Raw genomic sequence first — 144,179 nt, 5'->3', positions numbered from 1 at the left:
AGAAGGACAAAAACAGAGAGATAAAATGAAAAAGAAGGTACACTCAAAATAAAATAAGGGTAAAGGCCAGCTTGAGCTTACCCAAAGTTTTATAACCAAAGAGAAGTGTCAAAGGCAGCAGCAGACAGCAGTGTATAAAAGAAAGTTGCTTGCTTTGGGAGCCAAAATTAAAAAGAAAAGAACCCATCTTTTCTTACATATAAATATATAAACACTTGTATGTATATATAGAGAGAGATAGAGGGAAGAGAGAGAGAGAGAGAGAGGGGGAGGGAGAGAGATGGTGGGCTCAGGTTCAGCAGATAGGAGCAAAGAAGCTGTTGGGATGATGGCCCTTCATGAGGCACTTAGAAGCGTCTGTCTCAACTCAGACTGGACTTACTCTGTTTTCTGGACCATCCGTCCTCGCCTGTATCTTCTTCTTCTTCTTCCTTTTCTTGTCTATCAAAAACTTTCTTTGTATTTATGTGCTTTCAGCTGCTTATTTCACTTGCTAAAGATATCATCTTTTATTCTTCAAGTTCTTTTTCCAGCTGTTTTATTAAATTGGGTTTCTTTGTTTTGGCGCAGGAGAGTGAGGGGTGGTAATGGTTGTAAAGTTGGAGACGATAGTGGCAGCTTGTAAGTATGGCTGGGGTTTTTCTTTTCTTTTTGGATTTTTTTTTTGTGTTTGTTTGGTTCCTGAGAAAACAGAGGGAAAAAATGAACTAATAGTTTAAAGTTCTACAAACTTCTGAATATTAAGAATACTTTCGCTTTTATTTTTTTTTTCATTTCTTCATTTTCCTTTCAAACTTCTTTGCATTTTATCAGTATAAAAGTTAGGCATTACATGTTTCCTTGTAGAAACAGGGGAGAAAACAGGGGAAATTTGATTAATGTGAAATGGGGTGAAATTTGAAGTCAGTAATTGATTTTATGAAATGGGTTTTTGTTAATTTATGATTTTGAGGTACTTTCACTTCTAAATTCAACAAATTCATGTCTGGTTTTGTGGTAAAATTTGATTTTTACCCCCTTGTTTTTGTTTTTTTCCTGGTGAAGGATGTTGATGTGGGAAGATGGATTCTGCCGTGGTAGAGTTACAGATTATTTGGAAGAGATTGATGGAGAAGATCCAGTGAAAAAAGCTTTCAGCAAATTATCCATTCAATTATATAATTACGGAGAAGGGTGGGTACTGGGTAGGTGCTATTAAATTTTAAACAGATTTAGACTTGAAAATAAATAAATAAAAAGAAAAACAAACTGGAAAAAAAAAATTCCCCTTCTCTTGGTGTGTGCTTTTTGATTGGTTGAAAATATGATTTTATGAACAGGTTAATGGGAAAAGTTGCATCAGATAAGTGCCATAAATGGGTATTCAAAGAACCAACAGAATGTGAACCCAATGTATCCAATTATTGGCAGAGTTCTTTTGACGCAGTATGTTATATACCCCACCTTTATATCTTCCCCCATTGATTTTTTGGGGTTTAAATCGTTTTTTTTCTTGAAGTATCTGTCAATGGGAAAGTTGGTGTATGGCAATTATACTATATGGTTAAATGCTCTGTATATTTATGATTTGATGGTAAGTTGGTAACCTTCCCCCTTTTGTTGTTATTTATTTTGCAGCTTCCTCCTGAATGGACTGATCAATTTGACTCAGGGATTCAGGTCAGCACAGTAACACCTTTTTCTTCACTGTTGTTAGTCTTTTGCTGATTTGTTTTTGTCTATCTGACTCGAACTCGGTCCAAGATTTCCATGGAAAAATGAAGTCCTAGCGACATATGTTCTTGTCTAATTTGTATAGTGATTGAGACTTTGGTGGTTTTTCTTAATTTTCTATTCAACAGACAATAGCTGTGATTCAAGCTGGCCATGGACTTCTCCAGTTGGGTTCCTGCAAGATTGTGAGTCATCAAATTTTAGTAAATAAACTTGTTTATTTTTCGGGTGATTTTCGAGATCGAAATCAGGTCTTCCGTTAGTGATTATGGCTGAAATGCATAATGCGTTGATCTCATGTATATGTATATGCTGTATATATGTATCCTCAGATACCTGAAGATCTCCATTTTGTGCTCAGAATGAGGCATACCTTTGAATCTCTTGGCTATCAATCCAGTTTTTATCTCTCTCAGATGTTTTTGTCGAACAGAAACGGTTCTTCGTCGACCACGGTTCCTTCAAAGCAGTCTGCCATTCCAACCTGGCCTCCTCCTTCCCCTGCGGTCTTTGGTTGGAGCCAGAGACCGCTTCCACCGGCAACTCCGATGGTTGCTTCACCTAATTATCAGAACCCAGCTAGACTCGGATTCCCACAGGCCAAAGACGAGACCAACATGTTTCTCATCCCTCATTCATCCGAAACCAGAATGGAAGATATGATGAGCGAACACGAAAACGACATCAAATGGCCTAACGGCTTGACTTTCTTCAACGCTCTCACTGGACGGAATGAAGACGCCAAGCTTTTAGTTAACCCGGAGAGCTTGGGAAACAAACAGGACCCGAACCACCATCCCCTCATGGTCGAAGGAAAAGATTCTAATCGAAACTCGGACACCGATGCTAACCCTACTGAGTTCTTGAGCTTGGATAGTCATCCAGAGAATATAAGAAAGATGGAAAACAAGTTCAAGAGGAGCTTTACATTGCCAGCAAGAATGGCGACATCTTCATCTTCGGCGTTGTTAGATCAGCAGCAGCAGCAACAGGCGGACGCGGGGATGTATGCGGATGCAATGGATACCTTCTTGAAATGAAGTTTGGGTTAGGGATGTAGTAGAGGGGAGGGGAGAGTAGGGGGTGACATTTTGTATTTACGCAAAAAAAAAAGGATTTGTGTTCGTTTAGTTGCTGAATTGCTGTGTTTTGCTTTTATGTTCTTTTTGAATTCGTCTCTTTGATCCATTAAAAATCAAACTCTCTAATCTTTTGTAGTTTATTATCCCCAAGCTTTTATTCTTATTTTTAAATACTGCACCCCAATGCGGAAAATATAAGTTTAATCTTGAAGATTAACATTATTTAGAGATAATCACGAAAAATTTAAAAAATTAAAATATTAATGGATTGATGAAACTAAATCAATATAAGAATATAAGAAGATGAAACTAAATCAAGATTGTGGATTGGTTAATAATTTTAATGTGTTTTTGAAAAAGTAATATTTATATAATTTATCAAGTAATTAATGTTATGTTATATGAAATACATGTAACATATAAACTTAAATTTATTAATATTATGATATATGAAATATAAATAAGTTTAAATTATAATAAAAATTACAGTTGACTCAAATGTGAAGTATTCTTGTTTTCATGTGTTATTATCATTACAATTATGCCAAATTATTATTATTATTATTAGATTATAGTATAAACATAATAAAATAATTTACAATAATCCATGATTAATGTTTGTGATATATAAAATGTAAATTTTAAATACTTTTAAATAATAAACAAAAAATATTTTTAAAATTTAATTTAAATATATAAATTATATTTATCTTTTACAATTAATATAAATGAGATGGCAAATTTATAATTTATACCTTAAACTCTAAATCTTTAACTTTTTGAAATTCAACGGTAAAGAAAATATATATTTTTGAATAATCTAATACGTTCGTGAATATCAAATTAATTTTTTATTCTTATTTTAAACAAACAGAAAATGAAAGCACAAAACTCTAACCCTAATGATTAACTCTAATTTTAAGTTGGCAATAAATATTAAAACCCTAAATCAAATCCATTTCTCAATGCTAAATATTAATTTAATATGTGTATGTTATGTAATGAATGCCTACAAAATTGATAAATGAGTTTATTTTCTGGAATAACCATTATAAATGTAAGTTTACAAGCTTTTATAAAATTTTAGAAAGAGCCATTAATCAAATAATTTAGTTACATTCAAGTTTAAAGTTCACTCTAGGGAGATAGATAGATATTTTTCATGGATCCAAGGCAAAGTCAATTTCAAACAATGTTATCCTAGTCAATGGTTACTTCAATTCCAAGCTTGAGATTCTTCCCAACAAAACATTGAAGATCTTCATGATTTTGTCTAAACAATGGAAGTTCTGATTGTTGACTTGCACCCTGCATGAAACTTGAATCCATATCCATTCACCTTCTTTATCAGAATAATAAACTATAATAGAGGAAGAAAAGAAAGGAAATTAATATAAATTTTTTACATGTATCACTATGCAAATAAGTGTTTTATTTCTTACAAAAGGAGAATGAAACATAAAACACATTTGTTTTACAAGCAACAAAAAGAAACAAACATGTTTTTTCATGTAGTTGAAATCCAAGTCCAACCGGCTCAATCTGCCCTGCATAGTTGGACTGGAACTAAAAGATTAAGGCCTATCTACATCCTTCAATTCTCTTTCTGCTAATTAGGCTTATAAGAGTCTACTTATGCTGGAACAGATTGGTGGCATATATATATATATATACACATATATATTTGTGTATAATGAATGCTTTCATCAAGAAACAGGTCACTTTTGGTGTTCCCCAATCTTGTTTTTAACAACAAAAACAAAACATCAGTTGCTGCAGGCCTGTTCCTAGGATCTTGTAATGAATTTTAACAAAATTTTAACGATTACCAAAATCTTGGAGAAACCGGAAAGATCAATATCTTGAAAGTATTTCTTTTTGTTTCAAGTTTGCAGGAAATAGTGTCAAAATTACAAACAAGATGGTGTTCATAGCAGAAAACCAACACAAGTCGACAAGACAAAGTTTGGATATATATATATATATATATATATATAAAGAGGATAATATGCATTCATAAAAAATTATACAGCATTTCTCAAATTGCCATGCATCACATCTTGTTTCCTGGAAGGTTCCATGGCATGACACACTCTGCAGGCAAACAAAAATAGCCTGAAAAACTTCAGGCAAGGCCCCGATCTTCCCCTACTGCTACTACTTTTTTGATGATGCTCACCTTGTTTCTTGGCTCTCAAGGCTTCTTTCCCTTCAACCCCACTATTTTTCCTCCTCGATACCTCACGTTTCAGAACAGGCACTTGTGTAATGTACTGCCATCTCTGAGAATCCCCATACAGCTGAGCTGTTACCATTTTGCTTGCTTTATTACATGCATGGATTTTGCTATGATGGTACAACAACCTCCTCTCCGAATTGTCACTCGAGCTTGTCCTTGCACTGCTGCAACTGCTTCTGCTGTTGGTGCTGTTACTTCTCGAAGACATCAATGAATCCTTGCTGTTGATGCTGCTTGTTCTGCTTGTCCCACGAGAACAACTGCCTGCAATCGTTGTTCCAGGTTGTAAAGGAAAGGCATGTGGCAAGAGTCGACCATTGAAGAAAAGATGATCAGCTGGTGAGGTTCTACATGGATCTTGAGAAGGTGAATCCGGGGTAAAACACCCGAATTCGAACTCCGAATCGAGATCTTGGTTCGGGGTGCTAGGGAAGGAGAATATCTCACCAGAACTAGACCTTTTCCTACGATCTGTTTCCATGGAAGAACTTCAATTATACTAATTTCTCTTTTAGTGTTGAAACTTTGAGGGTGTACTTATATTTAAACTAAGTTGATGGTATTGATCGTACTATGATAGCTAGGAACAAGCTGAGAGAATCATGTGTTATGTCAAGATGGGGGCTGCTATGGGGCCCCTTGTTGGGTGATTCTTATGAGTTTCTTTTTTGTTGGTGTAAATCATGAAGTCATTCTTGCCAACTCAAGCTTAACCCTATCACATGGGGAGAGCTTAGTGTTGTAATAATATTGTTCAATGTTGGATTTTCCTAAATGTGGGTCTTAAATGATTCAAACTAAGCCCTTTTTTCTGTCATCTTTGACCAAAGCTTAAGATCTCGTAAAATGATCTCAACGACCTTGATCTAATGAATCGTATAAACTTGTCTCCCAAAATAATATATCAAGGATTGAAACCCAAATCTCATCCTATCCTTATCAGTTGAGCTGAGACTGTATTTGTGTTAAAGCAATGTATTTTAATATATATATGTATATGTCTTGTAACCAAATTCATTGCTTCGATATACCTTACAAGCAAATGCAAGAAACTGATGGCAATATTTAGGTGGATATTGGGTCAAACATATTAAAATTTATAGCCATTTTGCTTATATGATATCAAAGTATGAGCAAATTGGGTGGCATTCTCTTTAGCCTTTATTCATCAACTTGCTTTTGTTTTTTAAGAGTTGACACAGCCTCCCAAAAATACTCTTCCATATAAAGCAAAAAATAGAGCTTTTTAGACTATAGAGAGGAGGAACATTGAGTTATTGGCTACTCAATTCCCCCCACACAAATTGCTAAAAAATTGTTTTAAGTTAATCTAATAAGTACTAATTTGATTGTTTAGGCTCTCTCAAGACCATGGTTATGATGGGATCAACAAAGCAAAACTTTCTTTGTGTTTGTGAAAGCAAAGGCTAAGTAGGGACTACTTAGATTTTTTTCAAAAGAAACCCAGTATTTTTTAATTTTTTTAATTTCATCAAACACTTTGGATCACTCCTAGAAATGAGGATAAAACAAAGAGCTCCTTAAAGAATTTCCTTTGTCTCCCATTTGGGTTTCTTTAGGGGAACTTTTGGGGTCCATTTGAGGTCATCATGCCTTTAGGACCACCAACATTCAGCCTAAGCTTGGTCTCTACTTTATTGCCCCCACAACCAAGCAACCCCATTTCCTGAATTCTTTTGTGTTCCCTTTGTTGATACTCTTAGATCTTTAAAGACTATGTAGATGGTTGTTGGTCCATAGATTTAGAGGAGTGGGTTTAGCTGACTCTTGAGCTAAACTTTTTGACTAGGCAGAAGCATGCCATGGGCTTATTTTGGTCCGAGTTTAATGTTTTGAACTCATATTAAGGCTTTGCCAAATAGTCTATTGGATTCTTTTTCCATTTAGGTAGAAAAACAAGCCCATTTCAATTACATAAAAGAAGATTGCATGAACATATATATACATACGTCTCGTAGAACATTCATGGAACGCAGCGTGTCAACAGTTGATCTACTTCAACCAACACCTGTCTCCATCTTTTAATTACACAACTATCTCCTTTGCTTCCTCATCAGCATCTTTCCTGTCTTTATCCCAGGTTTTGTTCTACTTTCCTCCCTTCCCTTTAGCACTATATATATATACGTACAAGCTCTTTTCCTTTTAGAAAGCTATGGCTTCAGGCAGAGAAATCCTCCATAAGATGAAGGTATGCAGCTCTATTTTCTTTGCTATGCCATTGTATATCTTAGTATCACTAACATCTCTGTTCTTTATCTTTACTATTTACTCAGCTGCATAGACCGATTTACTGCAGGAAAAAGTACAAGAAAAAGTTGGCTTAGGTTCCACAGCTGAATCTGGGAAAGGGAAAAGTACGGCGTCAAAGAACATAAAACATGGTTATCATCTAGTGGAAGGGAAATCCCTTCATCCCATGGAAGACTATGTTGTTGCAGAGTTTAAGCATGTTGGTGATAGCGAGCTTGGTTTGTTTGCTATATTTGATGGTCATCTAAGCCAAGTAATTCCTGATTATTTGAAGTCACATTTGTTTGATAATATCTTAAACGAGGTAATTAATATCAAATCTTTTGAAAGCATCAATGTGTAAATTGGTGTATCATAGTCTTAAATTTTGTTCCTTGTGTTACAAGCAGCCTGACTTTTGGATCGAACCGGAGAATGCAATAAGGAAAGGATATCGAATAACAGATCAGGACATATTGGAGAAAGCAGTTGATTTAGGCCAAGGGGGTTCAACTGCAGTCACAGCAATATTAATCAACGGCCAGAAGCTAGTAATAGCGAATGTGGGTGATTCTCGGGCTGTTATCTGCAAGAATGGTGAGGCTAAACAGCTCTCAGTTGATCATGAGCCCACTACAGAAAAGGAAAGCATTGAAAATCGAGGTGGTTTTGTGTCGAACTTTCCAGGTAATGAGTTCCAACGATCATTTAATAAAAAACCGCATTAACAGTTCGATCACAATATAACAAGCTGCAAGTTTTGCTAATCATTGCAGGGGATGTTGCACGCGTTGATGGGCAGTTGGCGGTGGCGAGGGCATTCGGTGACAAGAGCTTAAAGGAACATCTTAGTTCCGAGCCGGATGTCACCGTCGAAATAATCGACGATGACACAGAATTACTAATATTGGCAAGTGATGGTTTATGGAAGGTTGACAATTGCCTTGTCTAAATGTTACTTATCTTTTGTTGAAACTGCATATTGCAGAACTGTTTGCATTATTTCCTTCAAACTGATTGCAGGTCATGACGAACCAAGAAGCGGTCGATGCTATCAGGAACGTTAAGGATGCTTGGTCCGCAGCAAAGCTCCTAACCGATGAAGCTGTTATGAGGAACAGTACGGATGACATTTCCTGCATTGTTGTAACATTTTAGAGTGGCATTGGCTTTTCAAATAATGTGCAAGCACACTTTGTTATGCATATTTTGTCATATCAGAAGCTTTCTCATACATAACCAAAAATGTACTGAAGCTATTTAAATGAACTAAATGAAGATTCAGATGTATCCTACAGATTGTTGTGTTCACCATTGATACAATAGAGAACTCCATAGATAGAAGGGTTATCAGTACAGAAAGCATAGAGTCCAGTACAAGCCATTGTTATTAAATCCTCCATTATAGTATTGTAAGTAACTACTACATAGTGCAAGTCTTGAGCCATTGGATGACAGAAGAGAGGGAGCGTTGGTGCTTAAGCTCCCTATCTGATATGGGAACGTTTAAAAGAGGAATTTCCAGGGATTGTTATTGGAACTCTGGCTCTTTGATCATCAACCTGCCTGCAATGACCCTCTTTTAACTGTGGACTTGTTCCCTTGCGACTTGAACCTTCTGCGGATGATTCAGCTGAGCTCTTCCTACGCCGTTCGTTGTGTCCGGCCAAACGACTACGGCAGCTCCTTTTTGCTTCATCAAACTCTGATAGCTCATGGAACCTGTGAAACCATACCATCAAAGCTGATACCATGCTGAACAACTGTTCAAACTGGTTGACTTGTAGGTCAAGTAATTAGAACTAAGGCAATATAATCAAATGATAGAACAAAAACCTGCTGCATTGCTGACAGAATCGTTGCCTGATCCCAGCAACAACCACAATCGGCGCCTTAGCATGAATCTCACACACCTTATGGCGCCGGTGGTATCTCTTGGCCACCGATAAATCGACCCCACATTTTTCCACTTGACAAGAAGGTGGCAACACCCCACCAACACCACCACTAGACCCTCTCCTTCCAGATGCTTTCTTCTTCTTTTCATCATCTTGAACACCATGATAAACAGCACCCTCTTCTTCTTCTTCTCCTCCTCCTTCTTCCTCCATGTCATTGTCAACATCTTCAGCCATGAAATCCTTATTCATATTTGCTTTCAAAACCACTCGTTCTTCTGAAACCTATAGCTTCCGTTGCCGCAGCAGAAGAAAGAGATATATATAATGGAGTGCTGATGAAATACTGTGAGCAAAATATTGAGGAAAGAAGGAAAAGAAAGGGGGGGGGGGGGTTGAGGACCACAAGCAACATTTTCTCCTTTGTATGCTTGTGTCAGTGTAGTTGTTTTCTGGTGAATGATTGGAAGTTCAAAAAGAAGCAGCTGGGAATTTGGATTCTTTAGATATGCAATTAATAGTAGAATTTTTTTTTCAGGCATAAATTTTTTGCTATTAATGAATCTCTCACAAAAACTCAATTATTGCTTCTCCCAAGGTAGTTTTCAATTATAGACCAAACTGGTTTCAGTCATTCAGTGTTGGTACATTATTGTGTCAATTTTTAAATGAAAACTGATGAAAGTTACACTCTAATTGTTTAAGGCTTTAATCTATATAGTTAAAGAGAACAACATGTAGAGCATGTAAGAAAATTTAAACCCATGTTGATGACAGACACTTTGAGAGAGACATATCAAAAGGGGTCATTGAAATGAATCCTGTAATGGACTGTAAAGCAAAAACCAATTGTGGGTGTTGGAATTGGACAAGGTGTGTGTATCAGAGTAGTACCCTAAGCTTTATCCCATATCCCTTAACTTTATATATACTTCTGTCATCTTTTACCAGATGTTTAAAAAAGAAGCAATGTTCCTTTTTTATTTTCAATATGTTTATCATTGAATTTCATTACATTGGATGAATGTAAAAAAAAAACTCACCTTTAAATGTATGTTTTTTATCTGAGGGAGGAATGGATGCCTAAAAATGAAAAAAAAAAAAAATTGAATAGGTGACATTGACATAACACAAGTTTTCACATGGCAATTGTACTGTATATAGTACAGGATAAAATTGTTCAACCAAAAACTTGCAGAATTGGTGCATATTATTATCAACTCCACACTTTAGTTTTCTTTGGTAATTTTTAAGTTTGCTTAATAAGAAATATGGAAAAATATTTTCTCTTCTCGATTTTTATGTACTAGAAAAATAATTTTTCCTTTTTTTTTTCTTCTCATTTTTCTTTTTTACCAAGCATACATTTTATGTTTACATATGCATGTGCCCACTTACTATATTATATGTAATTTTTTTTAAAAAATATTCATGTTCAATATTTATACAATCTAATAAACAAGAAGTTGAAATTATGTAATCACAAGACAAATCGACTTAACATTTGAAACGATTTTTAAATCATTGGTTCCGGTCATGGTCCAAGCTACATCGTCTACCTTTCACCTCCCCCACACACTCCTTCATTGCTTTTATTCCATGAAACTCAAATGCTATCCCTATCATTTCAACATCATTTTTTCCCCAAAATTTTCAACACTGTATATATATGTACACACACATCATTAAATGCCCCATCATTCTCAGTTTTGAGTTAGGTTTTGGTCCATTTCCATCTTCTTAGATTCTTTCCCTTTTCCCCCCCTTATTGTTTTGTTTCTTTAATTAGACTCACAAACACAATTTCAGAATAGAAAAAAGAAATACTGAAATTTACGTTATTCTCATCAAATTTCAGTTTCCATTTCCCATTTCCTTCCACCTAATTTCACATTTTCCTCGACCTTCTTTGTTTCTCTGTACATTACGTAAAAAAAAAAATAGATATAATCATAATTTATAACGATTATATAAAAAAAAATTAAGTGAAGCTACAAATGGAGGAATATAGTTAGATATGCATAAGGATTTAAGGAAAGTTTGGAACTTATGATGTGAGAAGCAATATGTAAAGAAAGGATATACAGCTGTTTGATGAGACACCTACATATATTCTCTATAGGTCTTTCTCAACCATATGCTTTGCAATTACTTTGAAATTTCAAGATTTTTGTTTTTCATAATTTGCTTAATTTTTGTAATTCTTTCTCCACAACTTTTTTTTTTCTTTTGAAAAATATAAACAAAAGTAAGATAACAAATCCCCAGCATTTTGTATGGTTGAAACTTAAAAATAAAAAATTGAGATTGAAATAACAAATATTTGACTGTTAATAATTAGGTTTTTGTTTAATTGGAATATTAAAACCCTATATAATCTAGATTTTACTTTGGTTTAAATCTTGTCTGGATATTCTAATTATTAGTCTGACCGTACTTTATAATGATTAATTATGATTATACTTAAAATTCTACCATAAAGAAATTTACAACTTAATAATAAACCCTAAATTTTAAATTTCACGTTAATTAGAAAAATACCCTGCCAAGGAGTCCATTACATAAAAGGCATAAAAATCAATTCATTGGCTGTTTCCTCAACATATGCTTTTTCCAGATTTGTGATTATTTTTTTTTAATAATGTATTTTCAAAGTCTCTATTTGATATTTTTTTTATCACGTGAATATTAACGCACTGAATTAAATTATTTTTAAAATAGATTCCCAAGTTTGCTTCGTCAACCCATGCATGCAAATCCACAAACATTGCAGGATTTTTCTTTATTTTGTCAGAAGGATGGGTTATACTACCATTTCTATATAATGATAATAAAAGTAAATAGATAAATGTCCTTCATGTTGTTTTGTTTTGTCCTGAAAAGGATGGTTAAGTTTCCGACCACAAGTTTTAATTTGTGAATAAATGTAGTGATTGATTCGTCGTCCACCCAAATATATTTCCAGTTTCAGTATGCATGATCTGATTTGAGATCCAATCTATCTTGCGGCTTAGATTTAGGGTTTGCCTTCGGTGACCACGTTGACACCATTTTTCCCTCTAACGCACACCAGCAATGCAAAGGAATTGCTTCCTTTGTGCAGTGATATAGAGACAAAACGCGTTGAAGGTGTTATTATTTATTATAATAAATAATTAATTTGAAAAAAATATTTATGAAATTGCATTATTATAAAGAAACGAATCAATTACAATTTAAAAAAAAAAAGGTTTATAAAATAATTAATTAAAATATTTATAAAAATATTATGATATATATTATTTTATTAAATAAAATTATAATTTCACCTATTTTAATAATTTTAAAAATAAAATAATTCACTTACAACTTTTATTATATATCATTTCTAGTTTAATGTCCTTAATAATTATTTTTATTCTATCTTAGTGTGCACCCACCCCAACATTTATACAAAAGATTACGTATAAGAAATAGTGAAACCGTCCTTTCCAATAGTATAAATATTGTCTTTATGTAACTTTTGTTGTTGCCGAAACTATGTGGTATGATTCAACAATTACCCTATCGAATTATTTGGTCCTACTTGTTATTAATGGGATTAAGGATACTTCCAGCAAGAAATATATCGAAGGGTTAGTGTTGGGTTAGTCGAAAATCAAAGTTTATCAGAAGTTTGGTCTAAAATTCCTAAAAAAATTTAACTTTTTATGATTACATTAACAATAATTCAACAAAAGGAGGATTATTCAAAGTGGGTTCAATGGACAAATCTCACCACCACCACCACTATTGTTATAATAAATGTCGATAATAGCTGTGGAACGATCACAAAGCAAATAAAAAAAAAAATACACAGATTTTATGTGGAGACATTTAGAAAAAAATCATTGATAGAAGAGGAGAAATTCCTTAATGTTAAAAAACGAATGATACAAAAGGAGATTCAACTACATCTATTTAAGAGTTAAATTCTATAGTTAGAAGAAAAAGAATTCTATACAGATTTAACTCATTATGTTGTAACTCACTCATTGATGATAAAAAGAAAACCTTAAACCATTGTATCGTTTCATATTTATCCAGCTCCAAGAACTTATGGACAACAAGGGGCTAGTGATATATTCTAATAATGAAATTAAAATCTATAATTGAAGAGCTAATTATCATACTTTGTAAAAACTGAAAAAGTTAGTCTATTTACATGAAGACATGCACTTCAACCTTTGGTTTTTATTAATTTGTTGTTATAAATAATTGAATTCACAATTTTATTAATTTTGTGCAAAATTACTAATTCTAGCTTTCAAAATAAATCCAATAATTAATTCTCGCATTTTATTTTGCAAATTCTAATGAATTGATGAAAATTTGAATGGTTATCAAATCAAATTTAATTATTATTAATTTAAGTTAACCAGAAATCAAAATTGGCCTAACCCAAATACCAAAATACCAAAGAAAAATAAAAACCTTTTTTTTTTTTTTACTTAATTTTGCATTGCATGATCGTTCGAAAACATTCAAAGCGAATTAAAAAGTGAGAGATGATCTACGAAAACATCCCACATATAATTTCAAGCTTGCATCTTCTTCGACTCCTCAATACTCCTATATTCTTGTGTATCAACAAGCTGATCCACTTTCCTTATTTCATCCACTGCTACATCTTCTTCAATCTCATCATCATCCTCGTCGTCCTCATCGGTTTGGTTCACTACACGTTCTTTAATACCTTGTGCACCATCTCTAGCTGCTCTCCAAGCTCCATCCAGGGTCTTTTTAGCCGTATCCCCCACATTCTCCGCCATCCCCACTGCCTTCTTTATCCCATCTTTCGCCGTATCCGCCGCGAAGCTCGTCGCGTTACCTGGAGGCCGCCCTTCTCCGGTGACAAACGAAGGGTGTTTTGTCTCGTACATACTGTCTCTCGGTGCATCATCTGCCGATGACCCTTCCGCTTCAGCTACCGCATTACTTCCCTAAGAAAAAAAAAACATTTCCTTAAATTCATCAAAAAAATGAAAAATTATTGTTTAAAAGAAAAAAACATAATTCATACTTCAGCACGTTCATAAGCAGAGGATAAGCAAGCCCTGGTGAGTCTTCTAGCAAATTGGATAGGAGGAGGACCCTGAGACAAGAACTTTGGGATGTTGAACAAAGCTCGCTTGGCCAAAAACGTTGCTTCCATTGTTAATATTTTTCACACACTTCACCCTCCTCTTTGGGTTCCTAATTATACTCAAGTGTCAAAAAAGAAGAATGGGAAATTTGTCGTGTTAAAAGAGTGACACGTGGGAAGAGTAGGACACGTTTTGGTCGTTTTGAAGAGAAGCTGGGGATGACTCATTTTTTGGGGGGACTGGTCTTTTTTAAGGTTTTAGTAGCAGCGGTGATGCTGATCCATTAGGGTGGTGACTTGTATTTATTTAAGGGGACAGTGTAGATCATCAACTATAGGTCCATGATTGAGGCTTTAGGGTTTGATAGTTTCGTTATGGATTTATTGAGGCCCATGCCGTAACATAATCTTTGCCTTCTTTTAGGTTTAATTATAACTTTAATTCCTCTACTTCCAACTTTTAGAATTTATCAGAATTCCTTCAATTGTTCAACACTTGGTCTTCACTAATTTATTGGTATAATTTGTTCAATTGCTTTACATATAATACATCTAACAATTTAACTTTAACACAGTTCCCTAATTTGTCTAACTATTTTATTTTGTACAATAGCATATAGATAAACTAATATTTAATTTTCATAAAATAAAATAAAATAAACTCCTAATTTGGGTTTTTTTTTAAAAAGTGTCAAATTTACTGAACTCTGTAGGTCATCACATTTTGAAGTTATAAGAAACAACATTCATTTCTTCATAAGATTCATAATCAACTTTCTATATACACTTTTAATTTAGAAGAAAATAAATTTGAATCCCACTTAACATACATTGGATTTAATGGTAAAAGAGTTTAACGTCTATTAAGCAATGCTTTAAAATTGATGTCCAATGTAACTTCACTTCAAATTTAGTTAAATTATATAATTTTGTTTAATAAAGTAGATCGAGTAGTAAGAAGTTTAATGTTTTTTTAAGAAAAAAATTGAGTTGTAATGGCCTAAATTTAAAGTTATTCGGAACAGTGGTTTCGTAACCACAAATCCGATTTAAAGAGAAATTTATTTCAATATTTTTGCATGAAAATTGATATGATAGGAAAATCGTATGAAAATATTGATAGAAAAATTTTACCTATTTAGTGGTTAGTTAGAAAAAGAAATTATTGAAGAAATTGGGTAAAAACAAGGTATCGGGACCTCTATCTCTTAAAAACAAGTCGAAAATAATTTTATAAATATTTATGAAATGTTAGTAATGTGGTATTAAAATTTCGTTAGGAAATTTTAATGTTTGGGTAGTCAATTAAATGAAAAGGACTAAATTGTAATAGGTGTAAAAGTTGCTAGAATGATTAAATAGCTTAAGAGTCTAATGAGAAAGGATTTAAAAGGAAATTAGACCCAAACATTATTTGGGCTGGACGGCAAGAGTATCAAATCAGCAGAAAAATTAATAAATTAAGGGTAAAATTGAAATATTGCAAAATTAACTAAATAAAGCTAGGACTAAATAGGAAATATCTAGATTTCTCTTCATTTCTCTTCAATTCCAGCAGCTAAAAACGCCATTGGAGGGTTCTATAAGCTGGTATTTCATAATTTTTGCACCAAGTGAGTTAATCCTTGCCTTTTTCTTGTAATTTTTGTGTTTCTAAGACTTTTACAACTAGGTCCTACTATTAAATTCATTAGTTTTTGATTTCATGGATGAAATTGAAAGTCACCATGGTTTAGTGCTGTAAGTTTATGATGAAATAGAATGAAATTAAAGTTTTAATTTGTTTATGAGATGATTTTATTAGGTAATTTCAATAGAAATTGATTTTTAGGACCTAATTGTGAAAATGCTTGGAATTAAAGTCTATTGCTGAAATTATGATTCCTAAAGGTTGTAAACTAGTTTAAGGTGATATAATAAAATATTAATTAAGAAAAATCAGCTCAATTGAGAGGCTAATTGAGTAGGGACGAAATTATCATTTATTAAAAGCTTAGGGGAAAAATGGTAATAAACAGCTTGCACAAAAACAGTTTGGACAGCAGCAGTAGACTAACTTTGAAAAAATCACCATAAATTGTAGAAATCAAATTAGAAGATGAACAAAATATTGAATTAAAGCTTATTGAGTCTAGTTTCTCATAGAAGAAATAGTGTAAGCATTTGTAAATTTTGAGATATAATAAATTTTGTGAGACAAGGTCAGAATGAATTCGGGTTCCCCTATTCTGACTTTGAAAAATCATAAAAAATTGAAGAAAAACAATTAGGGGCTTAAATTTATATTTCTAGAATCCTTAATGAGTCTATTTTTAAGAGAAAAAACGAGAACATCATTTGAATTCTGTATGAAGAGATAAGTAATTTTTAGTGAAGAAGGGTCAGAACTGTCGATAGCAAAACAGGGGTGAATTTAAAGAATAAACTGTACTGATTGGCTAAACCAAAAATTTTGAAAATTTTATGGTAAGAAGATATGTGAGTCTAGTTTCAGGGAAAATTATCAGATCCTAATTTAAAGTTCTGTAGCTCAAGATAAAAATAATTTAGTGACTATAACTCAAGTAGACAGCTTTGAATGAACTATAAATAATAGTTGAATTATAGAGAATGTTGCATACTGAACATGAAATGTATTAAATTGATAATTAAATTTATTTATTTAGATCCGAAGATTCAAATCTGAAGCTAGATCGAGGAAAGGAAAAAGTTCGGGATTAGTAGATTTTTTTGTTTACAAACAAGTATCAAGGCAAGTTCGTGTAACTTGAATTATATTCTTAAATACTTAAAATGCATGTTTTTGATATGAATATGATTTGAATGTTCATTATATGGAAATTTATGAAACATTGATATATTTGATAAAATGGGAAGAAATTCCATTTGAATGAAAGGAAAGTTCGATGGATCTCTGAAAAGGAATTGACGGTAAAAAGGATCTAGCCCGGACGGGTGATCCTATCTGATATAGCCCTCCGAAGAATATGTGTAAAATGGATTTAGCCGGACGGGTAATCCGAATTAGGTCTGAATTTAGCCTTGGACTGATAATTCAGATCCAAGGTCATTAGAGTAATTGTCGTTGTAGGATTTAGCCTTGGTGGTAATCCGGCAATACTCTATGAGTTTATATTGCGAGGATTTAGCTTGACCGGTAATCCCGCTGCAAGGTTGAGGTTCGCATGAGTGTGCTCTCTGAAATGGAAATGTGCGCACATGAATATGAATTGACGGACCCGGAATTGTAAACTAAAAGTGTACCTCTGAAAATCCATCAAAAATTCCAAGAAATTCAACGGGATAAATATGAAAAAATAACAAAGAAATGGAAATTATGATATTGATGAGCTCATCAATCATAGTATATATTATTGGTACATGGAAATTATTGTACTAACTTGAATGTTGAGTTTGTGCATATTAGGGTAATAATGCATTGAATGGATATATGAATGTTTATTGTATTGTATTGAAAATATTAGGTAAGTATAATTCTTGTTACATGAGCTTACTAAGCACAAAGTGCTTACCCCGTTTCTTTTTTCCCTGTTTTGTAGTGTTAAGAGCTCAGAGGCCGGATTTGGTCGGAGACACATCACACTATCAACCTCAGGACTTCGGTATATAAAGAAACTTTATTTTGGAAATCAATGGCATGTATAAGCTAATAAAGTAAATGATTCTGTGAAATGAATGTAGAGTTAGCCATTGGTATGGTTAACAAACCTGGTTTTGAGTATGTGATGATGTTATTTTATAAATATGCATGAAATTATCTTGAAAATATGTTGAATTGGATTGGTTGATGTGGATTGTTTTTGGTTTAAAATTTCAAGGAAGGTTAGATATCTGTAAAGGGATTATATTGAGTTTTCCTAAAAAAAAATTAAAAAATTTAATTCGTAAACTCTGCTAATACCTCGTACCCTATTCCGGCAATGAATACGGGTAGGGGGTATGTAACGCCCCTAACCCGAATCTGTCACCGGAATAGAGTTACGGAGCATTACCGGAGTTACCGATTCATTTATCAGATATTTCATTAATCCGATATCTTTTCTTTTCCACGTTCAAGTCTCGTATTCAAGTCATCCGGATCTTTATAAAGAAATTTGATCGTCGTTTTCATTTATTTCATGTTATAATACATTCAACTAATGCTCTAAACAAAATTATCATTTTACCCCTAAACTTTTAATTAATGACGATTTCATGCTCTTGCCGTCCAGCCCAAATAGACCTTGGGTCTATTTGCCTTTTAAACCCTCTTTCTTTTATCATTTAAGCTATTTAATCATTTCCCACAATTTTGCATTTGATACAATTTAGTCCTTTTTGTTCAATTAGCTATCAAGATTTTAAAATTTCTTGTGAAACTTTAATACTAACTTATTAACACTCCATAAATATTTATAAAAATATTTATGGCTCGATTTAAAATTCTCGAGGTCTCGATACCTCGTTTTCAATTCTAATTATTTTAATATATATATATATATATATATATATTTTGTACATTTCACTATTTCAAATTTTTTCCTAACTTCACATTTAACTTATACTCACTAAATTAATAATATTTCCTACTCATTTGTCGGATTTAGTGATCTCGAATCACTGTTCCGACACCACTGAAAATTAGGCTGTTACAATAGGGTATTCAATTCACTTTCCAGTTTCCAATCAATACACATTTCAATTAATCACGTATTCATATCAATTTCATCACATTCCCAATCAATAAAATTTTCAAATATAACATATATCCAAAATTCTATTTCCACATCAATCACATATATCCATACAAATTTAATTCAATATTGATACTTACCTTAAATTTTACTTACTATACACATAAATTTAAATATAACATTTATTCATACCTTTATGAGTTCCGACTCATCAGAATCTACTTTTGCTTATATATTTGAGTATCGCTTTCAACATTATCATAATTAGCTCGATTGGGAAAGTATCTCTATCTTTAAGTAAAATAAATCTCATCAGAGCTGGAAGATATTAAATTATCTTATCACAAGTTATATAATGGCATGTATTTCTAGACTTCACATATGCTACGTTCGGTCCAAGAACCGACTAAACCTTAGCTCTGATACCAATAAATGTAACGCCCCTAACCCGAATCCGTCACTGGAATAGAGTTACGGAGCATTACCGGAGTTACCGATTCATTTATCAGATATTTCATTAATCCGATATCTTTTCTTTTCCACGTTCAAGTCTCGTATTCAAGTCATCCGGATCTTTATAAAGAAATTTGATCGTCGTTTTCATTTATTTCATGTTATAATACATTCAACTAATGCTCTAAACAAAATTATCATTTTACCCTAAACTTTTAATTAATGACGATTTCATGCTCTTGTTGTCCAGCCCAAATAGACCTTGGGTCTATTTGCCTTTTAAACCCTCTTTCTTTTATCATTTAAGCTATTTAATCATTTTTCACAATTTTACATTTGATACAATTTAGTCCTTTTGTTCAATTAGCTATCAAGATTTTAAAATTTCTTGTGAAACTTTAATACTAACTTATTAACACTCCATAAATATTTATAAAAATATTTATGGCTCGATTTAAAATTCGAGGTCTCGATACCTCGTTTTCAATTCTAATTATTTTAATATATATATATATATATTTTTTTTTTGTACATTTCACTATTTCAAATTTTTCCTAACTTCACATTTAACTTATACTCACTAAATTAATAATATTTCCTACTCATTTGTCGGATTTAGTGATCTCGAATCGATGTTCGACACCACCTGAAAATTAGGTCGTTCTGTGGTATTACAAAGTTTAAATTTGTAGATAAAGAAAATAGCATTGAGAAAGATTTATCCTTCATTTCAAGGTTCCACTTGATTGGATTTTGAAATTAATCAAACCTAATATGATTATTGGAATTAGAGTTGTTCATGAGCTGGGTCACTTGATCTGGCTCGAAGGCCCGCTTTAAAAATAAGAGGGTTTGGGTAAAAATATAGGTTCAAAAAATGGGTTTAAGCAAAAATAAGGCCCATTTAGAAAATGAATCGAGCCTCAAATAAGGTCTTTTTTGCCCCGCCCCGCCCCGAATTTGCAATAAAAAAACTATTGTTTTGCTGTTGTTTTGTTGTTGTTTTCCCAGTTTTTGTCTTTGTTTTGCTACCATTTCACTATTATGTTATACTATTATTTTGTTGTTAATGTTTGGATATTGTATAACACTTGTTTTATTGTTAATTTTATTACTATTTTAGAGTTATTTGGTTGTTAAGTTGCACTTATCTTAGTATTATTTAAGTATAAAAACTTTTTTAAATTTATTTTCAATTTATTGAGAAGCATTTATTTTAATATTTTTCGTGTATTTGGTGTATTATATTATTTTAAATTTTTTATATAAAAAAATTAAAAAATTAAAAATTAATATGGGCAGGCCGAACTGAGTTTAGGTTTTAGCATTTTATCTAGACTAAATTTGGACAAAAATTCAAGTTTACTTTTCAGGTCGGGTCACGCTCAAACCTATCAATCGGGCCTAAAATTTTGTTCAGCCCATGAACTACCTTAATCGGGATATGAAAGGATGTAATAAGATTAAAAAGGAGTTATGTGTAGGAAAAAGGAAAAGGCAAAGAGAAAGGAAAAACGTGAAAGAAACAAAGTGTTTCCCCTTTTTTCTTTTCTTTCACGAGCATAATCTTAGTTTCCTCGTTGAAATTTGACTATGGAACATTTAAATTTACATAATTCACAAAAAAAAAAAAAACGCCGGCCTCTCTCGTTTACCATAAAATATATATATTTCGCTTATTCTCTTTACACCAATCCAAAGAACTGGGATGTATCTGTATGGATAAGCATTGAAACTACATTCAATCAATTCAACTTAATTTCTATACCTCTTTTGTACTAATATTTTAAATTGATTAATTATGTATAAATATTATTGCTAATACAAGAATACGTGAGTTTGAGTACGTTGAAGTGCATTATCCTCTTATTTAATAGTTAGGAAGGGCTATAGATAGTTCTAAGAATTTTATTACAAAAAACATGTATGATAAGAACTTATAATGATAATCATTAACTGCAGGTACTAGGGGTGAAGGTAGAAATTTTTTTAGAGGGTCGAAATCAAATTGTGATTTTTACAATAGTAAAAATACAATTTCACCATCTTAATAACCTATATATTTATAATTTTAAAAGATTAAATTAATTTTTTATCATTTTTAAGAGAGGCCAAAGTATAAATTTACTTTTACTAATTTAAAATTTTAAAGGCCTAAATAAAAAAATTTCTATTTTAAGGGGGACTAGGGTCCCTACCACCCTTAGCTACACTCTTGGAAGGTACTAAAGTCACAACTTATACATAATACAAAAACTTATAACATAACTTTTTAAAAAAAAATCCAAAATAAAAAAAGTTAATTCACATTTGCTATGAACTTTTTAATTACTTAAAATAAAATAAATTTCCATATTAAAAACATGACTGTTGGCATTTGAAATTTATATGGAAGTTGACCTAATTTGTAGACTAAAAGCAAGATAAATGGAAATATTTTCCAAAAACTAGACTTTGCCAAGAAAGAAATGACCAAAAATAGGACCAAATTGACCTACCACCATCTATACCATATAGACATTCAATTTCCTATTGTTTAATGTCATAGGGATCATTGGAACATTTACATTTTTTTGTGAATAAGACATCTCCATTGTCTCTTAAACAATCATTAACACTAAAAAAACAAAACAAAACAAACAAAAAAAAAAAACAGGAGGGGTCCAAAGCTAATGTCAATTTTCAATTAAAAATGGAAAAAGATTTCCCACTATAAAACCCCGCCAAAGCAAGTGTTGAAATGAGTACAATTACAGCTATTAATTGATTGGTTTAGGACACAACAAAAGTGATCATACAATAGTCTAAAAAACACTTTGATGCTATTAAAAGTCTTAAATCTTAACTCGATTAGTATAGGAAAATTTAGATTTGAGTAAGTTAAATCATATTATCTTTCTATTTAAAGGTTGAAGAAGAGTTATAAATAATTTTAGGTATTATATAAAAAAATAGATATAATAATAACATATAATAAAATTAATATTAAAAAAAAACAGCTATAGGGAAACCATGTAGTCTTACAAACCATGTCATTAAATAAATTGAAATAAGTGTTGAATCAAAATGTTGGAATGTAATAAATGTTGAGTTACAGTTAACCTTGGCAACCACTCTTTTGACTTAATGCCACTGAACATGTCTCTATAGCTTGCCTATTTTGAACCCCAAAAATAAAAGGTTTGCATAGCTGTTTTTAAGGGTGTCTTGAAATATCAACATCATCTTAAAAGACGTGTTTGAAAATGTTTCACCCTATTTGTCCTTAATTATAAATTTTTCTATTATTAAACCTGAATTTCAGACAGGAGAATCAAAACTAGACAGCAATTTTTTTTTCTAACACTGGTAATTAGATATTCTATAATTTGCTTATTTCAGACAGAAGAAAATGGCTTAAAGAGCCTAAGCATACAAACTCTCAAACGTTAGTACACCATGGGCAATGCTTTGTTCTAAGTGATTCGGTCAGTAATCCTTCGGAACTTATCGAAACTTTGACGGTGTCTGCTTTACAGGTATACCCTCCCAGCTAAGATTTTTCAAATCGATGGATGTTCATTGACGAACAACCTCGTTTCCGATACTATTCAGCCATGAAACAACTTCATCGATTAAGGGTCTTCGCCTTGGATCCTGGTCTAAACATCTGCAGGCGATTTCGAGCATGTCTAACAGCTGCTTTTCTAGCTCCTTGTCCCAGAGTGATGAATCTATAATCTCGGACTCTCGTTTCTCGAATTTCATTTGGAAAACCCACGACACCAAATCCCGGCAATTTTTTCCTTTGCATACTTCCACGGGTCTTCTACCAGTAAGAAGCTCGAGAAGAACAACCCCAAAACTGTAAACATCACCTCTGCAGGTTGCGGTTAGTGTCTGGCTGTACTCTGGAGGAATATAACCCAATGTTCCGACCAAGTCTGTTGTGACATGGGTATCGTACGGGCGAAGTAGCCTCGAGAGACCAAAATCTGCTAAATGTGCTTCGAATTTTTCATCCAAAAGTATGTTGCTAGATTTTACGTCTCTATGAACTATGTGTGGTTCGCAAACCTTGTGCAAATATGCCAACCCACGAGCTGCTCCTTGAGCTATCTTGAGTCTCACGTCCCATTTGAGAACCGACGACCCATCAACACTCTCATGCAACCAATAATCCAAGCTTCCATTCTCCATATAAGAGTAAATCAATAATCTGTCATTACCGTGCTTACAATAACCTTGAAGAGAAACAAGGTTCTTGTGCTGAGCTCTCGAAAGAGCTTCAACTTCAGCACGGAATTCACGTTCCATCTGACCGCAATCACCGGAAAGTCTCTTGACCGCGGCGTTTGTACCATCTGGAAGGTAGGCTTTGTAAACCAGTCCGAAGCCACCACAACCAATTATGTTTGCTTGGTTAAAATTGTTGGTAGATTTTAACAAGTCCGTAACCGTGAGTTCCTTGCAGTTTGAACTTTGGAAGAGAACCAATTTCGATGAACCGAGAGCTTCAGATAACCGGTGTGACCTGCTGAGTTCCTCATCCAAATTGTCAACTGTACTGCCCACATCCCTCCTTGACATGCGAAGAAGAACAATGGCAAGAAGCAAAACTATCCCGACTCCTATACTGATCGTTATTCCAAGAATGCTGCTTCGACCGAATTTGTTGTTTGAGCCGGACGGAATAGCTGGTTTGAGCATACCATCCATAACATGACAAGGAGATACGATTTTCCCACAAAGTCCAGGGTTCCCCTCAAAGCTTGAGCTGGAAAAGCTATAAAATTGTCCGCCAGTTGGAATCACACCCTGCAAGTGATTATATGCCACGCTAAATTTTGACAAAAATGTAAGCTCGGCAAATGACAGCGGAATTGACCCATGCAAGTCATTGTACGACAAATCCAAAATTTCCAAGTTCTTCATGTCGGAAATGGAAGCAGGGATGATACCAGTGATGTTATTCCGGCTTAAATCCAAGACATGGAGCTGCTTTAATAGCCCAATTTCAGGAAAAATTGTCCCATTCAATCGATTATTGCTCAAGTATAATGAAGGGGGCAAGCTTGAAAGCTGGTTGTATTGAAGTCCACTAGAACTTTGATTTCGCTTTACGTACAGGGGGATCCCGGCAGAAGACGAGAACGTGGCTAAGCTGGAATTTGAAGAAATGAAGCCCTTTAGCTGTGTCAAGCTCTTTGGGATTTCTCCGGTGAGAGAGTTATTTGAGAAGTCCAAGTAAAACAAACTCTCCATCTGACCGATCCAAGTCGGGATACTGCCATTTAAGTGATTCCACGACAGATCTAAAACTTCGAGCTTCTTGCAACCAGACAACCAATCAGGTATTTGGCCTTTCAGAGCACAATTTCCGAGTGCTAAGACTGTTAAGCTCTCGAACCCACTCACATTTCTGGGAATTTCATCTCCATACAAATTCTTCGTGAGGATAAGACTTGTAAGGTTTTTGCATTGCTGAAGCACAGATAGAGCCCCGGATAAATCAACAAAACTATTATTTGACAGTGAGAGAAACACAAGTGATCTGAGATTGGCAAAGCTCTCGGGGATTTGGCCACCAAATTCATTCTTCGCCAGGCTCAAAACTTGCATCTCTTTACAATCGGACAGTGAAGCAGGAAGGGAACCAGATAAATGGTTAGTAGCAAGATCAAGTACAGAAAGATTAGGCATTCCAGTGAAATTGAGATCAAGAGGACCACTTAATGAATTGTTCCGGAGATCAAGAACACGAAGCTTTGAGCAGAGTGACAAGGACGATGGCAATGGACCCGAAAAGAAATTTGAGTGTGCACAAAACAGCTCCAATTGTGCAAGATTCCCAAAAACATCAGGAATTCTACCAGAAAAGTGGTTTCCAGAAATAACCAAGTATTTAAGGCTTGAGAGCTTACTCAATTTCTTGCTCAATTGTCCAGAGAAATTGTTCCCCAAGATTGAGAACTGCTCCAACGACAACATCGAGTACAAAGAGTCAGGTAGATCACCTGATAGCGAATTATAGTCCAAATGCAACTGGTGTAGAGATACACTGCAATTGCTTAGGCCTTCAAGACTCCCTACCAAGCGATTCATTGACAAATCAAGAACCTGAATCCGTTTCGAGTAGCTACAGATTTGAGAACTGACTTGACCGGTAAACGAATTGTTGCTCAAGTTGAACACAGCAACATCCGGAAACCTTCCAAACTCGGAAAGCTCCCCCTTGAACAAATTGCTTGAAATATTCAGCCATTGAATCGATGTCAAACCGGAAACTGGTTTAGAAACAGGTCCTGACAGCAGGTTGTAGCTCAAATCAAGAAACACAAGCTGCTTCAAATTTGAAAGCTCTAAAGGCAAAACACCCATCAGGTAATTACAAGAAAGATCAAGCTTTTTCAGCTGATCTAATTTGGTCAAAGAGATTGAAAATTTCCCTTTGAGGCCCCTTTTAGGTAGAATCAAGCTGGTAACTTTATTAGAAACTGAGAGATTATTGCTCTTACTCCCACAAAAAACACCATCCCATTGGCAGCAATTAGATACATTAGACCATGAAGTGATAATGGACCCTTCAGTGAGGTTCCCAGCAAATTCTTCCAATGCCAACAAATCATTTGGATCACAGGGTTGGCCTACGGTTTTAAGGCTCAGTGAAGAACAAATAGAAAGAGCCAAGAATACCCAATTAAGGAAAGCCATTGGAATAAACCCCATCACCACCATTTCTGTAAAAAAAAAAGGGAAAAAAATCCTAAATTAACAAAGTCATTCAAGCATAATTTACAATGTTCATCGCTTTTTTCATATAACCCAGATAGAGTAACTTACTTGCTCACATTCCAAAAGAAAAGTTTCAACTTGGCAACTGGGAAATGAAGCTAACAGTGAAAAATATATATTGGAATCTACAATTAACAATCCCCACCTGCAAAAAAAAATCAAATCCCAAGACCATAGATCAAGAAATCCTGAATTTAAGTTCACACATGAAATAGTATCCATTAAAACACTACCTTCTTACAGAAAGGGGAAAATAAAAAAAGGAAAAGGAAAACTCCTAAATGAAGCAACTTTACTCACATCTCGAAATACACTGTTTACTACAGAAAACAAATAACTTGTAAACAAAGCAATAAACACTTACCAGAAGCTTAAATTGTTGAACAAAGGCAACACTTTTTTAGGGGATAAATGAGAGAGATGTGAAAACCCACTTCTGAGAATCAACTTCCAAGTAAATCAGTAACTTAAATAGTACCCAAGATTGAATCTTTTAAACTGAAAAGAAGAGGAAAAAATCAGATCCCAAAACTCCAAAAAAAAAAACAGCAATAAAGAAAAAGTACTCTAAAACTTGCTACGAATCTAATATCTATGCTATGACTCTTTTGTATAGCTTCACTTGTTGTTGAAGCAATAGTTTCCCAAGAACCCAACACTCAAAAAAGAAGAAATTAATAATTCAACACTGACCAATCCAACTTCATTTTTTCTACAAAAGGGGTCATACTTACAAACTCTAATTTCAAAAACCCCCCTTTGATTTTCAAAGCAAAAGAATAGGACAGAATCTTAAGAGAGAAGACATTTCAAATCACAAAAACATGAAAAAAAGAAAAGAAAAAGGAAAGTTCTTTAATTTGTTTGCTTAGAGAGAGAGAATCTGTATTTTATTGGACAAACAAAAACAAAGAAGCAACAAAGGTACACTTGGGAGAGTGATTTGAAATGTGAAGACATCAGGGCTGACTTTTGAAACCCCAAAAAAATTAATAAATGTGAATTTTTATTTTTATTTTTAAAAATGTTTTTTTTTCCCTGATTGTCAATACCTACATTTGTCTGTTTCTTAATCTTTTCGCTTGTCTCGAAAATATTATTAATAATAAAAATAATAATGATGATGAGGTTGGACAGTTTTTGTGGGTGCGGTCTAACTTGGACCTTCAACCTAGATCCTACCCCCACTTTTTGTTTCCAGCGCGTAACCTCCACTGCTTATAGTCCCATATATATTTTAAATTTAAATTATTTTTTATAAATTTATATAAATATGCTATCAAAATAATAGTATAATGAATTTCGATATACTCGAATCTATATTTTCTTATATTAATAATAATATTAATGTGAATTAAATTAAGACACAATCAACTATTACAGTACATTTTATCTTTATCTGGACCACATAGATATTAAATTGTTATTATTTATTGTAATTTTACAGAAACTTTTTCATCATATTTTTCATTTCAGAAACTTGTATAATTGTATTCACGTTGAAGATGTAGATAAAATGAAAAATTAATAAGGTGCCGAAGCTTTATTCTTTTGGTCAAATTCGATATACAGTTGGTTATTATGGGTTCTTTTCTAGATTTTTTTATTATAATTTTGTATTTTTAAAATTTTTATCGAAATTTTTATTTTTAATCTTAAGACTATTTTTAAATAATTTAACATAACTTATTAGATAAGTTTTTTGTATTTTAAAAAGGAAAAATAATATATCGAGATATACATTTCAAAAAATAAATGACTCGAAATAATTAAATATAACATAATGACTAAATCTAAAATAATAATATAGAACCTTCCATACAATTTAATGATTTTTTTTGTCACTTTTACGTCTTTCAACATTTTAATGTTTTTTTATAGAAAATTGACTAAACTATTAAAATTTTAATAGTATTGATGTGGTAGCTAAAATTGCGATTCACATTTACTTCATAAAAATTTTAAAAATTTCATTAAAGTTTTAAAAATTTACCCATGTGAAAAATGAAGTATTTGTCATATAAGTTGTCACGTTTGTGACGTTAAAATTTTAATAGTTGAACCGATTTTTTTTAAAATATAATTTTTTCTTTATAAGTTGTCATATTATATTTTCTAATTACTATAATATTTTAATTGGTTAGCATAATTTTAAAATAAATTAGTAATCTTTATTTGAAAATCGAAAGGTGATTATCAAATAATAAATTAATTAATCATCAAGTTTTATTTATTTATTTTCTACTAAAAATGAAATAACTAGGAGAGTGATAAGCACGTGGGTGAGGAGGAGTGTGGTATAATAAAGACGAGAAGGAAGCAAAAGAGGGAAAGAAAGAGAAAAATGTTGACCGGGTATAGCCGGTGAAAAAAAAAGAGCGGCGGAAGGCGGACGTCACGGGGTGGCTGGCAGAGCAGATGCCGTGATCTAAGTAAATAAGTTAAGTGAATCTATTCAATTAATAAGATTTTATTTAAAATATATCTGGAAAATTGAAGAAGATATTGCTCAAGCTTTCCTTTCCTTTTTGTATGGTCAACTTTCTCATGTGAAACTCACCAAACCTACCTTTTTTTTTTTTCAACAAATTCATTTATTTTTCTTTCAACATATATTAATTTGTTGGGGAAAATTTTGTATTTCACTTTTATGTATTTGATTTGACCAGCACGCAACTTTTTTTAAAATAGAACTTTAATATTTCTATCTAAAATAATAAATATTAGTTAGATTTATTTAAATATTAGAATATTTATTTAAGCTCGAACCCAATATGACGTTTTGATAGTTAAGAGTGTTCACCGCCCTAGGTGTAGTCTAGGCTCGATGACAACATTTTAATTGATGTTCTGATAAAATATTTATGTTAATTTTTTAATACATTTTAATTTTATTACGCACATTTTATTACTCCATTAATTGTATGAAACCAACATAGAATTGATGACAACATCGTGATAAATAATTGTATTCATTTAGTATTTTTAATTAATTTTTTGTGTGTTTAAATTTTGTTTTACTTATAATTTATTTTTTATCATTAATTAGTTTTGAACTATATGTTCTATTTTTATTGTGTGCTAAATACGTTTTTTTCTACATGCATACGCATGTAATAAAATTTTAATATATATAAAAATTATTGAATATCAAATAAAGTAATATATATTTTTAAATAAATTAAAAAGTAAGTGGTCCTAAAGAAGCTTGAAAAATTTACAAAACACGGACAAGCTTGAAAAATTTTAAGCCATATATTTTGGGTTAGGTCGACATTTAACAATTATGTATGCTATTAATCACGATAGTTGGTTCCACATCAATTTCGGTTGTACTGACCGATGCGCATTGTTTTAGCATTAACAAGAAACACCTTTTTTTGTACTGGTGAAAGTTTCAATCCGTCCAGATCCGTTTGTCTCGTTTCAGCCAATTCAATTACATCGATCGAAACATGGTGCACCAAGCAGTGCTTGAATAATATTAAAAATATAAAAATTTTGACTATTTTTATTATGCTAAAGATTTAATTAGAATGTCTTGATCAATACAAAATATTTTTAATTTTTAATTTTTCTTGAGACATACTTTCATATTTAAAATATAAAAACTAGAATATAATAAATAAATAAAACCCACTCACCCAATTATTAAAGAAAAATTCCTACTCACCTTTTAGCATCTTTTTCAATTTCTTCTTTCTTATTCACTTTGGTATTTTAGAGTTTATTCGAAATTTATTCAGTATTATTTATTTGATATTTGTAAATATTTATATATATTAAATATTTTTCAAAATATTAATAAATTTAAAACAGTACATTAAAATAGATCAATACTAATATCGATATGTACCAATTTTAAGAAAAATAGTACATCCATCAATATAATTTCGACTACCTTACTTTTAATACTATATGTTATCTTGGTTTGACTCGATCATTAATACTTTTAATATTATCTAAGTTTGCATTGATGTTGTTTAAGATTAACAAAGATTATGAGTTTAAACGAATATAAACACTAAATATAAGTGAATTAGATAGAGTTTAAAAATTAAGACTAAAATACTAAAAAGAAAAAGAAAAGATAAAGCATTTAATGTAGCATTATAACTCATATTAATTAATTTTCTATAATATTAAATGGGAGGTATCTATTAACTCATATTAGTTTTACACTACTTTGTATGATTATGTATTATTAATATTTTAACGTTATAATCATTAAATTTATTAATATAATTATATTTGTTATGCATGTAAAATTTTGAATTGATTTAATATCTCTATTATATCAATTTAAAATATTGTCTATATCAATATATATTTAACAGTTAATTTTTTTACATAAAAATAGTTTAAAGAATTCGTCTAAACTTAATATGCATAATCTATATGAATGCAACACGGAATATAATGGTTTAATTGTTAAAATATCAATAATAAAAAATATAAAATAATACAAAACCATATTAATTTTACATTAATATAAATAAATCTTCCATATAAAATTTTACAAGTTAATATCTAACCGAAGGATTTTTTTTTTTTGAACATTAAATTTATTACAGATTATTATCATATCAGCTCTTTTTGATACAATACTTAAAACTATCTATAGTCTCTACCTAACCCTTAATTAGTAGGATAATGTGCTTCAACGCACCCGAGCTTACATCCTCTTGTATTGGAAACAATGTTGATTCCAATCGATAGCTAAGACTCCATCAACCCAACCAAAAGATTTGAAAAACTGTGAAAAAAATAATTTTTATAAAATTATTTTAGAGTGCAAATGCGACATACATTTGATTTTGATTTGAAAAAAAAGTTCGAATTCGATTCTAGCAATACTAAGCTCAAATTCAAATTATCGAATAAATCAAATTTCAAATATTCAAACATTTAACTCAAGTTAGGTTTATGTCACACCTAAAAAAATTATTTAATAAATATATTTATTAAAATTCACATAAAGATTATTTGATGATTGGATTGTCAAAGTTAGTTATTTATCATGTATAAAATTTGAGTTTAAATCTTGTTATAATTAATTTATTATTATATATATATATATAAAAGATAAAAACACTCTCATAATAATATAATTTAGTTTGAAACGAGAAGGTATTTTAGTAATTTTATAATTGGTGTCAGTTAACTCACTCAATAAAACATTTATGCCACATTTTGTAGGAATATTATTTTTACACATGTTTTAGTATATGAAATAACAATAAACTAATTCAATCGATAATATTTAACTATTCGCGTGACTTATTGTAAAAATTTTCGCTTATTTTATAAATGTTTTTCTTTACAAGAATTATCACTAATTTTTTAATTTTTAATTTAAATTTATACTAATTATTCTACCCAAAACGAGGCATTGAGTATAGATAAATAACGTAGTTGAAAAAGGATGAAAATGTAGTTAAATATAAAGCAGCAGGTGTAGGTGGAGACAAGAGGTGTAATTAGGAGGGTGGTGCTACCATTGTGGTTCCATCATGGAACTCAAGAGAACCAATGGCCTCAACTATTTTCACCCACCATCATCGCCAAGCTACCAACTCTATCATCAAAACATATTATTACATATGATCAAACCATACTGTATTCATTCATTTCATGCACCAAATTTATATCCCCACTTGTTTTTTTCTTCTTCCATAACTGTTATCTGCATGTGCAACTGAATCAATTTTTTTTTTTCACTTTAGGGAATTGAAACAGTGATCATGAACAACAAAGCAACAAATTTCTTTTTTATTATGCAACAGTTTGCTTCAATTCATATATATAATATAACGTTGGTCCACGAGATGCCTAAAACACTAGAATTCGAAAAACAAACAAAAAGAAAATTCAAAAAAGAACACTGTAAAGATGGATAATGAAAATCTACCAAAAATAATTAAAAAAACCTAATAATTGACCCAACAGACATAAAGATTGATGGGTGGAAATTTGTTCATAGGTTGTCGTGACCAGTTGCGATCCAGACAACATATGACCTTACTCATGGTAGGTAGACCTAGCTAAAGCAGGAAATGCTTGGATTTTTTTTTTTGCTTAATAAAGCTAATAAAAGAACCAACTAAATTTCAACAAAAATCCCACCAATAATAGTAACTATTTATTTGCCAAACACAGTTAAATTATGTAAATTAGTTTAATTACAACAAGATTCCAAGGCACAAAATTCCAAGGGGAACAATATCACTAAGAAACATGTTGTATCAATTTTACCTAATCTTGAATTTGGATTAGTTTCATCAAAGGAAAAGTAAGAGTTTTATGGCCATCATTTTTTTGATAAAGAATAAGGTTAAGGGTTGATTGAAAATCAAATTTGAAATTGATTTTAACATTAATAAGAAAATAATACATTTTAGTGCAAATTTGAATTCATTTTTTCTTACACTAATAATAATATTAATTCCAATCAAACTAAGATTCAATAGATATAACATTTTTTCTTTTTTTTATAACAATGCAACCGATAATCTTTTCTATTGAAATTTTAAAATTTTTCTTAAACATAATTATAAGTTTCTAAAACCACTTTAACCCCGTTTCAATATGGGATTCGATTGGTGATAAAGTTATAAAAAACAACAAAAGAAAACCCATGGGTTTTGGACTTTTGTTAAGGAAGGTATATAGATGATTTACGGGCTAAGGTCAAAATATTTTGTCAACTTTATAGCAAAAATTAAAGAATGGTGAAAAGAGAGATGCCCCATAATGCTACTTTGGCAGCTCTTTGAAACCTTTAGAAAAAAATGACTCATAATTAAGCTTCTTGCATAAGCATGAAGGAAAAAAAAGAGAGAACTTTTTCTTTTTATCCTTCATTGATGGCATTACCCACGACAAGCATAGCAATGATAGCCATTTGATGGTTTTTTTTTCTTTTTTTTTTTTCTTTTTATGTGGTTGACATTTGATTTTTAATTTCAATGTGTTGATTCATTGCTGTTAAATGGAAACTATTCTAGCATTTATATTAATTTTCACGGATTATGTAGGTCAAATTTTTAAAATTATATTAATGTTTGGACCAACTTTACTAATTTATCTTAACTTAAAAAGTTAATTACAAATAAATGGGTTGTTTTCATAAAAAGTATATTAGGGGTGTTCAAACGCTGAATTCGATTAATATCTAATTTAAATTATGATTTACCATCATATTATTCAGTAAAAATCTTTCGGTTTAATTTCTCTAAAAAAATTAATTTAAAAAATATGGTCTAACATCAAACTTCTAAAAATTTGATCATTACAATTTATCAATTTTTAGCCATATGTGATTAGTCACCTATGAATCTACTCATTTTACAATTAGCCTAGACGAAACCTAAGGAGAGCATAAAAGAATAAACTCTAAATCTTGACCAAGTCTAGGTTTAAGAGCATGGTTATGTGAAGGGAAGGATTAGCACATCTGTTCTAAAACAGTACAATCCTAACTTATGACATTTTACTAAATTAATGACTTCATTTACTAAATTTTGAATTTATTTACATTGTTTATAAATAATTTAATTAATATTAATATTTATTATACCCGAAATTACTAAGAGGGGGTGAACTAGGATTTTGAAAACTTTTACAAAATTTTCTAAAATAAAAGAGAAAGAGAGAAAAGCATTTTGTTACTCGACTAGAACCCTATAGAATGATTGGCTTTTACAAGATTTTGGCTCACTAAAAAATGAAAATAATAATGATAACAAATTTTACAAATAAGAACTTCAAGACTAATTACAAGAGAATGGAGATTATGAAAAACTAGTTTTGATTCTCTTGCTTTTGAGGCTCAAATGTGTTTTTATTGTGTCTCGATGCGTCTTTAACTTGTATTTATATCAATGGAACGAAATCTAGTTGTTTGGGGTTGTTGGATGAATTAGAGCCATTGCATGTATTAATTTTAAGCTGAGTAAGTGTTTCTAGTATTCGGGTCTCGATACTCACCAATAGTGTATTAATGCCTCTCATAAAAGTATCCATTTATAGCTATTACAAAACTAAGTCTCAATACTTTCCAGTCAAGTATCGATACTTGTAGGTCAAGTCTCAATACTTGACTTCTAAACGTGTTATGAGGCTATTGACTTGCAATATCTCAATAGTTAGATCCCTAGCATCATTAATTGATTCCTAAATTACTTTTAAAACCTTTAAAATACTTAAAAACACTATAGAAACAATTCAAAAACATTTAGTTGAGTACGGAACTCATTTAAAACATGTTTTAAGTAATTTATAAGTTTTTGAAAAATATTTAAATACTAAAAGATTTGATAATAAAATTCACTTTAAATATTATTATATTAAAAGCTTGAGAAATCAAAATTTACAATCTCAAATAGATTACTTAAATTAATTAGCACATTAAAATTAACTTAACATATTAAAGTTAATCATTAAATTTTAACAAGGTAAGCCCATTTACAATTAGGTCATTTTCATCCGAGTTATGGGTTATTTTAAGTGAACTAAAAGTGACTCGATTAAGGAATTATAGTAAAATTATTGTTAAAAGTGATTGCATGGATATTGTTGAGATGATACTAGAAAGTTCAGTAGATACTCCTTCGATGGCCGTTGTATGAAGGATTAATGAGGTTAGTATACAGTTATAAGAAGTTAAATTCCAATTTGTTCTGAGAGAGAGTAATATGGTAGCAATTTGGTTTGCTAATTCAGGCTCGATTGATGATATTAAACTTATTATTTTTTAGTTTCTTAATTTTCTTGTTAGGAAATTATTGTTATAAGATAAACTTGAACATCACATGTAAGAGTTATTTGATCTAAAGGTCGTATGTTGCCTTCTATCATATAAGAAAAAGAAATCACTTTACATGCCAATTAATTAAAGTAACATGGATTAACATAGAAAAAAGTTAAACTCATTTAACTTAGTCATTAATTACCAACTCATGCACAAAAGTAAACCTTTAAGCATGTTGTATCTATCTAACCCATTTCATGTAAATTAATCAATTACCACTATACATACACTACACAAAAGTCAAAGAAATAATAATAACACTCTTAAGAGGGAAAAAGAACTTTAACGAATCAAAATAAAAATTAAAGGGTTAATTAAATTATTTAAAAAATAAAATTTCAAAATTTTTAATGAATACAGAAACAGAGGGATTGAGTGGACAATTGAAAAAAAAAGCGAAAACCCTTTAAAAATAAAGTAAAAACACAGAGGTCCTAAGTTGCAAATTTAAAAATCAAAATTTCGAAATATGAATAAAATTAAAACTATGAGGGAGTAATATTATTATTTCAAAAAGTGGAATCCCTTATAAAAGAAAGTCTAAAACACAGATAGACCCTTTTGCAAATTCACCATTTTCTTCGTTTATAAAAGCCTAAAATATTCTATTATTCCTCCATTTTTTCAAAAAAAAAATAAAAAATTCAAAATCCTTTTCCTTTTCTCTCTTTCTAATTTTGAATCCATATTTTAGGACTCTAAATAACTCAAAGTTTTTCAATCTTTGACGATTGAAACCCGTAAATGATAGCTGGAATAAAGAATCTTTTTTTTTTCATTTTTAAAGTTTGAACTATTATTCTCTACTTAAAAATGTAATGTGTCTTACCAGCATCCAACATGTATAAAAAAATATATTTTTTAAACCCTTTGTTAGTTCAAATTTGATTGGTGGCTAGAACCCAAATTCTTTAACATTTAAAAAAAAAATGGTACTTTTTCAAAATATAAATTATAGGTTGAGATCTGAATATTGAGTATCTAAATTCGAGTTTTACTATAAACAATTGTGCTTGTGTGAATCTTTAGTCTCACTTTATATGCATTTCATATGAGTTTTATCCGGTTATTTATCCATTATACTTTTTATCGATTTGATTTGATATTATAATTGGTTGTTTATACTTGGATTACACCTAGAAATGTGTGGTATTTATATTAGTGAGATTAAAAAATCGTAAACAAAAATGGGTCTCCAGTGTTGGGCTACAAATTGAACTTGGACTATACTGAATTATTTTTGAAATTCGGCTTAAATAGGAACTAGGCTTTAAGCAGTGCATTTTTGGCCCACTGGACCATGACCTTTGACTCTTTCCTGACTGGATTTGGCTTTAGGCCTGAACCGCAACTGAACTTGGAAATATGACAGGCTAAAAACGACCATTAGTTAAAAAGGAAATCTCAATTAGACCCAAAACAATATAATCTTTTTTCATCAAAATTAATTTAAATCAAAATAAAATAATTTAGTTTAATCCACTATAAATTTCAAGAACTCAATTTTGACCCCAAAATTTAAAATAAAAATTCAATTTAACCCTTAATTAAAAGTTTGAAATTCTTTTTAACCCTCTAAAATTTAAATGACATTCAATTTAGTCATTGACTTAGATGTAAACTTTCAATTTTATAAAACTAAATTAAAAATAAATTAACTAGAAAATAAAATTTAAAAGACACTCTTATTATGATTTTTAAATAAAATTAATGCTTTCTATTTAATTATTTTATATGTTTCTTTTAATTTTATGATTTAAATATAAACATCCACAATATTTTATTAAAGTAATTAGGTTTCATATTTGTTGAGTTGTTTAGCATCCTCCCAGGACTTAATTATTTGATTAATAAGTTAATATTTTATAACAAGAATAATATAGTAAAATTTGCTCTTAGATAACTTTACATTCCGTAATCTTACATTTTAAATAAATGAACCAAACAAGATGATCTTACATTTCATCTGTAACCTTACATTTTGTATTCTTATTATAAACTATGATCTAAAATTCGACAAATCAAAGCTCCCCAATAGCTGCTCATAATTTATCTAATTTTGCTTTAATAAATATTTATTCATAAAATAATGTTGTCTGATTTCATATACTAAAAATATTGGTTTATTCAACTAATTATAATTAATTTATTTTTAAAAATATGAATAAATACATTTATCGTTTCAAAATACAAACATGACTAAAATTTATACGAATTAACCTTTTTTCTTAATTTCTAATTAGGGCCTAAAGGTGTTTATAGTCGAGTCCAACCAAAATTTTAGGCCCATTTGCTAAGTCTAAGCTCAGCTCGAAAAATGGGCCTAAAATTTTGCCCAAGTCCAGTCTAGATAAAAATATTAAAATCCGGGCCCAGCTCGCCCGTATTAATTTTTTTACAAAAAAAGTAATACATCAAAAATACTAAAAACATTAAGATAAATGTTTCCTAACAAATTGAAAATAAATTTTTAAAAAATATGTGTATACTTAAATAACACTAAGATATGTGCAACTTAACTAGTAAAAGCCTCTAAAATAGTAATAAAATCAGCAATAAAAACAAGAGTTATACAATATCCAAATAATAATAACAAAATAGTAGCAACATAATTGTGAAATTGTAGCAAAATAGTGAAAAAAAAAACAATAAGCAAATAGCAACAAAATAATAATAAAAAAACAACAAAAAAAGCAAGAGAAAAATTTGAATTTTTTTTTATTTTGTATGTCGAAATCATTTTCTTAAAAAAAAGGGGGATCGACTTTGGTTTTGAAAATGGAAACGAAAATTGGGAGTCTCCACCAATCTTTTTTGTTTAGGTGTGATTTGATCACCTAGTAATTTGGTCATTTTAATAAAACATTTTGATTTACTAAAACAACGATTTTAGTCTACGAAATTTGAGAAAACGAGTTCGGAAGTCGGTTACGTACGAGGAAGGATTAGCACCCTCTAAAGCCCAAAATTGGTACCTAATTGATTAATTAATGTCTTAATGTCAAAATTTAAAAAGATTTTAAAATAAACTTTAAAATGCGATCCCTTTTTATGAATATTTGGATAACTTGAAGTGGATATTAAGATTCTCTTGTTTCAAAGAAATAAAATATCACATCCAGCACGTAGGACATGACATTTCAAATCTTCGATACCAAAATCATCTCATAATTTCCAAAAACTTATGCATTGAAATTATAAAAAGGACATTTGGTCGTTCGGTCAAACGATAAATCGAAACCCAGTACGTAGGGCACAATTTCTCGAAATTTCCAAACACGAAATATTACCTTATTTTAGAATTTAGAAAAAAAAATGAGTGAAATTCTAAAGGAATATTCGATTATTTGAACAAACGGGAAATTGCAAACCAGCACGATAGGGCACGATTCCCCAAATTTCCAAACTTCGAACATTGCCTTCGTTTTAAAGAATTTTTAAAACATGAGTGAAATTTCAAAGAAATATTCGATTATTTTGAACAAACGAGAAATTGCAACCCAGCACAATAGGGCACGATTCCTCGAATTTCTAAACATCAAACATCGCTTTTGTTTTAAGGTTTAGAAAGCGCGGACGAAATTTTAAAGAGAAATTAGACTATTTAAACAAACGAAAGATCGAAACCCAACATATTAGGGCACGATCTATCGAATTGCTAAACACCAAATTTCGCCTTTGTTCTATAAAGTCGACCCAAAAGACATTAATTTGACTCGGAATGAAATAGAATCATGAATTTCGGATCAATAAATTGAAAACTACAATGCGATAATTGCGAATGAAAGGCGAATAAACATGGAAAAATATACATTGATAACGAACTCTATTTATGAATGGAAATAGTATAAAAATAAAAAAAAACTAATTAACATACATACAATGGCAATGAGCTCACATCCAAACAATAATAATCAAAATAATGGAAACTAAAAACATAGCTGATCAGAATAGAACTATGACAAGTTGTAACATAGATAAATAAAATTAAGATAGCAACACAAAAGACTAATAGACACTATGAAACAATAATATATGAAATAATATGAAAACAAAAAACATGTAACATACAAAACAATATGGAACTAGGAACCAATATGATACAAAACAATTTAAAAATTATATGAGAAGATAAAATGAATAACACATGCTTGAACTTGAAATAATGTACATATATAAAGTAAAATTAATAATACATGAATGATTATTAAAATAGATGTTATGAAAGCAGGAGTTTGGATTAAATAATGTACAAAATATTGTAAAACAAATTATGTCTATTTAAAGTTGATAATATATATAAAAATAAAAAATAAAAAATAAAACTTAATATAAATAATAAATAAAAGGGATAATAATATATGAAGGAGTTTTAAATAACAAAAGTACAGAGTAAAAATTTTAAGAAGTAAATCATATATATATATTGATTTAAAAGAAAATATATATATAAGACAACATGAAAACAATATATATAATAAAAAACAATTTTAACATAACTATGTATATAATAATATATAAAAATAATAATAATAACAAATAAATGAATGAAAGATAGGTAAAACGGAATAATAAAAAGTATGTATATAAAAATATAAAAGAGAATACATAAAAGGAACAATCCAATTTGAAATACTAAGAAACAAAATACAAGGAAATGATGAGAACGTAAGTAGATAAAAAATTATTAATAAAAATTTATTAAAGATTGGAACCGTACAAATGAATAACTTGAAATAATATAAAATTTGAAGAATAAATAGATATACATATAATATTGAATTTAAAAGTAAAGATAATCAACAAATAGTTAAAATAATATTAAATTTAAATAATTTAAAGTAGAAGAATAATAAATTGATAAATCAAATATAAATAACATTGAATCTAAATATTTTAAAAGTAAACGAAAAATAAGCAAATAAATAAATAAATATCACTATCATTAAATTTAAGTATGTAAAATAATGAATAAATAGTGAAGTTAAACAAATCACGATTTAATCGAAATCAAAACAAAATTAAAAAAAAACGGGATAAAATAAAATATCAGGCCCAAATTATGAAACACAAATAAGATGGGAGACCAAATGGAGCAATATCCCTGTCCCCTAAAACGCATAACTTCAATAGGGACCGAATCTGAATACTGAAAAAATTACAGGGCAAAAATCAAAAGAAAAGAAAAAGGGAATAGGGCCGAATTGCGATAGACCACAAAATCGGAGGGACTAGATCTACAAATAAGCCATTAGGGCAAAAACACGTGGGTCTTGGCCTACGCGGGTCGAGTCACACGGGTCTGGTACCTGAACGGTGCCATTTTGGCACATGGGAACAACGCCCTAAACGGTGACGTTTTAATTGCATTATAAGAGTAAATTTTTAAAAAAAAAAACATTCTGCTTTGTTTTCTAAAAAAAAAACTGGGGACCTCCTTCCCTCTTTCTCTGTTAGGGTTTTTTAAACCCAACTTTGGCCCGCCGTCGTCGACCTTGAAGGCACCGTGGCATCCACCATGGGCGGTGGTTGGAGCCACACGAAGTCAGGTTTTTAACCCTTTCTAAAACGAGTTCGACGATGGGGGCTTCCTAGACTGAAAAACATCAAGAAGAAAAGGAGCCCTACCCTCTCTTTGGGTCGATTCCGACGACGGAAAAGAGGTCTCCGACGACGGGGCTCCAAGGATCCAGGTAAGTTCTTCTTCTCTTTTATTTTTTTGTTTGAAATAGATTTTAAAAAATAATAATAATAAAAAAGGGTAAAAAAAAAAGAACAAAAGGAACACGAGAAATGGAAAAATCAACCTTTTTTGTTTTTTGATTTCTGAAAAATCCCTGTAATACAATCCTTTTTTTTTTTTTATTCAAAAACAAAAAACCCCCACATTACATTGATTCTCTTTCAGTTTTATAGCCGATTACATGTGATTTATTCTTTGTTCTCTTCATTTTCATTCTTTTCTCTGCTTTATGCGCTTCATGCGCGTCTTGTCTTTTCTTCTCTGTTTGCAGGTACAAGTGGCATGCGCACTGGTGGCAGCAAGGGGGCACATGGGTGGTAGCTGCGGCGCCTAGCAGGTAGAGAAACCCTAGGGTTTCTGTTTTCTGAAAAATGTTGGGCCATTGGGTTTATTTTCGTTACTGGGCCACTCTAATTTGGTCTGTTTTAGGGGTTTTGGGTTTAAATTAGTAATATGGACTGTTTTTGTTGGTTTGGGCTTGGGCCCGGTCAAATTTGGGTGTTTACATTGTATATTTGGGCCAGATCGGGCCTCGAGCAAAAAAAAAGTTATTCGAGGCCTGACCCATTTTCTAAACAGCCTTATTTTTTTTACCTAAGCCCACTTTTCGAACCTATATTTTTACCTAAACCTTTTTACTTTTCGAGTGGACCTTCAAGCTAGGCTGAGTGGCCCGACCCATGGACAAGCCCATTAGGGCCTATCAATTAATGTTTGGGTTTAGAATTTGATTTCCAAATAACCACTTTCAATTGGATAACAAACCCTTAAAGCCCAAAAGAGAAAGAGATTATAATTTATAACCCATGATAAGGGGTCATTTTATTTTAAAGAATGAAAATTATTAAAAAGTAATATAAATTTTAATAAAAATATTTTTAAAATACAATATTTATCCATCTTAATGCATAAAAATAAATTATACCAAATTGAAATAATGAGAGGAGAGAAAAAAATATGTATGTTAATTTAAAATTATGCATTTTTCAAATGCTTTAATTTTTCATTTCATTTCAATTTTCAACTTTACCAAGGAATGGAATGAAAGAAAATTACTTTTTTTTTTTTAAAAAATTATCTTCCCAACCAAACATACCTGTATACGGAAAAAAAATAATTTTTATCTTTCTATTTTTCTATCCCTTTAATTATCTATCTTTTTAATTTTCTTTCCACCAAACTAAGCAAAGCCAAAGTGTTTTATTGATTTTGTAACTGTATACCTCTACCTCGACTTGGGCACATGACAACTTGAAAAGCTATTGGAAAGACATTCGTGAACACCCACAGATGACCTTCTGCCTTATACTTTTTGGATGGTTACATAATGGCTAACCACCCGCATTCTCCATACCACCCACAAAAAAATCATATTGTTCGACTATTAAAATGTCTATCATAAATTTGAAAATTATAACTATAGATTATAAAATAATAATAAAACAATTATTCTTGGACATTTTTGGTTCAAGGAGTGCAATTGCAAAATTGTTAGCAATAATGTAATTTTAACCTTTCAAAAACTAAATAGGTAGTTAATCCAATTTTAAGAAAAATTTCTTAAATTAAATATATATTTTAAAATGCCCGTATTTCTTTACAGTATTTAGGGAGGGATTTTTTTTATATGTGACATCGATCTCTTATTAGACAGCACCATATAAATTTTAAAAAAAAATTATTTTGTTAGATTGAAAAAAATTTGTCAAGAATCATTTTTGGTGTCTGCAGGTAAAAAAGTATTTTTTATGCCACCTTGTTGTCTGGCAGCACTGGTATCGATTAGTTAAAAAAAGTTATTTTTTTGTCTCGCCATAGTGTCTGGTGGCATCGATGTTAGGTAGTTAAAAAAGTTAATTTTTTTTTTGGTGTCATTGTGTGTCTGGAGGCACCAGTTCTAGACACAATATACATACCCCCACCAGTCCAGTCAAATCTGAATTAATTTTGGTTTTTGTTTAAGTTTTCTTAATATGTTAAATAGTGAAAGAAAAGGAAAGATTTGTGTTTAGTAGGAGAAGAGAGACTGTATCGAAGATGAATAACCAATTCTTAGTATATGTTAAATTCGAGGGAGAAATTTTACAAACAGTAGTTGGTGCTGCATTTGGAGCTCGTCAAAAAGTTGGGATGATATTTAATAAGAATGTAAAGGTTGAAGAAATGAAACAAAATATTAGTGCCAAAATAGCTCTTTATTGTGGAAGGTGAATGTCTAGACTATTCCACAAATTTATAGTTTCCTCAAATCTGTGCAAATATGAGGAGATAGAAGTTGTAGACGATGATGACTTGTGCACTATGATCTCAATTTATTACTAGATTGGGAATGTCAACACCGAACCAATTGAGTAGTTTGCAGAGTTAACTGATGTGGAGCCTGTTGAAAAATCACTCACTCCAATAAGTCAACAATACGCGTTTGACTTTGATCTTAATATCAGATGGGTAGAAAAATTAGGTTAGGGAGGGACATCGACATGGGTTGAAAATCCTCACTATGGTAAGACTGTAGATAGCAACCTTATTTCGAGCCCTTATCTAGAGATACATCCAAAGTTGATGGGCATCGATGAAGATGGTAAAAAAAAGCCCAATAATGATCATTCTCATCACGATTGTGAAGATTTTAGTGACCTCGATCTGGATGAAATCCTGAAAGATATCGATAATGAAGATATGAAAGAGGTTAAAGCTGTATACCCCTTTCTATCAGGGACCCAAATCGTGGCTTGGTTATACGAAATGACCTTGGAGCCCACGTGTAGACCTTAATGCGGCAATTGCATTCGAGTTCTCTATGTACCTAGACATAATACCTGTTCACTGATTGATGGTAGATTCCAAATTGGAAGAGTTGTTCATAGGGAAACAATTTGCGAACAAGGAGGATTGTGTATTTGCCATAAAATGGTATAACATGAAGATGAAAGTAGACTACAAAGTCGTAAAGTCTACACTGACATTATATGTTGGGGAATGTTAGCGTAACACCCATAACCCATCTCTGTTGTCGGATTAGGGTCACAGGCATTACTAACCAATTACAACATTTAATTACATCATAATCAATGGTGTAGGCTAACTATTAGCATTATATTATACAGGGGAAAGGTTATTGTAATATCCTGATTTTGGGCCTAGTCGGAATAGTGGTTTCGTGACCACAAAATTTGAGATAGAAATAATTATTTTATGATTATTTTGAGGTCTATGATATGATTGCATGATTGTGTGAAAATTTCGTGAAGAAATTTTATGCATAAAGTGCTTAAATTGAAATTAGGGACTAAATCGAATAATTTGTAAAACTTGCATTCTAGAAGTTTCTAGTATGAAATTGTTTTGAAATATTAATTAGGAGGTCTTAAATAGAAATTTTACCAATTTATAAGTCTATGGACAAAATTGGACATGGATGAAATTTTGGAAAGTTTAGTAGTAAGGGCATTTTGGTTATTTAGGGGTAAAATGAATTAAAATACAAAATTAAAGCCAATTTTGCTCATCTTCAACCCCATGGCCGAATATAGCAAGGAGAAACCATGGCTAGGGTTTTCAAGCTTCCAAGCTCGATTGTAAGTCCGTTCTAGCCTCGTTTTAATGATTTTACGTTTTTGAGTCCCCAGAACTTCGATTAAGCTTACGGCGGCAATAATTTAACGTTCATATTTGGAAAAATACCCATAGGTGAAATTTGTGTATTTTGGTGTTTTATGATAGAATATGAGGTTTTAAATTATGTTAGACAACTTGTGCTACTCGGTTTTAAGCGAAAACTAGCAAAAGGGCTTAATCGGTAAAAATACCTAATAGTCATAAGTACATGTTAGAGTGAGAATTTGCTGTTTCCATAGAAGGGAAAAATGATCAGCATGTCATAAAACATAAGAAAATAGGCTGAAGTTTAATTTACGAGCTTTGGGGAAAAAGTGTAAATATGTAAAAGTTTAGGGGCAAAACTGTAATTTTGCAAAAATATGATTTTGGGTCAATTTGAATAATGTGAGTCCTAATTATACTATATTTTAAATGATAGAGCAAGGAAAACTGAAATTCGGGCTAAAATGGAAAAATACCAAGTTGTGGACGAAATGGTAAAAGTAGCCATTTTCGCATACGAGGTAAGTTCATGTGTAAATAATGTAGCATAATTATTATTTTTAAGTTATTGATGTTAATTATATGATATGCTGATTTTTTTATCGTGAAATATTATGCTTTGTGGTTAATGTTGAGTAATATGCAAATTATGTTTACTACTTGATAAATATGAATTGCTACCGAGTATCGGTTCCGATATTCCATGGAAGAAGGCAATGTGAGATCGAGGAAAAAAGCCCGTTTGAACCTTAGGAATAGATTAGGATACAAGTGACATGTCACTAGGATGGTTGAGCATCCAAACTCGTTGAGTTGAGTCCGAGTTCACTTATGGATGCGAATGTCCGAACTCGTTGAGTTGAGTCCGAGTTCGTGAGATGTAACTAGGCATCCGAACTCGTTGAGTTGAGTCCGAGTTCACTTATGGATGCGAACGCCCGAGCTCATTGAGTTGAGTCTGAGTTCATTTAGGGGCGGGTTACATGATTTCTTGATTACATATGAGGCACTTATGTGCAAATTATCCGTATCCGAGTTGTATTCGATGTGTTCAACGGTGAAATTTCTAGTGAAATGAAAGAACACTTAAGATGCAAGCGACGTTTTGGTAAGTGTTGTGAAATGGACACTTTGGACAGGTATGTTCTTAACCCTCGGGTTGATAATAGATACAACAACGATAAGGTAGTAAGATGATGAATGATGTTTAGAAATATGATATATGTTTTGGTGATACCATGCTAAAGTTGTTTGGTATATTTGTATTGTTATGTTACTTGTATTTACATATGAACTTACTAAGCATTTATGCTTACTCCCTCCTCTTTATTTACTGTAGTTTTGAACAAGCTAGCTCGGGAATCAGGATGGGTCGAAGGTTCGATCACACTATCCAAAGGACTTTCATCTGGGTAAATGGCTTGTAAAACTTAAGTATGGCATGTATAGCAATATATTTATTTTGTGTAAATAATTTTATGATATGACCATGATTGGTTGAGAAAATGTTTGATATTGATAAGTCATGGTGATGGTTAAATTTAGATCATGTTTGATATCATGGAAGTTTAATAGGTTATCTAGTTCATAACAACTCATGAAAAGATGAAATTTGCCTTAAAACAAAATATTGCTGTAGCAATGACATGAATTTGAAAAATCACTAAAAATAGTATAAATGGAATTAAATGATGAGAAAGTTATGAAATTGAAGCTTAATGAGTCTATTTTCATATGGATAAAAAAAACAGGCATATAAATTATACTTTATGAGATATTTGAAACCTTGTGAAATAGGGCCAAAGTGATTTCTGGATCTTCTATTCTAACTTTAAAAATTCATAATAAATTGTAAAAAAATAATTAGAAGTAATTATTTATATGTACAGATTCCTTATTGAGTCTAGTTTTAAGAGAAACAAACCTCGTAGTCATTGAAATTCTGTATAGAGAGATATCTGATTCGTAATACACAGATGTCAAAGCAGTCGAACCCTGAAATAGGGGAGAATTTAACTAATAAACTGTACTAATTGGCCCAACCAAAAATTCTAGAAAAAAATTAGTAAATAGATATATGAGTCTAAATTTAGGGAAAATTTACAGATCTTGATTTCGAGTTTCTTAACTCGAGATATGATTTTTCTTGTAACTGTGATGCGAGTAGCTAGAAAGCTGTGAATGTAGAAACAAAAGATTTGAAGTTCTTAATTTGATAAATTATGTTCGGTAACTCCTCAAGCTCGACTCTGGCGACGGTTTCAGGCGTGGGGGCGTTACAGTTATGCCAAACTAATACTACCTTATGAATATCTTATACAATCGAATAATGAATCATGCTATGCAATGCTAAACTTGGTCTTCCACTATCTATACTCTTATCACTATTTATCCCTTCTTGAAAGTTAGAAGTTGGTTATAAAAGGAGACTATTCCAATTATTCGCATCAGAGTATTGAACCATACTCTGACTACTACTACCATCTTCAATGATATTAGTAGAATGACCTACTTTACCTAGCTTAGGTTTGCTATTTCATTCCAAATCAGACTAAAAATACTCTTTCAAGCCTTAATTCGAGTCAATATATCTCTAAAAATAGCCTACAAATAAATAGGGACTAATTTGGAATAATTATGAAAGTTTTAGGGCAATTTCAAAAATACTTAGAAATAGGGGACACATGATCGTGTGGCCAGACTGTTGGAAACGCCCCAGACCGTGTGACTTTCGAAGTTAGGACACATGGCCGTGTCCCAGCCTGTGCCTCTACCCGTGTATCTTATTAACTTGGGTCACACGGTCGTGTCGCAGGCCGTGTGTCAGCTCATGTGGAAACTACACCTATATTATTTTTCAACATGCTCAGGGCATACGCCAGTGTGTGTTGCCCATGTATGACACACGGCCAAGTGACAGATCATGTCTCAGGTTGTGTGCACCTAAATGTACCTTAAAACTCAAGTTTACCAAAAAGTTTACCAAATTAGACTTACTTGGACACTAAGTAACTCAATTATCAACCATTTAACCTATCCAAAACACAACTAAACATGCTCAAAATATACCAAAACCATCATCTAATATGCCTAACTAATGTACCTCATTGGTACCACATTTTATATGTTCAAACATATCAACAAATCTTCAACCATTTAAAACTTCTATTCATACCAAATTTGTCATAATAGAACTAACTTTCAATTCTTTAGGTTACCAAATTTTAAGCTAAACACATATCAAAAATTAGGCTAAGCTATCATACCAACGTTGCCTCAATTATAACTATATATATATAAGAAACCATCATTTCACTTTTGTTAGGATTTCGACCCGATTAAGCAACGAACAAGAAAACAGCGGAATAAATTGAGAAATTGAACACACAAATTTAACATGGAAAAACCCCTCCAAAGAGGATAAAAAACCACGGGCAAAGATAATTTTACTATAATGGAAAAAGAACGAAGAGTACAAAAGATGGAGATAAAGACTAAACCCCGAAAAACCCGAAAACAATGAACCCTCAAAACGTAAACACAAAATTATCTAAATGTGTTATGAGTTCTAATCTCTAATGGGTGTATTTTTCTAAGGTTGTAAAAGAGCCTATTTATAGGCTAAATTCATAGGTCAAATAATAAAAAAAATCTAAACTAATCAATGTTTGATTGAAACAAGTAAACAGAGTTTAACTGAAAGATTATTTCTCAAATTTGACTGAAAATTGAAGTCATATTTAACAACTTTAAATCAAAATAACATCACATTGACAAACCAATTATCAACCAAAGGCTTCTTAGGTACATGCCATTACAATTTAAAACATCACCACACTTGAGTAAGGGATCATTGTTGGATGCTATGTCGACGGTAAGCTAAAAAGTACCTAACCTATGCACGGAAAACAAAACTGTACGTTGAGTATAACTCGGTGGTATTTCTATAATCCGAACAATTTAACTTGATATGAGTAATCAAAATGTAAGAATGAAACAATAAATGTTATGCATATTTGTTTCAAATCAATAATACAAATTTACTCATTCTTTATTCACATCCACTAAATTCCACATGTTCAAGCACGTATCAATGGTATTTCATATATATATAGCATTTGGTAATTCAACTCATGCAATGGCATGATTCATCTTTTTGATCAATCTTTGAATTCATTTCAAAATTCACATCTCATTTCATCATTTCATATTTCATTTCTCATCTCATATTCATTTCTCAACTTTGTCATCTCAATATCAAACACATAAATTTATTATTTAAGTTTCCATATTAACACGACTTGGACTTGTACGGATACAAGGATCCAACCAACACACCAGTTTGGCACCCAGTGCCTCATCTGATAAATTTGAAGTAATAACTGCGCCCAGAGCTATATAAGTTGGCACCCAGTGTCTTATCAGTTAAACCGAAACAAATTGGCACCCAGTGCCTCATCGACTTGAGGTTGAAGAAATCTCTAAACTCTTCCTATCCTATGGCATGCCATCTATATCCGACTTAGCTCAATACAGTTAATAAGGTTTCATTTCACTTCTCAATACATCAAATGTCCCAATCTCATATATATACATTATCATAAATGTTCAATTCAATATTCACATAAGCAACATATTTCATAATATACAAAATTAGTCCATTCCAATCAACTATGGATTCAATTAATCCCAAAGTACAAGAGTACTCACCTCAAATGCTTACCATACATAACAATGTAATATGCAATAGTTTATAACTTAATTAGGATTACAGAAACACAAACCGTATATTTCAAGTTACTCGACGTCGATGTTGTCTTTCCCCTTATTACTCAAGGATTCCGGAACAACGTTTGCTTCGGAATAAAATAATTACAATTAATTAATACACAACTTAATTTTCATTAAATTTCAAATGTTACACCACATTTCGCTTAATCCTTAATTTAGTCTCTAAACTGATACTAATTTTAATCTCCACATTTAACTTTACATTTTTATACTAATTTCACTCTAAGTTAAATTTAGCTCCCTCTTTTCAATTCTATCCCTTAATTTTAATTTTTTTCTCAATTTAGTCCCTATTGCTCAAAATCAATAATTAACTTCACTATTTAGTCCTTTTTCACTTCTAACTTAAAAATCTATCAATTTAATCCTTAAAGCTCTAGCTAATTAACAATAGTAACATCCTCAATCTTGAACAATATTAAAAGTTGCAACATGGGTCGAGTAGCTCTAAGTATCAAAATTCCAAAAACGTAAAAATTACAAGAAAATTGACTAAATTAACTAACCAATTTGAAGTTTGATTGCTTAAAACCTTATGGCCATGCGTTTCTCTCTTCTTTTCTTTCTTTCTTTTCTAATTTTGCATTCAATCATCCCTTTCCACTTTCATTTCTTTTTCTTTTATTATGCTTTCATTTTTAATTATTATTATTAGTTAACTTAATATATAACATATATATAATATACACATGCATATCATTTAACCCATGACCGGCCACCTACACACAACCATTTATTAAATGATATAATTGCTATTTTAGCCCATTTAGTGTATTTCAATTTATAATTCAACTTTTAACTTTAACGCGATTTAGTCATTTTACCATAATAGCTTTCAATTCATGCAAATTACCTATCCAAAATTTAATTTGCTACTAAATTAACCTCGTAAATATTATTAAATATTTACGGGTTCATTTCATGGGAATAGAGTCCCGAATCTCACTTTTCGTCACCCCTGACTATCGAGTTGTTATAGTTAGAGGTTTGGAGAAAGGTGCAATTGTCGGGTTCGAGTCACATTTATACAGAGGACTAACTGTGGACATTTTAGAAATATGTGGAAAAGGGTGCAATTGGCTGGTAGGCGACATTGGGCTGACATCCTGCACCAACATGACCTGTCGGTCACGACCTTTCCTGTAACACCTTGAAAATTTTTACAGTAAGATATTATCCTTAACATAGTAAAATAAGGAAATAAAGTGACAAGAGGAAAATTGAGTTATGTCACTGGGAATTATATTATGACATATTGATTCAAGAAAGGACTAAATTGTAAAAAGTGAAAAAGTTTTGTGGCCCAAGAGTAAATACTCAAAATTTGAAGGATTAAAGTGTAAATATGAAAAAGTTGAAGGACTAATAGTACAAATATTTTAAGGGTGGAATGATCTAGAAACCAAGAAAAATTGATGAATCAGGACCAAATTGAATAGGTGAAGAATTATGAGGGACTAAATTGCAATTTTACCAAATTAAGTGATGACTCAAGAATGGAATTTTACAATATCACAAAGGGCAAAATGGTTAATTGGAAGAGAGAGAAATCTACAAAGTAATGATGATGTTGGTGATATTTTATAATTATTTATTTAATATGATATTTTATTATTTTATTTAGTCTATATATGTGTGTGTGTGTGTGGGGAAAAAAAAACACACACTCCATCATTGTCCATGCATCCCACGTTAGAAAGAAGAGAAGAGAAGAGAAGAAAGAAACTTTTCATTCTTTATAATTTAGTCCTTCCACCAAAAATTCACCATTTTCACCTAGAAATCAAAAGAATTTTCATGGTTACTAAGAGAGAAAAATAATAAGGAGACTATGGGAAACTAGAATATCAAGTTAGATTCAAGAAATAGAAGCTGGAGGAGAGAGAAAATCAAGTTAAAAGATTGGAAACAATATGACAAGGTAAGAACATCAAGATTTCCATGTATTTTTAAGTTTGATATTATTGAAAAAGCATGGAAATGAAGCTAAAGTAGAGTTTTCTTATATATGGTTCTATGTTCTTGATATATTAGTGAAGAAAAATAAGAGAAAGTGGTGGGAAATATTGTAGAGAAAGGAAATAAGGGTATTATAAACTTAATAATTAACATTTTGCACTAAAACAATTTTGGACAACATTAGTAGTCTAACTTTCAAAAATCACCAAATTTTAGAAATCGAATTAGAGAATGCATAAAATATTAAATTAAATCTTGTTAAGTCTGGTTTCTTATTAAATCTTTTTAAGTCTAGTTTCTTATAAAAGAAACCGTGAAAACAATGAAATTGTGAATCATGAGATATAATAAATTTTGTGAGACAAGGTCAGAACGATTTCGGATTCCCCTGTTCTGAATTTGGAAAATCATCAAAGATTGGAGAAAAATAATTAGGTTTTTAAAGTTATATTTTTAAAATACTTAATGAGTCTATTTTCAATAGAAACAAACGAGAACATCATCCGTGTAACACCTCTTACCCGTATTCATCGCCAGAATAGGGTAGGAGGCATTACCGGAGTTTACCGAATTAATTTTTCGTTAGTACGAGTTAAATACTATTTATTTACTAAAACATGTCATGGTGTCCTTTAGATGGGCCTCCAAAGCCCAAAACATACTTCGAGACTAGACTAGAATTAAATCGAAACCATAGGGATTTTTCGCAAAATCCCAAAGTTTTTTTTTTTTTTTTTGCTCAATATAACCCCTTTATAAATATCTTACCTTCCCTGCAATTTTTAAAACCGAGACCAATCCAACCAACCAATTCATTTCAATCAATTTAATACAAAATTATACTTCTATTATAATTATACTATTTAACTTACTCATCATTCTTTACTTTAATGTATATTCATTAAACAAGTCTTAATATTTATATAATCACCAAGCCTTATACATGCCATATAAATCAAAGGAAATTTACAAAAGCTACCGGAGATAATCTGGATAGTGTGATCCTCTGTGTTGATCCGATCCTCCGTATACTTCCACGTCAATCTACAAGAGACATTGAATATACTCAAATAAGCTTATAAAAGCTTAGTAAGTTCATAGGCATAAAACATAAATCTTACCAAATATTTATACACTTATACTATATACACAATTATTAAGTTCACCTGTCAATCACAGTCATTGGTGAGTTCCCTATATAAACTCACTACCACTTATCCATTTCCATTAATTCTTTTGGGCCCATTTGTCATATATCATTCTTTAACCAAATTAGGGAATGGTAAAGGAAAATTGAGTACTTCACTTTCACTTTGCCATAGTATAACTATGGGCTTGCATATGATCACTTATCACTTTTTAAAATCATAGTCCTGCCACGGTCTTACACTGATCACATTTATCACTTGTCACTGATCAGATAAGTGTAGCTAAAGCTACCACTTATCACTTATCACTTGTCATCGATCGATAAGAGTAGCTAAGCTACCACTTATCATTTGTCACTTATCACTAATCAGATAAGTGTAGCTGAGGCTACCACTTATCACTTGTCACTGATCAGAAGTACTTAAATCCGACATTCCACTCAATTTGATCATTTATTCGATTTTCAAGTTGTTATTTTATTTTCTATTTATCAATAATTATATTTCATCATACATTATATAATTCATAAAATTAACATATAATCATTAAACTTCAACCATATGAACTTACCTGGGTTGATTTGTAAAATTTGTGAAAATTCAGGGACTAATCGCTACTTTTTCTTTTCCTCGACTTGCTTCGGGTTCTCGATCTATCATTGTAAAATCATTCATTTATCAGTATTGACTTCATCTTCAACCCGCTTATAAGTAATATTATCTATAATTTAATTGTTTACTTATGTATTTTCCAATGTTGTCCATCGGTGTCATAGTCACTAGATTATTTTTATCTTTATCTACGGAACTCCAAATTAGGATCCGCTAATTTTATCTGAAACTAGACTCATATATCTTCTTATCATAAAATTTTTAGAATTTTTGGTTCAGCCAATAAGTACAGTTTATTCTTTAAAGTCACCCCTGTTCTGCTGTCTGACAATTCCGACCCTTCTTCACTAAAAATTAATTATATCTTCGTACAGAATTCGGATGATTTCCATGTTTGTTTCTATTGAAAATAGACTCATTAAGTATTTTAAAAATATAAATTTAAGCCCCTAATTATTTTTCTCCAATTTTTGATGATTTTTCAAAGTCAGAACAGGGGATCCAGAAATCATTCTGACATTGTCTCACAAAATCTATTATATCTCATGATCTACAATTCCGTTACTTACACCGTTTCTTTTATGAGAAACTAGACTCAGTAAGTTTTAATTTCATATTTTTTTCATCTTCTAATTCGATTTCTACAATTTATGGTGATTTTTCAAAGTTAGACTACTGCTACTGTCCAAAACTGTTTTAGTGCAAATGCTGATTTCGATTTTTGCCCCAAATTTTACAGTTCATACAATTCAGTCCTTGCTAAATTAATCCCTCAATGAATCTAATTCTTCCCAATTAATGCTTTACCTTAACATTATAAGTTACTTCACAATTATTTAAATTCAGAATTTCCACATAAAACCCTAACTTCAAACTTTTTCACCTTTAGATCCCAAACATTCACTTTCTATTCAATTCTTTCAATAAAATCAGCATATAAACAATTTAAAACTCTAATTCCATGCTAAATCATCATATAATTCCAGAACATATTCATATCAACTTTCAATTTCTTTCATAGAATCAAAAACTAATGAATTCAACAAGTGGACCTAGTTGTAAAAGTCATAAAAACACAAAAAAAATTCAAGAAATAATCAAGAATTGAACTTACTTGCAGTAAAAATATGAAAAACCAGCTTAAGAAAACCCTTCTATGGTGTTTTTGCTGATGAGAATGCAGAAAAATAATGAGAATTCTAGATAATTCCACTTTAGTCCTAGTTTATTAAGTAAATTTTTGCAATATTCCAATTTTGCCCTTAATTCATCAATTTTCCTGCTGATTTCATGCACCTTGTTGTCCAGCCCAAATAGACCTGGGTCTATTTGCCTTTTAAACCCTCTTTCTTTTATCATTTAAGCTATTTAATCATTTCCCATAATTTTGCATTTGTTACAATTTAATCCTTTTATTCAATTAACTATCAAAACTTTAAAATTTCTTGTGAAACTTTAATACTAACTTATTAACACTCCATAAATATTTATAAAAATATTTATGGCTCGTTTAAGAATTTTCAAACTCTCGATATCTCGTTTCCGATTCTAATTTAATTTTTTTTATTTCTAGTCACTATTCGCTATTTCAAAAATTTTCCTAACTTCACACTTAACTTATATTCACTAAATTATTAATATTTTCTACTCATTTGTCGGATTTAGTGATCTCGAATCACTATTCCGACACCACTGAAAATTCAGGCTATTACAATCCGAATCCTGTACAATAAGATAATTAATTTTTAGTAAAGAAGGGTCGGAACTATCGACAACAAAATAAAGATGACTTTAAAGAATAAACTGTACTTATTGGATAAACCAAAAATTCTGAAAATTTTATGGTAAGAAGATACATAAGTCAAGTTTCATGGAAAATTATCAAATCTTAATTTCGAGTTCTGTAGCTCAAGATATAAATAATTTAGTGACTATGATGCAAATGGACAATTTTGAATACACATATAAGTAAATAGTGAAATTATTGATAATGTTACTTGTAGCATGTTATATAAATTAAGGATGTGGAATGGAGAGGAGGAGAAGGAAAATATGTCTGAATATTTAGCTAGCATGGCTAATTTGCATGTTTTAGGCTCAGAGACTAAATTGAATAAAAGTAAAACTTTATGGGTAATTTTGTAAAAGTGTTAGAAATGACCAATTTGCATGAAATAGATTATTTTATTATTTAAAATTGCAAAATTGAATGAAATTATTAATTTAGTTCAAGATCAGAGAAAAACATGTTTTAAGGATTAAATTGAAAAGTGTTGAAATTATGGAAAATTCTGATATTTATATGAGAATAACGGCTGGAAATAAGGATTAAATTCCAAGAGTTTTATTTTTTTGAGCCTAAGGATGAAATCGTCATTAATTAAAAGTTTAGGGGTAAAATGGTAATTTTGTTTAGAGCATTAATTGAATGTATTAGAAAATGAAATAAATGAAAATAACGATTAAATTTGCTTATAAAGATCTAGATGACTCGAATACGAGACTTGAACGTGGAAAAGAAAATATATCGGATTAATGAAATTATAAACATGAACAACCAACGAAGTAAGTTAGTGTAACTTGAATTGTATTTTTAAATGCATGAAATATCGATATAATGAATTATCTGATTTTTGTTTATGAAGAAATGGCAAGAGAATGATATTTATCATGACATGTAAATATGTGATTATCTTTGATACGTTGATACAAGGAAATTAAGTATATTGAGACGAGTAATAAATTCAAGTAAAACATGTCGAGAAAAATAAGTACGTTTAAGAGACAATATGTTTGATTTTAATTGGCTCCAAATATGAACGTTAGATAAAATAAAATATCTGATAAACAAATTGGTAACTCCGGTAATGCTCCGTAACTCTATTCCGGAGATGGATCCGGGTTAGGGGCGTTACATTTCTCCCTTTATTTTTTTTTTCCTTTTTCTTTCTTTCTTTTTCCCCAATTAGTTTTAATCATCCTTTTTTTCTTTCCTTATTTTTTTGGTTTGTTTTATTCTTCTCGTTTCTTTTTTTTCTCCCCTCTTTCAAGGATTCGTTTTTCTTTACCGGACCATCACGGCTCAGTGCCCCTTTTTTCTTTCATATTTTTTACAAGCCCAAAATTCTTTTTCTTCTTTTTGTTTCCATTTTTTTATCCCCGTTCCATTTTTTTCCTTCTAGTTTTTAATTTTTTTCCCACATTCATGGTTGGAGTGACACATTCAACTATGATAGTAAGGTTGATCACTTAGTACACGTCATATTTAGAATTTATTTACTTACTACAACTTTTTAAAAGAACACGTTGTCAGCATCGTTATTCCATATTGGTGCGTATACGGATAATTTTTGGGAGCTTAACAACGATCATTCTTTTTGAAGTGACTGAACAACATTTCATTTTATTTATCTTACTTTTAGTTATATGAATAATGTATTGACCTCTTATTAATCTCGACTATCATTTTAAATTGTATGATAATAATACTCACTACAATTTGATTAATCACATTACATAGTTGCTAATGTAGTAATCTTGTGATACTTAACTTTACTTGATTTGGGTCTATCAGGAGTTCCATGAGAAAAAAGTGCTTTTAGTAAGACAAGAGTACCCGTTAGCCTTCCGTAATTGGCACTGACTCGCCTTTCAATTTTTGCCCATCGTAATTGGCAACTCCCCTAAAGAGTGTTCCCGCCCTAATCACTAATGCATGTTTTGGACAATTAAACTTGATATGGGGTTTATAAAACATCCTCTTCTCGTGGCATGAAACTAGGCTTCTTTAACGACATAACGAACTTAAGCCCGTTACCACATAACCACTATCAACTGGAAACCCTATTTATACTTGAACCTGTGACCGCATAACTGTTAACTGGGAGTTTGAGTTGCAATGCAACATCTTCTAAGGTGATGGTACACTCCCCAAAATGCAAATAAAATTTGTGGGTGTCTGAATGTCGCTGGATCACTGTTAAATCAAATATACCTTAAAACTATCACATATTCTCCTGGTAAAACAAAAAAAATAAAAAAAATATTTTTACTTTGCCCTTGTTTCGAACATTGAATTTTCTCATTTTCTCCCCCTACTTCTAATTACAATAAATTCTCTCTATGTTTCTTCTCTTCCAAAAAAAAAATCAATATATACAAATTTTGCACCGTGGATAGGGTATATATATGCTTTTAGTGCCACCAGACAATACAGTGACACCAAAAAAAATTTAACTTTTTTAACTATCTGACATCGGTGCTGCTAGGCAGCACGACGACACAAAAAAATTACTTTTTTACCTGCCGACATCGCTACTGCCAGACAGCCCGGCAACATAAAAAAAGATTCTTGACATTTTTTTTTCAATTTGAAAAAAAAAATATTTTTTTAAATTTCTCCAGTTTCGCCTGAGAGATTGGCAACACCTATTAAAAAATATATTTCTTCTTTTTTTTCCCTCCCTGAATACTTATAAAAAATACGAGTATTTTAAAAAATACATACTAGTCTTGCCTTTCCCAATGGCGGCACCCAACAAAATGATTTAAAAAAAACATTAATCAGGCCATCATTAGGGGGCGGTACAACTGGTAGGTCGGACGAATTTGACGGACACTATAGATTTCAAGATATACTCGTACAAGACTTTTTATTCTCGTACAAAATTTTATATTCGGGTCATTTTCATAAATAATCATATTCTTTTAGTCATTTTCAAAAAAAATAAAAAAAAATACCATACTACAAATTTCGACCAGACAACTGTAACTGACATTCTTACTATTAAAAGGATTTTTATTAGTTAGAGAAGGTTTAATTCTGTTGAAACCATTCTTTTGAAAACGGGGATCGACTTTGTTTGAAAGTGAAAATTAAAACAGGAGTCGCCACCAATCTTTTATCAGGTGTGATCGGATCACCTTTGTTTTAATAAATCAATTTTAATTTACTAAAACAGGGCCTTTGGTCTACGAAACTTGAGAGAATGAGTTCGGGAGTCGGTTACGTGCGAGGAAGGATTAGCACCCTCGACACGCCCAAAAAATTGGTACCGAATTGATTAGTTAGTGTCTTAATGTCAAAAATTAAAAATCGGGAAGGGACTTGAAATACGATCTTTTCTATTAATACTGATTTTAAAATTCTTGAATTAGCTTAAATCGATTTGTTTAAAGATTTCCTTATCTCGAGATATCGGAGTATCACATCCCGTAAGTTAGGACACAATACCATGAATTCCCGAGCACAAGGTCGTCTTTTAATTTAAATTGGAAATCCGTGCATTTCAAAACTCAAAGGGATATTTAGCTATTTAGAACCAACAAGAGAACCGAAACCCCGTAAGTTAGGGCACAATTCTTCGATGTTCCAAAATGCGAAACATTGCCTTATTTATTGAAATTAGTAAAAACATGAATAAAAATCTTTAAAGTAATGAACAACGAATGATATAAAATAGGCGGAGACAAAAATAAACGAGTTGGAAATACATTGAAACAAATAATAAATATGACAACAATATTAAAACAATAACAATGCATGCGATATATTAAACGTAATAATAGTATCCAATGTGAAATAAAACAACTAATATATACATAATAAAGATATTAAGAGTATGTACGTAAAATATATATATTTATAAATAGTAATAGTGTTAGAAATATACTATATATAGTGTTTGAAGTATATACATAAAATAGTGAAAATATAACTAGTAATGTTAAGATATATATAATATATACATATGTATGAAATAGATATAAAAAAATATGTACATAATATAGTGTAAAAATACATACATAATATAATTAAAATATATACATAAGATAACATGTAGAAAAAATATATATAAATAATATAGTATTAAAGATATATACATAAAATAGTATAATATATATACGTAATATAGAATTTAGAATATACCTAATATATTAAAAGAATATATATAATATAATATTAAAAATATAATAATAACAAAAAAAGAGGAGAGAGTGGGTGATTTTCGGCCACAAGGTCGCCAAATCATCACGGACCGTCACTGCCATCGTCGGTGCCACTGCCACATCAGCAATGGGACCTCAAAAAGACTTTTTCGGTAAAATGGGAAAGCTTCCTCCTTTTATTTTTACTTTCAGTATAAAAGAAACAAAATAAAACTGAAAGGAAAACAATAAGCAAACAAAGAACTTAAAACGAGAATAGACCAAGAAACCTCTTTTGCTTTGATATTTGATTAATCTCCAAAAAAAAAACTAGCCTCTCCAAAACTAGCCTTTACAATAACTCTTCTCCTTGATTACTCTAAAAAACCTCTCAAAATCCTTTACAATAACTTTCTCCCCAAAACTTCTTCCTCCCTAAATACAAAATATGAGAAGGCTTATATAGCCATTTACAAAATATTTTTATTGTTTATGTCTTCATTTGTAGGTACAAGTGGTGGTGGAGTGTGGCTAGTGGAGTAGGTAGTGGAGCAAGTGTGGCTAGTGGAGTTGGTGGTGGAGCAAGTGTGGCTAGTGGAGTTGGTGGTGGCAAAGGCTAGGATTTAGTTGAGAAAAGTTTAGGTTGTGGGCTAGGTTTTTTATTTTAATTTGGGCTTAGGGTTTAGGCCATTGGGGTTTTGATGTAAATTGGGCTTTGGGTAGTTAAGATTTTGGGTTTTGGGTTTAATTTTGGTGGGTTAGGTAAGGCTAAATTGGGTTTTGATGTAAATGGGTTAAAATTGGCCTACAACAGCTGCCCCTCTTTGCTTATTATCGTGTAACGGGAATAAAGCAAAGACACAAAGAAAGGCCAATTTTGCCCGGTCTTACTAAGTATGGACTTCTTTGGTGCTATTCTCATCCAGGTAGTCTTTTTCCAAACCACTGTATCTTGTTTTCTTGATCAAATCCACTGTATCTTCTGATATATGCCTTGTAGCTTCGATCTACTCCAATGTGACTTCAAAAAGATAAGATTTACAGCTTTAATCTGCTCTTCCATCGCTTTAGTCAGATAAAGTTTGTGGTCTTCTCTTTTGCAACTTTTAGAAAGGCAAGATCTGATATCCTCGATCCGCTCCACTACAACTTCAATTAGCTTCACTGTAACTTCAGGGATATAAAATCTATGTCTTCGATTAATTCCAGTCTTTATTCTTTACTCGGCATGTGATCCTGAGCTTAACTCATTTCTCGCAATATGAATTGACTCTTTAAAACTAGACATTAAAAACAGAAATTGAAAATAGCTCAGCACGTGAGTCAAGGCTCAACTCACTTCTCGCAATATGAGTTGATTTTTAAAATAAAATTTGTAAAACAGATTTTGAAAATATCCCGGTATGTGACCTGAGGCTCAACTCACCTCTCGTAATATGAGTTGATTTTTGCAAAGCATAAATTTTAAAAAAAACATCAATTGAAAATACCTCGGCGTGTGAGCTGAGGCTCAACTCACCTCTCGCAATATGAGTTGATTTTTTTGACAAACATAAATTGAAAAAAAAAAAGAAATTGAAAATATCTCAGCGTGTCCTGAGGCTGAACTCACCTTTCGCAATATGAGTTGATTTTTTTGGAAAAACAATATTTGAAAAACAGAATTTGAAAATACCTCAGCGTGTGAGTCAAGGCTCAACTCACCACTCGCAATATGAGCTGGTTTTTTTTTGAACACAGAAATTGAAGAATAGAAATGGAAAACACCTCAGCGTCTTGAGGTTCAACTCACCTCTCGCAATATGAGCTGATTTTTTTGAAAGACAGAAATTGAAAATACCTCAACGTGTCTTGAGGCTCAACTCACCTCTCGCAATATGAGTTGATTTTTGACAAACAAAAATTGAAATTACCTCAGTGTGCCTTGAGGTTCAACTCACCTCTCGCAACATGAGCTGATTTTTTTGAAAGACAGAAATTGAAAATACCTCAATGTGTCTTGAGGCTCAACTCACCTCTCGCAATATGAGTTGATTTTTGACAAACAAAATTGAAATTACCTCGGCGTGTCCTGAGGCTCAACTCACCTATCGCAATATGAGTTGATTTTTTGAAAAATAGAAATTGAAAATACCTCAACGTGTCTTGAGGCTCAACTCACCTCTCGCAATATGAGTTGAGTTTTGACAAACAAAAATTGAAATTACCTCAGCGTTTCCTGAGGCTCAACTCACCTATCACAATATGAGTTGATTTTTTTGAAAAACAGAAATTGAAAATACCTCAACGTGTCTTGAGGCTCAACTTACCTCTCGCAATATGAGTTGAGTTTTGACAAACAAAAATTGAAATTACCTCAGCGTGTCCTGAGGCTCAACTCACTTCTCATAATATGAGTTGATTTTTTTTAGAAACATAAATTAAAAAAACGAAAATTGAAAATACCTCAGCGTGTCACGAGGTGAACTCACCTCTCGCAATATGAGTTGATTTGAAAAGCGAATTTGTAAGGCAAAATTGAAAAACAGAATTGAAAATACCTCGGTGTTCTCGAGGCTCAACTCACCTCTCTAATATGAGTTGATTTTTGAAAAATAGAAATTAAAAGTAGTAATTGAAAAATAGAAATTAAAAATACCTTGGCGTGCCCCGAGGCTCAGCTCACCTCTCGCAATATGAGTTGATTTTTGAAAAGCATAAATTGAAAAAATAGAAATTAAAAATACCTCGTGTGTGACTGAGGCCCAACTCACCTCTCATAATATGAGTTGATTTTTTGAAAGATAGAAATAAAAACATCAAAATACCAAAAGATGTCATCTGGTGGAGCTCATGTGTCCTTTCCTTTGATTCAGTACAGCTATCATCGAAATCTCTTGTTCTGCTGAAATACATGTATATATGTCATGCATGATGTTATCATGAAATGCATATGTTTGCCTTAAATGCCTTTATGCCTACATGATCATGCTATGTGCCTTGGGCTTGCTTGTCATATGTCCCTTTCCGTCATGATTTTTGATGATCTGCGTTCATTACTTTGACTCTTGACTTTCTCTTCAGGCCCTGTACCCATTCTCTAGCTTCACGACTAATCTGCGTTTATCAGATATCGCTCTTTTGCCCCTGGTTGAACTTTGTCCTTGCTTTGAGGCTCTTGTACTTATCAAATTCTTGTTCGGGTAATACTTAACACTTCTTTTGTTTAGAGTATGTCATTTCACTATTTATCATGTAAATGAACCACATAATGAGATGCATGAAAATGGTCAGATAGGGACAAAAGGATACCTCACATTTATTCATTTTAAATGTAGCAAACAAAGAAAGTTAATCAATGATAGTAAAAAAAAAGTGTCATAAAGAGAAAGGGGATCGCATTTCAACAAATACAAATGCTCTAGATATTCAACGCATGAACTCTTCCACGTTCCTCAATCAAGAATCTTTTCGAGCATGGCTTTCTTGCGTAAGAGATTTCGAGTTTTCAGAAATGTTTCAAATACTATAGTCTCTCTGTTTGACCCACCGTTCAAAACGCCTTGCTTGCTTCATTAGAACGCCCTTTAGGGTTTTCATCCTAATCTTTTATGTTAATCAAGACGCCCTTTTCGGGTTTTCACCTTGATCCCTCTCTCTTTTTATTTTTTCTTTTCTTTTCTCTTTTTTTTTTAAAATGCCCTTTTTCGGGTTTTCATCTTGATTTTTCTTTTTTAAGCATAATATTTCTTCACAGCATCTGAATTCACTGGATTCGGTAACTCCTTCTCATCCATCTCAGTGAGAATCAAAGCTCCGCCCGAGAATGCCTTCTTTACGACATATGGTCCTTCCCAATTTGGTACCCATTTTCCTCGTAAGTCCTTCTGTATTGGAAAAATCTTTCTCAGCACGAGTTCTCTTTCGTGAAATTCTCTTGGCCGTATTTTCTTGTCATGGGCCGCGATCATTCTCTTCTGGTACATCTGTCCGTGACAAATTACCTTTAAACATTTTTCTTCGATGATGTTTAACTGGTCATATCGAGCTCGAACCCATTCTGCCTCCTCTAGTTTCGAATCCATTAAGACTCGTAAAGAGGGGATCTCAACTTTGATAGGTAGCACAGCTTCTATTCCATAGACCAGAGAAAAAGGAGTTGCCCCCGTAGATGTCCGTACAGATGTGCGATATGCATACAAAGCAAATGGTAGCTTCTCGTGCCAATTTTTATATGTCTCAGTCATTTTCCCAATAATCTTCTTAATATTCTTGTTGGCTGCTTCAACAGCTCCGTTCATTTTCGGGTGATAGGGTGACGAGTTATGATGCTTTATTTGAAACTGCTCACACACTTCATCATTTTGTTGTTCAGATTCAAGGCGTTATCTGAAATGATTCTCTCAGGCAAACCATATCGACAAATGATTTCTTTTTTCAAAAATCTGCAAACTGCAGTCTTTGTCACATTGGCAAACGAAACAGCTTCTATCCATTTTGTGAAGTAATCAAAAACCACAAAAATGAACCGGTGTCCATTAGAAGCTTTTGGGGAAATTGGCCCTATAACATCCATGCCCCACATAGAAAAGGGCCACGGAGAAGTCATGACATGAAGGAGCGAAGGGGCTACATGAATCTTATCGCCATAAATTTGACATTTGTGGCATTTTCTTGCAAAACTAATGCAGTCGCTTTCCATCGTCAGCTAGTAGTAACCGAGTCTCATAATCTTCCTGGCCATAGTGAAACTATTGGCATGTGTCCCACAAATTCCCTCGTGGACATCTTCAAGTATTTTTCTGGTTTCAACATCATCTACGCATCTCAAGAGTACTTGATCTTTTCCTCTTTTGTACAGGATGTTCCCATCAAGAACAAATCTCTCTGCCATTCTTCTGATTGTTCGTTTGTCATTCTCATTTGCTTGTTCGGGATACTTTTGGTTCTTGACATATTCTAAGATATCATGGAACCATGGCCGTCCATCTGGCTCTTTTTCAATGCTGAAACAATGTGCAGGGACTTTATATATGCTCATTTGAAGAGGCATTATTTCTGTTTCTCCGTTTGTTTTGAACATTAAAGCCAAAGTGACCAGGGCATCAGCCAATTGGTTTTCTTCTCGTGGGAGGTAATTAAAAGTTATTTCTTCGAATTCTTTAATCAGCTCTGCCACTAGATCACTGTATTTGACCAGTTTCGAATCTCTCACTTCCCAATCTCCACGGATTTGGCATATCACCAAGGCTGAGTCTCCGTATACCTCTAAAGTTTTGATGTTTTGTCCAATTGCTGCACGAAGTCCCATGATACAAGCCTCATATTCTGCTATGTTGTTCGTACAGAAAAAGTTCAGCCTGGCAGTGAGTGGGCAATGGTTTCCTTCTGGTGATACTAAGACTGCTCCAATCCCATGCCCCAATGCATTCGATGCACCATCAAAGCTCATCTTCCATGACTTTACTTTTGATGACTCACATTCTTTTTCTGTAATGCACATCAAGTCTTCATCTGGGAAATCAAATCTCAATGGCTCGTATTCCTCCGTTGTTCGAGTTGCTAAGAAGTCAGCTATTGCGCTCCCTTTTATCGACTTTTGGCTCACATAGACGATATCATATTCTGATAGTAAGATCTGCCATCGTGCCATTCTTCCTGAGAGTGCAGATGATTCCATCATGTACTTTATTGGGTCCAACTTTGAAATTAGCCATGTCGTATGATACAGCATATATTGCTTGAGTCTTCGAGCTACCCAAACCAGAGTGCAACAATATTTTTCTATGGACGAATACTTTGCCTCATATTCAGTGAACTTTTTGCTGAGGTAGTAGATCGTCTTTTCTTTCTTTCCGGACTCGTCATGTTGCCCCAGTACGCAACCCATTGAATTCTCGAACACAGTCAAATACAATATCAATGGTCTTCCCGGCATTGGTGGTACTAGCACTGGAGGACTAGACAAATACTGTTTTATCTTGTTAAAAGCCACTTTGCACTCCTCGTTCCATTCTCCGGGATTATGTTTTCGAAGGAGTCGAAAGATTGGGTCGCATTGGTTGGTAAGTTGAGCGATAAATCGGGCGATGTAGTTTAATCTCCCTAAAAATCCTCTGACTTCCTTTTGCGTGCGCGGAGGTGATAACTCTTGAATGGCTTTTATTTTATCTAGATCAACTTCAATGCCTCTCTCGCTGACAATGAAGCCAAGCAATTTTCTTGAGGTAGCCCCAAACGTACATTTGGCCGGATTGAGCTTTAGCTGGATCTTTCTCAGTCTGTCGAACAACTTCTTCAGGTTCACTACATGCTCTTCTTCCCCTCGGGATTTAGCAATCATATCGTCGACATAGACCTCTATTTCTTTATGCATCATGTCATGGAATAACGTCACCATAGCCCTCTGATATGTTGCCCCAGCATTCTTTAACCCAAATGGCATCACCTTGTAGCAGAATGTTCCCCACATTGTTACGAAGGTAGTTTTCTCCATATCCTCAGGGGCCATCTTGATCTGATTATACCCCGAGAATCCATCCATGAAAGAAAACAATAAAAGTTTTGCTGTGTTATCCACCAACGTATCAATGTGTGGTAAGGGAAAATTATCTTTGAGACTTGCTCGATTCAGGTCACGATAATCCACGCACATTCGTATTTTGCCGTCTTTCTTTGGTACCGGAACTATGTTGGCCACCCACTCTGGATATTTGGAGGTTTGTAGAAAGCCAGCATCAAATTGCTTCTTGACTTCCTCTTTTATTTTCAACAACATCTCAGGTCTCATCCGTCTTAGCTTTTGTTGAATGGGTTTGCATTCTGGCTTCAATGGGAGCTTATGGACTACTACATCTTCATCCAATCCTGACATATCCTGATATGCCCATGCAAATACATCTTTGTAGTCACGGAGCAAAACAATCAAATTATGCCTGGTGCCCCCTGAAATAGAGGTCCCAATCTTCACTTATTGCTTCCTTTCTTCAGCTCCAAAGTTTATTGTTTCAACAAATTCTTGATGAGGTAAAATCTGTTTATCCTCTTGTTCCACCATTCTTAGCAAGTCAGGAGATGAGGCATAGTCTTCAGCATTTTCTTCGGCTTCGAATTCTCCTAAACAAACAGCCTTCTCAAAATTGATTTCAGGACTCGTAACGGGTTTGTTCATGCAATTGATATCTGAGCACATGAAAGTTGAATTGAAAAGGAAACTATAGAGGGGCATCCAAGTATTGAAACCAACAAACTAAATTTTATGGTATGGCATGAGGCAAATGTAAAGATAGGCTATTAAATGATTCTGGAATTAGTGATAATGCGAAAAATCGTGACAAAATGCATCTTCATTAATATTCATTTAAATGATAAAGAGCGAATGCAAGCTCTTACAAAAGAATTCTATTATATCTAAGGACATAACAGAATGTTAACATTTGAGCATTACTCTGAAGACTTATAAACTACAAGAAGATCCTCGGCAGTCCAATTGTTCAACATGAAACCCGGGGGACAAGGGTGTATCTTTGAGACATCTTTATTCGCGTCAGCTCCTTTATCAATGACATTTATACTGATATTCTGAAAACCCTTTTTGATCATTAACATTGTGCCTTGTGCATTGTCCTGCCTCGGGTATATCATTCCCGCAGACGTAAATGTTCTTGACAAAGGAGGGAATTCCATAGGCTCTCATTCTGGTTCTCGGCCTAAGGTTCTTGCGATCCTTCTTTCGTGATCTTTCTTCCACTGTCTTCTTCTTTGACGCATGTCCGGCTGGAACCCTAAGCAGTATCGGGCCTTGTGGTGCACTAGTTTTAGAGCCCTGACTATTCCTTGCAGATATCTCCCTAAACCTCTTCTCGCTCGAGCTCCCCTTCCTATAGTCAACTTGACACCCATTCTGATATTTCTCGATAGTTTTGGCACCGAAATTCTATTTCCCTCAGCGACAAAAGTGGCATTGACAAATTCAAGGGATCGGAAGGAACATTCCACTGCGTCTTTGCTTACTTCAAGATATGGCGCATCAGCAGAGATAGATGTGATAATGTCTTCTTCTCCCTCGACAGTGACCAAACAACCATCCATGATGAACTTTACTTTTTGATGGAGAGAGGATGGAACTGCTCCAGCAGAATGGATCTAGGGCCTTCCTGCAAAGCGCTTATCTGAGGTGTGATGTCCATGACTTGGAACTCGACATTGTAAATGTAAGGGCCCACTTCTAAAGGGATATCAATCTTTCCCATAACTTCACGTCTTGTCCCATCGAATGCCCTTACCGTGGAATGACAGGGCCTTAAATAGGACAGATCTATCGAAATTCTGGAAAGCGTGGCCAAAGGCATGACATTGAGTGCCGAGCCATTATCGATAAGCACATTCGGTATTATGTAGCCCTTGCAACGCGTCGTAACATGTAGTACTTTCACGGAGCCTCTACCATTGGGTGGTATTTCGTCATCACTAAAAGAAATGAAATTATCTGCATTCAAGTTGTTCACCCATCTGTCCAGCTTCTCCACGGATATATTGTTTGCCACGTAAGCTTAATTCAACACCTTCAGCAAAGCGTTCCGGTGTGGCTCCGAATTTAGCAGCAGAAATAAAACCAAGATTCGTGCTGGTTGCTTATTCAATTGTTCCACCACATTGTATTCACTGTGTTTGATAAATTTCAAGAACTCTTGTGCTTCCTCCTCATCCACAGGCTTTTTAGTTTCTTGCACGGGTGGAATTTCTTGCTCGACTTCGGCCTCATACATCATTGCTTTCCCTTTTTGCTTCCAGTCACTGTTCTTCTTCACTGGTTCGACCTCTTTCGAATAACATTTTCCACTTCGAGTAAAATGACCTACCTCTCCAACATCTCCAGTTATGGCTTTGAGCTTTTCATCTTCCGGTTTGAGAATATTGATGTCATATTTCCATGGTACGGCTTTGTCGTCCTTGTACGGGAAAGGAGACGGTACTTTGATTATTATTTTTGGTTTCACCGGCTCTTTCGTCACGTCGTAATAAATTACTAACGGTCGATCCGCGCTATAAGGGAGACCTGATGATTGGTTGTCAGAGGTGCATACTTCTCTTTCATTGGTCTCTTCCCTCTTGTTAAGGACCTTAATCTCCTTATTATCCATCCGGTCTTGAAGCAATCCTTTAAATTCCTCACACGACTGAATGTAGTGTCCTACAATTCCATAGAAATTGTAAAAAACTTTGACCTTCTTCTCCGAGAATTCTATCGGGGTAACAAAGTAATCCTTTCTTAACCAGTACCTCCCAGATTTTCCGCAGAAGCGTCCTTATTTCCGAAACACATCTTCTGACTTTCCATTCGTCCTCTTTCCCCACTGTGTTCACATTCCCTTCAGCATGGTTAGGGAAGGGTTTCCAGTTGCGTTACTGGCACTATCGAACCGTAAGATACCCGCGTCAATGAGTCCTTGAACTCTCCTTTTAAAGGCTAGGCAATTCTCCGTGGAATGCCCCTGGTTCCCCGCGTGGTATGCACAACTAGCGTTTGGATCGTACCACTTTGGGTATGGAGGTTTAAAGGGTGCCACGTAATGGGAAGAAATCAGCTGTTTCTCCAGAATTTTTGGGTACAATTCCCCATACGACACAGGGATAGGAGTAAATTGCGGTCTCTCAGGATTAGGCCTTACTGGTCTTGGTTCATTTCTGGGCTGGCTTTGAGCGGGTACCGTGTTTTGTGGGAATGTGGTGATGGGTCTTTGGTTGTTCGTGGCATATACGGGGTAGGAAGGAGGTGGTGCTTGGTAGTAAAGGGTTTGAGGGGGATAATAGAAATTTGGAGGTGGATAACTTCGAGGTCGGGGTTGGTTTGGATATGGATTAGGGGCATAACGACTTCACATTCCCACCATGTGGGCTTCTGGTTCTTTCTTCTTCATGGGTGCTTCCCTTCTTGAACTTTCTTGACCTTCTATTCTACCGCTCTTGACGGCGTTCTCTATAAGCTCACCGGATATTACAATATCCGCGAAGTCCTTCGTGGCGCTTCCCACTAGTTTGTCATAAAACGGCGTCTTTAAGGTGTTGATAAAAAGGACGGTTATCTCCATTTTCATTAGTGGGGGTTCCACTTGGGCTGAGACGTCCCTCCATCTCTGCGCGTACTGTCTAAAAGTTTCTGACGGCTTTTTTTCCATCATTTGTAAAGTCATCCGATCAGGCACCATATCTGATACATGCTTGTACTGCTCACAGAATGCCAACACCAAGTCTTTCCAAGATCGGATCCTTTCCTTACTGAGCTGGTTGTACCACCGAAGAGCCGATCCTACTAAACTGTCTTGAAAATAATGTACAAGTAGCTTATCTTCGTTTGTGTAACCGATCATTTTTCGGTAAAACATGGCAAGGTTTGCTTTTGGACATCTTGTCCCATCGTACTTTTCGAAATCAGGCACCTTGAACTTCGGAGGTAGGATTAGGTCAGGTACCAAACTGAGTTCTTTAGCACCTAGTACCGAGAAGACTTCAGTGCCTTCTATTACCTTGAGTCTTCCTTCCAAATTGCTATACTTCTCTTGAGCCTCGTGATCATTTATTTTCAACTTGGCTATTTCGACTGGATCATCTAAATCTGGAACTACAGGATTGGCAGGGGTTGCTCCGGGATTTGACATAAATGTTCCTTGCCCTAGATGAGCAAATGGCATAGGTCGTTGTTCCAAGCCTGTAGATTCCCCTTGAGTATACCCTCTTTGTGCTACGTGGGCATGTGGTGGAGTGAATCCTGGGGGATAGAGTGGATCCTGGTCATGGTTAATTCTTGATTGAGGTTCCATACTGTCGGGGTTCTGCATGGGTCCTTTTCCTTTGACCAAAACTGATATCATCTCCATCATTCTAGCCATTTGATCCTTTTGTTCAAGTGATTCCTCTCGAGATCTTACTATCAAATCCCTCGTTTCTTGCTGTGACTTAGCCAGTTGTTCTTGTAATTCCTTCTGGACTCTTTCCATCCTTTCGATTCTTTCATTGAACTCAGCCTCCATTGCTCTAGCTTGTCGACGCGTTTTATACGAATGGCGTGGTTCCAGATTTGAAGTGTTGCAATTGCGAATTATATGATTCTAACTTTAGCGAATGGTTATGGGATATGTATAAGCAATGAATGGATGAATGGATGCAAAAAGAGGCGTTGATTCCAATTCAATTTCATTAGAAGAACTTCACTAGAAGAAAAATTTCTTTACATAGAACGGATGATTACATATACAACTTCGCCCTAATGCCCAAAGTCTTAACTTTCCTAAGAAGCCAAGCTAAGCTTCGGCCTCGGTCTGATTCCAACTCGTACTTTAAGCTTAATATATCAGCCTGAACTGCCAAGATTTGCAAGTGATCAGCTATCTCCCGAACCTGAGCTATAGCTTCGCCCATGACATAGTCTCTATCTCTAATCTGGTTTTGAGAGTGGTGAAGCTGTTCTCTGTAATGGTCGTTGTTTGTCTCAAGAAGTTCCACTCGAATTTTGCTATCTCGCAGTGCGGTCTTGAGTTCTTCTATTTTCCCTTTCAACTCTTCGATCCTGCTCAGACTAGCCTTTAGCTTAATTATCGAATTATGGCTACGATGTTGCTGAAGTAATCTTTCCAATTCAGCCACCCGAGCTCGTAACTTCTCCTTTTTGTTTTGGGTTTCTAACAAACTCTTCTTCAGAGTGTCCTTTCGTACTAGGGCATCTTGAAATCTTTTCTCCCAATGGTCGGCTCTAGTCTTTTCCTCTTTAATCTCTTGACACCATTGCTCTGACGTTTTACCTAATCCGGTAGTTTTTATTGTTATACGAAGCTTCTTGTAATCAGTTTTCAGACTATTTAAATCTTCCTGGGCCTTGTTCTTTCCTTTCCTTAACTTCTCGGCCTCTAGCTTGTGGATATCGACGTCTAACCCCAACTTCATTTTATCTTCTTCTAGCTGCTCTATCTTCTTCCCTAACTCCGAGTTTCTTTTCTCAAAATCTTGCTTAATGATCTCTAACTCGGATGGGATGACCCGTAAATGCTCCTCTATCGGTTGTGTGTTCCCTTGATTCTGCCTAGGGATGTTGTCGTTGACTCTTCTACCCCACCACCATTCATACTCGGGGGTCATCATCGGGCCTGCAGTGAATCCTTTCATTCTTTGAGTTTGGTTCCATGCATCTGATATCTCGCAAACCCTCTTTTTATAATTGTTGCCTTTATAGGGGAACTCACATTGTGCCAACCCTTGTGTCACCGGTATAAACTACCTTGATCGATACTGCCTTAACACCATCAATGGAGCGTATCCAATGGCTCCCCATATTCTAGCAAGAGGGACCCAGTCAAAATTACCGCACCTATATAAGATCTCGTCAGGAATCAACCACGGAGCTCTCCATTCAACGTCTTCGGTCCGTAAATTTTAGAGAATAGTTATCCACCTCTTTTCGGAGATGTCGTCCCGCCTCGATGTGGCCACTAATTCTCTTAATAGGGAATAATCCTTAGAGAATACCTGATAGGAGACCTTCTCCACCTTCCAAAAATGACTGTGGAACCAAGCCAAAAGAAGCTGTGCGCAACCAATAAATCTTCCCTCGCCCGCTCTCCGGAATGTATTCAAGGATCAAAAAGTTTCTGCTAGGATTACCGGGATGGGTGTGGTACCTTTATCAAGTCGATCGAATAAATCTGAGACGGCTTTATCATGTGTCCAAGTGCTTTAGGAAAGACGATCAAACCGTAAAGACTTAAGGCAAAAACATCAACCCTTTTCTTCGAATCCGGGTGCGCAAGAATAAAATCCCTCAAATTCCTCAAAGGAATACATTTACTATCCCCTTTTTGCTTGATGCGGGTCGCAACCCATTGCTCGCTCATCCCCGTGATATTCATCAATTTCTTCAAAAAGGGAGGGACATTAACAGGTCTTGAATAGGCCCTATCGGCCTGAATCTTTGGGCAATTAAGTAACGCCATGTATTCCTCCACCGTAGGTACTAAATCAACTCCTCCGAAAGTGAAGCAACTGTAAGCGGGGTTCTAAAATTGCGCGAGGGCCCGAAACAAGTACTTGTCCACCTTTACATCGAGCAAATAGGGTAGGTCGCCGTAGTTACAGTAAAAGAGTTATTTGACTTCGCCATTCCAACTATTCCATATATCCCTTAACTCTTGCAGGTCGTTCTGAGTCACACTGATGCGAGTGAAATCCCAAAACTCCGATTCATATCCCTCGGTCAAACTATCTCCTTTCTCCTATTACGTTCTCTCAGACCACACTCGGACGGCCGCATTATCCTCCATTCTATAAAGAAATCCTTTTTCCATGCTAAACTCTTCTAATTAGTAACCGAACGTAAATCAGCACCCTTTTATGATGAAATGTCATGCGAAAATGATCAAAATACAACAAGTTAGTATTATATACAAAGAATAGAATTCAAAGCAAATAGTGAGTAAATAAACACCTAATCAGGTAACCACTAGGGTTTGGTGTGGTTCTACCTAGGGTAGGCTCCAAGGGCTCATTACATGTAGTTTGGTTCTAAAGTAAAGGTACCTAAACCAGCAGATTCCTCGATCCTCACCCATTATAGGTTCATACAGACCGAGTTCGATTCAGGGGAATACATTTCCCTACGGCTATACGGAGGTGAAAACCCCACGAAGACGCAGGTACGGATGTATCCAGAAAGCGATCCACTATCCTATACGGAGGTGAAGGCCTCACGAAGGAGTAGTTTTCCACTTCCACTTAAGAGGGTGAAATCGACCAATAATGCGATGCGATATGTAAAGATACCTCAAAGAATTAAACCACTTGAAGCAAGCATATTATGAAGAGAGTCGCGAAAATAACAGACAACATGCAATGCAGTAAATTTAAAATCGATTTTTGATTTTTGACAAAAGACAAAAAAATAATCAATTTAAGGCTCGACTCTCGAATTCCCCAGTGGAGTCGCTCAGCTGTCGAAACCATTCTTTTGAAAACGGGGATCGACTTTGTTTGAGAGTTAAAATTAAAACGGGAGTCGCCACTAATCTTTTATCAGGTGTGATCGGATCACCTTTGTTTTAATAAATCAATTTTAGTTTACTAAAACAGGGCCTTTGGTCTACGAAACTTGAGAGAATGAGTTCGGGAGTCGGTTACGTGCGAGGAAGGATTAGCACTCTCGACACACCCAAAAAATTGGTACCGAATTGATTAGTTAGTGTCTTAATGTCGAAAATTAAAAATCGGGAAGGGACTTGAAATACGATCTTTTCTATTAATACTGATTTTAAAATTCTTGAATTAGCTTAAATCGATTTGTTTAAAGATTTCCTTATCTCGAGATATCGGAGTATCACATCCCGTAAGTTAGGACACAATACCATGAATTCCCGAGCACAAGGTCGTCTTTTAATTTAAATTGGAAATCCGTGCATTTCAAAACTCAAAAGGATATTTAGCTATTTAGAACCAACAAGAGAACCGAAACCCCGTAAGTTAGGGCACAATTCTTCGATGTTCCAAAATGCGAAACATTGCCTTATTTATTGAAATTAGTAAAAACATGAATAAAAATCTTTAAAGTAATGAACAACAGAATGATATAAAATAGGCGGGAGACAAAAATAAACGAGTTGAGAATACATTGAAACAAATAATAAATATGACAACAATATTAAAACAATAACAATGCATGCGATATATTAAATGTAATAATAATATCCAATGTGAAATAAAAACAACGAATATATACATAATAAATATATTAAGAGTATATACGTAAAATATATATATTTATAAATAGTAATAGTGTTAGAAATATACTATATATAGTGTTTGAAGTATATACATAAAATAGTGAAAATATAACTAGTAATGTTAAGATATATATAATATATACATATGTATGAAATAGATATAAAAAAATATGTACATAATATAGTGTAAAAATACATACATAATATAATTAAAATATATACATAAGATAACATGTAAAAAAAATATATATATATAAATAATATAGTATTAAAGATATATACATAAAATAGTATAATATATATATACGTAATATAGAATTTAGAATATACCTAATATATTAAAAGAATATATATAATATAATATTAAAGAATATAATAATAACAAAAAAAGAGGAGAGAGTGGGTGATTTCTACCACAAGGTCAAACCACAAATCGATGCCACCAGTACAAATGGGACCTCAAAAAAACTTTTTCGATAAAAATGGGAAAGCTTCCTCCTTTTATTTTTACTTTCGTATAAAAGAAAAAAAATAAAACTGAAAGGAAAACAATAAACAAACAAAGAACTTAAAACGAGAATAGACCAAGAAACCTCTTTTGCTTTGATATTTGATTAATCTCCAAAAAAAAAAAACTAGCCTCTCCAAAAATTAGCCTTTACAATAACTCTTCTCCTTGATTACTCTAAAAAAACCTCTCAAAAATCCTTTACAATAACTTTCTCCCCCAAAACTTCTTCCTCCCCTAAATACAAAATATGAGAAGGCTTATATAGCTATTTACAAAATATTTTTTATTGTTTATGTCTTCATTTGTAGGTACAAAGTGGTGGTGGAGTGTGGCTAGTGGAGTAGGTAGTGGAGTAAGTGTGGCTAGTGGAGTTGGTGGTGGAGCAAGTGGGGCTAGTGGAGTTGGTGGTGACAAAAGGCTAGGATTTAGTTGAGAAAAGTTTAGGTTATGGGCTAGGTTTTTTATTTTAATTTGGGCTTAGGGTTTGGGCCATTGGGGTTTTGATGTAAATTAGGCTTTGGGTAGTTAAGATTTTGAGTTTTGGGTTTAATTTTGGTGGGTTAGGTAAGGCTAAATTGGGTTTTGATGTAAATGGGTTAAAATTGGCCTACAACAAATTCAACTCTTAGTTATTGTACTTGTTACATATTTATAATTTAGTCTTTTTATTTTTAATTTTAAGAATCTACTTTTCCTATGCTTTTAATTAAATAATTGAAGCCTAATTGAGAATACATTAAAGGACTTTAGTTAAATTAGATTATATAATATTTTTCCTTAAAATTATTCACACGACGAATTTAAAGTCACAAGTAAAGAAAAAAATATCGAAATTTACTTTGCTTTTCTATAACAATAATAAGAAATCTTACAATTGGTGATTCATAATTCTTACAATTCCAATTTTAGTATTTTGGTCTTATTTTGGTAACACATGATCAATATTCTATTTTTAAAATGCTATATAATCAAATTTGATAAGTTAAAATAGTAGATGAATTAATTTCAGGAGATTAAAAATAGAGATATTAAATTGAAAATATGTGAAGAGTTCAGAGATTGAGAGCAAAATTAGACCCTCAGAGAAATTTTTTTTCTTTTGGGGTAGTCGAAAGATAAGTTTAGCTGTTGAAGTTAGAGAGCTAAGGACGATAAGGACAAGTTATTTTTAGTACGTCTCTCCAAATGGGTCCCTGAAGGAGATTCTGGTAGTTCCTCTACCGACGAAAAATGGCTGAGGCAAAGAGTTTGGGAGTGGTTGGCAGTGGGCAAATGGGTTCAGGCATAGCTCAGCTGGGTGCCATGCATGGTCTCCATGTTTGGCTACTCGATACAGACCCTACCGCACTTTGCAGAGTCAACAAATCCATCTCTTCTTCCCTTCAACGTTTTGTTTCCAAAGGCCAAATCTCACAGGTAAACTCGATCTTTCATCTTTCTTATATGGGGTTTGAAGTTATATTATATGTTTACATATGTTGATGAGCAGCTGAACTAGTTTCCTTTAGCTTTGTGTTATATAACTTCACAAAGAAAAAGAAAAAAAAAGATGATCAAAAAGTTAAATGAATAAATTGTTGTGCTAAAATTTTGTTTCAGTCTTTTAATCTGATTGAAACTTAGATTGGGTTTGAGTTAAAACAGTTTGAAAGTTGGCAAAATAGATAAAAAGCGTTGATCTTGGATTGAGCTTATGTTCGGACTTTGGATTGGAGCTAAAGAGTGAAGATTTTCTGGGAATTTTGAGAAGTTTGTAGGTCTAGTAGTTGATGGAAGGTTTGAGTGGTTGAACTTTTTGATGATATGGTTATTATTTTTCTGATTTTGGTTTGTTGATATGAGAATGTGTAGTTGGTGAAAGATGCAGAGGCGGACCTTAATGGAGGACAAGGGGCCTTGGCCCCTCTATTTTTTGAAAATTCCTGGAAATTTTCTTTATGCCTTTTAATTTTGTTTTTGAAGTTCTCATTAATCTCACAAAATATTTAAATATTTTAATTAGATCTCAGTTTTTATGAAGTAATCTTATTAAACTCCTAAAATTTATGAAAATTTTACTTAGGCCCTCCAAAACTTAGTCCTAATATTTGCCACTGTGAAGATGAGTGACTCACCCTGTTTAGGACGAGGCAGTGAGCTGCCGGATAAGGTGGTCGGAGTAGGAGAGTAGTAGGGAAGGCGAGGATCAGGTTTGAGGATGGTTGGGAGGAGCCTTATATACTTGCCATCTCCTGTCTCGATGCCATGTGTCAAGTTTCTATTGACGGGTCAGGGGCAAGTAGTCTGGTGTCATAGGCTTAAGTAGAGTAAGTAGAGTGTTGCTATGATGTGGCTTGTGTCATTTCAGATGGGATGTGGTAGATGAGACTTGATGTGGCGGTAATTGAGTCCACTTGTCAAGCAAGTTACAAGCCGGGGTTCTCATGAGGGGTCCCATTAGAGGATTCGTTCGTACCGCTTGGAGACTTGGCCATCTGGGCGCTAAATGGGGTATAACATGGTTTATTTCAGTGTAAATTTGGAGAGGAAGAGGCTGCCTTTGTGACTGGTATTAATTGAAGTTGTTAGAGGTTTAAATGAAATGGTTGCATAAGGTCTGGCTAACAAATGCTTTCGGTCTGGTATTGGTACTTTATTTGGCAACATGGTGTTAAAGTTGGAACTTTGCCATAAAAATCACCATTATATATTTGAAGGGAAACAAACTGGGGGTATTATCTTAGATGAACAGTAGGTCATATTCCCATACCTATGTATGAAAATGTGTTCAAATTCCAGTGTAGGATATGAGTACTTCAAGAAAAATGATGAGTTGAAACAACATGGTTTTTTCCTTTTAGTTTACATGTTATATATATATATATATATATGAAGAAACACAAATCGGGGGGTATTATCTTAGATGAACAATAGCACTGAAGGTTCTTGACTAAAATAGTGAAAATTTAAGGTTCTATTACATATTTTATGTCAAAAGGTATTGCATAGATAAGGCTTAAAATCAAGAACACCTTAGTTTTCATTAGCTCATTGTTTCACTTGGCAGGCTGCTTGTACTGAAGCTTTGGGGCGTCTGAAATATACTTCAAATATAGACGAGCTCCGATCTGCAGATTTCATTGTTGAAGCAATTGTAGAATCAGAAGATGTGAAGAAAAAGTTGTTCATCGAACTCGATAAGATCACAAAGAGTTCAGCCATTTTAGCATCTAATACAAGTTCCATCTCCATTACTCGATTAGCATCCGCAACTAGCAGACCATGCCAGGTTATATTCAGTGCATCTTTGTTTTGACATGGAGGCATGGAGGCATGTTTGGGATATTTTGAAATAATTGACGATCACCTGCAAAATCACATCATATTTTGTTGAGATTGAAGCAAACCTGTGATTTTTTTTTGCAGGTCATTGGAATGCATTTCATGAATCCTCCTCCAATAATGAAGTTGGTTGAGATTGTTCGAGGTGCAGACACATCGGATGAAACATTTCATGCGACAAAGGCGTTGGCGGAGAGGTAATGTCTGATTAAAGAACGCGTGCAAAAAAAACCATTAAAACTTCTTTTAACTAGCTCTATTGGCTTATCCATGTGTTAGCTAGCTAGCATTGTCTCCTCTGTTCCAATTATTTGACTGCCATTTTAACTGGACCTTGAATTCGCAGGTTTCATAAGACAATAATATGCTCCCAGGACTATTCAGGCTTTATTGTGAATCGAATCCTTATGCCAATGATAAATGAAGCATTTTTCACACTATATACTGGGGTGGCCACCAAGGAAGATATTGATACAGGGATGAAGTTAGGAACAAATCATCCAATGGGTCCCTTGGAGCTTGCTGATTTCATTGGACTCGATGTGTGTTTATCGATAATGAAAGTTCTACATGCTGGTCTAGGTGACAGTAAATATGCCCCTTGCCCTCTTCTTGTGCAGTATGTCGATGCCGGTCGTGTTGGGAGAAAATGTGGTATTGGGGTATATGACTACCGTAAGGGGTCTGAACCTATAAAGGCATCTCCCCGACTCTAAATATATCTTGTTTCATGGATAATGAATACCAAAAGCAGTGCCTAAATAAGGCTTGTAAGTCATATCGAGAACTTGTCAGTACAAGTTCCAGGAATGAAGTGGTATGGAAATATATGTACATTCTTTCTTTTTTCTTGACTGTTTCCATTGATTCCCTGTCTTAAAGTAAAGTATGATTGGGGGAATAAGATGGGGACTCTTCAATTGGGAAACTTATGCTTTAGAAAATTAGGAATCAGGGGTGGTATAGTGGTGCAGTAAAGGATATACCACGCGTCTATCAAATAAGGACTGCTACAGAAACATGCAGGAAATTTTCAGGTAAAAAATTGTAATAAAGTTTCCCTGATGAAACTGTTAAAATCCCCTTGTGAACTACATTGTAGATGTGGCTATGATCTTTAAAAAATTCTCTAAATACATAAAAAAAAACTTAAATATATACCCGTATCCAAAACTCATGTAGGAGTGCATGTAAAAGATTATATCACTTTAGTGCTTGGTGCTCTGTTTGGGGAAAGCATTAATTGGTAGCTTACCTCATTGAAATTACTGCATGTCGTACAGTACTTTCTTCAAGTGGGCTTAATTTGCAGCCAACAGCAAGTTGTTCAGTTGATTGACATAGTGGCTACCTTTTATCCTAAAGTAAATGTCATACAGCTGTCAGATGCCAATTGAATCAATAGTAATTAATAGAAAAAAACAAAGCAAAAATTGGATTAGAATTCTTGAGAAACATCAGTCTCGCAATAGAATAAACTACATTTTGTCTGCAAAAATTAACAAAATCTCAAACCTTTATGGTACACTTGGTTATGAATCAAGATTAAGATCTTAATATTGTTATGGATGATTGTGTATTTAAACTTCAAGCTCCTGATAATAATGCAAATGCATGTGTCCCATATAGTGCTTGCCAGCTTAGGAACCTTTAGTGTAAGGCAAGGAAATTCAAAGTAGACCCGCCCTTTTTCTCTAATAGATGACGGCCGAGGTGACCCACATGGAGGAAACCCCTAACTCTTATCAGGGGAACTATGAACTTCATCCTTTGATCATGGCTAATAGTCCCCCATACACACCAGGGGGCCACCATCCTTCCCTAATCCTAAAGTTGTCATTATTAGGCAGCTTCTTTATTGAAAGTGATTGAATTGGAATCCGATAAAATCTTGGAAAAAAAAATATAAACTACATTATTAGACAGAAAACCCAGATAGAAAAAGCTCCCAACTTTTTTCTTTCTCTATAATTAAAAGGACTTTTAGGACATATTTTGGAACCAAGAAGAAGAACAGAAAGACAGGCATGAAGTTCTTGTTTCAGTGTCCTTGCTGTTCTTGTTTCTGCTTCATGAAGCCTAAGAAAGGGAAACCAAAGATGAAGGATGACAAGGCTGAGACAAAAAAGGAAGTGAAGGCTGAAAAAGAGAAGGAAGCGAAGGCTGAGTGAAAATGATGATTTACTTACATTATATTCTTCACTGCTGCTCAAGTAAATTGTATGTAACTTTTGTTTGAATGAAAAATGCTGCCTTGTCTTGGTTATTGTAGTATTATTTGCTTGTACTGATAATAAACTTGACATTTCTATTATGTTTTGTCTTTGTATTTTGATGTCATTTATGTTCTGCAAATGTTGCTTGATGATATAGATATCGACGGCTCTGGTTTGTTCTGATTTTATGAGATGTACTTGAAAGAACAGCCAGATCTGCTTGTATACCTATATTTACTGAGGAATTTGATGATAAAATTCATTGGGGGCTTACATTAATCTCCAAGTTTCAGTTTTCATGTTCTACCTTTAACGTTTTAGCATCATAATGTGGGATTTTGATTGGTATTTTCCGTAACGTAGGATCGATTTCATTTACTAAGGAATTTCTAGCCTGCGGCATTGAAGAATTCAAACATTCATTAGGTTTTTAATCTCTTTCTCTTGAATTGTTGGAGCTCAATTCCTTTACTTCTAAGGTGGAGTAGTGTATGTTTTTAAGACAGTTTTGAGCAATGGCTGAAGTCATTAGCATACATTTCCTTGTTGGTAAATGTCAATAATCCCCTAAAGTTCAGTTTTTTTTTTCAATTGAAAAACCTACAAGAAACTTAAAAAAAGAAAAAATCATAGAAAACAACAACAATAATAGGTCATAATAAGAATTGTAACCCAAAAATGACAAGAAAAAGAAAAAGAAAAAACAAAAGCATGTGAAGAGGGGAACAAAAGATTATGTAACAAGATTGTCAGTCTGACCCACACGACCTAACGTTAATGCTTTGTCGATTTATAGCCATCATTTCATCGGCAAAATTAGGACCTCAATGAAAACTTCATCAATATATCAGTTTGTAGTCTTGATCAATTAGGGGGATAAATAACATGGGACTAATGGACTAATATAAACTTCTCTAGGAGTTTATCTTTGCTACTAATGACTGAAGAATTGACTTATGTTGTATGGAGGTTTTATTAATGATACCAACCCCATTGGCCAAGATTGGCTCGTCTTAATGGGCTGGTAACAAGAAGTAGACACAACAATTAAAGATTAAGTTGAATTCTTTTGTGCAAGAATTCATTTCCAGTCATTTTTAAATAAAGATTACGATTTGTTCAAGCTTTCCTTTTAGAAGTTTTTTTAAATAAATTTTGCTAATTTGAACAACTATTGCAATAGAAAGATAAATAATAATCTGGGTTTGTAATAAGATCAAGAGTTTTCAATGAAGTCAACAAATCATCCAGCTATCCAGAGAGATGATAGTGCAAAAGAGCCCTTACAAGGGCCATGAAGCTTTCCAATGTTTGGTATCGTGACAATGACGTCCATTTTGAGATCCTGCAATTGGCCTTTCAAGTCGGTCTTTAGGCATGTGTTACGACTCTCATCTAGATGCTTGGTTCCTCAGAATCAGTTAGGGGCCAAGGATGACTCCATCCACCTTTTCTTCGATTTGAGTCTTTCACCTCACTTCCCACCTCGCCTTATATCTTTATCTTATGTCACAATGTTCTCGCAGCATTTCTTCAAGCTGAAGGGTGCAAATCCATTCATGGTATTAAAGTTAGCAAGGAGAGCATTCCTATCTTTCATCTCTTATTTGTATATGACAACTTTATATTTTTTTAGTTCAAATCATGAAATATGTGCTGCTATAAACTATATTCTTGGAGAATATTGCAAGTATTCGGGTCAGCTTATAAATTTTGACAAATCAGATTTGAGTGTAAGTCCAAACTGCCATCCTAAATTTATGTGGTTGTTTAGAGAAATTCTTGTAGTAAATGTTAACAAAACTCTAAGCAAATACTTTGGATTCAATATGTGATTTTGAGGTGATTTGACAAAAAATGCAAATTCAAAGACTAAAAAAGATGAAAAATTAAATGAAAAGCTAAAATGATTTTTTTTATAAAGTTGGAGGATCAAAAAAGTCATTATGCCCATTGATAACATCATCACTAGTAGTCGATCAACTTGGTAAAGTCTTTAGTCTTCGAAGGTGCCTGATAAAATTACTCCTCTCTGGAAGTCCTGTACTAACAATGTACCATGTAGAAAGGAGAATACCAAACGAATTCACTCCATCGATCCTATCTGTTCATTATGCAAAAAAGATTGAAGAAGATATTGACATTCTATTTCTCTTTTGTTCTTTTGCAAAAGCTATGTGGCTTGGCAGTGATCTAGGATTCAAAGTGGATAACCTTAATTATCAAAGCACAGGGGAGTTGATCTTTCACCATATACTAAAACCAGATACCTAACCATGGACAATTGAAAAGTTGAATTTAGGGAAGTCGTCTCCTTTTTTTCTTATTTTTCATGTAAGTTTTGCTAACATTCCCAACAATGTCATCTCCAAAGTTCAAATCTAAATGCAATGTGTCTTACCACTTAAATTCAACACTTATTGAAAGTTGTATTTTTTAAAATATGATTTTAATCTTAACTTTCTTTATCGAACTAATATAGATTCCACCACACTTTGTATTGGGTCAATTAATTTTTTGACTAAATTATAAAGAAAAAATTTGAAAATCAAAATATGTTCCAAGTCTATGCTTTTCATACATTTTAAATTTAATATCAATATTTTTTAGGAATTTAGCCTCTTTACTTTTTAAATTTAAAAATTTAGGTCTAGTTGTTAACATCATTAAAATTCATTTGTTAATTTTGCTGGTGTAACATATTGAAATTAAAAAAAATTACTAATTTGATAACCATGTAAGAAAAAAAGATAATATAATAACTTCAATTTAATAGAGAATTTTAATTGTGTTGGCAATTCTAAAAATTACATGAACATTTTAATTATAATAAGATATTTAGACTAACTAATGATATTTAAAATTTTGGACTAGTAACATCCCTTACATGGGATGAACTGGTACATCATGGGCAAAGGATGTCACAATTGAACACTGATGTTGCTTAACACAGACATCAATTTCAAGACTTTGTTTCAATATAAATAGACTCCTTTGAAGTTATTTAAGTCATTTCTAAGATTTCTTTGAAGTTTGGTTTCAAACGAGACCTATTTAGGGATTATTGGAGTCAAAATGGGATAAATAATGTTAATGTCACAACACTAGAACGTGAGTGTCATGACATTGACGGATGTCATGACACTAGGAAGTGAGTGCTGTGACACTAAGAACAATATGCTCAAAATCGTAAAACTAGACTTTGATGTCGCAACACTTGATGTTGCGACACTGAAAATAGATTAGCCTACTTCATGTTCAATGTTGCGACACAGAGGTCAGGCTACCTGGAACATGTCTAAGAACATTTAAAAAGAAGTTTAAACTATCAAAAGTCATTCCATATCATTTCTAAACAATTTTAGTACTCAAAATATATTAAACTAACATTCAAAAACTTCATATAACTAGTAAGTATATCCTAAAATACAAAATGTTAAAGAGACATGCAAGACCATAGTTTTAGAACCACTAAGTTACTTACAACCAAATTTCTTATGTACATGCCACTTTATTTCCAAAATTTAAGTTTCATACTCTTCAAATCCTTGCTTGATGATGAGATGAGGATGAGGTTGGCTGCTTCAAAAATTATCTTCTCGCGATCTTTACCTACGCATTTAAAACAACTCATTAAGCTCGTGAAAGCTTAGTAAATACACATGAATTTAAATCTTACAACTTTTTAAATTTATTTAATAGTAACAATACTATTAATATAATTTCATGAACATATCATTGTTTTCAAGTGATTATTTACTACTATATAACACTTTCATTTAAGTCCACTAACCAATTATTTTATAACCATTCCTTTAGCTTCACTTAACATATACCACTTTCATATTCATTTTCAAGTTCACTTAGACGCTAAATTTTCATTTCTTATGTACTTATGATATTCACTTGTCATTACTTATGTTTACACTTATTCATACTTTAAAGTCACTTACCATACCTTATTTCTCCAATACTATGAATCATTATATTATCACTTCACAATTTATCAGAAGTTGTTATAAGAATTTGCTTACCTTAGTTACTTAGCCCATGCTAGACATATTTGAACCAGATGGATATACGAAATAATTCACAAAACACGAGCACAAAAGTGCTAAATTTAGGAATGCCAAAGTGCTAAATACAGGAGTACTAGAGTGCTAAACATAGGAGCACCGGAGTGTTATAGAATTTCTATGGCATGCCAATTATATCCATGAAGTTCAATGCTAGTTTACATGGGCACTCAAGTATCACTGAATTTACAATAACGAATCACAAATACTTTATTCTGCAAATTTCACAATTTCATTACTTTTTCACATTTCTTTCATTCGGATTTACTATTTAAGATTACTTGAACATATAATTTCGACATTAAAACTTTCAAGAGCATTTTCTTTATACTTCCACTTCAAGAATAGCTATGATATTTATTCATACCAGTGTTTATTTTCACGATTTTCACAATATAGTTATGCTTCTCACTTATTCAATTTAGTCCTCATTTTCACAATTTAAAAAATAACTGTGATTTCAATTACAACAATCACAAGATATTAGTCACTAAATACTTAGTCCATAGTTTATCATATATTTCATATTTTCTAGATCATTTTCATTTACCTAACAATATCATGTAAACTTTCATATACTTTTCAATTTAGTCTTTTTACCACAAAATTCAATATTACTACTTAGTCAATTTAAATCAATTCCTTTCCATGTAACTCTTTACTTCTCTTAACTCAATTATGGATTTCACAAAGTTCACAATTTAATCCTTATCATCATGAAAATTTAAAATTTACTATAATATCACTTTAATATCTCTTTATGTTTAATTCATTACCATTTCACACTTCAATTAAGCTTTCTATCATAATGTTTTATTTCACATATCAAAATTATTTTACACTTTATTTTACTAGTTTACCACAAACTTCATAAAGTTTACATTTTAGTCCTTAGGTAATAAGAAAATTCAATGGTACTTACCTTCTTCAACCTTTAATCACTTGTTTTTCTCTTTTCTTTGCCACTTGAATCACTTCCTCTATCTCTCTCTTCAATATCATGTCAAAAACATAAAATTTTTCATGAGAAATCTCTACTTTAACATCACTTCCATATTTATCTAACAAGATTAAACTTGAAAACATAATAAAACCTTGATATCCATACCTTGTTCTCTTGATTTCAAGCTTTAGCTTGATTTTCCCTCTCCTCAAACTTCTACTTTTCTTAAATCCAAGTTGATATTTATATTCACCATATCTTATTATCATTTTTCCCTCTTGATGGCTATGAAAAATTCTTTTATTTCTAGGTGAAAATGATAAATTTTGATGGAAAAAAGGCCAAATCGCAAAGAAAGCAAAACTTTCTTTCTTTCATCCATGGTGGATGTGAGATGGAGAAAAAGAGAACGGAGAATTCTCTAAACACTTCTTTTAAAATATCTATTCCTTTAATTAATTGATTAATATAAAATAATATAATACTAAAATAATATTATTTATAATCCAACCAATCATTTCTTAACACTTTTGATCCAAAATTATTATACTTGATAATTGTCTAATTTGATTAAATGACCATTTTGCCCTTAATGATTCTCTACAATTTCATCCTTGAATCACTATTCACTTATTCAATTTGATCCATGATTACAAATTTCGTGTCACAAGAAATTGGGTTATTTTTACTTTTGGTCCTTCAACTTCTCATATTTACATTTCAAACCCTCAAATTTCAAATATTTACACTTGAGTCACAAGACTTTTTACTTCTCTACAATTTAGTCCCTACATTAAATTAATATATCACTACATACTTCTTAATTAAACTTTCTTTGGCATCCATCAACCTTCTCTTTTATCAATTATATTCCTTATTTTACTATATCGAGGAATCCATTTTGCATGATTCTCACTTAATACTACTTTTATAACGTAACGATTTTAGGGGTATTAAAAGACTACTAAATTATGTCAAAAACTAAAGTATAAAAATTAAATTTCAAATTTGAGCATAGTACAGAACTAAAATTGAAAATTGGCCATTGTTATATAATCTTAAAAAAAGAGTAAGAGGCTATGTATTTAGCTATGTGTACATCAACATTTTAATTAGAATGAAGTATTTAGACTAACAATAACATTATAAAAGTTGATGTACCAAATTATGTAAAAATTAAAGTATAGAGAGTAAATTTAAAATTTGAGCATAATATAGGAACTGAAACTAAAATTTGACCATTATTATATAATCTAAAAAAAAAAGAAAAAGAGTAAAACTTGGACATGTGTATTTGGACATATGTATATCAAAATTTTAATCCAGATGAAGTATTTAGACTAACTATGATATTATAAAGATGAAATAAAATTAATGTATAAAAACTAAATTTAAAATTTAAATAGATTATAGAGACTAAAATTGAAATTGCACTATTCATTCAAAATCTAAAAGAAAAAAATGTTTGTAAGTTGGACTGGTGGGAGGAAGAAAAAAAATAAAGTATAAAATTAAATTTAAAATTTGAGAGGACAAAACTGAAATTCAACCATAAAATAATAATCAAAAGGTCTCTACTAATGGTTCGCACCTAAATATTCATTAATTTGTATCTAATGAAAACTATGTGATGTATTATGATTGAAAATTTTAATTCTATAAACAAGATTTAAAAGTCCACATATGCTCTTTCTAAAAATATTAAAATATTTTCAAAAATATATATTAAAATATTAAAATTAGGGGCAGGCAACGTATCGGGCCTTAATTTTTTATTTATTTAAGTATTAATAAAGATAAAATTTTATTTTAGTTTTCTCTAAAAATATAAAAATTTGATTTAATCTTTTTAAAATTATGAAAATATAAGCTATCAAAATGGTAAAATTGTAATTTTGTTATCGTAAAAATTATAATTTAGTTTCAATCCCCCTAAAAAAATTTTCTGGTTACGCCCCTAGATAAGATTAAACGGTAACATTAAAATTAGTTACTATAACTGTGAAGTAAAAAATATCACTACACCACGATCAGTGCCCATCTAAAAGTAGGACTGTAAATGAACCGAATTTGAACGAACAAACCTTTGTTTGTGTTTGTTAAGAATTTCAAATTTTTGTTCATGTTCGTTTATTTAATGTTCACGAACATGTTCATTTAACTTAATTGAATACGTTCACGAATATGTTCATGACCATATAATTAAATATGTTCACGAATAATGTTAATAAATAATAAATAAACAAACAATAAATAAATACACACAAATATATTGTTTAGATATAAAACAATTAAATATAAATATTAATAATTATATTATAAATGAAAAATACAAATCAAAATAATTTTATTAATATATACTAATGAAATTTTTATAAGAAAATATCATTAATAAATAAATGAGCTTGTTCGTGAACATAAACGAACCGGACACACCTCTATTCGTGTTTGTTTGTTTATTAAACGAACATAAAAATTTTGTTCATACTCATTTATTTAATTTAATAAACGAACGTTACATGAACGATTCACTAACAGGTCATCGAATGTTTTGTTCATTTACACCATATCTAAAAGCAACCTAGTTTTTTTATTTATTTAAGTAAACTCTTTGTTTTTGAAAGAAAAAAAAATTTCCTCCGAGACAGAATGATGGGTAATGGTACCCTTCCCTTTATCTTTTATGTTATGCAAAGTAGCTGTTTAGATAAACAATTTGACATAAATTTGATAAAATCTCACGTTTTACTTTTTTTTAAGTATAAGTCAAAGAAATTAAGAAAGCTTATGGTTGGTGAGGTGGTGCCTACTAAAGAAATCGTGATTGGACAAGAGGACGGTGATTAGGGCCTCTTTTAATAATTTTACATAATTTACTTTAATTATATTTGTAAAATTAAGTAATTAAACATATTTTTAAAATTTTAAAACATAGTTTTAATATGAAATAAACCGCCTAACATTTGCAAATAAAAAAGAAGGGGCTATGACCAAGTTATCATTCATTCTGATAGTTTGGAAGTTTAATGGCATTCTCGAAAGCTTTTTCACTGTCTCAAATTCCGTTTTGATTAGGCGAATTTATAATATTTTGTCTCAGGAAAATCAATGGTTTCTGCAGTATATTCTGAGGGAACAAAATCAAGTTGCGGATTGTTTAACTAAGCAAGCTTTGATCAAGAAATTCAATTTGAAAGTTCTTGACGTCCCCCCGCGATGGCTCGTACCTTTATTGATAGGGATAAGTCTACGGGCGAGCGGTACTTTTGCTCAAATGTTAGTTTTGTAATTATTTAGTGTTTTTTTTCTCACCAAAAAAAAGAAAAAAGAAAAATATATTATGAAATTAAAAGAAAATGAATCGAGTGAGTTTGGGTTCACCTTAAAACTTGAGTCTTGAAATCATAAATTCATATTTTAAATCGTGATATAAATCTAATCAAATTTAATTGACTCTTGTATAAATCTAATCAGAACAGGTGAGAATTACAATAAATATGATTAGTAAAACACATGGGAATTTATAATCTCCATACAATAAGCTAGGTTAGTTTTAAATTATTTGTTTCTTTTTCTATGTAAATGAAACTTAGTAGTGGTGAGCATTTGGTAGAATCGAGTTAAAAATTTCGAATTAAATGAGTTAATGAGTCTTATTTTATCATTCTAATTTTATTTGAATGTTTTCAAATCGAGTCGAGTGGAATAGAATTCAAGACAAGTCAAATTGAGTGAAATTATTCGAGTTAAATTAAAATTAAACATGTCAAATTAAAATCTTGTTATAGTATAACTAATTCTATATTATAGTACATAAATTTGAAATTATATATATTTGAAAAAATTTTCAAAGCAAAATAGGAAAAAAAAAGATACTTTAGTATGATAATCTTGAATCATTAATTAATTTATTTAGGTCCCAAAATTATTATTTTAGAAAATTTATAAAATTTTAACTTTATTTATTTATTCTTTAGATTTTTATAAATTTTTTAAAAAATATGAATTTTGAAATTTTATAAATATTTTGAATTTTTTTTTGAGAGAGATCAATTTGTTCAATTTCAAAATTAACAGAGACCAAATGAGTATTTATACTAATCTATTATACTGAATTATTCGAATTGTAAAATTCAACTCAAAATTGAATTACTTATTCAAGATTACTCAAAAAAATAGAATAACTCAATTCAATTAATTCAAAATTTATTTTTTTAATTTTTTAAATTAAATCTAAATTTTCGTCATCCTTAAAACTTATTATCGGTATTCGATTCCATATGGAGAAAACCTGTAAACAGTACAGTATTAATGTGGGAGGTAATCCTGCTTCTTTGCATAATAGATTAAAATTTCTTAAAAGAACAAAAATACCATTTTGAAATCTGCCAAAATAATAAATGATATAAAAATGGGTTAGTGGAAGAATTGTTGAAATGAAAACAGTTCCATGGAATTGAAATCTGCCAAAATATATATGTTTTATAAAATTTTATTAATTAAAATATTTAAAACAGTTCAGCTTAAGATTTTAAAAAATTAAGGTAAAATAATATAAATCTAAATAGCTGATACAGACATAGATCTAAGGAATCTTTATTTAAATGTGTATATGCCAGAAATTTCAAACAATATTTTCCATTTATTATCCCTTTTTTAATTAAAATTATTTGGATTTGAATTTCATCAAATTGGATTTTTTAAAAAATTTAAAAAATTGAAATTTATATGCTGTGTTATTGATCTTTCCATTTATAACATTAAATTTTCACCTCACTGTGAAGTGGCAGGTGGAGAGCGAATGCACCATTAATTTTTACTTTATACACACACCTATTTATTAATGGTATACTCCTAATATTTTCCTTTTACTAATAGTCTTCTCCCCCCTTCCTTCCATGTCTTCCATGTCTTCAAATGGTTGCATCATCACGTGAATCACTTAATGCATTCCCATTTCATTCTTCAACTGTATTTCATAAGAACAATTATACACCATAATTAAAAGAGCCACTGTCCAACTTAACACCATTTTCTTTCTTTCATTTTTACCCCATCATAGAGCTATCCAAGAAGAAGATCGTAGAGATGTCATCAAAGGAAAGTTATTTCGAGTCAGCTGAATCCCTCTTGTCGGAGGTTAATCACCATGACGACGATGATGATCAACCGCGGAAGCGTGTTTTGGACATGGAAGAGGCTAAGAACCAAGTGGTGTTCTCGCTTCCCATGATTGTTTCTAGTGTTTCGTTCTTGTCCATAACTATGGTCTCAGTCATGTTCGCCGGTCACCTTGGGGAGCTTCAGCTTGCTGCTGCTACGCTTGCTAATTCTTGGGTCACCGTCACTGGCTTGGCTTTCATGGTAATTAATTACGCGATTCTATTTCATTCCATATTCCATGTTATGATTTTATTTCAAAACCAATATTCACAGGCTAATTATATTAACAAATCCCATTAGTAAATTAAAAGTAACTATTAGTTAGAAATAGGATTGCTTAGGTTTGCATAAATTATCGTCGATTGAATCTTATGTTGATTCATATTAATATTGTTGTCAATGTAGGAAGATTGAGTTTGAATACGCTGAAGTGCATTATCCTCTTATTTGTAGGTTGAGAGAGGTTATGGTTAATTTTAAATATTCTGGTGTATCACATGTACTTCTTTCTAATATACATGATAAATTTTCAACAATAAAAATAAATGAATTAAAAAAAGAAAACTAATTTACTCATTTAAAAAAATAAAAAATCATTCTACATATGCAATTTGACAATTTCAATTTTTGCATCTTAATTTATAGAAAAAAAAATCTTAATTTGATCAACTTTGTTTCAGAGTCCATTTACTCCATTAACTTACAAACTAAAATTTTGATCTTCTTCCATAATGGTTTCAGACGGGGCTAAGTGGAGCTCTAGAAACACTTTGCGGCCAAGGATTTGGTGCAAAACTTTACAAAACGTTAGGAATTTATCTCCAATCATCCTGCATAATCTCTTGCTTTTTTTCGATCATCATATCGATCTTATGGTTCTACACCGAGCCAATCCTTATTTTGCTTCAACAAGATGCCCAGATTTCAGCGACCGCTGCACTCTACATTAAGTACCTCATCCCGGGTTTATTCGCGTACGGTTTCGTTCAAAACATTCTCAGGTTTCTTCAGACCCAAAGCATTTTGATGCCGCTGGTTTGGTTCTCGGTCCTTCCGATGGGCATTCATTTGGGCATTGCCTACGCTTTGGTCTATTGCACTGATATGGGTTTCAAAGGAGCTCCGTTGGCGGCTTCGATTTCGCTGTGGATTTCGTTCCTTTTGTTATCGGTTTATGTGTTTTTCGCTGAGGAATTTAAGCAAACATGGGATGGATTATCGTTCGAATCGTTTCGTCACGTTCCTACAATCTTGAAGTTGGCCCTCCCTTCTGCAGCAATGGTTTGGTGAGCTAGTTTAACTTGGTCAAATTCTGGTTTTGGTCCCTCTACTATGTTTAAATTTGTGATTGAGTTGATAATTTCATCCTCTAATTTTATAATGTCATGATTTAGTCCAAATAGTTAATACAATTAATTATTCTGATTAAATCTTACGTGGATTTTTTAAATAAAAACACCTTTTCGAGCACAAAAAGTATTTTAATCAGCATAGTTAAAATATTAATTATTTAGACTAATTGATGTTATAGATTAAATCTAAAATTTGTGCAACAAAACCAGATTAATTTTTAATTTGATAAATGTAGAGGAATCAAATGTGAAATTGAAACCTTGCTAAATTGATTTTTTTTTTCTTGGCCAGTTTGGAATACTGGGCTTTCGAGCTTCTTGTGCTGCTTGCAGGGCTGATGCCTAATTCGGAAGTAAATACCTCATTGATTGCTATGTGGTAAGCTTTTAATATTCTATTATATATTCTACCAAATGCAAATTCTGTCCAAACATGTTTTAATTTTCATTCATTCTATCAACTACTCTGAAAAAAATTCAGCAAAACATGTCATTGAGATAAATTTCAGTATCAAAATATCAAATTGGTCAACTTGTTTGCCAGTGAATTTCAATGATGAGTTGATGGAGTAGATGGGTTTAATAAAAAATAAAATATTATATTGAATGTATTGATGCAATCTTACTTCATCTTATTTTAGAATTTTTGAAGCTTTTGACATGGTGGAAACTTTTTTTTTTTTGGAAAGTGTGAATACAGAAGCAATTGCCTACATGATTACTTATGGCCTTAGTGCTGCAGCAAGGTAAGTTAATTAGTCTTTCGAATATTGATATTCATTTTTTTGGGCAAAAATGTCTAAAGGTCCCTTGTTTTTATGTATTTTTGCCGAATTTAGTCCTTTAAATATCATAGGATATTTTTAGTTCTCTACTTTTGAAATGTATAATTTTAGTATTGAGCTGAACTTTTTTTTCATTAATTTCGTTAAATAATTTGATGGGCTTTATATTTATATATATATATATATGTAATGATGTGATATATACTGAATTAGGTGAAAGTAATTGAGAGGTCCTCTATTATACAGATTGAATCAAATTAGTCCCTTTATCATTAAATGGATTAATTAGTCCTTCAATTTTAAAATAAAATATTTTATTTGTAGACCCATAAAATTTTAAAAATATTAATTCTATTAAATAATAAATGATTTTTTAAGTAATAAATATTAATTCTATTAAAATTTAATATTATTTTATTCTTTTTATAGTATAATGACTAAATTAATCTATTTCATAATAAATAATAAAGGAACCTCAGAAGCACTCTCACTTATTTTGTTTATTTATATTTTTATAAGTAGATAAATATTACACATTTTAAAAAAATATCACATCATTACAAGCTTTTTAAAAAATAAGACATGTCATATCATTTGAGGAAATTAATAAAGAAAAGTTAGCATCAGTGACCGAAAATACTCGTTTCCAAAAGCAGAGGACTACAGTTATAGTAGAGGGACTAAGTCTGTAAACAACACATAATACAGGGACCTTTTATTAAATTTGACCCTTTTTTGTTAAAGGAAAATTAAATTATATGTCGCACAGCACAAGAGTTTCAAATGAACTAGGAGCTGGGCATCCAATTCGGGCGAAGAACGCCATGGGTGTCACCCTCAGGCTTTCAATCCTTCTAGCACTTGCAGTTGTCCTCGCTTTGGCATTTGGTCATAACATTTGGGCTGCTTTCTTTAGTAACAGCCCTTCAATTATAAACCAGTTTGCGTCAATGACACCCCTTCTTTTGATCTCCATAACAATCGATTCCTTTCAAGGCGTCTTATCAGGTATTATAGTTGTATATTAGATTTTGTCATCTTATTTCAATTTTATTAAATTTTGAGATATTATATTCCAATTTTTGAAGTCAAAGATGGTAATTAGTTTTAGTTTATATAAAAACGTTGCAGGAGTGGCTAGAGGAAGTGGTTGGCAGCTATTGGCGATGTGGGTTAACATGGGGACTTTCTATTTCATTGGAATGCCAATTGCATGCCTCCTTGGATTTAAGTTCAAGCTTTATGCTAAGGTAATAGATATAGATACTCTTATTATAAAACTTTAAATTGATTAGTGTTACAGGTTAATTAGATATCAACTCACAAAAATATTCTCCTTTTATAAAGTATTATTTTATATAAGAAAACAGATAAATCTCCTGAATCTTGTCCTTTTAGTTTTCTACATTTGTACTTACTATTGAACTAAAACTGAGTACATGTGGAAGTCCTTAATTGGCTATTAATGTATGGTTTGTTTTTATTCAGGGTTTGTGGATAGGCTTAATATGTGGTCTGTCCTGCCAAGCTGGTGCGCTCCTCCTTATAACTTTGAGTAGAAAATGGATTAAAATTGAGATTTCAGAAGATGTGGATAGGGAAACCAGAATTTTTGTTTAATTGGTTTCTTAGTATAAAGGCATGTACTATTTGGGCAATAAGGATGGTAAATTCATATGGATTTTCTTATTTAAGATTTATACGTAATAATTATTGGATGAACTATTTGGAGGATGGAATCTCACACAACATTGTGATAGTTGACATACATCCTAGCTGACCAATTGGAATCAAATCATCATTTGCACACAATATAGACAATGAATAAATTAAAGAATCTATAGCTACAAACAACAAATTATAAACTTGATTAACTCCAAGGATGCTAAACAATTTTTTTTTTTTATTAGTTGAAGAAATATTTTAAGAATGACGTTGAAACTACCAACTCTTTCAAGAACAACAAGAAGACAACAATACTACAATTAATATCTAGATACAAAAACCACTGTATAACAAGTACAAGAAAGTATCTATTCAATTCACCACGAAACTTTAAAAAAAAAATCTGTATAACCCTACTTTCGTCAAAGCATATCAGTGATTTTATATTAATCTCTTTACCTAAATTTATAAAAAAAATTGATTAATTTTTAAAAGCTTAAATAATAAAAAAAAACCTCTTAAAATAATTAAAAAGTAAATTAAGCTTGAAAACTATACTTGAGGTGTGAATAGAAAATAGCAATAAATTGAACAATTGAAGTTAACTTTCTCCTTGAAACTTCTAAAGGCTCATCAAGTGTTGATGTAGAAAATGATGATGTGGTAGATGAGGGCAGTTCTGTAGAAATTTAATTGATTTTTTAATTATTTTTCAAGTTCTATTTTACCACTTTAGCAAAATTTTTTAAAAGTTCTAATTTTTTTAAAATTTATTAAAATTAAAGTTAAGTATGAATTATTTAAAATTATTAAAAATTATGACAAATTCTAAAAAATACTTTAAAATCTAAGAAATCTTAAAAGTTCTAAAAAAATTATAAAAATAAAAAATTAGAAAGTAAAACAATAAATTTCTTAAGGGGAGAGTAACTCTTTTTGAGAGAAATGGTCACTTTTAAGTGGTAGCATACTTCTCCATTGATGTTATTTAAGGGTATGTGTTCAAACTATACTAGGTGTGAATGCTCAGTTTCCCTTGGTAGTAGATCTGCTCATGGGTCAGGCCATTCGACCCGGCCTAAAGGCTCGTTCGAAATGTGGGAGAGTTTGGACAAAAATATAAACTCAAAAAATAGGCTTGGATAAAAAAAAAGCTCGTTTAAAAAATGAGTCAGGCCTTAGGTAAGACATTTTTCGCTCGGGTCCGGCCCGAATTCAATAAAGGACAAAAAAGTTACTTTTTTTGTTTTTTAATGCTATTTTTTTTGTTGTTTTCTTCATATTTTGCTACCATTTTACTATTATATTACTATTATTTTGTTGTTAATTTTGTTCTTATTTTAGAGACATTTATTAATTTTGTTAGGCATTTGCTTGTTAAGTTGTATCTATCTTAGTGTTATTTAAATACACATATTTTTAAAAAATAAGATTTTTGCTGCAGATTTAATTCAGTGTGGTGGAACATTTTCTTAGCTTCAAAAAATTTCAAAAAATTTAGCTATAAGCAGTTTATTCCACTACAACTTTTACGTCTAGTGGAGTGGCATAAATATAAATCATAAAATAAAGAGTGATGAGATTTAAGAGAAAAAAAGAGAGAGGAAAAGAACAAGAAATCATTTGGAGGCTAAAGAACATCTCTCTCCTATTAAGGAAAACTTCAAACTTACAAAGACGAGAAGAAAAATAGATTCGGAGCACTCGACATAAATTCTTCAACTATTTTCTCTCTAGATTATTTCTTTTTACTTTTATTGATGCAAGTTTGTTTTGAATCTCTTTTTGTGTGGTTTTCTCAACTTATTATGAACTAAATTCTATTTTCTTGGAACAATGGCGGATCTTATTTCTTAGTTAATTAAATTAGTTTCTCTTCGATTGTTTCGATCTTTGATAATTATTTATTCTATCATGTACCTATTTAATCTGCTTGTCTGGCCACCAAGTTGTATTAATTTGAAAATCTTGATTTGTTTTAGAATAAAAAATTAAAGATTAGATTTAGACTAAATAGACTATGATTAACTTTAATAGTGCCGATGAACGAGTTAATTTGCAGCTAGAATAGGAATATACTTATTCCAAGAAATTATAATTGTTTAACTATTTATTGTTTTTATTTAAAAAAAAACTAAATTGACACGTGGTAATTTTTTCATTGGCCAAAACATGCTATGTAACACAGTTTCCTAACAACTTTTTTAAGCGCTCGTTATAAAATCGACCTAAAATAGAAGAAATTGATACTTTAGGTATTAAATTGGGACAAAAAAATTAAATACCAAATTGAAAAAATAAGAAGCTAAATCGTGAATTAAAAAAAAAAATTCCACAACAATTTTCTGTTCCTCATTTACAACAAATAGATTGTTGTTGTAACAAAATTAATTAATTAACACTTAAATAAGCTATCCTAACTTTAAATTTTCTTGTCTATAAGCATCGTTCCAACAATATTTTGTTGAATTAAACCAAAAAAGAAGAAGCTAAAATCTAAATTACACTGTATAAATTCACTGCATAATCGTAAATCAATCCATCAAAACAATCAAACTTCTCTTGTAGTATTCTAAGGTTTCTATCAAATTGTAAATGGGGATCGGGGCATTCTTTAACAGCCTTTATGCTTTCTTATTTGGTGGTATTCTTGGATACCATCTGTATGATCAAATAACATTGCCTGGACAACCTGAAATTGAATTCAGGCAATTTTCTGGGTATATTGATATTGATCCAGATGCTGGCAGAAGTCTTTTTTATTATTTCGTTGAAGCCCAGAATGACCCGTTGGATCTACCCCTCACCCTTTATTTAACCGGAGGTTAACTTCTTTCAATTTTCATTTTCCGTTATGAAAAAATAGTTTTACCAAGAAAATTGATGTTGTGTTCAGGACCCGGCTGCAGTTCAGTTGGAGATAGCTTTGTTGGTATTGGTCCTTTCACTACTACAAACAATGCTCGCGCCCTTAAGATAAATCCATATGCATGGAACAAAGGTTGACCTTTTTTCCCTTGAAAATTGCCTCCCTTTATTTAAAATTATATAATATTATCCCATATTGTTGACTTTATTTAAATTTTTGGTATACAAATTTTAGTGTCAAATATGCTGTTTATTGATACACCAATTGGATCTGGATGGTCGTACTCAAATACAAGCAGTGATTATCAAACTGGAGATTTTAACACAAGTAAGATTATATTAAAATTCTAAACTCGATATTAATTTTCTTATTTTCTATATTAAATTCTAAAATTTCTTTTTCTTACAGATAAAGACTTGCTTACATTCTTAGTGAAATGGTTTGAAAAGTATCCGATTTTCAAGTTCAGAGATTTATATATTTGTGGACTAAGTTATGCAGGTTCGTTCAATGTACTTAATTGAAACAATTATAGACCAACCTCAATTAAAGATTATATATATATTTAGGAAATTTATTATTTTCTCAGGACACTTCGCACCTCTTTTGGCTAACAGTTTACTGCTATTCAACAATGAAACAAAGACCGAAAGGTTTAATATTAAAGGATTGGCAGTAAGTAAAACACAATCCTTTTCTTTATTAATTTTCCTAACAATTTTATATTTATTGGTTTCGAATGTTTAATAACAGTTGGGAAGTCCCGTTCTTCGGTATAAGCTAGACGTTATTGCACAATATGAACTGTATGCATCCAAAGGGATGATTTCTCAAAAAATGTACCATAAAATCTTGAAGCAATGCAACGAAACAAATGATGACAACTATTCCAACGATTCCCCAGAATGGTCTGAATCATGCGAACATGCAATGAATAAAGCCCTAACGACTGCTTTTAACGTAAGTTCAGTTCTAGAAGCTAATAAAATGCGATTTGACATCGTTCGTAACCCGTGTAAAGGAAAAATTGAAGATCTAATCGCGGGAAAAGAGGTACAAATCCGGATCTTAATATTATAAAATGCTTATATGAATAATTTCGATGAATCTTTGATTGAATTCGTGTTACAGGTTACCATGGTTGTTAGTGGAATAGATATGTGCATTCCTAATAGAATAGATTTCTATTTTGGGATGCCGGAAGTTCAACAAGCTTTTCATGGAAATCGAACCAACTTGGGGTATAAATACTCGGGATGCTTCCAGTAAGTTACATTCATAAATCTCTCTATATATGTGAAATTGTATAAAAGGTCACAATGCTAAGCAATTTTTACGGTAATTTGTGTTTTAATGTAGGAATAGTGGTCTCAATTACAGCATAGCTGACAAACATGTTGATATGCTTCCGACCTTGAAGAAAATTCTCGAACATTCGGTTCCTATTACCATATTCAGGTTGGGTTATGCTTTCGACATGAACAATGTTTAATTTAGTATATAGAAATTCACTTACAGTGGTGAAATTTTGTGGCTAACTTTTTCACAGTGGAGAAGATGATGGAGCAGTGCCTATGATTGGAACCTTACGACATGTTAAAAAGTTAGCCAGCGAAATGAACTTTACTTTGACCAAAGATGAAGCTTGGAATAATGAAAACAAGGTCATTAATTGGTTTTATCCCCTTTTTTTTTAATTATTTTTTTATTTATCAAATTTAATTATTATTATTTCTAACAAATATGATTTAAATCTAATGATGATTAATGATTAAACTGCAGGAAGGAGGATGGCTGTACAAGTTCGGAGATTTGTTGACTTTCATGTCTGTGAAAGGAGCAAATCATCATGTGCCATTGTCTAAACCATCTCAATCTTTATATATCTTCAAAAATCATTTAGTTGAGCAATCAGATTAAATCTCTCATTGAGTGTCAGATTTACTATTCATAAGCCTATCTGGTTTTTGTGTTCTTTTGTTAGTCATATATCATAATGGCCTTAAGGTATTTTTTATTTTTATAAATTTTTGTTCATCAATAATTTATTCGTGTATATTCACTTAGCACAATTATTTATAATGTGGTTTTTAAACTTAAATCAAAATAAATTTAAAGAAAATGCAGATATGAAACTTGAAATATCAAAGTTTTCAATAAAAATAAAATGAGCACTTAATCCACCTCCTATAAACAGCATATCATAACAAAATCATCCTTAACACAAAGCCGTAATTAACCTGAACGAGAATAATTAACATAAGAAAGGGCAAGTAAAAGAAGCACCCGAATCAAGAAAATAGAACAAAAGAACACTCCAGCAGTCTTCCAAATGATCACTATCACAAAAAACTCCATTAACGTCACAATACATAAAATCAATCTTCGATCTAAGCTCTCAATCTCCTTGCTTCAATCTGAGCCAACTCTTCAATGATTTCGTCCTCATGACCATTAGCCTTCAACCCCAACAACTTACCATCGGACGAATTAGGCTTAGGAAATTTATTTTTCAACTTCTTTCCTCTCCTCTCAAACTGGCTAGTCGGCGTTCTTCTAATTCGAACAAGGACTTAACGTTTCTTGTCTTCTTTTTATTAACACGAAGCCTTTTCTCTAATGAATTCTCTTTTACCATAATCACATCATCATCAAGATCAGTATAATGAGCCTCTGAATCGCACAGCAATCGCCCCTCAAAGTACTTCTCACTAGACTCGAAATCATCAACTTGAGATTCTACATATCACCTTTTCTCCTTGTAATCCTCTCTCTGATTCATAGGTTGTGTGGTTTCCCCATGTAGATGGGAAGAGTTGCGGGTGATTTTTGGGAATGGGGATCTTGAAAATGCATCTTCTGATGCTTCTCAAGGTCCAGCGGACCTACCAGTCTTCGGAGGTCTCTTCATCTTCAACTTCCACTACCGGTAGGAGATCTCTGGTGTTCTATTCATCTTCAAGTTTATTCGTCGAGTTAGAATAAACCTGGTTCCGGGGACAATCAGGCTCCACTACAGAATTCAATTCCGTACTAAAAAACCTCAAACCTGGACCATCAAGCGGGAAGCGATCAAATTCTTCAACCCGCACCTGGAAGGTTGAATCCTTAAGGCGAGCTGAAACAGATTCTGAAATCCTTTACATTATATTAGTACTTAATAATACCACCTTCTACTACAATTGTGTGACGAAATTAACTAAAATTTTTACTAAAACAAATACGATAATAGTATAGTTATGGTGAGTAAATATATCGTTTCTACGAATATTGAAAGTAATAGTAATTACTGTTGTCTTTTTATTATTTAATTGAATAATTCGAGTGATTGATTAAAACTAAAATTAACTAAATTAATTAACTAACGAACATGACAAAGAACAAATCAAGAAAATAATCAAATAATAATCAAGAAGCGAAACAATACCTAGAAAATAATTCACCTAGACTTTGTCTATACTATACCAATCTAAATTATGCAAACTTTTTACTTAGTATCTTGACAATAGAAATTTCTAAATTATGCAAATATCTATTTCGAGTATAAGAACATCTGACTCTAGGTTGATTAATTGAAATTTCTTTCTAATTAAAACCCTTATTATAGCATTAATTTGTGCTATGAATTCTTCTATTAGATTTGACTCTAATCTGGTAGATTTATTTAATCTTATTTTTAAGATTACATGCAACTCCACTCAATTACGCAAGACCTACTCTTAAATAGGGTATATTCAAGCTCCGATTTAAGCACATCAAATGTGGATTTATAATATAGCAATATCAAATCAAGAATTAAGCACACATAATCAAGAACAAGAAACTAAGTATTTATTACGTAAAATAAAAATCAAACGATAGAATCCATCATAAAGTTCATCTCCTTAGGTATTTAGAAAATTAGTTTATGCATGAAAATAAAAACATTCAAGACACAGTATGATCGAAAGAAACAAAGAAATCAATTGAAAATCTTCAATCTTGATGGAAATCTACTCTAGAATCGACTTCAATAGTATTTTTCGAGTTATTTTCTTGAATATTCTATTACGACTCACTATTATCTTCTTATTTTTGTCATATATGCGTCTTAGAATGCCCCAAAAAACTTAAAAATCGTAATTTTCCACTATGTGGTGTGAAATTCCGTGAAATCGACATAGCCTACCACATGCCTGTGTGAGTCACATGGTTATGTGATATGCCCGTGTGAAATGGTTTAGCCCGTGTAACTCCTGTAACTTGCTCTGATTTTTTGGTTTTCGTTCGTTTTTTGCTTCTTTTGTTCCCAAGTGCTCTATTAATCATTAAAACATGAATTTAAAGGATTAGGAGTATAAAATTCACCATTAACATCAAATAATCATCCAAAAACGCATTAATAATAATGTTAAAATATATTACTTTTAGCACTCATCAACAATCTATTTCACGATTTGTTTTCTCAAGGAGCTGGAGAACAGACCAAGAGGTTCGCAATGTTTTGAAAAGTTTCCAAGCACCGAGCTTGAACCGGTATCCCATAAGAGAGTATCCAAACCAACCGAGACTTGACCTTAAAATTTTCAGACCATGGTTGGATATCAACGAGCCATTCGTTAAGGCACCCTCCAACTTGATGACATTCAAATCAGCAAATCACATAAGAAAAAAGTTTTACTGCAACTAATCCGTATTGTAAAATCCTTTTGACCTACCCACAATGCTTCTCTGAAGCATCTTCAACGAATCATCACCGAACATTTATTGATGCCTTGTCGTACCAAACCATTCAATATATTGACTATGATATATGTCAAAATATATCCCTCGTAAAACTAACCACTTGTTTCTATGAATTATCATGCATTTTGTTGTCGAATTATTTGTTAAAATAAAAAGTATAATCGTAGTAAAACACTTCCAACACATGCATCGCAACTTGTGCACCAACATTCTCTCTTTGACATTTTTGACAAAACCTGAGGCAATAAAGTACTTCCCTGTAACATATAAACATATGAATGAACTAAGCAAGCAAATACAGAAACATGTTGCAAAATTAACCATCACTTGACTGAATTCGAAACAGTCATAAGGCACCAACAAGAAACAATCCGCAAACCGAATGTCGTTCCAATGAAAATCAGTAGCTTCCCTAAGTCGAATATTTCCCCTTGAGCTGAATTTCCCTTTCTATCTTTGACATAATCTCTAAGGAAAACTTTATGTTTAACTTGAGCATCAATTTTCTGTTCATCTTCTTATCTCAAGGTTGTACTTTTCTTATCTGCACTTTCTTGCAGGGCCGAAGCCAGAACAATTTTGTAGGGGGCTTGATGAAATTTTAATTTTTTATAGTTTATATATTTATAATTTTTAAAGGATTAAATTGAATTTTTATAATTTTAGAGGGGCAAAAGTATAATTTTATTTTTACTAATTTAAAATTTTTAAAAAATCTCAAGAGCCTAAATAATAATTTTACATTTTAGTAATAATTTTACATTTTAGGGGAGGGCCAGGCCCCTGCCAGCCCTCTTAGATTCGCCCCTTCTTTCTTGGAAGGTCTACTTATTGCTTGTCTTGTGGAAAAATAGCATGAAACATTTGTACCTTGCTTCCTTCTCAAAAATATTTACGACATCGTTATAATGAATTTTCTTTTTGTGAATTACAAATAGTGACTAGCGTGACTCGAATCCAGGTCACACCTAGAGCGATGAACACTCTTGATCATCATGTCTGTAATGACCAATTTTAGCCCGGGCCTAGCACTAAAAATAAACAGTTTAAAAACACACAAAAAAAAATGAGAAAAGTAAACCAAAAGGATGTCCACAGTCCAAGTCCCTAGTACAAAACAACCCAAATACACTATACAAGCCCAACATTCAAGACCCTAAAACCAAATTAACAAATCCTTAACCCAAAATACGGGCCCAAACGGCCCAAAAGACTAAACCAAATTTTAGCAAACCCTAGCCCTAGCAGCCGAGCCCCTCCAGCGCCTCCGTACGCTCCAGTGTTTCAGCAGCCACGCGCGCCTCCGTACGCTAGCTCCTGTACCCGAGCACCAGCACACCCCGTACCTGCAAAAAGGACGAACACAGCAGCAAATACAAGCAAAGAACAAATATTTCATATTTTTTATTTATTTTCTTTCTTTTTTTTTCGGCTATAAAGCCAAGATTTTAATCTTTGTAATCGGGGACAAATGGATTACACAAAAAAAAGAGCAATCAAATACAAAAAAGAATCAAGGTGATTTTCCGATTCAAAAATCTTGGATTTCTTTTAGTTTCATTCGTCTGGGTTTTGTTGTTCTTATATTCGAAAGAAAAATAAAAAAAAGGGAAAAAAGAGGGTCTTACCTGGGAAATACGTCGTAAACCTCCTTCTGCTTTGTTGAAGTCAAAGCTAGGAGGAGATCTTGAGGCTGAAAAATCATCTTCTGGGCCTAAAGGGGCAGGTTGTTGCCTGGGGGATGGGAATCGGTGGCTTGGGTGTTGATCTAGGGTTCGTCTGAGAGACTTTAGTTCTTTTTTTACTTTGATTTGTTAATGAGGGGGGGTTAGGTGTCTGATTTGGTTTTTTTTTTTAGGCTTAATTCTGCAGAAAATTAAACAGCGCCGTTTAAATGAGTGAGGATCCGCGCGTCAACCCGATGGGCAGGCCGAATCCGCGCCTTTTTGTTCAGAATGAGCAATTTGCGCGATAGGTCCCCCCCTTTCGCGTGTGCATTCAATCGAACCTTTTTTTTCTTTATTTTCTTTCTTAAATTAGCTTTTTAATTTGCACGCATTTTCATTTTAGTCCGCTGTATAGCACAGCGTTTTGGTCTAGGGGATATTTCTATTTCTAGTCCCCATATATTTGCGCGGATTACTTATTGACCCAATTTTCGATTATTTTATTTTTAAACTATTCCTCTTATTTTAATTCATTTGTAATTTAGTTTTCTATTTGTATAACTTACCATTTTAACATATTTAATATTTCTATGTTGATCTGTTTTAATCATTTTGTTTGGTTATATTTGTGCATTTGTTTTTGAAGATTTTTATTTAGATTATTTTAACATTCTTGTACAATATTCTTTTAGATAATATATATATATATATATGTACATGTAGTATTTTAATTGAGTTTTGACTCGTAATGCTTACTCTTTCAAAGTTCCTAATATTATTATATATGTGTATATGCGTTGAGTTCTTTTAAAAACTTTATTTTGTTTATAAAATCGTCGTTTTAAAATTCTTTTTACATTAAATTATCTTAACGCTTTTATATAACATTTTGATTAAATACTTATATATATATTGGTACATATATTTGATCTATATACTTTATTAGATCCATGATTTTATACCTATAGTCTTCTTTGTGCAATGAGTTCAAGGTTCTTTTTATCATGTTATTTCGATATTTCTATAATATTTCTTTAAATATTCTATATATATTTGTACATGTACATTTTAATTAAATTTTGTAATTTGTAATGTTTATTATTTTAAAGTGCTTAATATTTTTATATATTTGTCGAGCTATTTCAATAACTTTTTTCACCACTTTGTAGTTCATTTTTTATATCATATTATTTAAAATATTTATATAACACTTGTTCAAATGTTTCATGTGTAGTTGTTCATGAATAATAAATAATTTGGTTCTATGTACATATTTAGTTCCATGCTAAATTATTTTATGAATTCTCTTAAATTTTTCTATATATATATATTTTTCACGTACATAAGTCACTTTTTAAGAACGCATTTTACTACACATTGTTTTGATTTAAAATTTCACATTTAAATACTATTTTTATATGCATGTACATTTGTCAATTTTAAATGAATACATCATCTTTAACATATTTATACATATTATTTGATTCAAATTTCCTTTTCATAATCTTTGCTTTAATAATTATTGTGGTTGTAGTTTGTTCATATTGTTTTGTATACTATGTATATTTGTTGTACCATATTCATTTATTTTTTGATGTCATTAAACCAATCATTGCTCATCCATGCTTGTGAGTTTGATTATATTTTCCTAGGTTAGTTATATTTAATTATTAGTTTGTTAATTGGTTGTATCTCATGTGAGTATATTATCTCATATCATCGTTTTCCACTTGGTTTATGAAATTTGGTTTTATAAGGTCCAAACCTTCAAGATTAATTTCATTTTATTTCAAGTCGCATTAACACGTTTTAAGCTATTTTTATAATTATTCATTTAAAAATTCTTTAAAACGAAGGCAATACTCGATGTTTGGCAATTCGGGAATCGTTCCCTATCGTGCTGGGTTGCGATTTCCCGTTTGTTCAAAATAATCGAATATTCCTTTGGAATTTCACTCATGTCTTTAAAAGCTCTTCAAAATGAAGGTAATACTCGATCTTTGGCAATTCGGGGAATCGTGCCCTATCGTGCTGGGTTGCGATTTCCTGTTTGTTCAAAACAATCGAATATTCCTTTGGAATTTCACTCATGTCTTTAAAAACTCTTCAAAACGAAGGTAATACTCGATGTTTAGCAATTCAGGGAATCGTGCCCTATCGTGCTGGGTTGCGATTTCCTGTTTGTTCGAAATAACCGAATATTCCTTTAGAATTTCACTCATGTTCTCTAAATTCCAAAATAAGGCAATGTCTAGAAATTCAAGGAATCGTGCCCTACTGTGCTGGGTTTCGTTTTTTTGTTGGACTAAATAATTGGGCATCTTTTTGCGGTTTTCAACTTAATTATAAGCTATTGGAAGTCAAAATTTATCATGTTTTCGAGGGTATAAAGGATCGTGTCCTATCATGCTGGATGTGATGCTGTATTCTTCTGAAACAAGAGAATTTTGACGACCAACTTGGGCAATTCAAATGTTTATAAAAGGAACCACATTTCAAAAATATTTTTAAATCTCAGACATAAGGACGGTATTTAATCAATTTGGTACCAATTTTGGGCGTAATGAGGGTGTTAATCCTTCCTCATACGTGACCGATTCCCGAACTCGTTTTCTCATATTTACGTAGGCCAAAATTGATTTAAATGGAATAAAATGCTTTATTAGGTGGTCCAATCACACCTAAATAAAGAGGATTGGTGGCGACTCCATATTTCGTTTTCAAAATCGATCTACCGTTTTGTTTTCAAACGTAAAAAATGTTTTCGACAAGGCCAATATACAAGATTTCGCTATAATGAGCTTTGAATTTTGTTATTTAAAAATTAATAATTCTTTTTTGAACTAAAACAATTATAAAATTTCGATTGCATCTTTGGAACGTCACTAAAGTTTTAATAATTTAGGTACATTTGCATATGTGGCATGAACTCTTTATTTATCGAATTCCAACTATTAGTTTTGTTTTAAATTTTTAAAGATTTAATGCCAAAACATTATGATTGTGAAGACTCCCGCTGTATATTAAAATTAGGCTTAATACACACTTTCATCATTAATGTATATTGCTTTTCTCAATTTCATCTTTAAAGTTTTTTTTTTTGTCTACTTCAATTTTAATATTATCAAACGTTTCTAATTCTGTCCTTAATTTTATTAAATGTTTTTGGTTCAGTCCTCTGATGTAAAAAAAAAATTGAAATATCCAATTAATTTTAAGCTACCAAGTGTCATGCATTAATATTAGAATGACATCATCATTCGAAAAAATTAAAAATCTAAAATAAAAATTATAAAAACTAAAAATATATAAAAGTATAAATATGTATTTTAAAAATAAAAATATGTTAAAATTTGTAAAAATAATAAATATTATAAAATTTTAAAATTTGTAAAAATAATAAATATTATAAATAATTGTAAAATAATTAATAAAAATTGAGTAAATTATACATTTTCCAATCATATTTAAAATATTAAAATTTTAATATAAAAATTGTATAGGGTTCAAAATATAATCAATTTTATAAGAAAATGTATTTTAAAATACAATTAATTTCCTAAACTTTTTTTTTTCCTCATTGATGCATTCGTGAGTCAATTATAGTCAATAATAACACGGTTCAATCACCAAGTGACACGTGACAGAAATTTCACATCATTATTTATGTCACATAATTCTAAAAAAGAAGAAGTTTGAAAGCAAAAACACCATCTTAACCAGTGGTTATCTTAAACAAATTAATTTAGAACAAATGAATTGTTGTTCTAACACACAATGGTTTGATTCGTTGAAGATGGATAGGAATTGAAATTTGTGACTGGGGGAGAGTATTGTCTTGCCAATGTAACGAAAGTAATTAATTAACACTTAAATAAGCTATCGTAACTTTAATCTTACTTGTCTATAAGCATTGTCCCAACAATATTTTGTTCAATTAAAACAAAAAAAAAAAAACACACACACACACTAAAATTCCACTATATGAATTCAGTGCATAATCGTAAAAAAATCCATCAAAATAATCAAACTTTCTTGTAGTATTCTAAGATTTCTATCATATTGTTAATGGGAGTCGAGGCATTCTTTAATATCATTTATACTTTCATATTCGGTGGTATTATAGGATACCATCTGTCTGATCAAATAGGAACATTGCCAGGACAACCTAATGTTAATTTCAGGCAATTTTCTGGGTATATCGATGTTGATCCAAATGCTGGCAGAAGTCTTTTCTATTATTTCGTTGAAGCCGAGAATGATCCGTTGAGTCTACCCCTCACCATTTGGTTAACAGGAGGTCAGTTTGCTTTTCAAATTTTTCTTTATCAAAGTGATTGTACATATTGAAATCCGAATCTTAACTCAATTAAATCCCTCTCGAATTCTTCTCTCTCTTAAAATTGATGATATTCTCAGGACCAGGATGTAGTTCAGTTGGAGATAGCTTTGCTGGTATTGGTCCTTTCACTACTACAAACAATGCTCGTGGCCTCAAGAGAAATCCATATGCATGGACCAAAGGTTTACTTTTTTTCCTTACTAATTGCCTGAAATAATAATATATAATTTTACCAATAAATAATTGAATGTAATGGTAAGGTATATTGTACTTTTAAAGGGAGAATGTAAGTTCAAACTTTAGAGACAATATTATTAGAAGAGCAGCCACGAACCTTGAACAAAAATCGTAAAACACATGCATAATATATATATATATATATAAATATATATATAATTTTCATCCATTAATTTTGTTGACTTTATTTAAAATTTTGGTAAATAAATTTTAGTGTCAAATATGTTATTTATCGATTCACCAATTGGATCTGGATGGTCATATTCAAACACAAATAGTGATTATCAAGCTGGAGATGTTAGCACAAGTAAGATTACACGTTGAAACTCGAAACTCTATTTTCTTATTTCTTATATTAAAAAAAATGTTGCAATTCCTAAAATTTTTCTTTATTATTAATTTCTTACAGATGATGACTTGGTTGTATTCATACTGAAGTGGTTTCAAAAGTATCCGATTTTCAAGTTTAGAGACTTATATCTTGGTGGAACAAGCTATGCGGGTTCGTTGGATGTTCATGTTTGAAACAATTTTAGACCAACCTTTAACTAAAGTATATTTTTATTTATGTAATTTATTATTTTCTCAGGACACTTCGTACCTAATTTGGCTAACACTTTACTTCAACGCAACACTGAATCAAAGAGTTTGAGGTTTAATGTTAAAGGAGTGGTAGTAAGTACTACACAAGTGATTATTACTTCTTTTCATCTACAGATTTGAATTTGGAATTGGTCATACTCCATTTGTAGTTCAGTCGATAATCTAGCAACTTTAGATTAACTTTTTTGAATGTTTAATTACAGTTGGGCGACCCCCTTCTTCGGTATAAGCTAGACATTCTTGCAGAATATGAATTGTATGCGTCGAAAGGAATGATTCCTAAAAAATTGTACAAACAGATCTTGAAACATTTCAATGGAAACGATGAAGACAACTATTACGATAATCCCACAATATGGTCCGAAGCATTCCAACAGGCCATGAATAAGGTCGAAATGATTGCTTTTAACGTAAGTTCAGTTGTAGAAGCTAAGCAAAGGCAATTTGATCTTTTTCGAACACCATGTGATGGAAAATTTGAAGATCTATACTCTGGAAAAGAGGTACAGAATGCTAAATCTTAAAAAATAATTACATGAATAATCTTGATTATGTGTTAATTAAGTTTGCCTTAATTGATGTCACAGGTTACCAAGATTATGGATGAAGTAGATATGTGCATTCCTTTAAGGACAGATTTCTATTTCACCCTTCCTGAAGTTCAAAAAGCTTTCCATGGAAATCGAACCACCTTGAGCTATCAATATGCGGGATGCTTCGAGTAAGTAACATTCATACATCTATCTATATATGTGTGAAATTGTATAAAAGGTTTCTATAAGGGCTATACTGAAATTTTTGTTACAATGTTTGATAATTTACTAGGAAAAGTGGTCTCAATTACAGCTTAGCTGACAAACATATTGACATGCTTCCGACATTGAAGCAAATTCTCGAACAATCCGTTCCTATTACCATATTCAGGTTGGGTTATGCTTTCGACATGAACTATGTTTAATATAGTAGAAATTGATTTACAGTGATGAAATTTTGTGGCCTACTTTTTTACAGTGGAGAAGATGATGGAACAGTGCCTATGATTGGAACCTTAAGGCATCTTAAAAAGTTAGCCAACGATATGAACTTTAATTTGACCAAAAATGAAGCTTGGAATCATAAAAACAAGGTCATTAATTGGTTTAATTATTAGTTTATTTGTCAAATTTAATTATTTTTTTCTAACAAATATAATATAAAAGTAACGATGATTAATAATGAAACTGCAGGAAGGAGGGTGGCTGTACAAGTTCGGAGATTCATTAACTTTCATGTCTGTAAAAGGAGCAAATCATCATGTGCCATTGTCTAAACCATCTCAAGCTTTATATATCTTCACAAATCATGTAATTGATCCATCAAATTAAATCATCCATTGTCTTTCAGATTACTATAAGCCTATAAAGTTAGTAATTTGTGTTCCGTAATTTGTATATACGATTTTACCGATAATTAAAGTAGTGACAAATCTAGAAATTTTTTTTTAGGGTTCTAAATTAAATTGTAATTTTACGATAGTAAAAATACAATTTCACTATTTGAATAATATATATTTTTATAATTTTTAAAAGATTAAATCAAATTTTTATCATTTTTAAAGGGACTAAAGTACAATTTTATATTTATTAATTTAAAATTTTAAAATTTTAAAGAACTTAAATAAAAAGATTTCCATTTTAGGGGGACTGGGGCCTTGCAGCCCCCTAAATACACCCCTAAATGAAATTGAGCTTTTGAGGATCGAAGATTCAATATTTAAATCAAAAGAGAAATTACATATAATTTACGCATATTACGACTTGAATTTTAAAATCTCAAATTTCTTAAGTTTCAATAACAAATCGATTTAATCGATTGAGTCTTAACTCGATTAGTATGTGTATTGTTCTCACTATTATGTAAAAAAATAAACTTAGATATAATTAGAACCTATAATAAGATTCTTTAAAAAAAATTTATTCATCAATGATGAAATTGATAAGTAACTCTTCAACTAGAATTTCACTATAAATGTTCTCATTGTTACTTACAAAGATATTAAGCCTTACACTACTTTAATTATAAACAAACCCAACCATTATCAATGAATTAATATGGTCTCGGAAGGTTTAGCGTTGGATGAATTAATTTTTGATAGATGAATTAATTTTTGGACTAAATTATAAGGTATAAAGATTAAATTTTAAAATTTTGTATATTATAGGAGTAAAATTAAAATTTGACTATTGTTATATAATCTCAAAAAAGAAGTAAAAGGTTGTACATCAAGATATGTGTAGGTCAATATTTTAATTAGAATGAAGTATTTAGACTTACAATGACATTATAAAAGTTGAAATGTCAAATTATGTCAAAATTAAATTCAAAACTTGAACATACTATAAAGATCAAAATTGAAATTTTACCATCCTTATATTATCTTAAAAAAACAGCCATTGTTTGTTTATTAGCTTGAGACATGTCACTAAAGGAATGCATTGGAAATTCCTTTTATATATAGTGTATAGATTTATTATTCTGTTAATAACCAAATATATATTTTTAAAACAAATTAAAAATAAATTATTTATTAACGATGAAATAATTTTATAAAGATTATTATAAATAATTTTTATATATATATATGACATATAAAAACTTCATTGGTTGTATATCAAATAACTACCTTTTAATATTACCCAAAGACACATGCCAATATTCTTGATGGCTTGAAGATTTTAAAAAGTCAAAAGTATGATAGGGTATTGATTAAAATAAATAATTAAGAAGCTTTTCGGGCTATTTAGGAATTCTTCTCCAAGGCATCTTCTTCAGCACTTATCAGAAGTATTCAACAGAATTTATTAGACATTAGTCAATGGTAGCTCGAGTATATTCCTCGCGAAATGAGCTTAGAAGCGGATTATATTACTAAGATGGCTTTTAATAGAAATGAGGGTCTTCATTTAATCGGAAATATTCCTTTAAATTAGATTAAGAGTGTAATCTTTTGTTTGTTTAATCACAAAAAAGAAGAAGAAGACACATACCAATATTCCACCTGAGCTTTTTTCAACTCCATACAATTTATCAAAATAATATAATTGTATTATGATCTAGTTGTGCTCTTAATCCCTATATTTTTTATATATTTAATATTTATCTTTTTATTTTTAATTTTAAGAATTCAATCTCTCTAAAGTCGAAATAATAAAGGCAGCACCATGACACGACTTTTATGAAAAATAATCTGCTGGTAAAGTCATTTATGTATAGCAAATTCTAACCAAAAAAAAAAATCAATTCAAGAGTCACAAAGGATTGAAATAGAAACTACCCAAATTAACAAGACCCGAACCCGTAGACTTGACGAAAATAGAACTAAATTGGAAGTAATAATATGTATTTGTTAAAACAAGATTGGATTTTAGTAAAATAATTTGGTTTGCCCTAATTATTTATAAATATACATTGCTTTGACAATTACTACAATCTTATTTGGTGAACTCCTGAACTGTAAAAACTAGGTGTTACTTGCTTTGCAAATAAAAAATGTGGCTGTAATAGTGATTGGAATCGTGACCATAGTTTCTACGCGAAATTAAAAGTGCATAAAAGACAATGATGAATATCGAGATTATTTACGCAATTTGACCTCAGTCTACGTTTGCGGGGCTTGTTTAGAGCAATGATCCACTGTTCTTTCTCATAGTACAACCAATGATTTAAGTATCTTAATACTGGTTTAACACTCACTAATTTAGTGACCTAATAGTTGTACAAAGACTAAATCACTCTCCTATTAAGCTTCCTCCTCGAAAGTTTAGTTTTGCAATTCAAGAGACTCTATTGATTGTTTACAGAAACAATGCACACATAAAACGTTTATTGCTTGAACAATTTTGTACTCTTCTAGTCTCTCAATCTCTCTTTTACTCTTTTAACCTAGACAGAACTTAAAGTTTATATATGACATAAGTTTTGTTTACATTAGAGTTATAGTCTAAATACTTTTCTATAAAGTAAAACCAAAAAACAACATAAGATAATACTTGTATAAGAGTCTCAATTCAATCTGAAGTCTTCAACTATAAAAAGTGACTTTACTTATTCCACAAAAAACCTGACTTAACTTGCAAGAAACCAATCTTCAAGTCTTCAATTTTCATTCAATTGATCTTCATATGTTTGAGCTTTATTCATCCAAATATCTTCAAAATATTAGCCTAATACTTTTGTTCAAAAAAAATGAAACCGTACTTGAAATTGTGATCACTATTTCAACCACCAAAACAACCATCAAATGTGACAACATGAACAAGCTTTATAGTCTCCCCACTTTGTTCCTTGAATTGGTGGAGCAATATCCTTCTCCTTATAAAGGAGCCTATATTCCAAGTTTGCCTTAATTGGTTGCCTGAGCTATACAACTTGGGAGAATATTGTTTGCAACATGATGGACTTCATACAGTGGATGGCTTTAGTTTGAGTCGAATCGTAAATCAATAATTCACTTCAAATAGTGAATGGCATTGATTCGAATCCTAAATCACTAATTCGAGCATGATTTTAATATACAAAATTTAGAATTATTCATAACTTTTCCTCAAAATTTAATTAGAAGGATAAATACAATTTAACATATTTGAACTCATGTCCTTCTAAACTGATAATAATGTCAATCCCATCTGAACTAAAATTCAATCGATATATTTCAGCATGATTTAAGTTAAATGTCTTAGCATTAAATAACATATAATTAAATACTCCAATATAAATTGATTTGGTGCAATGATATGCATATATATGTATATATAACAGGAATTGGTTTTGCATTTAGTGAAAGAACATTATTTTCATGTCCATTTTATGGTTTATATTTGAGATTTGTGATTATCTTTTTATTAATGTCATTTCCAAAATTTAAACCTTTGTTTCTATTAAAATATAATGTATCTTACTAATGCAGTAGAAAATTATTAGTATTATATCCCTCTTTTGTTCTTTGCCTACATTTGCAGCTCATAATGGTTAATAATTTATTTGTTATTCTTAAGCTTTTCTTCAGAATATCTGTCCCATCAAGAGGGTAAGAATTAATTTTTTTTCTGTCATGGGAATCACTTGAACCTTTTCCACAATCAAGATCAATTCTTTACTTAAAACTATGAACATCATAAATAAGTGTTATCAGAAAATAAATATTTTACTACAAAAATTTCGTCTTTGCTTTCAGAAAAAATGGAAAAAACTGAAAAATCATGATTTGTCGCCTATTTAATCTCGGATAAAATTTTAGTGGGTTATGAGATAAGAGTAATTTTGTTGAACACTGAATATGTAAAAGATGAAGAGCCAATGTAAATAAATTGATTGATGTGGTTCAGTGATATACATAATATATTAAAGCAGGAATTGGTCTTCCCTTTAGCTAACAAAGTTGATCGTTAATATACATAATATACATAATATATTAAAGCAGCTGGGAATGGTTAATAATTAGGGTAAATTACACCAATAGTTACTCAACTTTAGGGTAGCTAACAAAATAGTCACGTTTCATTTTAGTCACTTAACTTTTGAAAAATAACAAAACAGTCACTAACGTTATAAAAAAGTGACAACAAGTCACTAACTAACGGTTTCCGTTAGTGTGTTAACAGAACCGCTGATGTGACAAGTTAACTAGCTGACGTGGCCAGTTAACTTGCCACGTTGGATGAAAAAATTGAAAAAAAAAACTTAAAAAACCCCCTTTTAACAGAGAAGACGAAGAAGAAAAAGCAGTAGCAACAGCAGAAGAAGAAGAAGAAACTTTCGTAAGAGACCTCCGAGTGTTTTTGCTAGAAGAGGCAAACAGTTGCACTTATCTGCAATTTTCTTACCAATGTCTGCCAAGATCTGACGCGCTTTGTGATTCCATCCAGAAAATGCTACTGTTGAATAAGGACCAACACTCTTCTTCGGACAACTTCCCCAAATTGAATAATCTGGTACAACCCATTATAGTAGCAACATTCTCCTTGCGTGTGGTGACCAAGATTTTGCTTCCTGGGGAGGCACTACTTTTAAGACAGCATTTCAATGATTGCCACTTCCTCTCATCTTCTGTCCAGACATCATCAAGAACAAGTAGGAACTTTTTTCCCATAATAGATTCATGGATTTTCTCTAGTACAGTGTTCAACTCATGCAAACCCAACGGAATACCCGTTAGAGCTTCAAGAATTGCTTTTGCAATCCTTATCTCATCAAAGGGATATGAAACACACGCCCATAGTTTCTTCTGAAAATAGGCGTTAACCTCTCTATCATTGTAAACTATTTGGGCTAAAGTTGTTTTCCCTATCCCTCCCATCCCCACGATGGAGATTATATGGATTCCCCTTTCTTGACCATTTTTGCTTAGCAACATGCTGGTAATGGTGTTTTTATCTTGGTTGTTGTTCCAATAGGGTCGGAAGCGTGTAAATTATTGTACTAAAAAATCACACAAAGTTCAATTCCCAGGGAAGAGAGGTGGATCACAAGGATCTCTTAAATACCAAGTCTTTCCTTAGTCAGAATATCCTTTTTATAGTAATTTAATAGCACAATTAAATACTACTATTATACCCTCAAATATTGAAAGAAAAATAGGACAAAAAAAGAACACAAGAGTTTTAACGAGGTTCGGTAAATTATACCTACGTCCTCGGGTACTAACACCAAATGATAACTTTACTATCTCCAAAATATTACAAACAAATAGAATTCCTTAAGAATTCTCAAATGGGAGAAGAGAGAAATCTAAGAGAGAAAGATTGGTTGGGATGAATTGAAATGAGAAATGAGAAGGCCTATTTATAGTTGAGGTTCAAGGACCAAACAATAAATAACACATTATCTCAAGGACCAAAAAAAAATTATCCCATGCCACTTTTTCAAAGTCAACTTTAGGGTGCTAAACTTGCACCACTTGGATTGTTTGCCATTAAAATTGTCTACCATTAATCATAATGTTAACAATCTCCACCTTGAAGATTTGATTAGGATAATCACATCTTCACACACTTCCTTCAACTCCCTAAATTCAATAAAGCTATCTTTTGTAGTGCCTCCAAATGCGCTCTCGAGCGCCATACACCTGAAGGTGCTCAAATTCTCAGGATGTTAATCAAGTTCAAACAATGATTAAACTTGATTGTTGTTACCACCTTGGTCATCATATCTGCGAGATTATCTGCTGTCGGAATCTTCTGAAGTAGAATTTTTCCTTTTTCAAAGACTTCCCGCACAAAGTGATATTTTACGTCGATATGCTTGGTTCTTGAATGATAGACTTGATTTTTCGCTAAATGAATAGCGTTACATTGTCACAATATAGACTAATGTGACTTTGAACAACTCCCAAGTCTTTCAACAATCCATTAAGCCAAATAGCCTCCTTAATGACTTCTCAGAATCGCCATATATTCGCCTCTGTAGTAGACACAACTCATCATGAGACGTAAGGTAGACTTCCAACTCACTAGGGCTTTAGCAAGAGTAACCAGATACCCGTAGTTGAACGACATTTATCTAAATCACCAGAAAGTCGGAATCAACATATCCAACTACAAACCCGACCAAGTGCTTCATCCCGCTCAAAACTAAACCAACATCTACGGTTTTTCAAGATACCGTAGAATCCATTTCTGACTTGCCAATGTCCTTTTCCGAATCATGCATATACCGCTCACAACTCCAACAACTTGTGAAATGTCGGCCAGTACACACCATCGCATACATCAAACTCCCAACTGCATTAGCATATGGGACTTTTGCCATATATTCTCTTTCTTCTTTAGTCTTCGGAGATAATTGAGCACTAAGTTTCAAATGAGAAGCAAGTGGGGTACTTACATGTTTTGTGTTTTCATTTACACTAAAACATTGTAATACCTTTTTCAAATATTGCTTCTGATTCAAACAAAGCTTGCCTCTCTGTCTATTTCTACTTATCTCCATACCGAGAATCTTCTTGGCCTCACCTAGATCTTTCATCTCGAACTCTTGATTCAACTGAGCCTTCAGCTTATCTATCTCTTTTTGGCTCTTCGAAGCGATTAACATATCATCAACATACAAGAGTAGATAAATGAAAGATCCGTCATGCAGCTTTTGTAAATACACACAATTGTCATATTTACTTCTTGTGTACTTCTGCCTTCTCATAAAGCTATCAAACCGCTTGTACCACTGCCTCGGGGATTGCTTCAATCCATATAGTAATTTGTTCAGCTTACAGACCCAATTTCTACCACCAGCATCTGTGTATCCTTCGGGCTGAGTCATATAGATCTCCTCTTCTAACTCATTATGCAAGAAAGCCGTCTTAACATCAAGTTGAGCTAGCTCCAAATTCATCTGTGCTACCAAGGCCAACAAAATTCTAATGGAGGAATGCTTCACAACAGGGGAAAATACATCATTGTAGTCAATTCCCTCCTTCTGAGCGTAGCCTTTAGCTACCAATCTTGCCTTGTAGCGAATATCCTTCTTGCTAGGAGATCCATCTTTTTTTGCGAATACCTACTTGCATCCGATTGCCCTTTTACCTTTCGGTAATTGCGCCAACTCCCAAGTATTGTTCTTCCGGAGAGACTCATTTCTTCATCCATGGCGCTTTTCCATTTATCACTTTCTAAGTTTTGCATTGCTTCTTGATAAGTGATAGGAATATCATCATCAACAACGGGAAGGGCGTAGGCCACCATATCAGTAAATCGAGCAGGTCTACGAATTTCTCTCCGTGGCCTTGCAACTGCAACTGGTTCTGGTGTACTTAACGGTTCTTGGGTCAGAACCTCTTCAACCTCTAATTCCTCCATTGTGGCGGGAGAATTAGACTTATTAACTGGGCAAATCCCCATCTGCTCAAACTCCACCTGTTTTGGAGTACACTCCACCTGCTGTGGAGTATCACTCGTCTGAATATCTTTATCGCTACATTTTCAATGTGGCGATTCATCAAAGGTAACATCTCTGCTACAGATCATTTTCTTTGTGCTTAAGCACCAAAGACGAAATCCTTCACTCCAGTGATTCCCATAAAGAGAGCTTTCTTTGCCCTCGGATCTAACTTTGACTCCTTCACATGGTAATATGCGGTGGATCCAAACACATGTAAGGAATCATAATCATGGTGATTTTCCGACCATACCTCCATAGGAGTTTTTCTTTCTAATGCAGATGATGGCAAACGATTAACAAGATGGCCAGCGTATGTCACAGCCTCAGCCCAAAATTGCTTGCCCAACCCAGCATTGGACAACATACATCGAACTTTCTCCAGCAATGTTCGATTCATACGCTCTGCCACTCCATTCTGCTGTGGTGTATCCCTAACTGTGAAGTGTTGAACAATACCATACTCTTGGCACACATCGAAGAACGGATCACTTCTATATTCGCCTCCATTATCCGTTCTAAGCCGCTTGATTTTCTTGCCAGTCTGGTTTTCGATCATAGTTTTCCATTTAAGAAAAACTCCAAGCACTTCATCCTTAGTTTTCATCGTATACACCCAAACTCTTTTGGAAAAGTCATCAACAAAAGTAACAAAGTAGTGTTTTCCTCCCAACGAAGGTGTTTTGGAAGGCCCCCACACATCTGAGTGAATATATTCCAAAATACCTTTTGTATTATGGATAGTAGTGCCGAACTTCACTCTCTTTTGCTTTCCTAGAACACAATGCTCGCAAAATTTTAATTTGCAAGCCTTTGCACCTTTCAACAATCCTTGCTTTGCCAGAATTTGCAAGGATTTTTCGCTGGCATGTCCCAACTTCATATGCCACAACTGCATTGAGTCCAAGTCTTTATTACCGGAAGCTGCAGCGACTGTTCCAATAACTATACTACCTTGGTAGTAATACAAGTTATTTTTCCTGATGCCCTTCAACATCACAAGTGCGCCAGATGTCACTTTCAAAACCCCATCTCTCATAGTAACAACTGAACCATTGGATTCCAAGGCTCCCAATGAGATGAGATTTTTCTTCAAACTGGGCACATACCGAACATCAGTCAGAACTCTGGTTGATCCATCTTGATTCTTTAATTGGATTGAACCTATCCCAACAGTTTTACAGGCATTATCATTACCCATATAAACAACTCCTCCATTTAGTTCTACTAAATCAGAGAACCACTCCCAGTTAGGGGACATATGATAGGTACAACCCGAATCCAAAATCTACTCATCCGAATGGAATGACGATGATGATGCAACCGATGATAGTTCGAGTCACTAGTATCATGCTTTGCAACACAAGCATCTGACAACTTTTCCCTTATTCTTCACTTTGGACAATTTTTCTTCCAGTGGCCTTTCTCATGACAAAAGGCACATTCATCTTTCCCAGTCCGGACTTTGACTTTGATCTCCCTTCGAGTTTTCTTCGAATGTATGAACGACCTCGGACTACTAAAGCTTCGTATCTCGATTGAGTTTTTTCATTTGTCTTTCTTTCTCTGTTCATAATCGTATAAGGCCGCATGATTTCGCCGAGATATATCACTCCCGCCATGAAGTAGAGTAGTTTCTAGGAACTCAAACTCCTCAGAAATGACCCCAACACATCAAAGCCAAATCTTCATCTTTGAATGTCTCATCCATATTTAGCAAATCGGTGACTAACTGATTAAATTTGGTGATGTGATCATTCATTGTGGTACTGGGACATAAGTGAAGCGAAAGCAGTCTTTTCTTCAAGTGGAGCTTATTTTGACTGTTTTCTTCAAAATTTTTCTTCAAGTGCCACCCACAACTTATTTGCAGAAGTCTCCTTTGAAAAAGCATACCTCTGCTCTCGAGAAAGGCATGATCGAATTGTGCCACATGCCAACCGATTGATCGCCTTCCAATCTTTCTCCTATACATCATCTGGTTTCTCTTCATCAATGGCAATGTCTAGACCCTGCTGAAAAAGGGCATCTAGAACCTCACTTTGCCATATACCAAAATGGCCCGTGCCATCAAAGATCTCCACGGCCAATCTTGCATTTGCAATTGTCGGTCTTGTCCACATGGACGATGTTGAAGCTCCTAAACCGACCGTTTTTTCCATAATCTTTCAATATACCTAAGGAAATCTTTTCTGATGTGGAAGATCAGTTTAAACTGCAACCACATAGCATACTACGATTAACCTTCGGCTCTGATACCACTTGTTGTTCCAATAGGGTCGGAAGCGTGTAAATTATTGTACTAAAAAATCACACAAAGTTTAATTCCCAGGGAAGAGAGGTGGATCACAAGGATCTCTTAAATACCAAGTCTTTCCTTAGTCAGAATATCCCTTTTATAGTAATTTAATAGCACAATTAAATACTACTATTATACCCTCAAATATTGAAAGAAAAATAAGACAAAAAAAGAACACAAGAGTTTTAACGAGGTTCGGTAAATTATACCTACGTCCTCGGGTATTAACACCAGATGATAACTTTACTATCTCCAAAATATTACAAACAAATAGAATTCCTTAAGAATTCTCAAATGGGAGAAGAGAGAAATCTAAGAGAGAAAGATTGGTTGGGATGAATTGAAATGAGAAATGAGAAGGCCTATTTATAGTTGAGGTTCAAGGACCAAACAATAAATAGCCCATTATCTCAAGGACCAAAAAAAAATTATCCCATGCCACTTTTTCAAAGTCAACTTTAGGGTGCTAAACTTGCACCACTTGGATTGTTTGCCATTAAAATTGTCTACCATTAATCATAATGTTAACAATGGTCTCGACCACGTATTTCAGATGCATCAACAAAACATATGATTTTAGGTCTTTCAGGCTCTATATCATCATTCCTGACTTAGATTTACAATGAAAGCAAAATCATCTTTCTCTTTTGCAATGACTTGAAGACTTTCACTTAGCTCTTTAATCTTCTTCTGCTGTTGCTGCTTCTTCTTCTCTGTTAAAGGGGTTTTTCTAGGTTTTTTTTTAACTTCTTTATCTCATGTGGCAACTTAATTGGCCACGTCAGCTAGTTAACTTGCCACATCAGCGGTTCTGTTAAGACACTAATGGAAACCGTTAGTCAGTGACTGTTTTGTCACTTTTTTATAACGTTAGTGACTGTTTTGTTATTTTTCAAAAGTTGAGTGACAGAAATAAAACCTAGGTGACTATTTTGTTAGCTACCCTAAAGTTGAGTGATTGTTGGTGTAATTTACCCTAATAATTAATATGTTATTCTTAAGCTTTTGTGCAACTTTTTGAATCACTTAAACCCGTTCCATAAGCAAGATTAATTCTTTGTTTAAAACTTTGAACACCATAAAGAGGCAATATCGATGTTATTAGAAAACAAAGATTTTATTTTCTTTGAATTTAAAAAAAAAACAAAAATCATGGATTTCTCAGCCATTTCATCTGTTGTCCAGACTGTTGGGAGGTTGCTAACTCAGGAAGTCACATCGTTGATGGGCGTGAAGGACCAAGTTGAGGATTTGCAAAAGGAGCTTGAATGGATTCAAAATTTCAAGGAGGCGACGCGAGGAAAGTTGATGATGAGGTGGTGCGCACAGTATTAATGAAATCGAGAATTGGCGTATGATGCCGAAGATGTGATCGAGACTTTTGCTCTCAAAGTTGCACCTAGAAGTAAAGGAGGTTTTTCTAATGTCACCAAAAGATTTGCTTGCATCCTTAATGAGGGAGGGTTGCTCTGCCAAACCAAGTGCGAGATTCAGAAAATCACAGCTAGAATCACCCAATTGACTCGGCGATTGCAAACCTATGATGTAAAACAGCCAAGGGATGGAGCAGGGTCAAGTTCTTCAAATCAAAGGAGAGAATTGAGGCGGCCTTATCATCATATTGTCGACAACAACGTTGTTGGGTTGCATGATGATATCAAGAAGTTGGTGTCAATTCTTGTTGACGAGGAAAGTGATTGCAATGTTGTTTCCATATGCGGAATGGGTGGTCTTGGCAAGACCTTGCCAAGAAAATATACCGTCATAGCCATGTTATTGGTGGTTTCAATCGCTTGGTTTGGGTATATGTTTCTCAACAATTCCAAAAAATAAGAGTTTAGAAAGAAATTTTATCTAGTCTTCAAATTTTAGATGATGCTGACAGAGATGAAGAATTAGCGGAGAAGTTACATAACTTCTTGAAGGATAACAAATGTATTCATTCTAGATTTATTGTATTCAAGTTCTTTTATTTATATTTTTATATTAAAAGTTATTAAGTACATCAAAATTTAACTTTTATGTTTGGATGAGGGATTTATTTGTTTGGGTAAATACATGAGAGAATTTTAAAATTTGTGTGTAATTTGAGACCAATAGTATAGAATTAATATATTTTAGTAAATTTATGAGGAGATTTTACAAGTGTTAACACTTTGAATTGATTAATTTTAAAATAGTAGCATTTTAAAAATTTAAAAAATTCAAATTTCTTTATCCAAACACATTCTTAAACAATTAGATATTGTTAATACTTAATTATGATGGTAATTATTTTCAATAAGTTTGTAAAGTTTAGATTAAAATTAGTGGTTAGCTATGTATTAACTTTTGTTATTTTTACTATGATTTGAAATTTTAAATTTTCATTCACTAAAAGATATTAATAGGTTAATATGTGTTTTTCACTTAATTATAACTCGTTTTCATTCAACACTTTAATTCATTGTAATGGAAGAATGATGTGACATTTTATAGTCAATGAAATATTGACACACGTCACTCGCATCATATGTCACTCTCATTATAGTGAAGAATGAGAAAAAAATTAAATTTTATTTTAAAATAAGAAAGAATATAAAATTTTAAAAACATAAATATTTTTTATTTTTCAATTGTTTTGAAAATTTTCAATTTTAAATATTTATTAAATTTTAAATATTAAAATTTCAAAATATAGATCTTTTCGGTTCCATCTTTTAAAATGTTTATAATTAATAATATTTTAATATTTTAAAAATATTTTATTAAATTCTTCTAATTTTTAAATTTTAAAACCATTTGTATTATTTGTTTCTCTTTCTTCACTTGTAATAACGAGAGTGATATGTGATGCGAGTGCCACGTGCCAATGTTTTACTAACCTAAAAATGTCATGTCATACTTCTTTATTAGGTAAAGTATCTAATTGAATGAAACTATAGGTGGTAACTGTGAATTTTCTTTAAATTGTAGATAAGGTATACATTAAAAGCTAAATTGCAAATTAACCTTCTTATGTATGAAAAATTATCATATATTTAAGGGATAAAATAATATTTAGTTCTTGAATTTGGTAATATTTTCACCTAAGTCCTTGAATTTTTTTTTTGGTCTATATTAATTTTTGGAACTTGACTGGTTTTCATAATTTGGGCCTTAAACTTGGATTTAGTTAATGTATAATGATATGATACTTTGAGATTATACTATATCTTCACTTAAATTTTCTTTAAATCTAAAATTTTATAGTTTTTATATTTTATATATCTATATTTTAATTTTCAATTGATGACATGGTGTAATCTTAAAGTGTCACATCATCAAACTTTAATGAAATTTAAGTTTAGGAATCAAAAGTAAAACAAGTTGTCAAGTTTCAGGATGAAGTGAATAAAAAAGTTTATGAATAAAATTGAAAAATTGTCAAGTTCAGAGACTACATATTGTTTATCCTTATATTTAATAATATTTTTGTTAAGTACTGAATTTCTAAATTTATTTATTGTTTTGAGACAATTTTTATTTGATATATTAGTTTTAGTAAACTCAAAAGAATGTATTGATACAATACCCCCCACAATACTTATTATCTATAGTAGTGTGAACTTTAAAACTTAAGATTTTTGCTTAATAAATTTATTCTATTTGAATATGTATTTTATTATTTAAATTAATAAATATTTAACAATGGTCTTCACAAGGTACTAATTTAACTTGAAATTAATAAAATTTAAATATAATTTTGATTAATTTATTTAATTTTAATTTTTATATAATGCCTACATTTACACATAAACCTTCTCAATCCTTAAATCGGAGGGAAAAAAATGTTTAAACACACTCAAAACCATATCTTTCTCGTTGCTCCAATAGCAATGATGTCAATTGAGCGAAATCTCAATTAGCATTTAAAATTAACTAAACTATGTGATAAAACCCCAAAACTACAAATGAACTTTGATTGAAAGTGCAATTTGATACATGAAATTTTATAGTACAATTATACTCATGAAACTTTAATTGTGATTCAAATATCGAATCGATTTTATGGTGCAATTTAAATAAGTGAAATTATAAAATTTTATTATTGGATTTGGTATTTGATTAAATGTATAATTCCATGTGTATATTGTGAATTAAGTCGATTCAAATACCAAATCGATTTTATGGTCCGATATTATTGCACCAAATTTTATGGTACTTAATTTTCAATGCTTAAATTTTCAGTTTATTATACAACACCTAAATTTATCTCTTTCGCTACTAGAAATTATAGTATACAATAATATCAATCAACAAATTAAGTTTATCTCCTTTGCTTCTTAAATCTTTTGTTAGGAAATGAAAGAAATCAAAGAAAAGATAAGTTAAAAATAGGGAAAAAAAGTAATTAAATTGCTTTAAAAGAAAAAAGAATTCTTCTTAAATGACTATTTAAGTATCATGTCAATTTGTCATTTCTCCATTAATGGTCTAGTAATTAAATATACAATTTGATAATGTTAGTGAATCTTTCAAAATAGATTAAAGTTCGTTCATCAAAATATAATTTAAATTTCTGCAGCCTACCCTCAAAATAGTGCTGGAGGATATCAAGATCCAGAAAAGTATTACTGTTATTCAAGTGTTAACCAAACAATTAACTTATTTATTCAAAAGCTACGGAAGATGTAGTGAAGAGAAGTAATTTGATGTTCTTATTGCTTGTTATTTTACAGAAAACATAGTTGATTCAAAACTGGAAGAGTTGGGGAAAGACATGGTTAATAACTGTCGAGGGTTGCCATTAGCCATCATTGTATTGGGAGGAATTTTGGCTACAAAGAGTTCAATACATGAATGGAAAATTGTGCATAAAAATGCTAAATCATACTTGAAGAAAGGCAAAGGTGCCCAACATATTGAGCATGTGTTAGCCTTGAGTTATGATGATTTGCCACCTTATTTAAGATCATGTTTTCTTTATTTGAGCCAATTTCCAGAAGATTACCAGATACCTGCAGAAAGATTGATTCAACTATGGGTTGCAGAAGGCATTGTGTCATCAATAGAGGAGGAAGGAAATGGAGAAATTATGGAGGATGTTGCAGAAGGCTTCTTAGATGAGCTTGTGGAAAGGTGTATGGTTCAAGTTGGGGAAAGAGACCCAACCTTGAAGGTCAAAACTTGCCACATACACGATCTAATGAGAGATCTTTGCCTGTCAATAGCAAAGCAAGAAAATTTTTTCAGCATAATCAATCATTCCTCAGTGTCTCCATCTAATACGAGGGCAGTCCATAGAATTGTTGTACATCAACACATTCATGTTCAGCGCATTAAAAGTAGTATCCCTCTTAGATCCATCTTGTTCTTTTGGCACCCGTTTGATTTGGATTTGGAACTCTGTCTAAGTGTTGAGGATGATTTTTGGTGGTTTGTCTGGTTTGTTTGTTTAATTTTGAAATGGCAGAGATCTTGGAACTACATGTTCGGAAATTTTAAGAAGCTTAGAGTTCTAAGCTTTGAAGGAGGAGTGAAAGGATATTCGGGATTTAAGTTATCTAGTGCTATAGGTAATCTCATCCATCTTAGATGCTTGAATTTATGTGGTATTGTATTCTATTGCCCAAATATCGCTACGTCTCTGGGCAACTTAAGGTGTTTGCAAACCTTGGATTTAAGAATTTTTCGTCATGCTGATTATGGTGCTATGAATGTACCTAACATAATATGGAAGTTAGAACAGTTAAGACATCTCTATCTCCCCCTGACGATGACTTATAAGACCAAATTGAAGTTGCACACGTTGACAAACATGTTAACACTAATCAACTTCAACACAAGGAACTGCTTGGTCGCAGATCTTTCCAAGTTCACAAAACTTAGAAAGTTGGGGATTCTTGGACCATTCCATATTGATGATTTTAAGGAAAAGATGGATAAGAATCTGCCAATTATAGCAAGTGACTGCCTTCGGTCCTTGTCTATTTGGAATTATGAAGGAATAGATCCAAAAGTATTAGCTCACCTCCTTTCAAGTTGTGTTAATTTTTGTGAGTTGATTTTACGAGTGAAGATGGAGAAGTTGCCAGATTTTCACCATTTCTCTTCGAGTATCGCATTGTGGAAGATCCTATGCCAACACTAGAGAAGCTGCCCAATTTAAGGGTTCTGGAATTATATGTGTATGCTTTCATTGGAAAGGAAATTGTTTGCTCTGCACTCCATTTTCCTAAACTTGAGTCTCTAACCTTTAGTGAGCTTTGGAACTTGGAGGAGTGGAAGGTAGAAGAAGGAGCCGTGCCTGCTCTACGCTATTTGAAGATTAGTGGTTGTAAAAAATTGAAGATGCTTTCAGTTGGATTGAGATTCATTACAACCCTCCAAGAATTGAAGATTGAGTATATACCAAAGGCTTTTAAAGGTAAAATGGTGCAAGGAAGAGAAGATTTCTACAAAGTCCAACACATTCCTTCCATCATATTTTATCATATCTACAGTGTGTGAAATTTATATCACTTCTTCTTGATTAAAAACCTATGAATTCAGGGTATGCATTTATAATCTCTTTTCCTCGGTAGAACTGTCAACTTCATTCTACTTTCATTCATGTTCTTTGAAATAATTTGCGTACAATTTGGTGACCGGAGAAAAACAGAGTATGCATAGTTTTGCAAATTAATTTGGAATCTTTGTAAATCAATGAAATTGACATTCTTTTTTCAGGAGAAACTATTGTCAAGGGTGGTGTCGTGCTCAATTCGATGTATCAATAAGGTAATGAATTTGAAACTAGGTTTCTTAAATCATGACAAGTACTTGTTCAATTTTGTTAATATTTCATTTGATAATCTTTTTATTCAGAAAATAATCAGATTGATTGATTTCAACCTAAGCTTAATAATGACTTGTATTCATTTTGCAGGTAAAAGGAGGGACTGCCATTGGTTTATGTTGATCTGTGGCCACCACTTTTTAATGTTGTAAAATTCTCTATTCTGATGTTATATTGTATCTTCTACCTTACGGTGTCCGTTGATCAATGGAACCTCTTTGGTTTGGTCTAAAACTTGTAGCTAAATACTCTTATTATTATCAATAATATGACTCCTCAGCTTCATCTCCTTTTAATTTTGTTTCTTCCCCTCCTGTTTTTGGTTATCACTTCATAATTTGATTTCAACATAAAAGAAATGCAATCCAATAACATTGTAACCAAAATTACTTAAACCTGTTCCATAAGCAAGATTAATCTCAACTTTTGCTTTCCCATTTCTCTATGTTATAGTTTCAAATATTATATACACTTAAAAGAAAAAGAAAAAGGCACTAAATTTCAACTTTTGCTTTTCTTTTGTCTTGCCTCTTACCTTCCAAATCCAATAATATTACGCAAAAATATTGTTTAGCTAGCTTGTTAATTTTATTTCTCTTTAGCAAAAATATCTGTCTCATCAAGAATCACTTCAACCTGTTCCACAAGCAAGATCAATTCTTCACTTAAAACTATGAACATCATAAATAAGTGTTACCAGAAAATAAAGATTTTACTACAAAAATTTCGTCTTTGCTTTCAGAAAAAATGGAAAAAACTGAAAAATCATGGATTTGTCACCTATTTAATCTCGGATAAAATTTTAGTGGGTTATGAGATAAGAGTAATTTTGTTGAACACTGAATATGTAAAAGATGAAGAGCCAATGTAAATAAATTGATTGATGTGGTTCAGTGATATACATAATATATTAAAGCAGGAATTGGTCTTCCCTTTAGCGAACAAAGTTGATCGTTAGTATACATAATATACATAATATATTAAAGCAGCTGGGAATGGTTAATAATTAATATGTTATTCTTAAGCTTTTGTGCAACTTTTTGAATCACTTAAACCCGTTCCACAAGCAAGATTAATTCTTTGTTTAAAACTTTGAACACCATAAAGAGGCAATATCGATGTTATCAGAAAACAAAGATTTTATTTGCTTTGAATTTTAAAAAAAAAATCATGGATTTCTCAGCCATTTCATCTGTTGTCCAGACTGTTGGGAGGTTGCTAACTCAGGAAGTCACGTCGTTGATGGGCGTGAAGGACCAAGTTGAGGATTTGCAAAAGGAGCTTGAATGGATACAAAGTTTCCTGAAGGAGGCAGACGCGAGGAAAGTTGATGATGAGGTGGTGCGCACCAGTATTAATGAAATCAGAGAATTGGCGTATGATGCCGAAGATGTGATCGAGACTTTTGCTCTCAAAGTTGCACCTAGAAGGAAAGGAGGTTTCTCTAACGTCACCAAAAGATTTGCTTGCATCCTTAATGAGGGAGGGTTGCTCTGCCAAACCAAGTGCGAGATTCAGAAAATCACAGCCAGAATCACCCAATTGACTCGGCGATTGCAAACCTATGATGTAAAACAGCCAAGGGATGGAGCAGGGTCAAGTTCTTCAAATCAAAGGCGAGAATTGAGGCGGCCTTATCCTCATATTGTCGACGACAACGTTGTTGGGTTGCATGATGATATCAAGAAGTTGGTGTCAATTCTTGTTGACGAGGAAAGTGATTGCAAAGTTGTTTCCATATGCGGAATGGGTGGTCTTGGCAAGACCACTCTTGCCAAGAAAATATACCGTCATAGCCATGTTATTGGTGGTTTCAATCGCTTGGTTTGGGTATATGTTTCTCAACAATTCCAAAAAATAAGAGTTTGGAAAGACATTTTGTCTGGTCTTCAAATTTTAAATTATGCCGACAGAGAGAGGAGAGATGAAGAATTAGCGGAGAAGTTACATAACTTCTTGAAGGATAACAAATGTTTGGTGATATTAGATGATATTTGGAGCATAGAGGCTTGGGATAGTCTTAAACCTGCTTTTCCAGTTGCAATGAACACTAACAGCAAGTTCTTGCTCACCTCTCGAAACAAAGAGATAGTTTCACATGCAGATAGAAGAGGATACTTACATGAATTGCAGTGTTTAAACGATAATGAAAGTTGGAAATTATTTCAAAAGATAGCATTTTCACAAGCACATCCTACAGGTACTTATTATCTTCATCTTATTTTAATATATTTATTCTAGATTTATTGTTCAAGTTCTTTTATTTATATTTTTATATTAAAAGTTATAAAGTAGATCAGTTTTGAACTTTTATTTTGGATGAGGAATTATAAAAGGAATTACATTTGTGTCAAAATTTTAAAATTTAAAAATGAATTTATTTGTTTGAATAAAAATATGGGAGAATTTTAAAATTGCTATCTATATATGTATTTACATTTTGGGTAAAAATGTGGGTGAATATATTTGGGGTAAATATTTGTTTGGGTAAAAATGACAACTATTTTCAATAAGTTGGTAAAGTTTAGATTAAAATTAGCGGATAGCTATGTATTTACATTTTGAATTAGTGATGACAAGAGCTAAATTCTAATGAAAACAAATAATAATGAATAAGACAATTATAGTAATTAAAAGTAATATGATTATTTTTTGTAGTTTTGGGTATAAAGTAATTTTAAAATTGTGGTCAGCATATACTCTTTTAATAGACCTATTAAATCCGAAAAGTTAATCACTAAATCCACTCCTATATGTGTATTAGAAAACCAAAAAGAAAATATGTGTACCCTAACCAAATAATATTTAACTTTTGTTATTTTTAAATTTTATTTGAAATTTTTATTAATATATATATTACTTTATAGGGTTAATATGGATTTTGCTTCTTAACTATACCTCGTAATCATTAAACATTTTAATTCATCATGATGGAAGACTGACATGATGCTTTTGTAGCTAATAAAATGTTGACACATGCTACTCACATCACATGTCATTCTCGTTGTAGTGAAGTAACAAAAAATTATTAAAAATTATTTTAAAATAAGAAAGAATAAAAATTTTAAAAACATAAATTTATTTTTATTTTTTATGTTTTATGTTTTTCAATTGTTTTTAAAATTTTAATTTAAATTTTATTGAATTTTTAAATATTAAAATTTAAAAATATAAATAATTTATTTCTTTTGTTTTTCTATGTTTTTCAAATTTTTATTTCAAATTTTAATTTTGAAATGTTTATTGAATTTTAATATTAAAATTTCAAAAATATAAATATTTTCAGTTCCATTTTGAAATGTTTATAATTAATAATTCTAGAATTTTAATATTTTATCAAAACTTTCTAATTTTTAGATTTTAAAACAATTTTTAATATTTGTTTTCTTCACTTGTAATATGAGTGTGATATGTGATGTGGGTGCCAAGTGCCAATCTTTTATTGGCCTAAAAATGCCACGTCATACTTCTTCAAGGGGTAAAGTATCTAATGGAATGAAACTACAGGTGGTATCTGCGAAGTTTTCTTTAAATGCCACGTCATACTTCTTTAAATTTATTGTAATTTTGTTTCATTTCAAAAATTATTTTTATTTAATTCTAGTATATTTTTAAAATTTATTTTATTAAAATTATTGTAAATTTCTAAAATATATTCATATTGAATTTTTAAAATTATTTAATTCTAATATTATTCTTCTTATTTTTATTTTTAATTTGTAAAATTCTAATAACACAATTTTTATTAAATCATTTATTTATCCAAATAAAGCAATTACAAGCCTTAACACTTTGAATTGATAAATTTTAAAATGGTAGCATTTTAAAAATTTAGAAAATCTTAAAATTCTTCGTCCAAACACATTCTTAGAATAATTAAATATTTTTATTACTTTATGACGGAAATTAATTTCAATAAGTTTGTAAAGTTTAGATTAAAATTAGTGGTTAGTTATGTATTTACATTTTAAAATAGTGATGACGAGAGAATAATAATAATAAGACAACTATAGTAACTAAAAGTAATAAGACTATCGTTTAGTGTGTCTGAGCATGGAACAATTTTAAAATTTATGACCATTAACTACTCTTTTAATAGATCTACAAAATGCAAAAGATTAATCACTAAGCTTACCTCGTAGATATATTAGGAAATCAAAAAGAAAAATATGACTACCCAAACTAAAACTTAACAAAACAATATAACTTTTGTTATTTTTAATATGACTTAATCTTATTTGAAATTTGTAGTTTTCATTCACTAAAAATATTAATATATGTGTGTTTTTGCCACTTAATTTCAGTTAAACACTGTAACCTGGAAAAATGACATGACATTTTTATTGTCAATGAAATGTTGATACGTGCCACTCACATCACATGCTACTTTCATTATAGTGGAGAATGAAAAAAATATTACAAATTATTTTAAAATAAGAAAGAATATAAAATTTTAAAAACATAAACATTTTTATTTTTATTTTTCTATTTTTAATTGTTTTGAAAATTTTCAATTTTCAAATGTTTATTAAAATTTTAAATATTAAAATTTCAAAAATATAAATATTTTCAGTTCCATATTTTTTAGATGTTTCTTTCATTACCGAGGGAGTAATTATTTTGGCTGGAGATTGGTTGTTAAGGAGGTGGCTTTTAAGCTCCTTGTTCTTTTATTTATTTTGGCCCTTTTTTTTTTTTTTTTTTTTTCTTTTCTTTTTGGATTTTGTTACTGCACTTCGTTTTGAATTAATAAGATCTCCAGCCAGATTATTTCAAAAAAATATTTATAATTAATAATTCAGAATATTTTAATATTTTAAAATATTTTATTAAATTTCTATAAATTTTAGATTTTATATAAATTTTATTTAAATTTACAAGTGATGACATGGTATAATCTTATAGTGTTACATCAACAAACATTAATAAAATTCAAGTTTAGGGATTAAATTAAAACAAATTATCAAGTTTCAATGTAAATAAAAAATTTCAAGAATTAAATTGAAAAAATTGTCAAGTTTAAGACTACATATTCTTTATCCTTATATCTAATAGTATATTTTGTTAAGTACTAAATTTCTAAATTTATTTATTATTTTGAGAAATTTTATTTCATACATTAGTTTTAGTAAACTAAAAGAAATGTATTGATATAATACTTCCCCTCTATATTTATTATCTATAATATATTGTCAACTTTAAAACTTAAAATATTTACTTAACAAATTTAATCTATTTGAATATGTCTTTTATTATTTAAATTAATAATATTTAACAGTGGTCTTCACTATCAGAAATTATAAAATACTATCAATTAACAAATTAAGTTATCTCCTTTGCTTCTTAAAACTTTTGTATGGAAATGAAAGAAATAAAAGAAAAAAATAAAAGTTTAAAAATAAAAAATAATAATTAAATTGCAAAAAAATCTGATTTAGATGTGTAATTTGATAATAATAATAATAAACGTCTTAAATGATTATTTACCCTATCTTGTTAACTTGTCATTTTACTATTAATGGCTTAGTAATTAAAATAATACAATTCGATGATGTTAGCGATTTTTTCAAGATAAATTAAAATTCGAGCATTAAAATAGAGAAGTAATTTGGTGTTCTTATTGCTTGTTATTTTACAGAAAACATAGTTGATCCAAAACTCGAAGAGTTAGGGAAAGACATGGTTTATAGCTGTCGAGGGTTGCCATTAGCCATCATTGTATTGGGAGGCATTTTGGCTACAAAGAGTTCAATACATGAATGGCAAATCGTGCATAAAAATGCTAAATCATACTTAAAGAAAGGAAAAGGTGCCCAACAAATTGAGCATGTGTTAGCCTTGAGTTATGATGATTTGCCGCCTTATTTAAGACCATGTTTCCTTTATTTGAGTCAATTTCCAGAAGATTACCAGATACCTACAGAAAAATTGATTCAACTGTGGGTTGCAGAAGGCATTGTGTCATCAACAGAGGATGAAGGAAATGGAGAAGTTATGGAGGATGTTGCAGAAGGCTTCTTAGACGAGCTTGTGGAAAGGTGTATAGTTCAAGTTGGGGAAAGAGACCCAACCTTGAAGGTCAGAACTTGCCACATGCACGATCTAATGAGAGATATTTGCCTGTCAATTGCAAAGCAAGAAAATTTTCTCAGCATCATCAATGATTCCTCATTGTCTCCATCCAATACGAGGGCAGTCCGTAGAATTGTTGTACATCAACACATTCATGTTCAGCGCATTAAAAGTAGTATCCCTCTTAGATCCGTCTTGTTCTTTTGGAGCCCGTTTGATTTGGGTTTGGAACCCGGTCAAAGAGATGAGGAGGATTTTTGCTGTTTGGTCTGGTTGGTTTGTGTGATGCTGAAATGGAAGAGATCTTGGAAGTACATGTTTGGAAAATTTAAGAAGCTTAGAGTTCTAAGCTTTGAAGGAGACATGAAAGGATATTCAGGATGTAAGTTATCTAGTGCTATAGGTAATCTCATCCATCTTAGATTCTTGAATTTACGTGGTATTCAATTCAATTGGCCAAAAATCCCTTCGTCTCTGGGCAACTTAAGGTGTTTGCAAACCTTGGATTTAAGAATTTTTGGTCTTGTTGTAGATATGTATAGTTATGTACCTAACATAATATGGAAGTTAGAGCAGTTAAGACATCTCTATCTCCCGGAGAGCATGACAGATGAGACCAAATTGAAGTTGCACACCTTGACAAACATTTTAACACTAATCAACTTCAACACAAGGAACTGCTTCGTTGCAGATCTTTCCAAGTTCACAAAACTTAGAAAGTTGGGAATTTGTGGGCCATTTGATTTTAAGGAGGAGCTGGATAAGAATTTGCCAATTATAGCAAGTGACTGCCTTCGGTCCTTGTCTATTTGGAATGATAAAGGAATAGATCCGAAAGTATTAGCTCACCTCCTTTTGAGTTGTGTTAATTTGTGTAAGTTGATTTTACAAGTGAAGATAGAGAAGTTACCAGATTTTCACCATTTCTCTTCGAGTATCGCTTATTTACACTTGAGAGAGTGCGAGCTTGTGGAAGATCCTATGTCAACACTAGAGAAGCTGCCCAATTTAAGGGTTCTGGAATTATATGTGTATGCTTTCATTGGAGAGGAAATGGTTTGCTCTGCACCCGGTTTTCCTAAACTTGAGTCTCTAACCCTTTACGGGCTGTGGAATTTGGAGGAGTGGGAGGTGGAAGAAGGAGCCGTGCCTGCTCTATTCTATTTGGAGATTAAAGGTTGTAAAAAACTGAAGATGCTTCCAGATGGATTGAGATTTATTACGACCCTCCAAGAATTGAAGATTGAGTATATGCCAAAGGATTTTAAAGATAAAATGGTGCAAGGAAGAGAAGATTTCTACAAAGTCCAACATATTCCTTCCATCATATTTTATGATATCTACAATGTGTGAAATTTATATCACTTCTTCTTGATTAAAAACCTATGAGTTCAGGGTATGCATTTATAATCTCTTCTTCTTCCCGGTAGAACTGTCAACTTCATTCTACTTTCATTCATATTCTTTGAAATAATTTGTAAATCAATGAAACTGACATTTTTTTTTTCAGGGAACCAAGTGTCAAGTGTGGTGTCGTGCTCAATTGGATGCATCAATAAGGTAATCCATTTGAAACTAGGTTTCTTAAATAATGACGATACGTACTTGTTCAATTTTGTTAATATTTCATTTGATAATCTTTTATTCAGAAAATAATCAGACCTTGATTTCAACCTAAGTTTAATAATGACTTGTATTTATATTCCAGGAAAAGGAGGCTGCCATTTGTTGATGCTGATCTGTGGCCACCCTCTTTCTAATGTTGTAAAATTCTCTATTTTGATGTGATTTTGTATCTTCTACCTTATGATTAACGAAACCTCTTTGGTTTGATCTACAACTTCTAAGTAATTACTTTTATTATTAATAATATGACTCCTCAGCTTGTTCTCTTTTCTATTAATTTTATTTCTGTTTAGCCTCTCCTTTTCATTTTGTTTCTTCCCCTTCTACTTTTGGTTATCACTTAATTATTTGATTTGAACACAAAAGAAGTTCAATCAAATAACAAAAATTCATGCATAAATTCCATCCAAAATTCATATCAAATAACAAAAAGAATATAAATCTGGCCCTTTTCTGTTTCAATTGCAATCCATATCTTGGCCTGCTTACATGTCCCATTTCACTTCCATCTTTTTTTTTTTTGCTTTTCTTTTATGGGCAATATAATTTCTAGTCCCTAAACTTGTCAACTAGTTCCACTTTAGTACATGTACTTTTTTTATCCACTTTAATACTTGAACTTGGCAACTATATTCATTTTGGTTCCTATACTTGAAAATTATAAAAGTATGATTACATGGCATTATGAGATTATGCCACATCATCATTTGAAAATTAAAAATTTATATAAATTTTCAAGTGATGATGTGGTACATTATTAGAGTGTTATATAGATTGTTCTAATAACTGAACTAATGATTGAATCGGTCAAATCACTAATTCTTGATTCAATCGATTTGATCATTTTACTAATAGACCAACAATAATTAAATTAATAATTAAAACTTTACAATTTTTTCTTAAAAATTATTATATTGGTTTAGTTTGTCTAACTATTAATTTTATCTCAATTTTTATTTTTAATTATTTGAGCAATTTTCGATTTGTAAAATGGTCTATTTTGATGTTATATTGTATCTTCTACATTACGGTGTCCGTTGAAAACTCTTTGGTTTGGTCTACAACTTATAATTAAATACTTTTATTATCAATAATATGACTCCTCAGCTTGTTGTCTTTTCTGTTAATTTTACTTCTCTTTAGCTCAAATTTTGCATGCCTCTCCTTTTAATTTTATTTCACCTATAGTTCATCAATATTGAGTTGAATTTGAAGAAATATGTCTATTTCACCCATGGTTCATCGGGTTACAAAGACTGGGTCTTCCCTTGTTTATTATTTATACGTACTTTGTTTTGCCAATTACTATTTGTTTTGTGGAAACTTTTATTCCTTATTCTTTTGTTTTGTCATGTTCCCTGTTCTTTGCTTCAAGCTTTTGTGCAACTTTTTGAATCACTTAAACCCGTTCCGCAAGCAAGATTGATTCTTCGTTTAAAACTTTGAACACCATAAAGAGGCAATATCATGTTTTCAGAAAACAAAGATTTTCTTTGCTTTGAATATTTTTAAAAAACAAAAATCATGGATTTCTCAGCCATTTCATCTGTTATCCAGACTGTTGGGAGGTTGCTAACTCAGGAAGCCACATCGTTGATGGGCGGGAAGGACCAAGTTGAGGATTTGCAAAAGGAGCTTGAATGGATGCAAAGTTTCCTGAAGGAGGCAGACGCGAGGAAAGTCGATAATGAGGTGGACCGCACCAGTATTAATGAAATCAGAGAATTGGCGTATGATGTCGAAGATGTGATCGAGACTTTTGCTCTCAAAGTTGCACCTAGAAGGAAAGGAGGTTTCTCTAATGTCATCAAAAGATTTGCTTGCATCCTTAACGAGGGAGGGTTGCTCCGCCAAACCAAGTGTGAGATTCAGAAAATCACAGCTAGAATCACCCAATTGACTCGGCGATTACAAACCTATGATGTAAAACAGCCAAGGGATGGACCAGGTACAAGTTCTTCAAATCAAAGGCGAGAATTGAGGCGGCCTTATCCTCATATTGTCGATGACAATGTTGTTGGGTTGCATGATGACATCAAGAAGTTGATGATGAAAGCGATTGCAAGGTTGTTTCCATATGGGGAATGGGTGGTATTGGCAAGACCACTCTTGCCAAGAAAATATTCCGCCATAGTCAAGTTATCGGTCATTTCAATCACTTGGCTTGGGTATATGTTTCTCAACAATTCCAAAAAGTAAGAGTTTGGAAAGACATTTCATCTAGTCTGCAAATTAAAAACAATGCTGACAGAGATGAAGAATTAGCAGAGATATTACATAACTTCTTGAAGGATAACAAATGTTTGGTGATAATAGATGATATTTGGAGCATAGAGGCTTGGGATAGTCTTAAGTCTGCTTTTCCAGTTGCAATGAACACTAACAGTAAGTTCTTGCTCACCTTTCGAAACAAAGAAGTAGTTTCACATGTAGATAGGAGAGGGTATTCATATGAATTGCAGTGCTTAGACGATGATGAAAGTTGGAAACTCTTTCAAAAGATAGCATTTTTACAAGTACATTCTACGGGTACTTATTATCTTATTTCTAATATATTCATTCTAGATTTATTTTTCACGTTCTTTTATTTATATTTTTATATTAAAAGTTATTAAGTACATCAAATTTCAACTTTTATTTTTGGACGAGGATTTATTTGTTTGAGTAAATATATGGGAGAATTTCAAAATTTGTGTGTAATTTGAGATTATTAGTAAATATATGAGGAGAATTTATAAGTATTTACACTTTGATTTGATTAATTCTAAAACAGTAGCATTTTAAACTCTTAAAAAATTTAAAATTTTTTATCTAAACACATTCTTTAAAGCAATTAAATATTGTTAATACTTCCCAATTAATTTCAATAAGATTAAAATTAGTGGTTAGGTATATATTAACTTTTGTTATTTTTAATATGATTTAAAATATATGTTACTTTATAGGTTAATATGTGTTTTAATCAATTAATTATAACTCGATTTCATTCATCACTTTAATTCATTATAATAGAAGAATGATGTGACATTTTCATAGTCAATGAAACATTAACATGTGCCTCTCCCATCACATGTCACTCTCATTATAGTGGAGAATGAGAAAAAAAAACATTAAAATTTATTTTAAAAATAAGAAAGAAAATAAAATTTTAAAAACATAAATATTTTTTTATGTTTTTCAATTGTTTTGAAAATTTTTAATTTTAAATATTTATTAAATTTTAAATATTAAAATTTCAAAATATAGATCTTTTCAGTTCCATCTTTTTAAAATGTTTATAATTAATAATATTTTAATATTTTAAAAATATTTTATTAAATTCTTCTAATTTTAAATTTTAAAACCATTTGTATTATTTGTTTCTCTTTCTTCACTTGTAATAACGAGAGTGATATGTGATGCGGGTGCCACATGCCAATGTTTTACTAACCTAAAAATGTCATGTCATACTTCTTTAATGGGTAAAGTATCTAATTGAATGAAACTATAGGTGGTAACTGTGAATTTTCTTTAAATTGTAGATAAGGTATAGATTAAAAGCTAAATTGCAAATTAACCTTCTTATGTATGAAAATTTTCATATATTTAAGGCATAAAATAACATTTAGTTCTTAAATTTGGAAATATTTTTCATCTAAGTCCTTAATTTTTTTTGGTCTATATTAGTTAGTTTTCATAATTTGGACCTTAAACTTGGATTTAGTTAATGTATGATGATGTGATACTTTAAGATTATACCATATTATCACCAATTTTTTTAAAATCTAAAATTTTATATTTTTATATAATTTTTTAATTTTAAGTCTTGACATGGTGCAATTTTAAATGCCACATCATTAAACTTTAATGAAATTCAAATTTAAAAATAAAAAGTAAAAACAAGTTGTCAAGTTACAGACCGATGTGAATAAAAAAAGTTCACAAATAAAGTTTTAGAGACTACATATTGTTTATCCTATTTTGATAATGTTAGTAATATAATTTAAATTTCTGCAGCTTACCCTTAAAATAGCGCTGGAGGATATCAAGATCCAGAAAAGTATTATTGTTATTCAAGTGTTAACCAAACAATTAACTTATTTATTCAAAAGCTACGGAAGATGTAGTGAAGAGAAGTAATTTGATGTTCTTATTGCTTGTTATTTTACAGAAAACATAGTTGATCCAAAATTGGAAGAATTGGGGAAAGACATGGTTAATAGCTGTCGAAGGTTGCCATTAGCCATCAGTGTTTTGGGAGGAATTTTGGCTACAAAGAGTTCAATACATGAATGGCAAATTATGCATAAAAATGCTAAATCATACTTGAAGAAAGGCAAAGGTGCCCAAGATATTGAGCATGTGTTAGCCTTGAGTTATGATGATTCGCCGCCTTATTTAAGATCATGTTTCCTTTATTTGAGCCAATTTCTAGAAGACTACCAGATACGTGCAGAAAGATTGATTCAACTATGGGTTGCAGAAGGCATTGTGTCATCAATAGAGGAGGAAGGAAATGGAGAAATTATGGAGGATGTTGCAGAAGGCTTCTTAGATGAGCTTGTGGAAAGGTGTATGGTTCAAGTTGGAGAAAGAGACCCAACCTTGAAGGTCAAAACTTGCCACATGCACGATCTAATGAGAGATCTTTGCCTGTCAATAGCAAAGCAAGAAAATTTTTCAGCATAATCAATCATTCCTCGGTGTCTCCATCTATCTGAGGCGATCCATAGAATTGTTGTACATCAACACATTCATGTTCAGCGCATTAAAAGTAGTATCCCTCTTAGATCCATCTTGTTCTTTTGGCACCCGTTTGATTTGGATTTGGAACTCTGTCTAAGTGATGAGGATGATTTTTGGTGGTTTTTCTGGTTTGTTTGTTTAATTTTGAAATGGCAGAGATCTTGGAACTACATGTTCGGAAATTTTAAGAAGCTTAAAGTTCTAAGCTTTGAAGAAGGAGGGAAAGGATATTCGGGATTTAAGTTATCTAGTGCTATAGGTAATCTTATCCATCTTAGATGCTTGAATTTATGTTGTATTGCATTCAATTGCCCAAATATCCCTTCGTCTCTGGGCAACTTAAGGTGTTTGCAAACCTTGGATTTAAGAATTTTTAGACATGGTGGTGATGGTGCTCTGAATGTACCTAACATAATATGGGAATTGGAACAGTTAAGACATCTTTGTCTCCCGCTAACGATGACTGATAAGACCAAATTGAAGTTGCACACGTTGACAAACATTTTAACACTAATCAACTTCAACACAAGGAACTGCTTCGTTGTAGATCTTTCCAAGTTCACAAAACTTAGAAAGTTGGGGATTCTTGGACCATTCAATATTGATGATATTAAGGAGGAGCTGGATAAGAATCTGCCAATTATTGCAAGTGACTGCCTTCGGTCCTTGTCTATTTGGAATGATGAAGGAATAGACCCAAAAGTATTAGCTCACCTCCTTTCAAGTTGTGTTAATTTGTGTGAGTTGATTTTACGAGTGAAAATAGAGAAGTTACCAGATTTTCACCATTTTTCTTCGAGTACCGCATATGTACACTTGATAGGGTGCAAGCTTGTGGAAGATCCTATGCCAACACTAGAGAACCTGCACAATTTAAGGGTTCTGGAATTATATGTGTATGCTTTCATTGGAAAGGAAATGGTTTGCTCTGTACTCCATTTTCCTAAACTTGAGTCTCTAAACCTTAGTGGACTTTGGAATTTGGAGGAGTGGAAGGTAGAAGAAAGAGCCGTGCCTACTCTACACCATTTGAAGATTAGTGGTTGTGGAAAACTGAAGATGCTTCTAGATGGATTGAGATTCATTACAACCTTCCAAGAATTGAAGATTGAGTATATGCCAAAGGAATTTAAAGATAAAATGGTACAAGGAAGAGAAGATTTCTACAAAGTCCAACACCTTCCTTCCATCATATTTTATCATATCTACGGAGTGTGAAATTTATATCACTTCTTCTTGATTAAAAACCTATGAAGTCAGGGTATGCATTTATAATCTATTTTTCTCGGTAGAACTGTCAACTTCATTCTACTTTCATTCATATTCTTTGAAATAATTTGCGTAAAATTTGGTAACTGGAGAAAAACTGTTGGTGTTAGACACACTTTAACCGGATGAAGTGACAACTTTAATCTGGACTTTAACAGCAACGTATTTTACCCGGATAAAGAATGAAGGAAAAATACTTGGAGTTCAAGCTTTGAGCTACTGCCAGGAATGAAGAACAGAATTTTGAAGGCAAAGAAAGATAGAGCATATGGAAAGAACATCTAATGATTTCATTCAAATGAAACACTGTCTTAAAGCCATTACATATACCAGACATTGGCTGGTCAAAAATAATAACTTCATCACCTAACACTACCTAACTCTACTTATTACATTGGAACTAGGTGATATTACTTGCACACTTAAACAAAGCTGGTAACCAGCTCTTTGACCATCAAGTTACATTAACTTGTCATCCAAACATAATTCAAAATGAAGTAAATTACAAAAACATTGTTAAAAGGTATCAAAATGAAACTGGGATGAAGTAGTAGCATTAACATCTTCAGTTGCACGTACTTTACCCGGGAAACTTATGTGCATAGATTCTTACACGTACTTTACCCGGACAACTTATGTGCATGAATTTGCATGAGCTGCATGTGTTGCATGGGAACTAACTTCAACACTCCTCCTTAGTTTCCATACTTGTAACACCTAGCTGCTTTCTTAGTTTTATAAACCTTGACACACCAAGGGCCTTTGTGAAAATGTCAGCAACCTGTTCCTCTGATTTGTAATGAATCAGCTCTACCTATCGAGCTTGTTCATCTCTCTTATCACATGTAACTTGATGCTGAAGTGCTTCGTTCTACCATGAAAGACAGGATTCTTTGCAATTGCAACAGCAGACTTGTTGTCACAAAAGATCTCTGTTGCCTCCCTTTGATGTAGGTTAAGATCAGCTAGAATTTTTCTCAGCCAAATGGCTTGATTTTGACATTGGCGGTGCAACATATCCGACCTGCATTGATTGAGCCACCATCGATTGTTTCCTTAAGCTCCAACAAAACATGGTTGAGCCAAAGGTAAAAGCATAACCAGAGGTGCTTTTCACATTATCACTTGAACCAGCCCAGTCACTATCAGTATAGCCTCTCAATTTCAAACTTTTAGCTTTGTTGAATAACACACCATAGTTAAGAGTGCCTTTGATGTACCTTAGCACTCTCTTTGCTGCTTGAAAATGCTGGACATTACAGCAATGCATAAACCTTGATAACATACTCACTGCAAACAAGATATTTGGCCTAGTTGCTGTCAAATATAACAAGCAGCCAACTAGGCTCCTATAGGTAGACTCATTGACTGGTTCATGATCTCTTTAGCTTGACAGCTTCATTCCAACAGCAATAGGAGTGCTCGTTGGCTTACAATTCTCCATTGAGAACTTGGACAAAACCTTCAAGGTAAATGTTCTCTGTGCCAAGAACATTTTTCCTTCTGTTTGGCGCACCTTCATTCCCAAAAAGTATGTCATTAGCCCCAAGTCAGACATTTCAAACATGTCCTTCATTTTGGCTTTGAATTCAGCCAATATGTCTTGATCTCCTCCAATGACCAAAAGCTCATCGACATAGAGGGATACAATAAGCTGTATTTCAGCTTCATTCTTCTTGACATATAGTGTTGGCTCACTAACACTTCTGTTAAATCCCAAACTGACCAAGTAACTGTCAATTTGAGCATACCAGGCTCTAGGAGCTTGTTTCAGGCCATATAATGCATTCTTAAGCCTGTACACCATTTGTTCTTTGCCAGACACAACGAAGCCTTGAGGCTGATCAATGTAGATCTCTTTTTCAAGGAAGCCATTTAGGAATACAGACTTCACATCAAGCTAGTGGATTTTCCATTACATCTGAGCTGCCAAGGCAATCAGCAATCTAATGGTGTCTAGCCTGGCCACTGGTGCAAATGTTTCCAGGTAGTTCAGGCCATATTTCTGGCTGAATCCTTTGACTACAAGTCTGGCCTTCAGTTTGTTCAAGCTTCCATCAGCATTTTGCTTGGCTTGATTGACCCATTTTACTCCAATAACCTTCCTCTTGGCTGGTTTAGGAACCAATTCCCATGTCTGGTTCTTCTCAATCATGGAAATTTCATCAACCATAGCCTGTTTCTAGCCTTCATCAGCTTCAGCTTCTTCAAAACTGCATGGCTCCACTATGGCAACTTGAGCTCTTTCATAAATTTCAGCTAAAGGTCTAGTGCCTCTGACTGGCATGTCATCAATGTCTATTTCAGGACAATTTGATTAGGTTCAGCATGATCAACCATTAGCTCTTCAGAAACAGCCTCTAGCTCATTCTTCTCTTAATTTCAGCATCCTTTTTCATCGAAGATCACATCTCTGCTTACTTGAATTTTGTTTGTTAAAGGGTCCAAAATCCTATAGCCCTTATTGACCATACTATACCCGGCTAAAATACCAGGAATAGCTCTTTTGGACAACTTATCCCTCTTTACAGTTGGTATTTGGCTGTAACATAGGCAACCAAAGACTTTCATATGAGCCAATGATGGCTTGAACCCGAACCAAGCCTCAAAAGGTGTCTTGTAAACAAGTGCTTTGGTTGGAAGCCTATTCTGAATGTAGACAACAGTATTGACAGCTTCAGCCTACATGGTCTTGGGCAAATTTTTTCAAACAATAAACATCTGGCCATATCCATCAAGCTCTTATTCTTCCTTTCACTTACACCATTTTGTTGAGGTGTATAAGTGTTGGTGAGCTGGTGGCTAATGCCAGCTTCATCATAAAAGGTATTAAACCCGGATGAAGTATACTCTGTTCCATTATCAGACCTAAGGGTCTTGAGTTTATAGCCTGTTTCAGTTTCTGCTGCAGCTTTAAATTTCTGGAATATTGAAAGTACTTCATACTTATTCCGGAAAAAATATGCCCAACAATACCTAGAGTAATCATCAATAAATAAAATGAAGTATCTACTTCCATTCAATGATTCAGTCTTTATGGGGCCACACACATCTGTGTGTACAAGCTATAGCTTCTTAGAGGCTCTCCATGCTTGATTGGTAGGAAATGGCGATCTTGCTTGTTTTCTCAATTGACAGACTTCACATACCTCTTCTTCCTCAACAGAGTTGGTGAAGTTTTCAACCAAGTCTTCACTGATCATCTGAGTCATTGATCTGAAGTTGGCATGCCCAAGCCTTTAGTGCCAAAGCTTAGAGTCTTTAGAAGAAATAGCATAGGCATTATCAAAGCCTTTATTCTAGTCCACAACAAAGCTCTTTTCTGTCATGACTACTGACATGAGCATAGATCCACTTGGATCACTAATCTGACATTCATTTTCTTTGAACATCACAGTATAGCCTTTTTCAACTAACTGAGCTATACTTAACAGGTTTCTTTCAATTTCAAGAACTAACAAAACATTTGAAATGATCTTGTTACCTGTTGGAGTGCAAATAACCACATCTCCTTTCATACGCCTTGATAAAGTGGCCATTACCAACTTTAACTTGTGTTTCTGACTTACATCTAAGGACTTGAAAATAGCGCATCTGGTGACATATGGTTGGTGCAACCACTTTGTCAAGAGTCAACCATTTGAGACTTTCTTACGAGCAAGCGAAGCGGGGAGGCGCAAAGACCTACTCCTCATTGTCACTGTCTTCTTCAGCTACCCGAGCTTCAGCCTTGTGTTGTTGGTTTTGGCCAAGTCTGCCTTTTTTCTTTGCAAACCCTTTTAACATGGCCTTTCTTTTTACAGCGTTGACACACAGCATCTAGTCTGAACCAGCATTTAGTCTCTGGATGACCAAGTTTTTTACAAAATCTGCAGAGTCGATCTCCTCCTCTTGCATCATCAGGCTTAGGCCTATTTTTCCAGTTCTTCTTGCCTTTATAGGCTGAGGAACTTGAAGCAGACCTGGTTTTAGCTTGGAAAGCACCCTCTTGGTGTTCCTCCATCCTGCTAGCTCTCCTTTGCTCCTGAGCATGGAGGACATTAATGAGCTTAGTTAAGGAGATGCTTGCTAGGTTTCTTGAATCCTCTAAGGAGGATATTTTTGTTTCATACCTTTCTGGTAAGGTAGAGAGCACTTTCTCCACAATCCTTGCCTCATCAAATTGCTCACCAAGGAGCCTTATGCTGTTAACTACAGCCATGGTTCTGTTAGAATACTTCTTGACAGTTTCTTCTTCCTTCATCTTCAAGTTCTCGAACTCCCTTCTTAGATTCAAAAACTACTGCTGCCTTGTCCTATCTGTACCTTGGAACTCCTCCTTGAGTTTGTCCCAGACTTGTTTTGGTGTTTCACAAGCCATGATTCTAGTAAAAATTACATCAGAAACACAGTTCTGAATGCATGACATGGCCTTGTGCTTTTTACTTTTTTCTTCAGAGTACTACTTCATTTGAGCCACT

General features: G+C 32.2%; 15 protein-coding genes and 1 long non-coding RNA gene across 19 annotated transcripts in view; 9 read left to right on the top strand and 7 right to left on the bottom strand.

The window, feature by feature from the left end:
* Positions 1-2,913, top strand: part of LOC108480489 (protein RICE SALT SENSITIVE 3-like) — a 2,994-nt gene extending 81 nt beyond the window's left edge. Inside the window, exons 1-7 of one of the 2 annotated variants that reach the window (XM_017783507.2) lie at positions 1-411; positions 571-621; positions 1,045-1,173; positions 1,320-1,425; positions 1,618-1,659; positions 1,842-1,898; positions 2,046-2,913. The exon at positions 1-411 is cut by the window's left edge and continues 81 nt beyond it. In XM_017783507.2, the coding sequence (XP_017638996.1) occupies positions 281-411; positions 571-621; positions 1,045-1,173; positions 1,320-1,425; positions 1,618-1,659; positions 1,842-1,898; positions 2,046-2,753 (1,224 nt within the window). In that variant the 5' untranslated portion in view covers positions 1-280 and the 3' untranslated portion in view covers positions 2,754-2,913. Of the gene's footprint in view, positions 412-570; positions 622-1,044; positions 1,185-1,319; positions 1,426-1,617; positions 1,660-1,841; positions 1,899-2,045 lie in introns of those variants that run through there. The other variant, XM_053030766.1, reaches the window with a different exon arrangement.
* A 1,742-nt stretch (positions 2,914-4,655) lies between these two features.
* On the bottom strand, positions 4,656-5,673 carry LOC108481653 (uncharacterized). The gene has a single exon (XM_017784759.2). The coding sequence runs from the start codon at positions 5,513-5,515 to the stop codon at positions 4,820-4,822; it is 696 nt and encodes a 231-aa protein (XP_017640248.1). The 5' UTR covers positions 5,516-5,673; the 3' UTR covers positions 4,656-4,819.
* Positions 5,674-7,104: 1,431 nt separating this feature from the next.
* Positions 7,105-8,584, top strand: LOC108480539 (probable protein phosphatase 2C 39). Of its 3 annotated transcripts, none has more exons than XM_053030749.1 (5): positions 7,105-7,246; positions 7,355-7,612; positions 7,698-7,974; positions 8,064-8,197; positions 8,311-8,584. In XM_053030749.1, exons 1-5 carry the CDS (start codon positions 7,211-7,213, stop codon positions 8,443-8,445), a joined length of 840 nt encoding a protein of 279 aa, XP_052886709.1. In that variant the 5' UTR covers positions 7,105-7,210; the 3' UTR covers positions 8,446-8,584. The 3 variants fall into 3 exon arrangements, with proteins under 3 accessions (XP_052886709.1, XP_017639063.1, XP_017639065.1); XM_017783574.2 differs by having other exon boundaries at positions 7,107-7,246; positions 8,064-8,218; XM_017783576.2 differs by having other exon boundaries at positions 7,113-7,246; positions 7,332-7,612; positions 8,064-8,218.
* On the bottom strand, positions 8,315-9,636 carry LOC108480540 (squamosa promoter-binding protein 1). Its single transcript, XM_017783577.2, has 2 exons — positions 9,124-9,636; positions 8,315-9,009 (listed from the first exon to the last, which is right to left on the bottom strand). Exons 1-2 carry the CDS (start codon positions 9,435-9,437, stop codon positions 8,775-8,777), a joined length of 549 nt encoding a protein of 182 aa, XP_017639066.1. The 5' UTR covers positions 9,438-9,636; the 3' UTR covers positions 8,315-8,774.
* A 3,990-nt stretch (positions 9,637-13,626) lies between these two features.
* LOC108482304 (uncharacterized) lies at positions 13,627-14,407 on the bottom strand. Its single transcript, XM_017785428.2, has 2 exons — positions 14,227-14,407; positions 13,627-14,146 (listed from the first exon to the last, which is right to left on the bottom strand). The coding sequence occupies exons 1-2, from the start codon at positions 14,356-14,358 to the stop codon at positions 13,742-13,744; spliced, it is 537 nt and encodes a 178-aa protein (XP_017640917.1). The 5' UTR covers positions 14,359-14,407; the 3' UTR covers positions 13,627-13,741.
* An 8,061-nt stretch (positions 14,408-22,468) lies between these two features.
* Positions 22,469-27,256, bottom strand: LOC108483457 (phytosulfokine receptor 2). The gene is made up of 3 exons (XM_017786864.2): positions 26,575-27,256; positions 26,259-26,355; positions 22,469-26,155 (listed from the first exon to the last, which is right to left on the bottom strand). The coding sequence occupies exon 3, from the start codon at positions 26,151-26,153 to the stop codon at positions 22,995-22,997; it is 3,159 nt and encodes a 1,052-aa protein (XP_017642353.1). The 5' UTR covers positions 26,154-26,155; positions 26,259-26,355; positions 26,575-27,256; the 3' UTR covers positions 22,469-22,994.
* A 35,263-nt stretch (positions 27,257-62,519) lies between these two features.
* Positions 62,520-70,944, bottom strand: LOC128280784 (uncharacterized). Its single transcript, XM_053019236.1, is given in 3 exon segments — positions 62,520-63,142; positions 63,145-65,848; positions 70,069-70,944. Coding segments are annotated over 3 exon segments (4,203 nt in total).
* A 4,180-nt stretch (positions 70,945-75,124) lies between these two features.
* Positions 75,125-79,693, top strand: LOC108480099 (uncharacterized). Its single transcript, XM_017782953.2, has 4 exons — positions 75,125-75,474; positions 77,105-77,326; positions 77,464-77,576; positions 77,726-79,693. The coding sequence occupies exons 1-4, from the start codon at positions 75,289-75,291 to the stop codon at positions 78,093-78,095; spliced, it is 891 nt and encodes a 296-aa protein (XP_017638442.1). The 5' UTR covers positions 75,125-75,288; the 3' UTR covers positions 78,096-79,693.
* A 9,805-nt stretch (positions 79,694-89,498) lies between these two features.
* LOC108480974 (protein DETOXIFICATION 18-like) lies at positions 89,499-93,636 on the top strand. The gene is made up of 7 exons (XM_017784131.2): positions 89,499-89,978; positions 90,519-91,063; positions 91,422-91,508; positions 91,819-91,875; positions 92,684-92,922; positions 93,046-93,164; positions 93,403-93,636. The coding sequence occupies exons 1-7, from the start codon at positions 89,703-89,705 to the stop codon at positions 93,532-93,534; spliced, it is 1,455 nt and encodes a 484-aa protein (XP_017639620.1). The 5' UTR covers positions 89,499-89,702; the 3' UTR covers positions 93,535-93,636.
* Positions 93,637-96,056: 2,420 nt separating this feature from the next.
* On the top strand, positions 96,057-98,504 carry LOC108481652 (serine carboxypeptidase-like 44). The gene is made up of 10 exons (XM_053019233.1): positions 96,057-96,403; positions 96,476-96,580; positions 96,683-96,775; positions 96,857-96,949; positions 97,038-97,123; positions 97,202-97,501; positions 97,580-97,713; positions 97,808-97,906; positions 97,998-98,112; positions 98,231-98,504. The coding sequence occupies exons 1-10, from the start codon at positions 96,175-96,177 to the stop codon at positions 98,366-98,368; spliced, it is 1,392 nt and encodes a 463-aa protein (XP_052875193.1). The 5' UTR covers positions 96,057-96,174; the 3' UTR covers positions 98,369-98,504.
* A 3,548-nt stretch (positions 98,505-102,052) lies between these two features.
* Positions 102,053-103,055, bottom strand: LOC108482029 (uncharacterized). Its single transcript, XR_001870807.2, has 2 exons — positions 102,802-103,055; positions 102,053-102,519 (listed from the first exon to the last, which is right to left on the bottom strand). It is a non-coding gene; the product is annotated as an uncharacterized LOC108482029 (long non-coding RNA).
* Positions 103,056-106,908: 3,853 nt separating this feature from the next.
* On the top strand, positions 106,909-109,386 carry LOC108481651 (serine carboxypeptidase-like 44). The gene is made up of 10 exons (XM_017784757.1): positions 106,909-107,140; positions 107,260-107,364; positions 107,634-107,726; positions 107,829-107,921; positions 108,009-108,091; positions 108,226-108,525; positions 108,610-108,743; positions 108,848-108,946; positions 109,034-109,148; positions 109,249-109,386. The coding sequence occupies exons 1-10, from the start codon at positions 106,909-106,911 to the stop codon at positions 109,384-109,386; spliced, it is 1,392 nt and encodes a 463-aa protein (XP_017640246.1).
* A 4,493-nt stretch (positions 109,387-113,879) lies between these two features.
* LOC108481650 (putative disease resistance protein RGA3) lies at positions 113,880-114,413 on the bottom strand. The gene has a single exon (XM_017784755.2). The coding sequence runs from the start codon at positions 114,411-114,413 to the stop codon at positions 113,880-113,882; it is 534 nt and encodes a 177-aa protein (XP_017640244.2).
* Positions 114,414-120,380: 5,967 nt separating this feature from the next.
* LOC108481649 (probable disease resistance protein At1g58602) lies at positions 120,381-126,150 on the top strand. The gene is made up of 6 exons (XM_053019225.1): positions 120,381-120,544; positions 120,632-120,963; positions 123,929-125,155; positions 125,269-125,624; positions 125,919-125,969; positions 126,118-126,150. The coding sequence occupies exons 1-6, from the start codon at positions 120,381-120,383 to the stop codon at positions 126,148-126,150; spliced, it is 2,163 nt and encodes a 720-aa protein (XP_052875185.1).
* An 819-nt stretch (positions 126,151-126,969) lies between these two features.
* On the top strand, positions 126,970-134,002 carry LOC108482526 (putative disease resistance protein At1g50180). The gene is made up of 4 exons (XM_017785658.2): positions 126,970-128,227; positions 131,666-133,495; positions 133,610-133,659; positions 133,808-134,002. Exons 1-2 carry the CDS (start codon positions 127,198-127,200, stop codon positions 133,450-133,452), a joined length of 2,817 nt encoding a protein of 938 aa, XP_017641147.2. The 5' UTR covers positions 126,970-127,197; the 3' UTR covers positions 133,453-133,495; positions 133,610-133,659; positions 133,808-134,002.
* A 1,247-nt stretch (positions 134,003-135,249) lies between these two features.
* Positions 135,250-139,706, top strand: LOC108481648 (probable disease resistance protein At1g58602). The gene is made up of 4 exons (XM_053019221.1): positions 135,250-135,673; positions 135,766-136,332; positions 137,876-138,387; positions 138,469-139,706. The coding sequence occupies exons 1-4, from the start codon at positions 135,250-135,252 to the stop codon at positions 139,666-139,668; spliced, it is 2,703 nt and encodes a 900-aa protein (XP_052875181.1). The 3' UTR covers positions 139,669-139,706.
* The last annotated feature ends 4,473 nt before the right edge of the window (positions 139,707-144,179 follow it).

The sequence above is a fragment of the Gossypium arboreum genome, chromosome 1 (assembly GCF_025698485.1).
Source record: "Gossypium arboreum isolate Shixiya-1 chromosome 1, ASM2569848v2, whole genome shotgun sequence".
Lineage (NCBI taxonomy): Eukaryota > Viridiplantae > Streptophyta > Magnoliopsida > Malvales > Malvaceae > Gossypium > Gossypium arboreum.
This window is presented reverse-complemented; position numbering and strand designations above follow the sequence as displayed.

Bases quoted from the DNA above. Each gene is read 5' to 3' on its own strand.
- LOC108480099 (XM_017782953.2), top strand. From the start codon at position 75,289: ATGGCTGAGGCAAAGAGTTTGGGAGTGGTTGGCAGTGGGCAAATGGGT. The intron at 77,327-77,463 runs GTTATATTCAGT...TTTTTTTTGCAG, and splicing joins CAACTAGCAGACCATGCCAG to GTCATTGGAATGCATTTCAT. The intron at 77,577-77,725 runs GTAATGTCTGAT...TTGAATTCGCAG, and splicing joins ACAAAGGCGTTGGCGGAGAG to GTTTCATAAGACAATAATAT.
- LOC108480539 (XM_017783574.2), top strand. From the start codon at position 7,211: ATGGCTTCAGGCAGAGAAATCCTCCATAAGATGAAG. The intron at 7,247-7,354 runs GTATGCAGCTCT...GATTTACTGCAG, and splicing joins AAATCCTCCATAAGATGAAG to GAAAAAGTACAAGAAAAAGT. The intron at 7,975-8,063 runs GTAATGAGTTCC...TAATCATTGCAG, and splicing joins TTTTGTGTCGAACTTTCCAG to GGGATGTTGCACGCGTTGAT.
- LOC108481652 (XM_053019233.1), top strand. From the start codon at position 96,175: ATGGGGATCGGGGCATTCTTTAACAGCCTTTATGCTTTCTTATTTGGT. The intron at 96,950-97,037 runs GTTCGTTCAATG...TTATTTTCTCAG, and splicing joins TTGTGGACTAAGTTATGCAG to GACACTTCGCACCTCTTTTG. The intron at 97,714-97,807 runs GTAAGTTACATT...GTTTTAATGTAG, and splicing joins AAATACTCGGGATGCTTCCA to GAATAGTGGTCTCAATTACA.
- LOC108480974 (XM_017784131.2), top strand. From the start codon at position 89,703: ATGTCATCAAAGGAAAGTTATTTCGAGTCAGCTGAATCCCTCTTGTCG. The intron at 91,876-92,683 runs GTAAGTTAATTA...TATGTCGCACAG, and splicing joins GGCCTTAGTGCTGCAGCAAG to CACAAGAGTTTCAAATGAAC. The intron at 92,923-93,045 runs GTATTATAGTTG...AAAACGTTGCAG, and splicing joins CTTTCAAGGCGTCTTATCAG to GAGTGGCTAGAGGAAGTGGT.
- LOC108480540 (XM_017783577.2), bottom strand. From the start codon at position 9,437: ATGAATAAGGATTTCATGGCTGAAGATGTTGACAATGACATGGAGGAA. The intron at 9,010-9,123 runs GTTTTTGTTCTA...ATGGTTTCACAG, and splicing joins TTCTGTCAGCAATGCAGCAG to GTTCCATGAGCTATCAGAGT.
- LOC108481650 (XM_017784755.2), bottom strand. From the start codon at position 114,413: ATGTTGCTAAGCAAAAATGGTCAAGAAAGGGGAATCCATATAATCTCC.
- LOC108481649 (XM_053019225.1), top strand. From the start codon at position 120,381: ATGGATTTCTCAGCCATTTCATCTGTTGTCCAGACTGTTGGGAGGTTG. The intron at 120,964-123,928 runs GCAAGACCTTGC...GTTATTTTACAG, and splicing joins ATGCGGAATGGGTGGTCTTG to AAAACATAGTTGATTCAAAA. The intron at 125,970-126,117 runs GTAATGAATTTG...TTCATTTTGCAG, and splicing joins CAATTCGATGTATCAATAAG to GTAAAAGGAGGGACTGCCAT.
- LOC108481653 (XM_017784759.2), bottom strand. From the start codon at position 5,515: ATGGAAACAGATCGTAGGAAAAGGTCTAGTTCTGGTGAGATATTCTCC.
- LOC108481648 (XM_053019221.1), top strand. From the start codon at position 135,250: ATGGATTTCTCAGCCATTTCATCTGTTATCCAGACTGTTGGGAGGTTG. The intron at 136,333-137,875 runs GTTATTAAGTAC...GTTATTTTACAG, and splicing joins TTTATATTTTTATATTAAAA to AAAACATAGTTGATCCAAAA. The intron at 138,388-138,468 runs GCATAATCAATC...ATTCATGTTCAG, and splicing joins CAAAGCAAGAAAATTTTTCA to CGCATTAAAAGTAGTATCCC.
- LOC108482526 (XM_017785658.2), top strand. From the start codon at position 127,198: ATGGATTTCTCAGCCATTTCATCTGTTGTCCAGACTGTTGGGAGGTTG. The intron at 128,228-131,665 runs GTACTTATTATC...GTTATTTTACAG, and splicing joins TTCACAAGCACATCCTACAG to AAAACATAGTTGATCCAAAA.
- LOC108482304 (XM_017785428.2), bottom strand. From the start codon at position 14,358: ATGGAAGCAACGTTTTTGGCCAAGCGAGCTTTGTTCAACATCCCAAAG. The intron at 14,147-14,226 runs GTATGAATTATG...TTTTTTTCTTAG, and splicing joins CTGCTTATGAACGTGCTGAA to GGAAGTAATGCGGTAGCTGA.
- LOC108481651 (XM_017784757.1), top strand. From the start codon at position 106,909: ATGGGAGTCGAGGCATTCTTTAATATCATTTATACTTTCATATTCGGT. The intron at 107,141-107,259 runs GTCAGTTTGCTT...TGATATTCTCAG, and splicing joins CACCATTTGGTTAACAGGAG to GACCAGGATGTAGTTCAGTT. The intron at 107,922-108,008 runs GTTCGTTGGATG...TTATTTTCTCAG, and splicing joins TGGTGGAACAAGCTATGCGG to GACACTTCGTACCTAATTTG.
- LOC108483457 (XM_017786864.2), bottom strand. From the start codon at position 26,153: ATGGTGGTGATGGGGTTTATTCCAATGGCTTTCCTTAATTGGGTATTC.